General features: G+C 43.2%; 4 protein-coding genes across 7 annotated transcripts; 3 read left to right on the forward strand and 1 right to left on the reverse strand.

Annotated features, from left to right (window-relative positions):
- Nucleotides 1–8660: 8660 nt before the first annotated feature.
- Nucleotides 8661–12893, forward strand: LOC104487276 (serine peptidase inhibitor Kazal type 7). Its single transcript, XM_086759033.1, has 7 exons — nucleotides 8661–8790; nucleotides 9277–9299; nucleotides 9854–9978; nucleotides 10231–10276; nucleotides 11182–11309; nucleotides 11446–11491; nucleotides 12794–12893. Exons 1-7 carry the CDS (start codon nucleotides 8733–8735, stop codon nucleotides 12818–12820), a joined length of 453 nt encoding a protein of 150 aa, XP_086615159.1. The 5' UTR covers nucleotides 8661–8732; the 3' UTR covers nucleotides 12821–12893.
- A 3146-nt stretch (nucleotides 12894–16039) lies between these two features.
- LOC104487273 (serine protease inhibitor Kazal-type 6) lies at nucleotides 16040–20236 on the forward strand. The gene is made up of 4 exons (XM_010130176.2): nucleotides 16040–16164; nucleotides 18293–18318; nucleotides 19178–19290; nucleotides 20059–20236. Exons 1-4 carry the CDS (start codon nucleotides 16107–16109, stop codon nucleotides 20102–20104), a joined length of 243 nt encoding a protein of 80 aa, XP_010128478.1. The 5' UTR covers nucleotides 16040–16106; the 3' UTR covers nucleotides 20105–20236.
- A 15151-nt stretch (nucleotides 20237–35387) lies between these two features.
- Nucleotides 35388–48216, reverse strand: UBLCP1 (ubiquitin like domain containing CTD phosphatase 1). 3 transcript variants are annotated; one of them, XM_086759025.1, is made up of 11 exons: nucleotides 48179–48216; nucleotides 45431–45624; nucleotides 44926–45017; nucleotides 44427–44512; nucleotides 44220–44335; nucleotides 43018–43116; nucleotides 42017–42054; nucleotides 39685–39783; nucleotides 39127–39243; nucleotides 37704–37831; nucleotides 35388–36412 (listed from the first exon to the last, which is right to left on the reverse strand). In XM_086759025.1, the coding sequence occupies exons 2-11, from the start codon at nucleotides 45582–45584 to the stop codon at nucleotides 36385–36387; spliced, it is 957 nt and encodes a 318-aa protein (XP_086615151.1). In that variant the 5' UTR covers nucleotides 45585–45624; nucleotides 48179–48216; the 3' UTR covers nucleotides 35388–36384. The 3 variants fall into 3 exon arrangements, with proteins under 3 accessions (XP_086615151.1, XP_086615152.1, XP_086615153.1); XM_086759026.1 differs by having other exon boundaries at nucleotides 45431–45621; nucleotides 48179–48215; XM_086759027.1 differs by lacking the exon at nucleotides 37704–37831.
- Nucleotides 48217–55616: 7400 nt separating this feature from the next.
- RNF145 (ring finger protein 145) lies at nucleotides 55617–100531 on the forward strand. Of its 2 annotated transcripts, XM_086758813.1 has the most exons (11): nucleotides 55617–55818; nucleotides 64680–64893; nucleotides 75972–76080; nucleotides 81735–81826; nucleotides 86518–86753; nucleotides 88990–89165; nucleotides 92981–93121; nucleotides 94463–94645; nucleotides 96524–96671; nucleotides 97343–97699; nucleotides 98848–100531. In XM_086758813.1, the coding sequence occupies exons 2-11, from the start codon at nucleotides 64710–64712 to the stop codon at nucleotides 99289–99291; spliced, it is 2070 nt and encodes a 689-aa protein (XP_086614939.1). In that variant the 5' UTR covers nucleotides 55617–55818; nucleotides 64680–64709; the 3' UTR covers nucleotides 99292–100531. The 2 variants fall into 2 exon arrangements, with proteins under 2 accessions (XP_086614939.1, XP_086614940.1); XM_086758814.1 differs by lacking the exons at nucleotides 55617–55818; nucleotides 81735–81826 and having other exon boundaries at nucleotides 64756–64893.
- Nucleotides 100532–106803: the final 6272 nt, after the last annotated feature.

The following is a 106803-nucleotide window of genomic DNA, read 5'->3' on the forward strand; positions in this document are numbered from 1 at the left end:
AGCGAAGCCGCTCCGGCTGCGGCGGTGTCCGCACCAAGCGCTGAGCCCTGGCCTCCCCAGCACAGCCCTGCCTTGGAGCACAGCCCTCTGCAAGGGCAGTCTGCTCGCAAAGCCCGTGCTTTTCAGACACGTGAGTGGTCTCTGCCTATTTGTCTGGGTTCTCCAAGTGACGTGTTTCTAGGTTTTTCTCATCTTGAACAACCTCCAAGTGTTTTAAGATAAACATCCTCCCAGGGATGGTTCCTACTCCTGCCTACTTGTCTTCTCTCTCATTCTCTATTAACATAAAACTCTTTGCGATCCCAAGGAGTATTTCAGCAGTGTTTCACAATCCAAGGACAAAGTATCCTTCTGGTTTTCAAGAGTGTGACCTGTCATTGGTGTATTGTCCATGAAATTTATTTTGCTTTTGTCCTCTGTTGGAGTATTGAATCAGTGATTTTTTTGATCCACATGAGAGAAACATAAATAAATTGGGCATATCCCTTCTAAAAAGTAATATCTCCCACAGGCATTTCTTCTGGGAGCTGAAGGGAGGGGAGTGCTTGTTTTCCTGGATGGAATGAGGTTGTCCAAAAAAAGCAATGCTTTGGTGGTAAAACAAAGGATTTAAGTTGAAATGGGCAGATGGATGAAGCAGAGATTTCCAGATTGGGTTCAGCTTTTCTGGGATCCAGGCTAGGGTCTCACATCATTCTGTCATCATCTGAATCTCGGTCCATTAAGCAAATCTAACCCACAATGCTAATGGTTTTTAGGGGAAATAACAATTGTAAATTCTTTGCATATGCCCATTAAAGTTGCTCTTGTCCAGTCCAAGGACTCCCGTCAGCGCCTGGGACACCCTTTTCCTTGCCTGCCCAGGTACCTGTTTTCCTAGTTTCACTGTAACTTGATGATGCTTTACCGGGATGAAGCATGAAAATAAAAGTGGAGACTTTCCACTCTGTAAATAAGCACTGATAGGTGCACACAGAGAAGATCTGAGAGCAGTCGCTGCTTAGGTTTGTACAACTGTTCTTTTGCCTGCAAGAATTTTCTGTGGCCCTTCAGAAGGAACCTGTCACCTATTTCACTTGAAACAATGACCCAAAGGGTGTATCCAACTTACCTAAACTTCTTGTGACGCTTCTGTTGATGAAGAGGCATTTCTTCCTGGCTTACAGTGTGGCTTACCTCTGTCGAGATTGCCACCCCAACAAAAGCCAGGAATGTTTCTTCAGAATAAGGGTGGGTAAGCCAAACACAAAGGCGAGCAAACACACACACACGCACGCACAAACACGCGCGCGTACATATAAGCATGGTTACCACCTGAGGGCAGAATTAAGGCTACGCTTACCGAGCAAAACTCCGGCTCCACGGCACGCAGAGGCTCCAGCCACCATGAAGACGGCCAGCGTGCTGCTGCTGTTTGCTCTAGCCCTTTACTGCATCCCAGGTGAGTGGCTCGAACACCTCCTGCTCTGCCTTTGAGGAAGCGCTGGCTGTCTTTAAAACCAGAAAAAAAACATCCTCAGACTGGGAAGAGCTTCATTCTACAGGAACTTATTTACTCGTAGAAAGATAGTGTTGAAAAGACTTGACATCAAAGACTATCACTTATGGGGTAATATTTTAGCAACAGAACTGAGTGGGTAAGAACAACTGTGGGAACAGCTCTCCTCTCAGCACTAGTTTATGCATAATGAAAGAAGTGACATGTACGTGGTGTAACCCGGAGACTCAGATATCCAGTATTTAACCTCTGAAATGTGGCAGGAACACAAATTATTTTACTGAATGAAAGCAAACATTTCTCGTAGGCATCCTAAACCGCGATGCAATTTGAGAGCTTGAACAGTTGTAGAAGCTTTACAAAAGTTACATCTCACTAAATACTCTTTTTATTTAAGGAATATTGTGGAAATGCCTATAAGACGCTGCCTCTGCCAGCTTTATGACCCTGTTTGCCTCAATAACTTCCTTAGCTTTAAGTATATGTCCTGCTCCATCCTTTGAACTGTGGAAAACACATTCCTCTTCTTTCATTTCGTACACCCTTTTCCACTCTGGGCTGTAACCCTCATTAAAAAAAAAAATGATTCTGTAGTACAATGTTGTAAACATAAAATGTGGCACAAAATTTTGCCTGAAATTCCTTTTGTCTACGAAATCATTTGCTAACAAACACTGAATTGAAAGCTGCACATTCAGGGCATGAATTCACAGCTTTTTTCAACTCTAATAGAAACCATGAATTGCTTTTTTATCATATTTCCTTCTCTTTTTTTATTTTTTCCAGATACTGATGCAGTGCAGGTAAGGGACAGATCTTTCTGTTTTCCATCATTTCTTTCCTTAAAGCAGTTTCTGTATAAATCCTTACTAATCACATTGTGATCGAGCATTTGAAAATCCTGAGTCATCCAACTGTCTGAACAATATTTGCCACAGATATTATTGGGTGAAATTGCCATTTTCATCTGATGGTAGATTCAAAAAGCGGTGCAGTATTCTGTTAGTGTCCAAGTTATCATCAAAGTTACTGCGGCAGCATTTACGATGCTTATACAGGCTCTGCATCGCTGGAGGCAACGTACTGCTGCACTGCTGCCTTGTCCCTGGGCTTTTTCTCAGCATCTGCTGCCAGCCAGTACTGGGGGGAGCTCTGGGGTGGGGAGGGTCTCCTGATGTCACCTTTCTTACATGTCTGTGGTTGAGAGCTTTTTAGTGAACATACATTTCATCTATCCACAGGACTACTGCGGTGACATTGCAGTACCCAGCCCAGTCTGTACCATGGAGTACGACCCACACTGCGGGTCCAATGGCGAAACATACGCCAATAAATGCTTGTTCTGCAACGCAGTCCTGTACGTATGAAAAGAAATCTCTTTACTAACTAAACGGCAAACTAACTTATCTTAAACCAACTAATCAGTCTTGGAGACCAGCTGGAGAAGCAAAGTTCTTTTATTTTGTGTTTACCTGTTCTCTTACCATCAAGGGTCTATTTTTTTTTTATCAGGAGAATTTGCCAGGAATTCCTTTATTTCAGGTATAAAGAGGTGACTTTTAGTAGAGTTCTTAATTTCCCTCTTAAGCAATTTGCTGAATAGCTTTCTTCCAGCAAACAAAGTCTATTTCCTACAGATTATTTGTCCTCCCTTTAAATTAACTCTTTATCTTGTCTTTGAATGTTAGTAATAAAAGAAAACAGCTGGATTAGTGTTCAGAACTTTTCCATTTTGTTTAAGTTCCTCTGTGATACATCCTTCACCAGAAGGAGAGACAAAAAGTAAAAGCCCAGATGTTCTGTCTCTGAGCTCCTAATTTCTTTCTCCACAGGGTAAGCCGTGGGGGTCTTCGCTTGAGCCATCATGGAAGGTGTTAAGTTCGCGACAGGTTTCAGCTCAGAAAGAGGAATCTTCCCCGGCGATGTTCACCATGGCACACGCTCTGCTAAAGCCTTCTCCTGAACCTTGAAAGCTTCTGATGTATCTCAAAACCCCTGCTTAATAAAAAAAGCCATCAGCATTTATGTCTTGCTTTAATAATATGTCTCATTCTGTTTTTACCTAAGATGTTGCATGATTACATCACGGCAACAATCCTGGGGTGCGGTTATTAACGGGCAAATTACAGGAAGAGTGAATACATTGTTCTGATCTACAAAGAAATCAACTCCAACCGCAAAGGCAACGGGTAGATCTTGAGGGCATCTGCCTTCGTCCAGCTTTCCAAAAGAAAACCATAGCTGCAGATGCATCCTGGTGCAATGCTCCGATAGATTTATTCCGCTAAGGGCATCTCGGACAGGCAGTTTCTGCTTGGGTGAGAGGAACTATCTGCGTCCCTGCCCGCCACTGCCCCACACCCGCATCGCTGTATGGGAGACTCGGGCAGCGTGAGGAGCCCCTAAGCAAACCTGAACATACAGATGGTTAGAGACAGCCCCACTCCCAAGGTGGCTACAGCTGGGGCTGTTTTGTTGCTGCTCTGCAAAAGCCACGGGGGCACAGAGGGTCCTGCTGGCAGCAGGACCTGCTCATCCCTCTTTCAGTTTCCATGTTAGCCTCTGTTTCTTACGCCTACAAGAGAAGTGGTGAAGAAAAGCAGTTCCCAGCTGCATTTCTTCCCCTTGCAAGCAGGGTTGGAAACACACCTGTAGGTGAGAGAAGCTCTTTTGCAATCCACTCTGCCTCCCAAAGCAATGGGACAGGGTGTTTTCTCTGGGCAGGCAAGATACCTGGCAGCCCATGTTTGTGTTTGCAATGTTCATTGGTGCAGAAAACCAGTGGGCAGTCAGTCCTAACAGGCCAGATGTTCCCAGGACTGAGAGCAGTCACTCCTGCAGCCCGTTTCTGCACCTCACCCATCACTGAGCTGCTCCTTGTAGGTAATTACATCGACCGTCACTTGTAGAGGATCCTTTGAGATTCTTTGGCTTCTGGAAAGCTGGGCCGATGAAAGGAAGGGCTCAGAGTCATAGCATTAATTTATTAATCATTAACAGCGAACCGCTGGCGATGTGGCATGCTGTGCAGGCAGCAGTGCCACATTCAAACAGTTAACGATCTTCAGTGACAATGCGTCACTGTCCAGAGAATGGAGAGAGCAGCTCTCTGAAGGGACACAATTTATCTCCAAAAGACATGAGTCTCTGCAACCATTTAGTGCCAAGCCCCTTCCCGGGGCTGGAACGCCCCTCCTGTGAGAGGGAGGTCTGCGTGTGGGGAGGCGTTTCAGTGTCAGATGCAATTTCTTAGGATCGAGACAAATTGAGGTTCTGGGAGGTAGTGCCAGGGTTTGTGGCTCGGGGCTTCGTGCCCCTTCTTGTCCCCCTGCACTGCACAAGGGAGTTGGGGGTAAGAGAACACCAGCTCCAGCACCTATTTTCTTTCCTGGGGAGTAGTGGAGAGGATGAGGATGGTCCCCAGGAGCCGTGATGCCTTGGAGACCAGTGGAGCTCCCGATTGGAGAGGAAGACAATCCTCTTTTATGGGCACCTTGCTGGAAATTATTTTTTTTGTTGCCACTCAATAAAATCATGACACAACAACGCAAAATCCTCTCACCATTACTAATCTAACTCTCCCTCCAGGAAATTCAAGGCAGGAAACATTGCCTGCCTGCCGAGGTGTTTTATGGTACAATTCTTTAAGCAGTACCTCGGCACTTTATGTCATTATCTGATGTTTGTGATTTTAGGAAATGCCATTCAATTACCCCACAACCTGATTAACATATCGCAGGTAGTTATTTTGTTCTGCTTTATTTTATATCAGTGCTTCTGTTTTAATGTATTATTCTACTTGTTGCTGGCCAAAATACACCTCAGGCCAGTCTAGACCTTTCTGGTAATGCAGTTTCTCTCTGAGGCTTCATTCAGGATAAATGGTTTGTTACTACGTTCTTTCTCGATGCGGAGAAAAATAAAACGATGTTTTAAAAGAAAATTACTTGGAGACGTTGTTGGGAGCTGGCTGTGTCAGAGCTGTTGCAGCGAGGCAGAGCTGAGACTTGCTGAGGGATTGGGATGTGTGGGGCCAGATCCTCAGCCTTTTGCTGTTGGCATCTGGCTCCCAGACAGCCAAATTATTCCAGACACCCTTGCCTGTGATATCATCTATGCTTAAACGACCGGAGATATGCAGGCAGCAATCAGATAGCTCAACTGCAAGGAGAAATATTTCATGAGTGCGGCTTAGAGTAGGGGCTTTGCTCACTGTAGATTGAATTTGTGTTCTCATAGAAGATCCAGCTCTGCCCCCACGTGCAGAAGCCTGGGAACAGCAGCCTGTTTGTGAGCTCTTGCAGTCTGCCACATCGCCAGTCAATGGCAAGGAAAGGTATTTTGCGTTTGTCTCTACAGGAGCATAGGCCGGAGCACGGTACCACTTTGTTCTTGATGATGGTGCGGGGTGTGACAGCAGGATACAAGAGCAAGGACAATGATACCACTGCTGGAATTACAGCATGTGGTCTTGCATGCACCTATCTATTTTTTTTTTAAAGAACTAAAAAGTATAATTTTAATTTGTAGCCAGATGAAGCCTGTGACATGTTTTAAACTAAAGCTAGGAAAATAAATGAAGACATTTTTAGGTCATGGTAGATTATGGACTTGCTTGAGATAGGGAATCTCAGGACCAAAGGAAAAGATTTCACTGTTATGGGAAGAAATAATGCTGGGTAAGAAACTGGGTAGAATTTCTGGAGCTATTGGAAATTTACCTTAATAGAAGAGGATCCCTCATATGACTACCAATGTTTATGCCACTGATGTGGCCACAACTTTCTTGAACATTTGCCCTCTAAGAACTTGAAATAGCAGGAAAGGTTTTGCTTAAAGTATACTATGGTTTTCTTATCTGTAGAAAGGTTAAAATAATCCTATGCTCAAAGTTACTTTACTGAGCCCACTATCATGGGACTCTGGAGTACCACAGAGGGGTTTCGGCAGGTGAGTTCATTTTGCCCTTCTCATTTGCAATATGTGTATGATATTTCCCAAAGCTCACTCTTCCAAATGCATGGAGACTGTGGTTTTTGGCTGCTCCTAATGCCTGTTCTCAACCGATTTGCTGCCCCGCAATTACTTCTGTCCCATTCCCTCTGTTTCCTATCAGTGGAGCTCCTTGTGCAACCCCACGTCACACCTAGCCCAGCAGCCCTCGCTGCCCTGCCCTGACTGCTGCCAACTATCTCCCATCCTTTCTCATCGACCCTGTAGCAAGACTCTTTCCTTGCTTCTCTTTTTCTCCCCGCAGCCCCATGAAGTGGCAGGGATGACTGGAGGAAATGAGCTGCTTTTGGAGCAGTCCTGGTTGTCTGCCCAGACCCTCAGCAGCACAATGCAAATCAGAGGGGGGATCTCCCCAGCGGATCTCATTAACCAAAGGGCAGGTGTTGGCCAAACACCAAAATGATGCCGCTCCCTCACAGGTACCCTGCTACTCACAACAGCTCTGGAGCCACCAGCATGATTTCACCTGGCCAGGAGAGGCAACTGGAGGAGCAGGACAGTTTCTGGTAACTGAGGATCTCAGATCTGGAGGTGGATGTGGAGAAGCTCAGGTCACTGGGCTGGAGAGAAGAAGGACTACATTCCCGTCGCCTCACTAACCATTGCAGAGCCAGCAAGTGCCATCTCCACCAGCGGCCAGTGCAAAGTCTGAGGAAACCTTAGGTTCAGGCTTAGGTATTCTTGCCCCTGGAGAATAATCAATATTAATGCTTCTGTGATTACTGCTTCCACTCCAAATATGCTCACAATCAGTTCAAGGAATCTGAAAGTCAAGTCACTCAGGATGATAAGAATAAAACAGAAACAGCTTTCAGAGGAACCCTTCAACTTCTGATATTTGTGAATGAGATCCAAATAGCATTACTCATTTATTTTTCAGGAAAATAATTGCATTGATACGAACAGGCCAAATCCCATAAGCCCTATTTTGTGACTACAGTTCCCTTACACTTTCAGCTACATTTTTATGATTTATCTGACCGTGCCAAGACTTGAACATCTCCCAGGATAATAAGAAAAACAATTCTGATTTTCTATTTAAAACTCAGGCTGCCTTTAAGCCACATGTGTGAATCAAGCTTCTGCTAAAGCACAAACATGTTCTGTCCCTCACTTCCTTCCGTGACTACCTTAAATCAAAAATGTATTATTTTATGCAATATTCCTTATTTGTTTTTCCATACACTTGTGATAGAGTTGCACCACTTAACAGAGCCTAGCACATTATTCTTCACTTATCTTCTTTAAAACATGACTTTCAGCTGATATTCTAAATTTAATGCCACAAAACAGAGGGGGAAGGGGGAAGCCTAAGGACTTGCCTTTTGTTTGTGGCTGCTGCAAATTTGTTTTTAATGTCTTTGGTATTAAGAAGCCTATATCACCTGCACATGACACCACTCACTTGCTATTAAGAGGAAACATTATCCCAGTCCAGATTTAAGGCTACTTATTCTGATCATTTCTTAATCAGACTCATCCCCATTGCCAACAGATGAATAACTCCTGCTCCTATACAGAAATGTCATTAGCAACTTCTGAAGTTTTAGGAAATGCTTTCCTTTTGTGATGACTGTTTCCTTCCTGTTGGTCAGAAACCTAGTGTACCAGGAAACTACAGGGGAGAGTGCGGACAGATTCGTTGAGCCCTCAGCATCTTTGAAGTACACTGATCCCTGCCAAACCCCAGATTTTATGTCTGTAAAATCTTAAGAGTGTCCCATGCTGCTGCCTCCAGACCTCCGGTGTACCGTGCGACTCTCCTGGAGCCCAAATACCATCTTGTGTGTGTAATATGGTGTGCACAAGCTCAAACACTTTCAACAAATGGGCTTTTTTTTTTTTTTTCACTTTACCAACTTCCATACGTAATTTCACAACATCTACTATTGAGACAGTGCTCTTGTTTGGAAAGTACAAATCACTCATTGTACAGCAGGGCGCCTTTGTTAACAAGCTGGGTGTAGCTCACATTTTTGTTTAATTCTTCTGGGCATCTCTCTAACAAGCAAGTATTCTTTAGAGCTCAACTCAATAATCAATACAATTTTCTTAGTTTACAGAGCAAATAATTACTTTATGGGACGACTTCACAAGGTTAGGGAGATATATATATATATATATACATACATACATAGTGCTGAGAGAGAAGACTGAGAACCATCTACCGAACTCAACAGCAACAGATTTGCAAATAACAGACTATAGAACCATCTCCGCTATGAAGACAACAAGAAGCGTTGCCCTTCTAGGGCTTGTGGTTCTCAGCTGCCTTTCTGGTAAGTTGTTTTTGTTGCAATCTGTGCTAGTATCTCCAGTCCTCCTGAACCTTTGCCTTTATATACAGATCCTAAAGGAAAGTTCAGCCTTCCGGCGATGTGATCATGTAGTAATACATGAGCTCTCTTTTAACGAACTTTATCCTTGTGCAGATAAATACTATAGATGAGTAGGATGCATTTGTCTGATTTAAACTTATGGGACTTTGTGGGGATAATAGTGCTGCAAAAGAAGAAAAATTTATGCTCTGTTCTTTTAGTGACTCCAGATTTCTGATTTCACAAATAATTGTTGTTTTTTTTTTTAATCTCTAGCATATAGCTTCTTGTTTACTTGGAGCAGATAAAACATTTGGGAAAACAATAACTTCTCAGTAATAAGGAAGTGTATTTGGATACTCTGTTGGGAAATTGATGATTCTAAAGGAATTTTAGTCAAGGACATTGTATAATTTTTATATTTTAAAATCTCTGTTTTTATTGTAGATATTGTTATTGCCCAAAAACTGGTGAGTAGTAGACCTTTCTTGTCATTTAGTCTTGATTTCTGAGTCTAGATGAATAATTCATACTCACATTGCATCCCAGGGAAGAGGGAGAAAAAAAAGGAGAGTGAGCAAGAAAGGAAGAAGGAAAAGTGCCCCCGAGTATTTTGCCACCTCTTTTCCCCTTTCTCTTTGTCAGAGAAAGATAACTTGCCATGTTGATGATAAAAAAAGACAGCAATTAATAATGCAGAGTGAGAGGCAGAGCAGCAGAGAGTGCCAGCAGAAAATCTATACAATTATTGAATAACTGCCTAAATATCTTCCCTGTCTTGATTCCCCAAGGAATGATCACTTTTGCCTGCAATGCTTGCCAAAAATACTGAAAGTCTTAATAGCAAAAAGGTGATTATGTGTGCTGTAAGAAATGCAGTATATTGTATTCCCTCTGTTCTTCACATTGGAGGAGCAACAGAGAAAAATAATGACCGAGAGTAGTCTCCCAGCACAGCAAAAACAGGATGAACACAAGCACAGGCTTCTCTCCACTCGCAGACATGATGAGTCCTCTTTAACAGGCCTCCTGCGGCATGTACCGTTTGTCTGGAAATATGGAGCTTGCCTGTCCCCGCAACTACGAACCCGTCTGCGGGACCGACAACGTGACCTACCCCAATGAGTGCACCCTCTGCAGAGAAATCCTGTGAGTGCAAGGTCTCCTGATTACCTGCAATGCCAGTTCAAGCAGCAGACAAAAGCCTTTTGGGTTGTGAGTAATGGTGGGATGGACTAGATTTCTCGTATGTTTCTGTTTTCCCTAATGCCTGCCATCTTCTGTGTCAAAGCTCCTGAATCTGATTAATTACCGGGGCTTTACGAGTGGAGAGACTTAATGAGTGAGATGACTGCACGGTATCAACAGATTAATCCTTCCTTTCCTTCTCTCTGCCTCTAGCCGTCACCGAGTCAGGGACAAGAAGCACGACGGAAGATGTGTTAAGGTAAGGTCTGAGATCAGCTCCTGCTGCTGCTGCGTTCAGCAGTGGTGAGTGAAACGATGACAGAGAGCTAGACAGGAACCTCACCTAGGATTAATTCTGTATTAAAACCACACAATTTCAAACTGTCAGAAATGGAATGAAAACAAAGAATTTCAGATTTGGAAGAATTTCTTTTAAGTTTTGTTTGAACAGTTAAAATCAGTGAGTTTTAAAATGTCATCTTGTGTATTATACCAGACTTGAGAATGGAAACTTTAAATTTCATTAATGCTTCAGTGTTATCAAAACATTTCTCTTTAGACTTAGACTGAGAGGCTTGCTGAAGCTAAGAAATTCCCAGAGGAAGTCTGGACTTGGACTAAATCATAATCTTGTAACAGAAAAAAACGATTCTATCAGAACATTTATCATAAAGTTTGTTTATCAGTATACGGAGCTACTGTGAAGTGGAGAAGTATCTCTATTTTTAGTTTAGAGAGAGAAAGTAAAGAAACACTCTGGCTGTGCAATTTAGCATAATACAACGACTTCCATTTCAGTGCACTCAGAGTAATTACAGAAACATCGAGGTGAGCGTAAACTCCATTTTCCAGCGGCATTGACATTTTGCAGCAAAAGTTGCTGCCACATAAGGCATTTTAGGCAAAGATTCTTCATGGTGGTGTTCACAGTGAAAATCCCCAGGATGACAGGGATGAGGCCCACTTCAGGACAGGGATCGTGCTGTACCCACACACAGGATATCAAGTTTTTGTGCTCCTCCAGCTCCGCCACACTGGGGCTGGGAGCTCCTCTCCCCTTGCAGCTGTGGGGAGAGGGGAAGATGTCTCTCGCACCGCCCTCCATTACACAGGACTGGTGTGAAGGGGAGCAGAAATTACAACATTGTTCTGTGACCGTTTCAGCTCGACTGTACCGGCTACCTGAGATCAAGCAGTGGCCGTGCCATCCCCTGCACCCTGGACTACATGCCCATCTGCGGCACCGACGGGATTACCTACAAAAACAAGTGTGACTTCTGCAACGCCGTAGCGTAAGTGGAGGGGCTGGGTCACCGGAGGGGTTTCTGGATCAGTAGGTGCTCGTGTTGGTATTTAGAGCAGAAGGAGGGAGTCTGACTCACAGAGCGGTTGCGCTCTGCTCATTCGTTCTCTAATTTCTTCCCAAAGGAACGGGCTGGACATAAACCTGCGCAACTTTGGGGCATGCTTCCAGGTAAAGCTCAGAAATCTGCGCTCTTAACTGCTGTTGCAATACATTTTACAACACAAATTCACCGAATCATAGCTAAATAATAGAAATGCCTGTGCTGCCCTGGTGCATTTGGCCTAGAAGTAAGAATTTGAGGAAAATAGTTAAAGTATGCCAGGGTCAAAAGGGTATTGAATCACATCCATGGCTGAGATATGCAGTCCCTGCTCTGACCTGAGAACGTGGCAGTCAGCGAGAGCTGAGACCTTCATTTTCTGAGAAAGGGGCTGAGCAAGAGATGCTGCCCCGTCCCTTCCGCGGGAGGACAGGAGGGTCACACAGCACCCGTGTCAGTAGCGGTGGCTCCTTGAGTGGCAGTACCTGCTGCAGCGTGGCTTGCCACTGTCCACTTTCGTAGCCTTGCCTCTGCCAGCCTACTGAACCCGAGCAGGCAGTGGCAGGGCCAGCCTGGAAACATCAGCATGGTCATGTCACTGTTTATAATAGTATTTATTAGATCTTTTCTGCCCCTGCCTTCTCCCTGCTTCAGGCGAGCATGTTCCCTGCCTCCGAGTTTACAGAGTTGCTAGAACAACAGAGCCCTGCACCTGGAAAGGGCTTTCTTTTATGCTTTGCCATGTCATAAACATTAAATAAACATAAAGCACTCATGTAGGAAAATACAGGGAACAAAAGCTTTAAAATCTATAGCTCCTCCATTATGAGCAGACTGACAGCAGCAAACAGAAGGGCAGTGCTCTCATCTGCACCGCCAACGACAACCCCTTTGCGGCTCCGGCGGCAAAACTTCCACAAAGGAGCGCTGGTCCTGCAGCGCAGTTTCGCAAGTGTGGAGCTCACCACGTAGCCATGAATCCAGAGGAGCCTGAGCACACACACAGCAGCGGCAGCGGGCCTGGAAGCCCTGGAGCTCTCGTTAGCCCCTCAGTAAACCCACCGCTGCTCCGCGTTCCTCTCCTGACACTCACTCCTCTGCCACCCCCCAGGCACTGCAGATCTTAAGCCCAAGTGAGTCTTCTCCTTCCCTTGCAATTAAATCCGGATCCCCACTTGTAGGCTCGTAGCGCTGCTGACTGCCTCCCTGCCGGAGCGATTCAAACCATAGCGGGTGTCCAAAATTATGGCGTTTGTCCCAAATCTCTTTCATGTGAGAAAGCGTGTAACCTAGGGAATTAGGAAAAGCTGAAACATTAAGTGGAGTACTTTATAACTTGGAGAGCATGAAAGTATTGGCTTATTTGGGTAAAGTTAGACTATAAAACTGAGATCCATGTCCGTAATTTTGGTCTCTCTCTTTCTCTTCAGGCAGAGCCAGGGCAACCTGTTCCTTAAAAAACATGGTGGATGCTGAGCGCTGGAGCCATCCCCTTCACTTTGACTTTTCCCTTACAAATCCTGCAAGCAAACGCACTCTTCCCCGCTCCCTCGACTGTTGTGCATTGGTCTCTGCTTTGATTGATCAACAAAGTAAAGGCAGCCACTCTCTTTGCCATTCTTTGCCATGGACTGTTTTTTTCATAGAGTGGGTTTTTTTGTTTTTTTTTTTTAGGGCAGGGGTAATGGTCTTCAGGCTTTTCAGTACTTATCTGTCGGGCAGGAGAAGTTGTGAAATAAACCACAATAAAGAGCAAAGTGTAACACCCATCACACACCAGCCCAAGCCCTCATGAGAGTACGTCACTCCATACCAAACCATCAGAAAAGAAACCAAGCTGCTATAAAATACCGCCACTTTCCTAGTGTCGGTGTCTTACAGAGCATGAATGGAATTGTCTTTGTAACAGCACTGAGTCTTGGAGGACCTGGTCCTTTTAGGGGCCCTGGCATGGGGGGACGGCCCTGGGGAAGTGTGAAAGAGAAAGGCGGCTGTGGTCAGCCCTAGCTGGTCACACCTGGGCAAGGGGCAGGTCTGGCAGGACATTATAAAAAGGAGGCTTATGGCTAAGGGAGGAGGCTATCTCATAGGGAAGAAAATTAGGAACTGCTGCTTCCTTGAAGGGTGTGTCCATCGAGACTGTGTTGATCAGCAGAAAATTGCAGCAAGCTAGGCAAGGCTGTAATGAGTCTAATGAGAACCTGAGGAGAAATTAGACTGGGCTTGAACTTTCAGCTTCTTGGAGAAGAGATCTGAAAAGTTGTACCTGGGGTATTTGAGGCAGAGATAGGACGGGGCCCCTTCAGGAGAAGGTCTTGGATTTTCTAACTCCAGGAAAGAAGGGTCAGAAGATGTGCTGGTAGCTCCAAGATGCTTTCTGTCTTGGAGAAAAAAAGGAATGGAGATAACATCTTTGTGGGAGCCTAAAGAGTGCGCTGGAGGAGCGATGATATATATGAATGTTCATGATGATGTGCCATCTTTTGGGGTGAGTCAAGGAGTTAGCATTCAAACAGCAGAGGCAAAAAGTCCCGAGTGCCACAGCTCACACACTCCCTTCCTTTTCCTTTCTCCACCTCCCATTCTCTTGTTAGGTAGCAAGAAAATCTGCTGCTATGGCTGATATTTGGGACAACATCTGTGACTTCTAAGCCTTTTCTTTGGGTCTTGTTTCTTGAAGTGAATCACTTCTTGGCCAGAAATTTTGTAGGTTCTTTCCAGCAGAAGATAGGAGATTGTCCTTCCCCTGGTACTAGCATGGAGCAGTGCCCTGTCCAAGGGAGAGGGATGGAACTTGTTGTTTTCAGGATTTTTTTTTTCTGCTAGTACAGGCAATATAAATCTCATCATGCCTTTGTGCCTGCTTTTATGAAAAGACAAACTGGATAGTCATGAGAGTCCTCACTGCTTACCTGCACGTGTGTGTGAAAAATAATTATGAAACCATCTAAGTAGCTAGTGGATGTTAGCAGAAATCTGGCAGCACAGGACAGAGCTCTGCTATAATTTCTTGTTGGCCAAGAGTTTTATAGAGTGGTGACAGAATAGTGGAGTTTTGGCCATAGAAGGAAATTGTCTTCAACAGCAAGATTCTGCAGTGGTGGTTTCTGCCTGAGGAAGTCAGATACTTGCTTAGGAGCTCAGAAGGCTTTGGAGAACACCACCAAGACTCTGCAAAGCAAGGTCTAGGTGCCCTTTCTCTATCCCCGATTTTCAGAGAAGTCAGAGGGACAGAAGAACTTCCTCACCTGCACCAGGCAAGTGGCCTGTTTCAGATGTTGTAAAGAAGTGGAAAGGGGTAATAATGATAATCACCTGGTAATTTACCCTCTTCCACTCCTCAGCCCAGAAGGGATTGGGCTCTGCAGTACGTTTGCTAAGGCTTTAGGCAGTCAGTTATGCTGCAGTGACCGAAATGTTTGGGTAGGCGAGGGACTGAGGCATGAAGGCTGTGGTGGTGAGCGATGACGTATGAAACTAGAAAAGGCAAACAAGTGCTGCTGCCAGTGGCAGAACTAAGCATGATTTTGAACGGTGCTGCAGCTGACTGACTTGATAACTAAATTATATGAGAGGCTGTGTCGTGAGCTCACCCTTAATAGACATCTGAGAATTCACCTGTCAGTCACGGTTTCTCTGCTGTGTGGATTTTAAGATGTCTAGCAAGCTGCAAATTCAAATGCTTCCCCAGACGTTGGGCACTCATAACATTGCTCTCCTGCAGGAGCTGTCTCCCTTGCTGGCTGAGGATGTTAGTAGCATCTTTCCTCTGTTGCTAGAAAAATATATTAAAATATATGTATTTTTTTTTTTCCCTTCTATGTCAAATTTGGTTGGAACTAGTTGAAGATTCAAAATTTGCTAGGGGAACTAATAAACAGATATACCTATACATATTGCTCTCCTAAGGAAAGCATGTTAAAATTTGAACCTTATTCTTATCTGAACAGATATTTTGCAAATGGTGCAGTCGAACACAAATCCTTGCACGCACTCAGGTGGAAATAGAGCTCAAGTCTCCCAGTTCCCCATCAAATTCCCTTTGTTGCCACTCACTGCGGGAGCAGACCCCTAACATATGTTTGTGAATGTGAAAAACTGGAAAATATTGACAGCTAGAGTTTAAATAGTTCAGGAGGAGAGTCAGCAGTGCTATCTGGGACTGTGCACACAGCCATGAGAGCATGTCACATCACAGCTCTTCTCCACCCCAACCCAACAAATTTAGAACCATTCTCAAAAATAGCCAGGGAACAACGTATAATTGGTTTCACAGACAACACATTCTCATGCTGTGATTTATTTCGTAACGTCTAGTGAGTGTCATCACGCTGCTCAAAGCCTTGGAGCTGGCATTCAGCGAGGGCCCAGAGAATGAAAATTACCAGCTTCCCCGATGAATCACTGCTTTGAAAATTCACCCTTGTGAGAATCCTGTGACTATTTAGAAAAAAAAAAAAAAAGATATTACAAGCCCGAGTCTATCACTCATGTAATTAGCCCTTTGTAGGTTTGATGTGGACAGGGCAGCATTCCTACAGCACCATAAACACGGCCAGGACCAATAATGGCTTTAGAAACGAAGTGGAGAAGTTCTCACAATTGAGGTGGGGAATGAGGACAGCTACGGTTGGGCGCATAAATACACAGAGAGGCAGGTGCGTGTGCGCACTGTGGGCTCCGGTGCCGAGACGACGCCTCCCGCGCAGACCGCTTGGCTCGGACTAAAGGGCTGCCTGCAGCATGAGGGCAACGGGCACCTTAGTGCTTCTCAGCCTGCTGCTGCTTTCTTTCTTCTCGGGTAAGTCATCTTTTCCCTAGCCTAGGAAAAAGAAAAAAAAAAAAAAAAAGCCAAAACCTTTCCTGACAACGGCAAACTTTGAAGCGCCTTGATCACCACATGACGGTCTTGAAGATAAAGCTGAGCAAGTAGAAAATATCTGCGGGACTTGCTCACTCGTATGACATATTTCCACTCCTCGTGTGCCTCCGCAGTGAATAACACAGCGGAGGTGTCACTGAGAGACAGAGCGAGCAAATTTTAAGCGGCTCCTTCAGCAAATGTACCAAAGCAGAGTGTAATTATGAGTTTTTGGTACAAACGTTCACTAGAGAGTTTTGCTGAACCAGTTAGAGGAGAAACTCACTCACCTCAGGGTCGTCAGCTCTTGTTTTGATCCTAAGCATCTCCGTATTTGGTGTTTTCCTTGGAGATGTGGAAACATAATTAGATGAAAGTTTCAGCTTTCATTTATGCTGCAGAGAAAAGCTTGGAAATTAAATTCAAATGTCCTCAAGGAGTCAGAACAAAGAGAAGAAATTAAAAGGATCTAGCATCTATTTTTTTTTCTGGAGATCTACACATCTCCAATGATCTGGGGAAGCTGAGTGGTGATTTTTGAACATCTAGGTCATGCCAGTGTGCTCAATCACTTGTGTCCAGCTGACCCAGCTCTGGAAGGTTTGTGGCGACAGCTATTGAAGAACATGCAGAACAAGAATTATTTATACTTCTTTTTCTATTAATAATTGGAATAAAGAATTCACTAGAGAAAATTGCAAGCTGTGCATGGAGGAAAGAGGTGAATTACTTGGTACGCATTATTCATTATAAAATATTCATCTGTCTCTAATTGAGTCTTAATTGGGACTGGGTTCTGTCAGAGTGCTGAAGCTTCCTTCCAAGGCCAGGCAGAATAGCAGCAAACTCTGTGATCTCCTATGAAATAAACAAATATCAAGAGACGTCATCACAAAGCCTTGTGTAGCTGCATGTAATATTTATAAAAACTCTCGAATGAGCTATTTTGTTGATAACATGCAGAGAGCCATAACGGTGATTTTACAATTAAAACAGCCTAGCCTGACCTGAGAACGTGATAAACACACCAGTGCCGGCGAAAAAACACCGAAGAGCGGTACAATTGGAAGCAGAAGTGGGGTGGGTTGATGGATAATGGTCTAGCTGGCTGAGGGTCGGGTGGGATTTCTGATGTGTGGGGACCTGAGTGCAGGACAAGGTCCTGCCACCTCCTGCCCCAGGTTCCCTCCTGCGCAGAGCCTCCAGCACAGCACCGCAGCTGGCACCGACCCCAAACCTCTGCTGCCTCGCTGCCCTGTGAGGTGCTGGATGCTTGTCCCACAGTGCTGTAACTCAGGTTCTGCCCATCAGCATTCAACCCACCTTGAGTGCCAGGTTGCCCCTCAGAGACTTTGCGGGGTCGCTCTGTCCTGCAGCAGTGGCTGGAGCTGCACGCCTGACTGCAGCCTTTGCGGTGAAGAAATATAGAGAGGGTGGACTGATTGCCTTCAAGTCCAGAGCCTGTGGTTACAGCAGGTATTTTTGGGCTCTTACTGACCAGCACTGCCTGTTCTGCTCTGTACCACCCCATGATGTCTCTTTGTATCTTTCCCGGGACAAAGTTGTTCTGGGAGAGTCTCTGGGCCGTGCTGTGCTGAGGATGGCTGTAAAGCTGACAGTGAGGTCTCCTCCTTCTCCATGGTGCGCTCCTGTTAGCAGTACCATCCATTTTCATTGTTCAGAGGTGCCTAAAAGCCTTAAAAGTCAATATAGCTTTAAAATCTCTGCCGAGTGTGGCTCCAGATCCGATACGGCAGCTCGCTTCCCCGGGAGTGGCTGCCTTCCAGGAGACCGAGCTATGTGTCTGAGGTGCCGTTAGCAGCTGAATGACTGATTACATGGTATTTTAGTAACATTTTTCAAGAAAGCGAAATACTGAAAAGCAATTCAGATAATGTATTTCCTGCCCCCTCCTCCGCCATGCAGGATGATTGAGTAGGAAAAACCTGGTGTGTGCTTCACTGTGGTTTGCGTAAAGGGCTTGTGACTTTAGTTCAGCCCCTACTAGAAAATAAAGCTGATGTATAAAATCTCTGATTTTTTTTTTTTTGCTGTTTTTTAATTCCAGATGTTGCAGGTCAAGACATCGAAGAGGTTAGTACAGCTGTTTCTGCCTACTGAATCTGCATTTCCTAGAGGAATGGGTTTGTAACCAAGATCTCGATGTGTGGTAAACAGTTTTTAATGTCTGCTGGGTGCAGGTGGGTCCTTCCAGGGAGTACCGACACTTTGGGGGGTTCACCGTTGTACAGGGGATGTTGTGTGTGGCTGCATGAGCAAGCGGACCAGGGAAAGGGATGTTTGGTTTAGCAAATGCTTCCCATGATTAGGCCTAGGGTGCTTGCACAGGGTTGTGTTTGTACACAGCACCACTTCCGTCCACTTTGCTCCACTCTCCAATCTCTTCTCAATGTACTACTGGGAGTGCTTTCCCCCCCAAACAGGGTCCATCACTGGAACTTGTCCAGAGACAAAATACCTGGGCATGTCCTGGGCACCGTCTTTGATTCCCCATGGACTATGGTTTGCTTCTCCTTCCTCTGGGAAGGCAGAAAGCTCAGCGAGCACCAAGCTGAGCACACGGTTTCGCAAGATGCATGAAGCCGTGCAGCAGTGAGCTAACTTGGTGTCAAACGCCTGAAAGAGCACCAGTGCTGACTCTTCTCTTACATGCCTAGGCTAATCCACTCCTGTCTTCAGGAGATCAAGACCTCTCCCAGGTGACTACAGTCTCCCTCCTCAAACACAGGGTAAAAATTCCCCTGAAACATCGCTTCTGCTCGTTTCTGACGGGGCTTTTTCTTTCTGTAAATAGGCAGTGTCACCTCTGTCGCTTTAGTCCTCTTGTCAGAAAAAGCATTATGTTAGTGACCTTGCCTCTGATTTGGAAAGTGAAACAAAAAGAAAGATCGTGGGATTCCTGAAAGGCATTTTTTTAATTCCTTTTTTTCAGATTTGTAGAGAGTTTGTGAACAGAAGTGTGTACTGCACGAGGGAGTCCAACCCTCACTGCGGCACGGATGGCATCACGTACGGAAACAAGTGCGCCTTCTGCAAGGCAGTGCTGTAAGTGAAAGCAGAGGGGAGTGAAACAACAGAGAGAGTTGGCTCAATTTCCACCTACATGGCGGTGTCCTTCATGGAGAGGAGGCCCTGCATCCAGGTTGCTCCTCTTGCGCCGACCAGCCCCGGCTTCGCACCAAGGGGAACACCTCCTCCTTGGAATGGAGCTGTGCGAATGCAAGTTAATTTTAATTCACTTCCAGGCTTTGCATGCTGCTGATTGCCATGCTGAGCGGCAGCGCGGGGCCTGGGAGGCAGTTGCATCCTGCCCGTACCTTCTGCAGACACTGAATCGATGCACATTTCCCACTCTGTGCCACAGGCTGCAAAGCTCACTGCCCACACTTCTGGATACTGAGAAGTGTCTGGGGGAATGCGGGAGCTGAGCCGTGCCAAATTATTCCTGAAGAGTCTGAATGGACTTTGTGGAACAAGGGACAAACTCGCAGAGGAAGAACTTGAGTTTCTCTTGTCCCTGAGCTCTGCCAGCTCTTAAAGGAGGTGCAATAGGAGCCAGCACCTGTGGACTGAATGTGCTTGCAAAACATTGGTTTTCCTTAGCAGTCCTTGAGGTTTGGTGCATACTGAAGGATGCTTTATTCTGGGGGAAGAGCAGGGAGAGGTGAAAATGGCTCAGTGTTCCCTGTGAGGCACGAGGGCATGCTGGCATGGGTCAGGAAACGATCCTGTTTGGACAGATGAGCTCCTTGTCCCACGCTGCTGTGCCTGTCACACACTGCTTTGTCTAAGTCTTTCTTGTTCCTTTTACAGGAGAAGTGGAGGGAAAATAAGATTGAAGCACCTGGGGAAATGCTGAGTCCTTGCTGTCACCGAGCAGCAACAGCTGAGGCCCCATCAGCAACACCCGCAAATGCCCGTGCATGGACACGGGAGCAGCTTGCCCACATCTCTGCCGTCTCTGCTCAATAAAATAAAGCTCAGCACAATTCTTTGGCTGGATTCCTTTTCCTTAATACCCAGAAAAGTGCTTTGATACAGCCGTGCTAAACCCTAATGCGTGGCTTCACTGTACCGTGCCATTACATCACTCTGCTCCCGGGAAGCAAGGCGCTCCCTGTGCCGGAGCGGTGATTCCCACGGCTCCCGTGGGCTGTGTCCTCCTGTCCCCAGCACTCCCAGCTCCTCTGCCCCCGTCCTCCCTGACAAATTGGCACAAATTGAGCTCGCCGGGCAGCCAAGCAGTGCAATGGCTCGTGGGCTCCTGCCCAACTCTCCCCGTCCCAGGGGGTGGGTGACAGCGGGCGCCTTTATTCCTTACCCAGCCTCCATAGACATGTTCCTTCCTCTCTCAGAGGTTATTGTGGGAGGGTGACGGGAGAGCTGGTGAACAGCGTGACTGCATATGCCTCATCTCCTTTGGAAACCAGAGACAAACAAGCTTAGGCTGGGGAATATTGCTCCATTTAAGCCTGCAACAAGAAGATGGCAGGTGGAGGCTAGTTTTAGGCAGAAGCTGCGCGGCTCTTCTTTCCAAATCAGTCTCTTTCTTCTTCCTTCTAAGAGAACGCTTTGTCTTGAAAACTGTGAACTCACCAGCATTAGCTTCCTGCTGCCAAGTGACTTCTCATGCTAATAAAATTATATTTAGAAGAGCACCAGATTGTATAAAGTGTCAATAATTACCAAAAAAAAAATATTCCCTGGAGGAGAAGAGCTGTGGGCTTCTTCTCCTCGCCTCTAAGATAACTCCTCCAGAATGATACACAGACCTTGATTTTCTAGGCACAAGTATTTGTATCTATTTACAACTTTTAATGCACATAGACTTTATTCTTTTCTTTACTTTTCACACTGCTGCCCTCTGTCTTGACACTGGCTGGAAAATCCTTTGTGCAAACATGGGAAAATAAATTTTATAGTCTCTCCCCATTCACTGTGCAAAATTCACACAGGGAAATACTTGTGGGATCCCCTTGTTAAAACATTGGCAGCAGATGAATGGGACACCAGCTTCTTCATGTTAAACACTTAACTTTCAAAGGCAGCTTTAGATTTTATCATGAGCCTCAGGGGTCAACATATTTTGCAAGCTCCTAAATGCCGAGCATCTAAACCTCTGGACCTTGTTTGGACAGAGCTGGAGTGTTTGTCTATCATGCCACAATTCACAATCCATGCTTTGAACTCAACTGGGGCGCAATGCGTAAAAAGAGAGGCCTTAGCGGTGCACTCAGCACACCTGACGCTGGCTTCTCTTCTGATGGATCACATCTGCGACGCCAATTCTGGCAAATCCTTTGTCATTTGACAGGCAGCGTGCAGGTGGCAGCCAGCCAGCGGTTGAACCACGCAGGCAAAGCTCCGCATTGGCTGGTTTGGAGCTTCTCTCGGACCAGCTGTCTTTGATCCTGATGTTTTTCCCATCCCGGCTGCCGAATTCTTGCAAAATCTGATGCCTCTTCTTGGAAGCAGACTAACCCTCTCTGTGTCCCAGAGGACAGCCTGAGGAAGTGCACTTGTTTGGTTTCAAACTCAGATGTTACATTAGTAAACTCAACAGCAAGACAACCAGAACATGGACAAGATTGAGGGGACCGAGATGCATCTCCTGCACAAGGACAAGTGGTTACAGGGGACACACTGGGAAAGTGGGAGTCCTCCTGCTTGGAGCCAGAGGAGCTCTGTGTGTCCTCTCCTACCTGAGTTATCCTGCGATGATCCTATTACGTTGCATGGCTCTGGACCAGGACTGTATTCAGAGCACAGGAGCAAAACCACCCCATTTTTAAGATGGAAATAGACATTTTAATGAGAGAGGTGGTATGGAACATCTTTATATCTGAGATGGCCCTCAGCAATTCCAAAAATGTCGCAGCATATTCCCTTATTTAATCCTTTTTAGTCTGGAGGCTGAGATAACAACAACAGATCACAAGAGAACAGAAACTGCAAGAGTTCACTATTTGATAACCATCCTCTATTTCCCTCTTTCAGTGCAAATAGCAAATAAAAACACCTCTGCACCTCTACAGACCCAACTACCATCTCCTCTACCTGTGCCAGGGAAGTGGAGAATGGGAGTCATCTCCTTTGAGGAAATTATTTCCCCCAGTCAGGGAAACTTTCCAAAATTTTCTCCCCAGTAGAGGCCAAGAGAGGTAGCGTCACACCAAGCAAACAGCTTCTGTCGTGGTCTATTCTTCCAGCTGAGCAGGCACATCGCTCTGGCTAGCCGGGACGGCAGTGATGCTTTGCCGGTGCCGAGTCCGTTTGCTCGTGGTGTCGGAGTGCTGTGCTCGCCTTCCTGGCAAAGCTGCCGGATGCCAGGCTAGGAGCGTGGCCTTGGCCACACGCTGTCCAAACTGAACTCCCTTCTGTGTCTGGCTGCCTTCCTACGTACACACCAAACTGGAAACCAAACCTTCAGCCACTACTTTCCTTTGATTTCCTTCCTTCACGTTTAAAGATGTGTTGGGTTTTGGGGATTTTTTTTTTGACAGCTTTGAAAGGCGAGTAAGCCATGATAGATTTGAGATCTCCTGTTAGGTAACATGAGCATCTTCACTGCTTTTTCTCTCACTGGAGAGGAAGAGGCAGAGGCTGGGGTGGGAGCTGCCCCAGCATCTTGGCCACGGCCAAGGCCTGCCCCTGGCAGCAGAATGAGGGTGCTGTGCTCCCCACGTTTCTCTGAGTCGTCCTCCGCAGTTAAAATAATGGAAGAATTAAATGTGTGCGTGGTTGCTCTTACTGAAAGGAAGAACGTTGCTCACAGCTGAGCACCTTCCCGTGACCGGGCTATGCACATGGCGGAGGGGACGGATGTATTTCCATCTTACAGCTTCGCTCGGCTAGTGATGCAGCTGATGCGTTATTGTGTCCAGGCTCTTGGCCCATTTAACTTGTGTGCTCCACCGCTTCCTCCTCCTCCCCCAGCACAGGCACGTGTCACTGTCGCAACTCGGTTGAATCCTTTGTCCTACTTTTTTCCCTTGACATTCACAGTGTTTGACAAGGCTTTTCTAGCTGCCATGGGATTATCTTAGGGTGGTGGTGCTGACTGCAGGGCTCCCACAGCCTGGCTGAAGAGGAGGTTCTGAACTTGGTTACTGTTTTGGTTCACCCTCTTTTTCCTAAGAGAAGGTAGGCTGGATCAGGTTGGAAGATACTTTGGTCCAACCTCCTGCTCATGGCAAGGTCAGTTCTGACGTCACATCAGGTTGCTCAGGGCTTTACCCAGTCTAGCCCTGAAAACCTCCAAGGATGGACCATGCACCATCTCCCTGGGCTATCTGTCCTGAGGTTTGAGTGTCACCATGGTAAAGAAATTTTGCCTTGTGTCCAGTTTCAACCTTTTTCCTTCCAACTCCTTGTCTCATCTCCAAGCCGTGTACCACCATGAAGAGCCTGGCTTCATCTGCTCATTAACCTGCTTGTTAACTGGCAGGACGCTCTTACGTCCCCCTGAAGCCTTCCTCTCACCAGGCTGAACAAGCCCACATCCCTCTGCCTCTTCTTGCTGAGAGAATGCTCCAGCCCCCAGCTCTCTTGGTGGCTCTTCACTGAGCTTACTCCAGGTTTCCAATGTCTGTCTTGTATTGTGGGCAGGGAGCAAAAGCGGATACATGAGGGAAAGCTGAGCTACAGGGACAAGGAAAAGGGTTGTTCAGGGAGTAGGTGGGAGAACTGGAGGAGTATTGCAGGGGACTGGAAATATGTAGATAGCGGCAGTTGCAGGGAGCAGCAGGAGGGTGTCAGTGTGTATGGGGGCCTTTAAGGATCAGAGAGCAGCTGAGCCTGCTCTGGGGTCAAATGGCTCCCAGATGCTGGGAATCAGCCAACAATCCCCCCATTCCTGTCACAGTTGAAGGACTTAAATAGGAGCCCAGGGGAAGCAGCTGGGTGTTTCTGCTGACTCCAGAGCAAGAAGGTGAGGAGTTTGCTTTGTGATGTGAGAGTTTTGGTGTTTGTTTGATGTTTTAGGGTGGTGGGTTTCTGGTTTGGGGTTGGTTTTTTGGTGTTTTTTTTTTTTTTGGTTTTTTGTTTGTTTGGTTTTTCTTCTCCTGAAATAAGCTGTGTGGTTTAGGAGTTTCTCATGGGAGTAGCTGCAGTAATTGTGCCTGGTCTTGGTGTCTTATAAGGCTGCTCTAAAAATGCTGGGGAAGACTTATAAAAGGCCTGTGGGAGACAAGAGTTACCATAATATATAAAAAGGGGGAACAGGTGAAGGTGTAAGATGTATCTCTACAGAAAGGTAGGTGTCAAGTAAGGAGTTGCTTGTTTTAAAGCTCCAGTGATGAGGTGGTGCTTTGAGGCACCTCTTTGGCTTTGGCACCCATGAGGCCCTGGGGACCAGAGCTTCAGTAAGGTCAGCTTCCAGGGTTCTGCAAAGAGAGCAGAGCTTTGACAAAGCCTCCATCAGAATTTGAGAGTTAAGGTCAAAACTGAGCTTCTGTGGGGCCTGGAGGGATGCCCTGACCAGCCTGAGGCTGGCCCCAAGCAGCAGCTTCAGTGCTTGTAGGCAGGATTGGACCAAGGACTCAGCTTGTGGAGGAAAGGTTTCCCAGGCATGTGGGAAAGGTGGTGGCGCTGTGTCATGCAGCACTTCCCTTCCTGAGTTAAAATTGCCCAATTAATTGGGAGTGCACAGAAATGTCTGTACTGTGGCAAGGGCTGGCTGTGACACTTTTGGCCTTCTTCCCAAAGAATGCCGTGCCTTTCCTTGGGAGGGTGATTTTGTGGAGTCACCTGTGATAAAACCATCAGCTGCCCTGGCCCTGCCCTGTAAACGCATCCTCCTGTCACCCTCTATTTCTAGACATACCCTGGATCCTTACTCACAGTTACAACCGGCAAGCGGATGCTCTAATTTAGCCTTGATGATGATGATGACCCATTAAACAGGAGCTAGGAGGGGCTGCGGGAGGTCACCCGCGTTGCTCTCCTGTCCCACGCACGGCCGGTGCTGCCCCGCAGCATCCCCGCCGGGAGGAGCGGGCCGGGGCGGGGGCTGCCGCGGGGCTGCCGCTCCTTCCCGGGCACCGGGCTCCCTCTTGCGACCGGAGAGGCACCGCGGCGAGGACCCGGGCCAGCCCCGGCCGGGGATGCTGCTCTGCTCTTACTGGAAGGGCTGCTCGTGGACAGGGGCCCTGATGTCCTCTTTGTGCCCAGCTGTCCTGGTTTTGGCTGGGATGGAGCTAACTTTCTCCTCGGTAGCTGCTGTGTTTTGGATTTAGTACAGGATTTGGTTTGTGAAGAATGCTGATAATACACTGATGTTGTCGTCTTTGCTAAAGAGACCAAGGACGTTTCCCAGCTTCCCAAGTTTTACTAACGTGCCAGAACCTGGGAGGGGCACAGCTGGTACAGCTGACCCAAACCGGCCAAAGGAATTATTCCGTACCATGGGTGTCATGCTCAATATATAAGTGCAGGCTGGCTGGGGGACAGCTCTCTTGCTCCTTTGCTTGCTGTTTGGGATTGCTTTTCGCTTTTGTTTCCATGATGGCTGCTCGAGCGGGGCTGTATTGGTCATCGGGTCATTGAGTGGTGAGAGATTGTGCATTGTTCATTTTGTACACTCTAGTGTCCCTGTATTTTGTTATCATTATCGTCTTCCCTTGCTATCCTAGTAAACAGAGACTCACCCATCCTTTTTTCAGGATGTACTAACTTATTTTTGCTGACCCAACAGCTGGTCTTGCAATGAATTACATCGACAGAGATCGGTGCGGGGAGGCACTGGCACTGTGAGCTGCCTTACTAAATTGCTTCTTGTTACTTGTGCCTTGACTCTTCCTCCTGGCAGCCATTCTTCCCCTCTCCCAAGACTACTGTTGGGCCAAGCTTCTCCGACAGTCTCCTGTGCTCGTGCAGGGCCCATCGCCTCTCATCAAAGAGCTCAGACACAATCTCAGTATGTCCCCTTGATATAATAGATAAAAAGTAGCTCTGATCAATGACTTCCTGGGCCTGAGACTGCTCAGACTGCTGTTTTCCCCAGGGCATTGCTCACCTTTCCTGCAAAAACTGGAGGAAGAAGTTTGGGGGCAGAGAAGTGCAGCTGAGATGAGCTGGGCTTTGTGCCTCTAGGATTCGGGGAGAGCTTTCCAGTCATGCTGTTGCTGGATGCAAATACTGAGATTTAGCAGAGGAGAAGCCATTGCTTACCCTCACCTCAGAGCAGCTATGGCATGGCACAGCTGTGGAGTCAGTGCCAGTCCCCTCTGCCATAACAATGTCTCAGAGGACCCTCTGCTGCTGTGTCTTGGTGTCCTATCCAGCACCTGCCAACCCTCTGGGATGCTTCAGGCCTTGTTGTTGTCTCTCCAAGGCCTGGCAGGATGATGGTGCTGCTGACCCCTCTCTTGTGAGCAAATCGCAGAGCGATGGAGGGGGGCGGGTGCAGTACCAAGGACGGACACTGGATGCTGCCACAGACCGGATGGTTTAACTGGTGATGCTGGGTCTCTTCAGCACAGCTCGTCTCCGAGCTTTTGGCACTGGGCTTCTTTCTATGGATTTTTTTTTTTTGTAAAGCCCCAGCTTCTGGAGTGTAGTGATTGGGCAAGATTTAAACTTCTAATTTCCTAAAAATAAATATCTATATATTTATATATTTTAAGCCCCTCTAATACAAGGTCAAATCATGTTTCAAGGAGAAGGCTGAGAAAACTCAAAGATAGAGTAACAAACTTGTTAGAACATCACTCTGATTTTTCAATTGCAGTGGACTAAATCCCAGTCCCTGTTTTGTTCGCAAATCTGAATAACCCTGGGGCATGACACGCATGCATTCACCTGGTAGCTCCAGGAGCCTGGCAAACGTCACAGGTGCTGAGACAAAAATACAGTCCTCCTGCTGAGCCCTGCTAGCAGCCCTTGCTCCTGCCTTGGCCAGGCTCCATTCCTCCAGTTTCTCCAGTTGTGCTGGTGTTGCAGCCCCACTGCTGGCATCAGCCCTGTGCCCCAGCAGGGAGCTTGGAGGTCTTTGACATAACAGGTTCTGCATCTTCTATTTGGCTTTTTGGGTTGAGGGGGGAGGGACGGATGGACAGATGGACCCGTCACAAATGGAAACAGGCACTTTTGGAGGTACATGTGCTTGTTCCTCCCTGTTTGGCTGAGCTGCCACCCCTGCTGCCCCCCCTGGGGTAGCACCTACTCACAGCCTGGTTTTAACATTAAATTTCAGGAGCATGGATATCTGCTCACTGATACAAAAAATGTGTCTGCTGTGATAACTTACTGCCAGCACCAGTGCAGGAAATGATCTCTGTCCCAGAGCATGCAGCATCAGAAGGGCAGGGAGACTGGGGTGGTGGCGGAAGAAACCACTCGCATCCTATCTGCAGATGGACCACCGTCACAGTTTTTGTGAGAGGACTGTGGGGAGCTTGTCCTGGAGCTGTAGGGGAGTCAGTCGTGTTTATTTTGGAAACCTGACAGCAGGCAATACAGTAGCTATTGTGTGAGTCAGTGAGAGAAGGTAGCTCCTGCTCCTCCTGTATGGATACAGGGCTCCTTCCTGGGTACATGGGGAGGAATCAAATCAAGGTTAGAGGGAACAGCTGGTACTTTGGCTGTGCTTGGGGCAGTGGAGTGGCCTTGCCCTTTGGGGCTGTGCTAACCATGGCTGGGGACACTGGGACTTGTGTTTGTGATGCCAGAGTTTTATTGTTGACTTCACTATAACAATATCTGTGTTGCTGCAGCCCCCCCCTGCCACCCCCAGCAGATGCTGCAGAGCTCCCCTGCGAGAGAAACCGCAGCGCGGCTGGGCTGGCTCCTGGGGGGCTGCGCCGCTGCTGCCGCCACAGAAAGAACATCGTGGCTTTGAGGGGGGTGGCAGGGAGCCTCTATAGCAAAGACAATAATGGTTACTGTCCTTTAACACATAGCCTGTGTCTTGATGCTTAATTTGATTTTTATGATGATCTTGTGGGAAAGTATATTAAGGAGGAAGTATTAATAAACTTCCTTTCCCCTTTCTGGAAAATGGAAGTCAGCATAGGACAAGGTAAAGGAGAATGTAAGGAGCCAATAAAGATACAAATACCATGGTGGGGAGAGCTATTTATGTGGATGTACAGGCAGCCCTTGGCAGAAAAACTATTTTATCAGCTAAACCTGGAGAGAAAACAGCACTGGCACAGCTGCAGATATCTTCATGCTCCAGAAAATGTGAAAGCATTTCTATCACCCAGGTAGATGGGGGAACCTTGGTACTTTGTGCATACAGTTAAATTCAGTAAGCTGGGTCTCTTGTGGGGCAGAGAAGGCTAGTTGAGCCAATGTAGCTCAAAGACTCAGCTTTGACCAGCCAAACCTCGCCTTCCCTCAAGAGCAGATCTGTGCTGTTGAGGCAGCGGGCGTGACAAGGTGCAATTAGAGATGAGCCTTAACCCCTGCTCTCAGCAAATGAGTAGGCTTTGGATGGTGCTTTGTTAATGAGAATGAAGTGAAAGGCACTTGAGCTTCCTCGCTGTGTCATGGCTCTGTCACTGCTGCTGGAAAGGTGATGGAAATGTGAGAACCAGCGGGGACCATGGGGCTGCCTTCTTTAAAAAGAGAGAGTGTGGGGCTTAGGGACAGGTGTGGGGTCAATGAGAGGATGTGTGGGGTAGAGGAGCAGCCCTGGGGTAAAGCCCATGTTTCATTGCGACTTGGGAACAGGAGAAACAGCACTGATCCATGGGTCAAGGAATGATTTGGGTAAATATAGCTGCTGCTAGGCTCTTGTTGTAGGCTGGAGAAACTGTTTGACAGTTTGGCTGCAGGGTGTTTCTGCTAGGTAGGACTGGGTCACTCTGGGCCATCTCCCACACCTGTAAAACTGGTGCAACCCAGCCATCGCATGTTAATTGGCTTTGGCAGAAGTTTTAGCTCAAAAGCTCCTGTCTGGTTTCCTTCCCAGCCTTCAGCACTTTGCTTGTCCCATTCCCAGCCCAAGGCTTCTACTCAGCCCTCTGGAAAGGCAAGGCAGGAGAGGAGTGTAATGCTCAGCTGACATCTGTGAAAGATTGGCCACAGCTGGAAACTGCCCATATGTCTCCATTTGTCCTGCTTACTGCCTAAATACTCTGATAACTTAGTGCTGTTGCTGCTCTCTGGCTTGATTTAAGTTTCTTTGGAGGTGATACTGAGACTTTTTTCGCTTTCATAGTTTCTGGAATTGTGCCCTGTACTTGACTGACTCATGCTCTGTCTGTCATTATCCATGTTGCCTACACGCCATTAAGGGATTTTACATGTTAATATCACAAGATCTACTGCTCATTTTGGCGTTTTCATCTTGCCGGGTGCCTGTAACCTCTGTGTGCAACGTGCTGGGTTAACTGCAGGGCGAGCAGAGATGAGGTCAAGCATCTCTCCTTGCTGGTCTCTGGCTAATTCGCCCTTATCTCTGACCCCCAGCTCTGCAGACGGGCTCCCAGCACCCAGCTCAGGCTTCTGGACCAGCACCGAGCTGTGGGGTGCTCAGCATGTGCTTCAGCACTTCCTTCCATGCATCGGAGAGCAACAAATGGTTCTGCTTCAGTGATGTAAGTTTAACTGGACAAATATTTTATAATATCTCTAAGGTTAAAACCAGACAAACGGTCACGTAACTTGGTCAAGGATTGCTGTAATGAGTGAGTGATAAGCTGTGAATTCAGTTTTCTCAGGGAGAACACCAACATCTCAAGGCTGCATGTGTGCATTTCAGCTCCATAAAACTGTATGTTCCATAGCTTACTAGCTGCTAAATCTACCTAAATTTACTCAGTTTTGGTCTATCTACAGTAAATATATTTTCAGGGGCTTGTTTGATGTTTTTCAGTGAACCACCCAAACCAATCATATCAGATTAAGGAAAAAAAATTCACTTCAGGTTATTAAATTCTTAATTTAGGACAATTTGAAAGTAGAAATGAACATACAAAATGTGATATTTTGATTCTGTTTAAAGAAGATAGCAGGCAACTAGTCAAGAATTCTTTCTTCCAGCTGCAGCTACTCTAAATTCAAAATGAAGTAGTGTAATAGCTTCTGACTGTGTTTATCTCGCTAATTTACTATTTTGTGGAGTGGGCATATTGCTGAGATGTAATTACAAACCCACTTTTATCTGAAGCTCAGAATTTCTTTCTCTGCAAGTGTTAGACACATATTATTTAGTTTTTAGCTTGTTACCCTTTGTTATAGAAAAAGGCTTTACAACATACCTGCTGTGTCTAGGCATCTGTAAGGGACTAATCAGACTCTTAAAAAAAAAAACCAACCCACATCGCTTTTTATTATTTTCATCTCTGCATCAGCTTAATACACTTTTCCAAAATTAGCACATTTTTGGTCCTGGTTCAAGGAATATCCATCATTGGGACAGCAGAGGGACCTGAAAGTCACACTGGCATCAGTTACACTTCAAGCATGTGCTTGAAATTCTGCTCATGCTCACCTAAACTGGTGCTTGCAGCTCTCACTGCTCTAATGTCTCATACCCATGTATGACATAAAATGTGGACTGAATATAGAAAGCAGGGTAAGGAATCGGTGAGCCTTGAAAAACACAATTCCAGAGCCATCTCACCTCGCCCTAGGAGCAGGGTATCTTAGAAGGTTTTACTAGAATTTGTGAAACTACTAACATTATTCCTCCTGTGCTGCTATTTGTTCTTCCAGTATGACCCAAACTAGGGGAAAGCACCCGAGGAAAAGTTTTATGCTTACCAGCAGAGCTCTTGGCTTGTAACACACCAATAATGTACAAAGCTCATCAAAGCCCTCGGTCACTACAGTCCCACAGCACACTGCCTCCTGCAGAGCATTTAGAGTCTGCTGTGCTAATAAAGCCCAAATTGAGAAATGTGATATACATCCACACCAAGAAGATTTTAAGAGATAAGGGAAAAACTCTTCAGCACTAAAAAAAGATAGGAAGGAGGCTTTTTAACTGCGGTATTACTATGAGAACATGCCCGGAAATGTGACTTTGGATGTCAAAGCTGAACTTGTTCAATTTTTTATTAATCTGTGGACATGTCTCTCAAATATAAAACAATTTAAACAACTTTTCTGAACAGCCTGTCAATCAGCCACTCATGCCTAGGTGTCTAGCTCTGTGGTCTGTGTTCAGGAAGAAGTAGGACAGGTCAACTCAAAATGAAGTATTAGCTCAGACTGCTAGAGATGAAAATTTGAGCTAAATCTGAATGTTGAGATATTTGGCTTGAGCATTTATCTTGAACTATGACTCTTTCGATGCTCTGATCCAGAGTTTGACTTGCTGTCCTCTCAAAAGCAGCATAAATAGGAAGAACATGGCTCTCGTTAAATACAAAATGCTTTAACACTACAGTGAAAATATTTAGTCACTAAAAATCTGATGCAATAACCTTAGTGCTTTGTAACACTGAAGTAAAAAATCTTCTGGAGTGTTGCAAGGGAAGGAGGAGACATCACTTGGGAGCAGTGACCGTGCAGGCTCTGCTCCAGGTCACCCAGTCCCCTTGCACACAGCAGCTGCAGCCAACCCTAGCTGAAAACAAGAGCTGTTCTTTTCTGACATAAACCCCTTGAAAAATGGTGTTTTGTGAGCAGAGTGGGTGTGCAATTCCAACTAGACAATTGAAACACGAAAAACAACTTTCAGTCAAGTGTAATGATGCACTTTCCTTTGCTGTGCCCACCACCCCACCCATAGTGTTAAGAGCAGTATGCAATTTGAGAACAACCTCCCTTTGACTTGTACCTATTACCTCTTAACAGAAAATGAATTGATGGGAAAAGAGACATAGAAATCAATGGCATAGCATTGCATGCACCTGTGTGTGGCAAGGAAACATGCACAGACTCCTGAGAACTAAATGAGCATCCAAGTGCTTGCAGTATCAAAGCAACATCAAAGGATCTCCAGAGACGAGCAAACTTCATGAATAAGCATAGATAAGGAAGCTCAGAGTTGTATGAGAAAGCTCATCAGTATATAAATAGCTTATTTTGAAATCCTCTAGTACAAAACATCATCAGAAAAGGGCTGATGTCTGAATGGTGAGGTTGAGTCCTTGTGTGATTGTCAAGGATCTGAAAGATAATGGGAGATTGCAGAGTAGAGGATCTGAGGTGGGTAACACAGCTGGGCTGGGAAATAAAGGTCTAAGTGTGATCAGACAGATAAAGCCAGGAGTCAGAAGAGTCAAATTTAGCACTGTCAGGACTCATAGATGTTTTTTACCATTCTCTAGGAAAACCTAACCAAACTGAAATTGTTCATCTCTTGCCATGAGGCAGTTCTTCCAGACCCTGAATCTTTTGAGTTGCTTATACCCAAAGCATGCCCTGATTAGTGAAGAGCCCTTTCAAAGCACCGACGTCAGTATTCTACTCTGGTAACCTATGGCTGTCACAAGATATCGCTAATACTACTTACACAAGAAACTCACAACACTTGAAAGATGTACCTTGTCTACTCCACAATAGAGTAGTATTTTTCTCTTCTAGTCCTGTTATTCTTTTCCTCAATGTTTCCTTTTCCCTGAAACCTTTCTCCATCAATCCCCCAGCCAAAGCACTTCATCAGCCACCCTGCACTGGGTGCAGCGGTCACCCATGCTAATACTGGCTGGCAGCTGCCACGACTGCTGCAATGTCAACAGCAAAATGTCAGAGCATTCTGCCCTCTAACACCTCTTCATCCAGCATTTCTGGTTTAAACAGCTGTAATGAATGAGGAGAACTGTTTACTTTTCTTTACCCTCTGAAACACAATTTTTACCCAGGCTTCGCCTTACTGGGAGAAAGAAAGTGCTCAGCACTTTTCACATCAGTCTTAAATACATCTCGAACAGACAGAGTGGAAAATTGTTTTAAACCCTTTGGCATCCACTTGCTGTCAGTTGTATGTCAAGTCAAGAATAAAAATTGGCAGCTTGCTGTAGATTTCACAGTCATGCAGCAGGATTTGTGGAGCTGAATTTGCAGTTCAGTTCTTGATGTCAGCTGTCACTCCATGTACCTGCAGTGATGAGCACTCAAGCCACAGAGAGGCATTAGGGTTGTCAGATATCCAAGAGCTAACAGAAATAACTTCATTTTGAAATGGACTGTCTCTTCTGGTATGAATAATCAGACAGAACAACATACAAAATACTTGACATGTACTGGGAGCCCAGTACAGTCTCTGACATGAAAATATTTGGAATATTTCAGACTCAATTTAATGCCTCTCCAGAGTTTTGCAGATCAGTAAACTGAGCTCTATAATTAAGCCGCACACTCCCTGTCTTTGATTATGCTTTAATCCTGTTTCTTTTAACAGACATTGTGAAAGCCATTGATCAAATACTTCTCAGGGACCTCAATATAATGTAAAAGGAAATTAAATGTTAACAGGGAACAAGGCTTTCAACTTTGCTGTTGATACTTATTCCCGAGGATTAGCTATGCTTTGGAAAAAGGACTAGGACAAAACTGCCTTCCCTGTCAAAAAGGAGAAACAAAACACCTCTGCTGATTTTTTTTCCTCTGAACTTATGAGCAATAAATACATTATTTTGGGGCTAAGTAGAAAATTAGCCATTTATCCTTGCAGTTATACTAAATTCTGGTACCTTGGCACAGGATCACATTGCATGTATAGCCCAGAAGCGTTATGTAGTACAACCAAAGCTGGTCTGCTTTGGCCAAAGTTCCACCCAGCAGTGGTTCAAGGGGAGCACGCAGGCTTGGCCACAGTGTGTGACCCGCTCTCATCTTCCTGAGCATCTACAATTTTTGTATCGAGGATAACAGATCGTCCTAGCCTGGTCCCTTTAGCATCTGATACAGGCTTGTTCATGAAGTTGTTTAACTCCCTTCTGAACCTGCTGACACCACCTGCCTCCACAACAAACTGTGGCAACAAATTCCAGGAGATTGCTACTTGCTGCTCTTAACAATTGTAAGCCACTCTCCTATTTGTATGAGTGACACCTCATTCTAGTGTTGTGGGATTTGGTGAACATCTGGTTTGTGCTTCTTAGCTACAGCTTCAAGATCTTATAAACCCCAATCGTGTCTCAGCCAAGTAAACCACTGCAGCATTTTTGGAAGACAGACATAAAATACACAGGCTTTTTTTTGCAAATCAAAAAAAAAAAGCAAATTGCAAGACTAGTCCTCAAACATAAAATATTATAAGGGAAACATTAGTCATAAAAGCCGTAGTAACTTGTCAGCAACAGCTATGTGTTACCATCACATTGAGATCACATTCTCACATATTCCAGCTTTGCTTATAAAATATTTGAAAGGGGAGTGCACATCTACTTCAGATCAGCAAATACTTCAAAATTCTGGAATGAAATCCCAGTGTCACTGAAAAAAACAAGATGTTTATTTTTTGTTAATGTTCCTTGTATAAAGCAAAAGAAAGGAGTATCACTTATTCACTGTAAAACTTCCGTTTGTATGCCAACTTTGAGCAGAAAGATATGGGCACATTCCCTCAGTTAATTTTTCTCCATCTGGCTAGCATAAAAAATTCTATAGGTGATTCAAGTGCAATGCCTTGACTTCTTTCAATTGTTTAAACTGAAAGGTATTCTACATCATAAACCAGTCCTATATTCCAATGTCTATGCTACTGCAGCCTTTCTAGGTAAAGGATCACCGTTCAACCTCAGGGACTGTATCTGCACTGTACATACATGAGTGAGTCACCCTTCTAGCTCAGAAATCAGCTCTAGGAGCTAAAAACTTCAGGAATTCACCCTCCATAGTTACCTAAAACAAAGATTTTTATGCACCAGGTTTCTGATTTACTAGTTTAAAACACAGATTGGGTTGGCACTAAACCACAAAGAGTAGCGGATAAGAAACTGTATATTTTCTGACAGGTCAGTGAGCCGGAGCCTAACATGTTCCTCTTAGCAGCTCATTTGCGTCTGCTGTCCTGACATTCTGACACTTCTGTCAAGGCTCCTTTCCTGGGCAGCTAGGTGCTTTGCTATTCAACACAACCACCTTAATCTGCAGCAGCACACACCAGTCTCTTACTTAACTACTGATGCAAAATTGGTGTCTCTGGAATCCAAAAGAACACTCTCAAAAAACCAAAACAAAGATTACCAGTGGCTTCTCTATTATGCAAACTAGATATTTAAGACAGCACAGGACACAAATTATGAAAAAAGGTATTTATTATTTACACAACTGCTATAGTTCCTTAAGAACAATATATACCATTTTTATTTGAAAGGGTCAGTCTTCTTTCAAATACATGAACTGCATAATGCACAAGTGTTGGTAATGCCAAACAGCAGTCACATCACACTTCTATAGTGCAGGCATAAGCAGCGCAAGTAAATGATATTTCAAGAACAGTATGGCTGAATATTGTATTTAAACACAGTGTTTGCACTTTGACAAGATTTAGCTAGAAGAGAACAAGGGTTTTGTTCATGCTTTGTTAGGAATGTGACTTTCCCATCTGAGGTTTAAACCCTTTATCTGACATAAGAATTTTTCAGGCAGACTGCTTTTCACTTACCAAATAAGAGTGGGTTTCTCTCCCTCAAACTTCAATCTTCTGTTTTCCAGTAAACACTGCTTTATTGTACAAGTTCACACACTGGGGTAAATTGGCCACGTGGGTGGTCCTTTCCCATCTTACTGTCTTGCACAGAGAAACACTGACATACTAATACATACCAAACTTAGACAAATTGTAATTTATAGACTTAAATACTGGAATGGGAGAGGGAGACTGTTTCTAAAGATGGAGGGAACAGAGGGCTTATACAATTCATACACTGCCAAGGTTGGCTCCTTACACAACTTTTTTGGTCTAAATATTTTTTTTTCTAGTTTCAGAATGGTTTTGGTCTTTAATGGTTATGGTTGTACTTCGGCAGCAAAGGAGAGCAAAGTATTTTAAGTAGTAACACCAGAACTGAATGCAAGAAAAAGTAACTGACTTGTTTCTCCCTTGTTTGAGCTTATTGCTGTGATCTTTTTTTAAAAAAACCCACAACCAACCAACTGGAAGACCAAGTATAGCAGTCATTCTGGCATTGGATCCAGTGTCCAGCACTATTATACTCTAGCGTAAAAGCAAGGAAAAGTCCAATGATCTTAGTTATGTTCCCTTCAATTCAGTGCCACACAATTTCATCAGCGTTATTGTCCTTGCTTCTTTGAAAGATACCTGAAAGAAACAAAAGCACAGTTTTTCATAAAATAAGAGGTAGGCACAAATATATCTAGTACCTTTTATAAACTCAAAGTCTGAATCTGCTTTCTTTTCTCACTAGCAATCCCTCTAGTGATAAACAAAATTTAGAAATGTGATTAATACTACTTATGATTTTATTTGATTTCAACATTCTTTCAATTTCATGATAGGTTATCTTACAGGAATTCAAAGTCATGGTTTTGGTTACTCTATTAGGTTTTTTAAACAAAAGGGAGGAAGGAAAAGGAAATATGTTTTATTCTAAGAGGCTGAAAACTACATCAGTTGGAAAAGTAGCTATTATATCCTTTAAGATAAAAAGGCCCATTAGATGTGGCACTCATTCAAATAAATTCAAGACTTTAATAAACAGCCATCTACAATAAACTGAAAAGTACAGCCCTCCAGTAGCTTCTTCAGAGATTGAGTTACTCCAAAACTCTTGTTTTCTGATCTCATAATTCTCTTACCACTACAGCTGAAGCAAATAGTCTAGGAAAAAAAATCCAACCAATTTAACTGACAGTGTGAAATATCAAGTGAATTTCATTGCTTTTAAAGTTTAACATTTGACTTTCCGTTCTAACTGGAAACAAGAAAGCAAAGTGTATCAAGTTTGCAAGGCTGTTCTTTTAACCACTGAGTGACTGTTTTTTGAACAGCATATTGCACACACTTTTTTTCACACGTGTTAAAACTTCAGGCTGTTGCATAAAACCATTAAGAAGAATTTTGCTGAAATAATTCAGCTAATCATTCTCTAGCAACAATTAGCATGCTAACTTACACTTCAGAGCCCATGAATACCGTAATACTATGCAACCTGGATAGCGCCTGAGAACCACACTGTACCACCCCAAACCTCTGAAGTAACCACCAGAAAAGCTGCCTCATAACAAAGGACCTGAGATCTGAAGCAACAGCCTAACTTTGTAGAAAGAGAGAGGTATTTCCAGAGACCAGGTTCCTTCAAAAATTCTTTTCCCTTTAGGAAGTATAACTGCTTCACTGAAAACAATCAGCAGTCCTGAATACTGGAGAAGTATGAAAAAAAGGGTCAATTCTGTCAATATCTTAACATTTTAGGGAAGCAGCCTGAGCACTATAGCCTTATTAGAATTTTACTCAAACTAAAGGACCTTCATAACTGTAAGTGATGTCAAAGTTCAGCTCAGCTGTTTCTGGTCTTTGTAAAGACAAACCTCAAGCAAAAGACAGTGGAGTCAGGGACAGAAGGAAGAAATAATTTTGACTTTGTTCTTACCTTTCCCAATGTTTGTGATTCAGCTCCAAAAAGTCATCTAATTTTGCTATTTCTTTGAGGTATTGAGTGAGCTTTAGAAGCTCCTTGTCTTTATCCCGATTTAAGTGTGCTTTCATAAAAGGCCTTATCTATACAAAATAAATAAACTGAGTATAACCATGTGCTCAAAGTAAGAAAAATACTTCAAATTTCTCTATCATTTGCCACGTAATTAAAATATATTTTAAGGACTATGCCAAGTTATAACTCTTAGGTAAGAGAAGAAAAGCCTTGTTACTCATGCAAAACTGTAGGGTTTTCGCTTTGCGTGCCCACCAGGAATAAATTTATTTTGTCTTGCACTTCTCTGAGTCAGGCAGAATGATAAAATGATCTGCAATGGACTGTCACATTTTCTAATATGATTTCATAGATATTTTTGCAGAAGACATGAGGGGTTTTCAGCTCTGCTTTCTGAGTTGTGTAGCATCACTGGAACAAGATGCTTTTTTTTCAACAAAAAGCATTTGACTACAATCAGAACTTATGTGAAAAGAGATGTCAGAAATAAAGCTTATCTGACAATTGCTCTAAGCTTGGAATACATTATACTTGTACCTTGTAGTGATTCAACGTTCTTGTCTGCAGCTGTGTTAACAACATTTCAACAAACATTCAAATCTGAGCTAGGGGGAGCTCTCTGGATAATCCTCTCAGCAAGATCTTTGCTATCCCTGATTCTCCTAACACTGTACAGTTCCAATTAACCTCATCTTGCTAGATCTCATCAATTGCTACCCTCTTCACATCATGCATACTTTCAAAGAAACATCATATTGTATTTCTGCTTTTGAAAAGGCATTTTTTTTTTAAGAAATTTGAGAATTAATTTACTACCACACTGCTGTACCATCGTATATAAGTAGAAATTTAAGTTGCATTCTTTGTATTTAGAACCAGCACTGATAATGGAGTGTGAACCAGCTGACAATGTTATAAAATGAAATCTTTGCTGTTCTGCAGTCAAAATGGCTTGAGGTATTAATTATTTCCCAGAACTGAATGCTTGCTATTACACTGGCATATTACCATGAAGTACAGCCACTTGTTATTTGATTTATTTTCAGAATATAACCATTCTTGAGATTGAACATCACACATTTCAATAGCGTCTGTCAGCAACGCCCAGCTTGATTATGGCTTGCAGGTATAATTTAAGCAGAAATTATAATTTCTTTTTTTTTTGGTAGTCTCACTTAATAGTAAAACAAAGCTTATTTAATACTACTATTTGGGAAATATTAGTCCAGATAAATGGTAATCTAAATTTAAAAATAAAATATACATCTTTGCTAGTAAAGAATAGCCTTTCTTTAATGATACAGCAAAGTATGAGAAAGTACTACTTGAAGTATAAGAAAAAGTAGTAATAAATGAAAATTACCTTGAGTCCATTTTGTGGATTCATTAGGAAGTTTCGGCCAATATCATCAAACATAATAGTATTTTTTTTGCTGTAATATTCTGAAAATTTTCCCCAGATAACACCAAGAGGCTTCACCTGCAAAAATAACGTATACAAGGTACCTGAGGTAAATCAGATCATACGCAGGAGATAAAAATACCAGCCTATAGGAACTTGAATCCAAACTCAAATGGACACTTGTATTCTTTTGCTTAAAAATTAGCAGGCAGTTGGCCTTTAATAAGGGAAGAGATGTGAAATAGTATAACATACTGAATATCCCCCACACTAAAGAACTAAATTTTCTTGCAACAGTTATGTATTACTTGATTTGAAAGCAGTGTCATCCAAATGTACTACTCAAAATAAAACACTAATAGAGAATTTCAGCAGAAAAAAATAACCCATGCTTCCAAGATTCTTACAGTTTTCTTGCATGAAAACTCCAGCACAACTTTATTGTTGAATTATTTGAAAGGGCTATGACAACATGTCAGCTGAATGCAGAAAAAGATCAGGAAAAAAAAATGTACTTACATCTATTAGTCCTCTTCTAGGGGTGTGTACTGTTATCATGGCAGCACTGTCCAACATGAAAGTTATCTTGTAGTTTGCATTGGTACTCACTCCAAGCTCCTGCATCACAAAGATTTATGTTAAAGCTTCTAATTGTGACAGTTTTACTGCTATACAACTGAAACAACGATAATACATTGTTTGTCAAAGGGTGAGCTGCTGAGGATTACCAGAGATACACTAAAAACAGGTATCTGAGTTTTAAATTTTTTTATCCAATGAGAATCATAAGAGTACAGTGTTCTACCAAGAGAATAAAAGCTGATATGAATTTATTTTTGCAATGTTTTCTACCACAAATTCATCAACTTACGTCGGAACAAAATCAAAGCAACTTTGCAGAAAAGGCAAAACACAGAAAGGTCTTACTTGTCCCTTCATGCATAACCTCTCAGAAGTTCAACATGCCTCAGATTTACCCAGTATCTATAGCAAGTATAGCAACTGTGTACTGTTTGCTATTCACTCCTTCCAGTAAGTTGCAACAAAACACAGGCCAATCAAAGATGAAATATACAGTTCACTGTTACCCTTTCCTCCTACACATGTCCAAGATAGCCAACGTTAGTCCGAAATCTGTCAGTTTGACAACTCCTAAAATAAAGACTCTAAGGAAAACATCCTTTTCAGAAACAAAAAACTTTGACTAGATGAGAGAGCATCATTTCCATTTCAAATCCTTTTCAAAGCTGAAAACTAATAGTAAAATCTGCTGACATGTTGTAACATAGATAGTGCTGACAATTCCTGGTGTGTGCAACAGCAGTAATACCCAAAGCTACATAACAATGAGAAAATATCCACTGCAACAGCTCTCTTGCAAATAACCAGCCACATTTACCTGATTTGCTTTTATATGAAAAAGTGAATCTTGCAAATGAAAAGTGCTACCTATGTGGGTCACTGTCCTGTTACACTGAAAAAACTAGCTGTTCCAGACTGTTTGAATTCCAGGTATAAATAGATGGTAATTAAGAGATTAAACTCGGTTATCTGATACTCCCTTCTTTTTAATGCTGTTCCTGCTTTGCAGTTTAAAACAAAAACTTTAATGTCAAGCATTGCTGGGACCAGTGTTCCCTGAGAAAAAGTGAAACCTTTAGAGGAAATACCCCCAGTGCTATCAGTTTAAGGAAAAACAGCAGTTGGCATCTAGTGGCAGGAATCTCAACCGATCAAGATCCAGGAGTGGACATAGAAAGGTGGTGATTCAGTAAGATAAGAAAGGGCTGGAAAGATGATCTAGAAATGTAGAAAGGTGACCAGTGCAGGGAAAACAGCCCAGTTTTGAACAATGATTTTCCACAAGATTGAGTCCTAGCACTACGCTGACAGACACAACATAAGCAGAAATAAACACTGCCACAAAAGTGCAATGTTTGCAAGGCTCAGCACTGATTTTACTTGTACTAACTCTACTTCATAGTTCTGATTAAAGGTTCTAATTTCTGAGATCACTCTGAGGCATCGTTGCTTGTTTAGAAAAATTGTAGCAATTCACTATTTTGAGGAAGAGAACACTGGAAAATGTGCTTTACTGTCAAAACCTTAAAAAAAAAAAAGATTACTCTATAACAAAGAATGGAGATACAAATGCTTAAATTTGGAAAAGTTTTCCCTGAAAAGGAAACAAGCTTTCATTTATAAGCATAAATAAAACCCCAACAACCCACCAACCAAACATATAGCAATTCTTAGTAAGCTCATTAGATTTACAGCTAAGCCTGACTGTAAATATGTTTACCACTAGGTCAGCTGTGCAATACTGGCTAGTTGCCTGATTTAGATACGGAAGAAACTAGGATTGAAAGAAGAGCTCTTACGGATGTTTTAATAAGGCAGAGGAAGCAACAGAACCACACAGCTGCAAGAGGTACAAGATAAAATACAAAAAGAGTTTCCTCTTGATAACCTACTCCAGCATGTCACATCTGTCTGCTCCTTTCAAAAAAATTATACTACACTTAAAGACTTGAACTCTATAATTAGAGGTAAGATGAAAGCAACTGTGAAGTCTGTGTGACTAATCTAAGTTTCAGGAGGTATTGACTTGTGTTTAGTTCTGCTAAATTTAGAACCTACTGCTGATAGTTTGTGTGGAATTCTAAAATCAGATTTAATCTAGTTCTGTGACAAAGATAATTTGAAGAGAACACGAAGATTTTAAAAACTCGGTGTTTGATTCATACAACCTCCCGAGTTGCTAACCCTCTCCAGAATGCTGAGCATGAGCCCAACTCTATGAACAGCTAGCCAGGCTAGAAATACATTACAGATTTTCAGAACAACTTACTTTCATTTTAGCTTCAATCCACTTCATATTAGTAGCAGCTGAAACAAAAGGGAGGAAACAGAAAGAATACTTTATCAACGTAAGTCATTGACAGGCAAAAAGAAACAAGCCAAGAAATTGTTCATTTAATTTAATTTCAGAAAGACTGATCCTTCAAGCTATTTTAGGGTTCACTGCCTTGAAAACAGTCTTCCTTCATGGAAGTTTATTTTTATTTGGAAAAGCTTACCTTTCAAATGAACAGCTAGATAAAGCATTGCATGCATTTATTTTCTAGATCAGTTGTTACTGAACTAGGGTCTACAGGGCCGTAAGAGGTAGGCTATATCTGCTTTGAGGAACCATACTGCCTTTGCAGGATTTCCTCCTGGAAGCAATGATAAGAATACACAAGGTCTGGAAAGGACGAAGTGTCAGCATTGCCCACTGATGTAAGAATATGTGGAAACATTGTTCCAGACTATGAAAACTAAATTTTGTAATACCATTTTAATGCGGTTTAAACCCTGCACCATCTAAAGTCTGTTCTCCAGCTGTTGTACAGGAAGTGAAACAGCATGCAAATGCAAACAACCAGCCATCCCTCTAGACAGGAAAGTTTGGTTCATTTGGCAGTTTACTACTTATTGTCTGGATTGAGGTTATTGGTAAAAATAGTTATTAAACAGTGTTTGAATGTTGATTATACAATTTTGTTATTTCAAGCACTTGTTTTTTTGTACAAAATAACACTCAGTAAAGGGATGCTGAGCTTTATACTATGATAAAATCCATTCATGTGAGCAATATGTGCTGTGTTTTCACAGAAGGATTACTATTTTTCTAACTTAGCTCTAATAGCTGTGTGAACATTCCTGCTGAATGTATTGCAGCTAAGCATTCACGTATTGTTTTAGATCTTATGATTCACACTAAAATGCAATATAAAAACCTCCCACCTGGAGTCTCTGCTCTGAATTACAATTCACAATAAAGTCTTAGGTATTGAGCAGAAAACTTACACCAAATTACAATATCATAATCCTCATACGCAGATGTCAGGAATTCATGAAGGTATGGCCTCATCAGTTCTACTCCAGTTTCAGCACATGATCTGTGGTCTAAAGAGAAGCAATTTATTATTAAATTTTAAGGTAAGTTATTAAAGGTCAGTCTGACTTTCCTACTTATCCAAAGACCTGAAAAGTTTCATGAGGGAAGCACTGGGGAACTTTAAAACCATGAATGAATTCATAGCAAACTACCGTTCCCATTTTAAAGGTGGGAAGGAAAAGCAGGGGAGATATTTATCTGTTGATCCTTACAGGTATTTGAGAGATTAGCTAATATTTAAATCAAAGATCTGTGGGTCTGAATACCTTTCAAGAGTCAGGACAAATAGCTCATCTGTGCACCTCCATAAATTTGTAACAGCCCAGACATGAAACAGATTCCTTCAAACCTAATCAAGTTGGTTTTGTGAACACACATCAAGCTTATTTCAGACACGTAAACATTGTCTGTTCCAATTAGAAAATTGCTGTCAAATTGTGCTAGAAGATGACCTCTAAGCAAGAATTTTAAATTCAATAAGTTGAATTTTGATTTCAGATTGTAAACAAATCTCTTCAAAAATGAAAGCTAAGGAAAAGGAATAAGGCAAGCTATTATTTACTGCTTATAGTCAAGCCGCCATGACACACCTACATCCCCGAAAATTAAGTCAGAAGGAAAACTCTAGCTTCCAAGAAAACCAAGAAAATTCTGACAGAATTTTCAAGTAAAACGTGGTTTTGTGCATGCTTAGTAATGACTCAAATTTTGAAGCTATTTTCCTATGCCCTGCAAAGTGGGGTCAATCAGGTACAGATAGAGATCATTATTTTACAACAATATCTTGCCCTGCCACTGTGATGTCCAAGATACAGATTGGTCAAGAGAAAGATTATTTGGATAAAATAATATAACTTGCTACTTTTCAATGTCTTCCTGCAGAAAGTAAATAGTTGTTGCACAAAAATCAACAATATGCAACACTTACAAAGCCCAATGCTTTTTAAAATACAAGCAGAAGACCCCACAATATTACAAAGCAGAAGTTATACAGTACAACACACACCAAAGTTACTGAAGTAGATTTGTAAAGGAAAAACCAAGAAACATGAACTGACAAATAAACTGACTTCTTAAACAAACAAAAACCACAAGTTGCACAAAATCTCACCAAATAGTGTATAATCAACATCTAGCACCAGCAGCTTTTTTCCTTCTCTAGGAGGATTCAGAATTTCCACTTTGTATTCTTTAACTCTGCGGGAAATTTTTAGTAGATTTTCTTCCCTAATGTAACAGTGCAAAAAGTTACAGTTAATTAAAATGCACATTGTACATTCAATAACAGGACTGTTTTTCAATAGCTAGAGCTCCTAACCTATTTTCTACTTCCACAACTTCCTCTTCAATATCAAAGTCATTGACAACATCATCATTATCAGGAGGCGGCCCAAGGACATCTTCCTAGAGGAATAATAATAAAAGATAACTAGGATCACTGAAGAAAAACAGCAATGGATATCATGTTTCTGTTACTGCACGTTACAGGAAAAAAAATACTATTTAACCAAAATTATTTCATTTTACCACTGGAAAGAACTACTAAAGTATACTGACGATTGTTCAGATTTGAGAAGTCAGTGAATATCACAGTAACAAGTTTGTACTTCAAGTCCAGAACAACACAGGAGTTTAATGAATACCCTGCTATCAGAGTGCTGCAGAAAAGCTTACTTCACACAGAAAAATAAACACCAACAGAAATCTACTGGACTACTATTTTTCAAATGATTACTGGAATATTCAAAATTTAAAATAATAACTAGAAGATATATAAGCATTTTTTTCCTGTTTAAGCTCATAAGTAAAATATTTACCAAACTCTCTTCACGAGTGCCCATCATCATGATTTTAGTATTTGGTTTCAACTTGAGAGCTCCAAGCTTAACATCATCATCTGCAGGTCTGCCTATAATACAAGCAGATAATTATTTTCTTTTTTTTGCTGAGGTAGAAAGATTTTAGAAAAATGCCAGTACATTTCATGCTTAATTGAAATAACCTACCCATCAAACACCAGCATACCCCAGGCTGTATTATTGTCCTCCTCCATTTACAGACACATTGGTGTGTGGCTAGCAGCAATTTAACCTTTTTTAACGTTTGCCACACTTTCATGTCAGCCATTAAAAAATGAGCAGGTAGCTGTATCGATAATAAACAATATCCAGTGATGTATAGAATGTCTATGTTCATTTTCATTAGAAAGCTAGATCTGGGAGGTAGATGCCCTGTTAATGCACACGTTCTGGCTAGGTTTAGAGGATGTTCATCCTTAAACATCTTGGGCACACCCACAACACAGTAAATACAAATGGTTACCTTTCATTTTAAGTCCAAGTAGTTTTTGACGCTCTGGTAACACTCCAGTAAGGCCTTTAAGAGACTGCTTCAGATCCAATATCGTGTCTTCTTCTGATAGTGAGGTTATCGTGTACTCCTGTCCACCCCATTTTATTATGAGAGAGAGAGACATCCTTGAAGCATATGTTCAGTCTTATTTTCTGAAAAAACTGCTGCAGGGGGAAAATATCATCATGTAAGGAAGTAATAGGAGAATTTCTCTTTTCAGAAAACAAACCATACGGCCTGTTTAAAGTATTTCTGACTTTTTATTATATTGTATATCAGACATCCGTTTGTTTTGCATGAACGGACGATAAATATGCTGATAAAATGCTGAAACTAAGGGAGAAAGAACAGCACTAAAACAGGGGCTCTGAGTTCCACTTCAGTGTATTTAGCAATGTCACATCCACCGTTGGCTCCAGCATACGCTCCTTTGCTGTGTGTTCTGTGCAGGTACAGCCTGCTCACCGCACAGCCAGCACCCAAGCAGCCTACTGCAGTACCGTAAAAGTAATTTCAAATCTCAGAAACATCCTCTGCAATAATTATGCAACCTAACCAGCCATGGATATCTTTATACACATAACAATAAAACAGTAAAAAGGAAACACCCGAGATATAGAAAACCATAAAAACAGTTTTGAACCCAACAGTTCATTTTAGCACTGGATTTCTCTCATCACTTTCACTGTGCAACACCTGCACCAATACACACCCCAGGTCACATCTCACTGTAGCAACATCAAAGTAGGAGTTTGAAAACAAAGCCAAAATACACACCTACACAATGCAATTACACTGTAAGAACTGCACTTTCATTGCAGCGCTGACAAAACAACCATAATTATACTATCTTTAATTTACACAGCACCACTTACACAAATTGTATTTAACAGTTTAGTCCTACATTAAACACAGCAGAAAAACAAGATTTTCAGCTTTATGTGGAAGGAAGAATGTGGGGTTTTTTTCTGTTAAAGCTTGGAAACAGAGAATCAAGGTGGTAGAAAGGTATGAAAGGGCTGTTTCAGACTGTCAGGAGATGCAGGGAAGGCCTCTGCGCCACTAATGGTGAGATTGTCCTCGAAAGACTGATATTTAAAAAGAAGAGACAGCAGACCTGTGAAAAAAAACTGAGGCTATGGACCTTCAGGAAACGCACTACACCAATAAATACAGGTTTGGCAATTCTGAAAAACCTCAGAATCCAAAAATCTGATTCCTCTTCCTCTCAGAGGTTACCTGCTCTCAGACAAAATAATTCTTATTTCTACAGTGTAGCCTATTAGAAACAAAGAAGTAATTACTCAGCCATACCCACCGAGCTCAGACCAGATGAGAAACAGAGGGCTAGACAGAACCTGCTTGCTGAGGACACTACAAGTCACACCTTCGCACTACTGCCTCTAAGAGCCCTGAAAACAAATTGAAGAGGAAAACCGGTATCACAAAAAAATGCTTTTTTTTTTTTTTTTTGCCTTTCAAATATCCCCAAATCAGACAGGGACTTGGCATTATCCTGTGAAAAAGACTCATGAAAAAAAGAGGTCTTAGAAGCACCAAGAAATTCAACTGAGGTTAAGGTTGCATAGCATCAAGCAATGTTGATCCATAGGGTCACTGTCATAAATTATCCCTGCCCATAATCCTTAAGCTAAGTTTACAGGAAGAAGTTTATTGTCTCTTTTCTCACCTGTACATACACCTCAAATCATTCTGCAAGAAAATGCACAGGGCAAGAACTGCAAGAACACTTCTCAAGTCTCTGTCCAGCGCTAAACTGAAAACACCATCCCTCCAAAGTTGAGCACTTGACCACCTATCCTTACTGACTGACAGTCCTGTCACAATCAATGTTACCAGAAATGCCAAGCAGAAGTAAGACACCTTTATTCAATGCCAAAACACTAAGGAGACTGAGCGTGGACGCCAGACTCAATGACTACAGGAAAACAGATTAGAAGCAAAGAAAGATTTTCAAAGTTTCAACTACCAGGGCTGGACGCCAGGAGAAACAGAAGGTTACTGGAATGAAGCTTGCTTTGATTAATCACATCTTCAGGGCCTTTACAAGCCTCTTGGACCAAGAGCTTATGTCACTGGATCAGAGAAAGTGTTAAAATTGTGTTGCTGTAATTACACTGTCACGTTACACCACTTTTCTGGGAAGATTTGGAAGAGAGACATTCACAGCTTTCAGCCTCACTGAGCAACCCGAACGCCGCGGAGCGCAGATCTGCCCGACGGCACCGCAGCACTTTCTACCGCACTGCAACAGGTGGAGCAGCGGGGTTTCCGACCCGAAGCCGCCGCGTCAGCCGCCACCGCAAACAGCGGCCGCAGCTCAGGCCGAGGTTCGCCTGCCCCCTCCCCGCCTCCGGTCGGGGCTGTCCCCGCCGCGACACCGGGCGAGGCGAGCGGGGAGAGCCCGCCCGCTGCTGCCGGGGCCTGGGGAGCCGCTCCCGCCCTGCAAACGTTACGGGGGCATCGACTCGGCCGAGACGAGCGCTTGCCCTCGGGCCCACCGCCCCCGCACCAGCCCTGCCTCACCCCGGCCCGGTAAAGCCCGGCCTCCGCCGCGCACGGACGGGCTCGGGCCCAGACCCACCGGGCTGCCCCGGAGATCGGGGGCACGGCGGCGCTCCCCGAAGCCGCCCGGGCCACGGTGCCGCCGCCGATCCACTCCCCCCTGCCTCTCGACAGCGCGACGCGGCCCCTCACCCTGGCAACGGAACCAGCACCGTCCCGGGATCCGCCGCACCGGAAGCGGAACTGGCGCCCACCGGAAGCGGGGGGGGGGGGGGAGGCAGCTGCCCGGATGTGCGCAAGGCTGCGCGGGCGGCAGCGTTGCTGTGGCAGCTGCTGGGCTCGGGCGGCGACGGGGGCACCGCTGCCGGCCCCGGTCACCGCTGACCGAGCGACGGTGGGGAGGTTCCACCGCCGTTAACGAGAGCAGCTGTCCTCGTGTGCCCGCTTGAGCAGAGCTCTTCGGGGCCGCGCCTCTCGGGTGCTCGCAGGGAACGGCGGGTTTGTGCGGTAAAATCCGCGGCAGCCACGCAGCAAGGGCCCAGCCCCGGCGGGCCCTGCCCTCGGCCCCGCGCTGCCCTCGGCGCCAGCTGCGGGGCTGAGCTGCGCTGAGCGCCGGCAGCGCTCAGCCGGGGCCCGTGGGGCATTTCCAGGGGCAGCTGCTGCCAGCAGCGTCTCCTCGTTATTCGCCCTGAAGGGACATTGCTCTGCACCCAGGGACCCTGACTCAGAACTCTCTTAGCTTCTAAGCCGGCTCTTTACAGGAATATCATCATTTTTTTTTTTTTATCTGTTGAATCAAGGGTCCTTTCCCAAGCACTGCTGGGATCCTTGGGAATTGGCTTCAGCTGTAGTGGATTTGTGCTTGGGACAACAAATGTAGAAGAAAGAAAATGCATTTTTCAAAAAGGTGGCCTTTTGCACTCGGGTCTTCTGCTTTGCAGAAGTAGTTTAAAGGAAAAAAAAATGTTTGCGGTGAAGTCTGGTTTCTCACATACGTGGAGATGATACAGACTGCAGTTCCCCACGGCATCAGTACAGGCGCTGTTAAATTTGAGGAAGGAAATGAAGGTTTCAATCCTCATCTTAGGTCTTGCTCTGTAGAGATATTTTTTTTTTCCTCTCCTTTGGTGATAAAAGGGGAAGGTAATAAAAGAGCAGAGGTAAGCAGCCGTGTACCAAGTATTCTTCAGAATGCTTGCTGTAACTTAGGAGCCATTCCCAGTGTCGTAAATCTCACTGAAGAAGTGCAGTATAAACAAAAACTGCGTAGCAGTCTAATTTCTTTCCTGTGTGGATATGATTTAAATGTATTTCCTGCCTGGATGTGTATTCTGAGTTCCGTTTTATATTCAGATTTTAACATAAAAGCACTTTGGTTTCCAAAAGAGTGGTACAAATGAGAGACCACTGCAGTGGCTCTTCATGTTGGGTTTAGCTTCTGACTGCACGTAAATCCACGTAAAACCAGTCATTATGTCTGTATCCCAGTCATGAAGGGTTTGCTGTTTCATTTAGCGACACACAGTTGTCCTCTGCACAGAGGCAGCGCGTTACAGTAGTGCTGGAAAGTTTCCAAAGCTGCAACTAGTAATTAAAGTCACACCTTGGCATAAAACTGTTCACCCTCCAGGCCTGTTTAAAAATTCAGGCTACAAAAATGATAGAGAGACAATCACATTATATAATCTTAAATATATTTTTCTATTGTTTTCTGGTTGGCTTTTAAAATGTTCTCTTGAAGAGGAGACAGTAGGGTTTGGGGTTCTTGAGGAGGCATATGAAAAAGTGTAAGTATTTAAGCATATTTCATTTCTGGTATGATACTGGTGTTTTAGTATTCTGAGCTATGACTCGGACTTCCTTGTGCTCGGTGCTGTTGAAAAATGCTTTGATCCTGACCAGAGCTGATTCATGTGGCACAGATAAATATGTCCTTTTACTTAGCTGTGAAAACGCATGGTGGTGCTCAATCCTAACATTATTAAGTGCAAAGTGGTAAAACAATTTAATTAAGACCATATAATTGCAATTCAGAGCCCATATTTTCTTTCTGTGAGTTTGTTTTGTGGTGGTACTCTCTGGGTTTGCGCTGTGCTAAACTAGCAGAGCAGGAGGAAAGAAAAGCGGTGGGGAAATTTTAAAGCAAATGCACGTTCCCTTTCACCTTGATGTGCACTCATCCTGGGATGCTCCAGGGTGAAATAAAAAAAAGTGACTGCACGTCAAATTGATGCCTGCTGGCTCCCTTCCAGTACCTCATGTTCACAGCAAGCATTTCTGATCGTTTGGAGGAATACGCTCCTGTGCATAACTACTGAAGCCTGGGAGCTCATCTCTGAAATTGCTGTTCGTGCTGCATATAAGAGAGCAAAACTCCCAGCTGCAGCTCTGGGGCATGCTAGGCAAGAATCCTTTAAAATCATAATTTAAAGCTGAAAACTGTGTGGAAAGCTCAAAAGGTTGCTTTGAGAATTAAGAGAAAGTTTACATCACATCTGTATGTGATTGAAGGAGTTAGAAAGGAAAGGTGATGACATTGCAGGGCTGAGAGATGCTAAATATTTGTTAAATTTTTTGATTAATGGTGGAGAGTCAGTGTGGATGATTATACGATGCAGACTGTGAATGGACTAACATCTCAGATTTCAAATTGCTTTTTGGTTCAGAAAACTCATTTGAATATCAGCCTGTCTCCCTACCGCATGTTAGGCAAAAATCCAGAGCAGAGCTCATATTCTAGGAACAGAAGAATCCTTAAAATACAGCTTGGTACCAGTGTATTTTACTCTTAATCTGTGTTGGCTTTTTGGTTTCCCATCTCGGCTCTTTTTACTATTTTGTACAATATTTTCTTATTTATGACTTTCTCCCAGCCCCTTTTCTCTGCTTTTTAATTTGTTCTATGCAGGCGGTCAAAGCAGTGATGTCTGAGAATGTCAAACTCGTCGAGTCTGTACTGGCCAAGTGGTTCCAGCCCAGTGCAGCTGTGTGTGTGAGCCTTCTGTGCTGTTCATGACCACTTCAGTGTATTACAGCAGACAGCATGGCTTACTGGACACTGCCATCACTGTGCCCTGGAAATGCAGCGTTGGAATGCAAGCTCTGATTCTGAGTCACTGTGTTACTCTGGGCAAAACACCGAGAGCTGAATTTCCAGTGTTCGATAACGTGGCGTGCTTTAGTAGCTGGCAGCTCAGCTGGAGAAAAGGAAATGTCTCGAGTTTGAAATGAAACACATTTTCAAGTTATCACTAAGTCATCTCTGTCTCAGCTTGCTTATCAGTGAAGTGGAGGTTAGAATAGTATTTATATAATTTTCTTACATGTGAGGTACCGATGGGGTTAGTGTCTCAAACACGGTGTTAAACAAGCCTAGCAACGGTTAAGACGCAAATGGGACACAGGACATGGTGTGCTGGAGGGTGCGCAGTTCCGTATTGATGTACCAACGTGCGGTGAAGTCTTCCTGCGACATAGCAACAGCCCCCTATGACCCCCCTCCAATGGCACCTCTGCAGAAGATCAAGAACCTTGTAGAATAAGTACCATGTAAGTCCTCGAGTGGGCGTGATGGAGAGGTGAGGACTGCACTATAAAGGACACCATTCCGAGGAACCAGATACGTGCCCATCAGCGGAGGATTGCCATGTCCATCGGCTATTCTTTTGGGATTCAAGGGTGGTGATATTGATATTTCTCTCTCTCCGCTTCCTTTTTCCCTCTTTTCTCCTCTTCACTTGTAATACCTCATAATACAACCCACGCTACCCTCTACCACGTTTGCCTGATCCAAGTTGTTAGTACTTCAAGTAAACAATGTAATTGATCATCTGGTGTCATTTCACCTTAATTTAGCCCAAGGGAATCACGCACACACCACAACCCCCAGGTTTACCCTACCTGGGCTGTAGCATTACAGGAGTTTTTTCAGGATTATTTAATTAATGTTGGCACTGTGAGATGCTATATATACTAGAGGCTTGTACCAGTATACCGTATGATTCTCCACTTTCTCAATGCAACTGTTATTCTTCTGCCAGTATTCAGCCCAATTAGTTTTATTTTATTTACTTCGATTCTTTGTATTCTAGATTATGCTCTACTGGCAAGAGATCTTGGGAGAGAACTGTGATTCTTCTGTTTGCCAAACAAAACCTGATTCATCACTCCTTACATCACCAACCAGCTCTCTAGCTTCTCAATGCAGAGATGGGCATCGCTTTCCTTTAGGTAAGTTGTAAATTGTAGCAGCTGTTTATTTGTTTGGAGTCAGCACTCCAGTGTTATGAAAGTGATAAAAATATATGTAATCATACGAGATATGTAATTATCAGAGATACTGCAGAAGTGGTTTCCTGAAGAGAGTGAAAATAAATACGAAAGTGAGAAACTGGAACTAGCTGAATTGCTAGAAAGAGCTCCGAAAAGCAGTAAGAATGAGAGAAAAAATGAGGGTCAATGAGAAGATAAGTGATGGGGAGAAATTTAGGAAATAGGGTCACAGATAGGGGAAAAGCAGGTACATTTCTGAGATGGGGCTACAGAGTGAGAGTAGGTAAATCAGAGAAAGAGGTGCCCTGGCTCTGTCGCTATTGTGGGACTCAGTAATGCTCCCAATTCCTGTGTCTCGGTATGCGTTTCTGCAGGAATTAAAGTTAATTTGTTCCTTCATTTAGTGAATGGGATAAGACTGCAAGAAGAGAACACGCAGGCTTTGGGGACTGGCTGCCATCAGTGTTAGAAGGCATACACATGAGGCACCAAATTGGGTTTTGCAGGCAATCTTAATTTTTGTATTATTTAACTTTTGTCTGACATAATACAATATGACCTACTAGTTAAGGCATTCCTTTGCTTTTAAATATATACGTATGAATATTTCTTGAAACAATGGCTTGTAAAAAGCTTCAAATAAAACTACCCATGTTAATTATCTACCTTTGGCATGCAGTGTCCTTCCCTGTCAGCGTATTTTGCTGCTCTTGAAAATTCTTATGAGAGATTTTCTTTGGAAGAAGTTTGGGGTGCTGGCAGTTGTCCATCTGCATGGACAAATCAAGCGTCCACATTATCTGAACTTTGAGAAGGTCTTTTGAAAGTTTTAATGAGATGTCATCATCGCGGCGCCCTTCAGTCCTCAGTTGCTGATCGCTAAAAGTTTGGAAGCCAAATGCCCGTGTTAATAATGAGATAAACAATCGTTGAATTCAGAATTCTTAGCCACCCAGTGTCAAATGTAGGCAAGGCTTTTAAAACTCCAGAGAAATGAAGCAGAAAGTTGAGGTGCTTTTAAAAAGACATGCCTGACAACTCAGTGGTAACGCCACATACCTGACCTGCCCATTAGAAAGCCTGTGCTTTTGTGAAGTAACACATTTTCAGAATTAAATTGTGAGAGATGATAGAATGAAATAAAGGTGGGGTTCAGTTCCTACTGTTTGTTTGCAAACTGAAGCGAGAACTTTGGTGATTTGCTACAATACTTTCATGATATAATTGCTTCTGAAATAATAATAGAGATTTCCACTCCATCTTCTGGAAATACCTGTCACTGTCTGACAGGCGGTAGGACTTAAAGATCCTTCACCATTGCCCCTGGCCTCAGTCAGCATTGAACGAAGCCCACAAAGAACAGAAAAGAAATGACTCATTATTTTTTTTTTTTCCCCCATGTACGGCATGAGAGGACAAGCAGGCCCTAGAAAGGAAGCTGAAATTCTTATGCTTTATATGACAGCTGGTTCAGACTCCTTGTGATAAGAAGTTGGGTACTGGCAAGTACTAGTGAACAGAGACACAGCAGAGAGGAGGCTGGGCCAGGCAGAACAATGGGGTGGCTGGGCACTGGTGAAGCCACTGTTTTCCCACGTTCTCTGCAGGAGTCCAGGGTCTGGAGCAGTATGTTTACCCCAGATACAACAACAGAATTAGGTGTGGCAAGATTAGTGCCAGTGATGACTGGCAAGATTAATAGTGATAGTGGCAAGATTAATAAAAATATGCATAAAACATGAGCTGCAAGCTCTTGTCGTGCAGGGACCTGTTAAGTGACAAAGGAGGAACCTAACTGCTTAGGTGAGAAACTCGGTTGAGAGAAGCCCTGTGTGGAGGAATCTATAAACCTTAGAAGACTGACCGGAGCCAAAGTGCTTGTGAGTAATAATCTCCTCTATACGCATGTCCTTGGTTTGGCTGGACGTGCTTGTTCTTTCTAAAGAGAATTACTGAGTTCAGGAATCCTTGCATGAACTGATAGCTTTAAACTAAAAGCTTTACAATTAAAAAGCCTGTTATTTTTTAAAATAGCACTAAAATCTGAAGCTTGTGAAAAAAATGTATCAATAAGCTGAGCTCCGCTCTAGTGCCAGAGTGAAGGCTTCCGTCTGGGAGACCTCCGTCAGTTGTGCCGTTTGGCCTCCTTTCTGCTGCCTTCTGGGCTGACCGGAGTTTGGGAGAAGACAGATCCAGTGCTCACAGCAAATACAACCATCTGAGTATACAGCAGGGCAGCGCCCTACCACAGTTTTGATAAAAGTTAACACAAGATATGTTCAAACTACCTTTTTCTTCTGGTGCTTTGAAAACCTTTAGGTACTCAGACAAGGGTAATTTTGCGAGGCAGAATGTGGACAGACACCCACACCCCTTACGTTAATCTCTCTGTTTCACAGAGTTAAAAACACTGTGTTGAGGTTACGCGTTGTTAATACCTACATCTGTGAATGCTCCAATCCTCATTAGAGATGGAAGGCTAAAAGCAATTACTAAATTGGCTAGCCCACCCCTTGTGAACTACAGGATTTTCCAGTTCAGTGTATTCTCTCATTCCTCACTGCAGCCAAGTTTTTTCATGTCCCGGACAACGTGGCCTTGTAATTTTTCAAGCATTAAGGTAAAAACCACAACGTCTCTTGGGTTGCATTTTTTTTTTTTTCCTTAGCACTTAAAGAGTGCATGCTAGGGCCTGGCCACGCAACCTTTACAGAATGAGTGAGGATTTGTGAGACTTCTCATGCGAGGGCTGAGCACGGGTCTCCAGATGAAAAATGACAACGCAGAAGGGGAAAAAAAAAATCCAGTAGTTTTCAGGTAGATCTCACAATGAAGGCGACTATAAATTCTGCAGTACAGCACTGGATAAAAGAGAGTAACCCCAGTATTTTAAATTAATACAGCATTTTGTGTTCCAGAAGGCCCGTAAAGAGTATCATTAAACCAGCAGCGCTGCCTTTGAAACGTCTGCCCAGACGCCACCTCAGATTTTGCTGACCGGCTCTTCTGAGTCATCTTCCAGACTTGCAGCCGCCCTGACGAGTCCTCCGCGTCCCGGGAGGACCCAGCGCCAAACCACCACCGAACCCCTCGGCTCCCATCGGAATTTAACCCCAAACCTCGGCCTGTTTGGGGAGGGGGGGAGACCGGCTAGCGCCGAGCCGCCCCGGCGTTAAGCACAGAGCCTCGCTGGCTGCCAGGGAGCCCTCTCCGCACCCCAAACACCCTACTTTCCGCTCAAAAACCGCGTTCTGCCTCGCCCCCCTTCTCGGCCCCGGGCCCCTTCGCAGCGGGGGCGGCGGGGGGCGGTGCTGCGGGCGGGGCGGGCGCATGCGCGGAGCGGGGCGGCGCGCGCGCGCAGGCAGCGGGGCCATGGCCGCCCGTCCGTGGGGCCGTGGCGTGTCGGCGCCCTGAGGCGGGGCGGCGCGGCCATGGTGCCTCGAGGAGCCGCTCTGCCGCCGCCGGGCACCGAGCCGCCGCCGTCGCTGTGAGGCGCGGAGCCAGAGCAAGAGGAGGAAGAGGCGGCGGCGACGACGACGAGCCTGACCCCGCCGACCCAGGTGATTCCCCACCCGCCGTCTCATACACGCGTGTGTCGTGTGTGTCCCCCCCCACCCGGCCCTCAGGGCGTCGCGGGGGCCGAGGCGCCCCCCGCCCGCCCTTCCCACCCGCGCCTGTGTGTGTGCGCGCACAGCCCGGGGTGCATCTCCGCGCACCCCGCCGCTGCCACGCATGTGCGCGTCCGTGTGCGCGTGTTTGTGTGGCGGGGCTTCCCCGACCTTTCCCGTGCGCGGCGCCTCCCCCCGCTCCCCCTTCCCCCCTCCCCTTCCTCCGGCGGCGCCGGCTTGCAGCGGGCTGCGCGGGGTTACTGGAGTTCAGAGCCGGCGCGGCCCGGGGGAGGATGCGCGGGGGCTTTCGGCAGCGCCGGGGGTGAATGCGGGAGCTCTCAGGCGGCGGGCGGGACAGAAGCGGCCGGTTGGGGAGTGTGCGTGGAGGGGGGCGGAGGGGGGGGGGCGGTTTGCCCGCCTGCGTGCCTGTGCTGAGCCCGGCGGCGGAGCCCCCGCCTCGGGCCCGCGGGATGAGGTGCGCGGCGCTGCGGCCGTGACCCCGGTGCCGGCTGCGCTGTGGAGGTTGCGGGGCTCCCCTCCCTCGCTGGGGTCTGGCCTTCCCGCCTGGTGTCCGCGGCCGGCTGCAGATCGCCCCCTCGCCCTTTTGCTGCTGGCTGGGCCCCGCACGCCGCTGCGGGTGAGACGCGGAGCCGCGGGGCGGCCGGGGGACGAGTGGAGGCCCGGTCCCTCCCGCCTGGAGCCGGGCCGAAAGCCTGTGGTAACGCTTATGTAAGGAGCGGTCTCTCCGTGGAAAAAGCCCCGTTTTTCAGGCTGTCTTTCCTCCTTATGTCGTGTTAGTCGGTTTTCTGAAACCTTCTGTGACCTTTAAAATGAGGTTTGTGAGGAGAATTTTCAGGCTTTTTGTTTTTTTTTTTCCCTGCCATCGAGAGTGGGTCTGTGTACTAATGACACTTGGGACAGGTGGGATTCTCACCTGCTGGTTGCACTGCCTTTTTGGGGGCGTGTGGGAGGGGGCGGTGCGTGAATAAAGTGGAAAAAAGGTAGGGCTTGTTTAATATGCGTGTCAGTAAGCAAGGGAGAAGAGTAGACGTTATAAGCGAAAAACGCCTTTTGTTTGCAGTGAGGAAGGAGATTTCTGTAACGTGTTTGACTCATAAATATTAGCCACTTGTGATCTCATTCAAAGTACTTTTTTTTTTTTTTTAAACTCTGTAGGTGTTACTGTCTTCATTTCTTCTGCAATTTGTAGCACAAGAGTTTCTGTTAACTTGTTTTCTGGGCTTAGGACTTGGATACTTTTAGTTATATTTGTGTTAGGGTTTTTTTTTTTGTGTGTGTAATGCACCCTTGGAGATCAAACTTGGGAGGGGAAGGAGGAAATAATTTTTAATTACTCTCTTCGAACACTTTTGTTTGTAAGTTAGTGAAGATAGATTTAAACCTTGGAAAAAAATACTTTTTTTTTAACCTGAGAACTGTTAAGCTGTTGCACCCTCTAACTTTGATTTATCTGCAGCCTGGGCTTATTTGTGCCAGTTGCCTTAAATAACGAGCTCCTGTGTGTGAGAAAACTGTATCTTTTTGTGTCTCGTTAGTTTTAATTACTGTGGTAATCAGCCACTGGGTTTTGAGCCATAATATCATGAGAAGATTTAATATTATTAATTCCCGAACTCATTATCATCAGGAAATAGTTGTCTTTGTGACGACCGTTATGTGGAAGGGTCGTCAGAAATCTGAAGAGAGCGACATAAAGCTGCTGCTTGTCCAAAAACTAGGATTTACTGTGTTTATATCAGTTTTGGGAGGAACTACTGATATTAAAGCAACAGAGTTCTGATGGAGATACAAACTGAGCAACGTGTGTCGGAAGAAATAGCGGGGAATTCCTTCCTTTGGAGATGAAGGGAAGAGATTAGTGTCTCACTCCAGTTCAGCAGCCGGAGCCCGTGGTGCAGATGCAGGAAGGCACATCATGCCAAGAAGATGTGAACAAATGGGTGTGTCGTGGAAAGCTGTATAAGCCTGCTCAGTGTTTCATTGCACTCTCAAAAACGTTCTCTGAACTGTTTGCTAAACTTGAGTTGGTTTCTTCCTCTTCACACAGACATGCGGATAGCTTCTCTTTCAGTCCCCTGGAACTCGTTGTATTTGTGTGGTGATTTACTCTCAGAGTCCATTTGTAGCTCCAAATACAGCGGCAATGTTTGATGTGGTTGTAAAGTGGACAGTTCACTGTAGTTCTGCTTTTTAAGTGCACATTTATGTCTAGCACCTTCAGTATTACTCAGACATCCATGTGCTGGTTTTCCTGCCTTTACTTTATAACATTTCCTTTCATTTTAGAGAAGCCCTGCTGCTTTGTAATTAGTTACATACTTGAAGGGAGCATTCAGAAGTGAGTACTTCGTCTCGTGGAGTTTTTCTGGAAAATTTCTTTGGTTGCATGTCTTGAGTCTGAACATGTTTTAAAGGGGACTTTTCTAAGTGTTTTCACCATTTGTTTGATCTTTCTGTTGTGCGAGTCTGGTATTGCAGGAAGCTAAGCTGCCTATTTGTCAGGGCTGGAGACTGATGCTCTTTATTTACAGGACTCAAATAGGTAAGGCAGCAGCAGCAGCAATGGAAACTTTATCAATATCTAGCTAGAAAGTTTTACTTTATATTTTAACTTCTCATCAGTCAGGTAACTAGTTCTTGGCATTGCAGGCTCTAAACATAGGCTGTGTCTATATCTGAAATGGCTAAAAGCTAAATGAGCAACTGCAGAGGATGAAATATATTTCATCCTGTCATGTAACTTCATCCTTGGTAACGCGTTTGGGTTGTAAGGGTTTTTTTTTTTTTTGTGAGGTTGATGGGGAATGCTGGCTTTACTTGTGTGGCTGGTCTTCCTGTGATCCAGCTCTCTGGGATGGGTTGTCACAAACTGCATCATCTTGGGCTGTCATTATTGCTCTGTGTGCAGCTCCTCTGGGTATTCTATCCTCTGCAGAGGCACTTTGGGATTGCTGCCCAGATTTTCTCAGAATGTGCTGATACAAATGTGGTTAGGCAGGCTTGTAGGTGTAGGCTTGCAAACATGGCTGTGATGGCAAAAAAAATGCTGAATAACTAGTTAATAAACCAAATCTTAGACTGGCAAGAAACTTTAGAGTCAAAAAGGAACTCAGAGCAGTTCAGTTTGTTGATTCAATCTAGTTGTTTTTTTTTTTTTTTTCTGAAGATTTTACTTAAAGACATTATTAGTTATATTTTTATTTTAATGAGTTGCGTTCCTGCCTTTCAGGTGCCTAACTGAACTCAGCAAATCTGTGATCTGAAAAAACAAGCAGCCCCTCTTAGTGTGACTGGGTTTGAACTGATTCTGTGCAAGCAGAGCATCGATCCTGTAGGAATCCACAGAAAGGTTCTGCTGCGTACCTGGTGGATTTGTTAGCCTTTGTGAACATGTGTTAATTCCTGAGTTCAGTTCCCTGGTCTTTCCTCCTCATTATGAAAGATAAAAGACACAGGATGTTTTACAGGCTGCCTATAAATAATACACTTGCTGTATAATTGAGAGTGGAACTGCTCATCGTGTATCAGTATACTCCAGAAATTAATCTTTAAAGAAAACTTTGACTTCATGGCTCTGTGATATGTATCCTCATTTTTTGAATTGATTTTCTTCTTACTCATATTCTTCTCCCTTGCTAGAATTAATGGTAGTTGGAAATGTAGAATTTTTTCCTTCTATACAGTTAACTATTTCTAGTTGGTTTTGTCCATTTTTCATATGCCTTCTATGTGAATGCGTGTTCACTTATGTCCTTATGAACGGATAAGAGGTTGACCTAATTTGTTTTCCGCTAAAAGTTGGTTTTGTGAAGTATGTTATGTATTTGTTTGGAATGGTTAACCTTAGCTGTGCCTCAGTTCACAACTGAATGAGTCTTGGGTGGGCAGGAATTTAGGAATTCATTTGTTTTCTAGGTAGAAATAAAAGTTACCCAGTCACACCACCACAGCAGCTCTATAGCAATCCATATTGTTAGGCTAGATGGGGTAAAAAAAAAAAAAAAGATTAAAAAATATTGCTTATTCTTGTTAACTTCTTACATAGCAAGAGTGAGTAGTCTTGTTTCCGACTCTCCCTGAACCTTTGAATTGAAGGCTAAATACCCTCTCTTTGTGACCTGAAATTACTGAACTACTCTAGTGAGCTACAGAACCTGAGTGTTATTGGAAATGCTGACCGGATCTTAATGACAGTGTTAGCGTGCATGTCTGCAATGTTGCCCTGCTTTATTAGTGCACTTGGTGTGCTCCTTGTATCAGCAGAAATTTTTGACTCCTGTCCTTGTTAGCCAATTTAAATTGTACAGGAGCTGGACATCTCTTGCTTTCCTTGCTGCTGAGTGCATGGGAAAGAGCTGTTTTGATGGATCGGTGACTCATGTACTCTTTGGAGTTCTAGGGGTTTTTTTTTTCCTACGGACTCACAGAGGGGAATTCTTCGCTACGTGAATATCTGATAAACCTTTTCGTCCTTTTCCTTCCCTTTTCTTCTCTTTGTTTCCTTCCTCCCAAACTGGTGATACAAAGTTCTAAGTCTCTGAAGAATGGTATTCTTCCCCAGAACAGGGCAGGCATAAGGAAGGACAGGTTCTGAGGAGTGCGTGAGTGCAACCCAGCTGATGGGTCTAATTTTAATTTTTGAACTGTGACACTGAACTTTTCTACAGTTACAGATAGAAGTTGTATATTTTGTTCTGAGGTGGTGTTTTTTTTTTTTTTTTTCTCTTTTCCTTCTTCAAGATCTCTCTAGCAAAGTTTACCCTATAGGAAAAGAAATGCTTTTCCTGGTGATGTTTTTAGTTTTGGAATGCATTGCTGACAAATAATTTAAAGTGGAAACTAGACTATGGACCAAAGTCTGCTTGTTAATGGGTGTATCCAAAGTAACTAGAATTTCATAGATGTGAGGAACAGAAGTTGAAATTATATCTTTTAGTTTCTAGTCAATCTTTCCAGTTATTTTAGGTTGTACTCCTGTAGGAGAATGAGCATCTTGTTCACAGATGTTAGGCTGAATGTTGCAGGATCAAGTCTGGCTTTGGAGTTCTGATCCCAGCTGGAATTACTGTATCTTTCCATGGTGATTTTTGGTAGCAGTAGTATTAGAATAACTCTTAAATTTGCAGATATTTCAGATTTTCTAAATGTAGAAACTGTGCTCTGTTAATGTAATTTTGAACCTGCTTGGATAAATGGATGCAGATTTTGTGTGGCCTCTTGTGCTGCTTTACCTGTGAGTACTTTCTGCCTGTGATATGATAGGTTTGTATTTAAGTTGGTGCATAAACAACAATTACACTTGTTTAAGTGGCATAATTCACAGCTTCAGTTGAAAAGGTAAAATTTTATGTGATGACAAAGCTTTAGAAAGAATTATATTAAAGGGAAAATGTGTGTTATCATTGAGGGCTTTTTTTGAGTTTACTGCAGTCTGTTCTGCTAATGGAATGCGCTGGGACAGACTTGTGATAGTGGTGTGTTTGGTTTTTGGTTTTTTTTTTTAATTTTTTTTTAAGTAGTGTTTTGCTAATTCTACTATTTTCTCTAAAGCTAGCCAGAAATATGCTTTTGACAAAATGGGTATGTCAAGTGAGGGAGGGATTTTTGTGTTGTTAGCAAACAAAAGTGTTACCGTGAACATTATGGAAATAATTCCTGTAATGAGTTATGGGAAACTTTTAAAACGTTGTTTTGGTCAAATAGCACAACTGTGCTTGCACTGACTTAGGATGTGAAGTCTGAAGTTCTTCCTTAGACTGTTCTTTTTCTTGCTCTGTTTTGGAACAGGGAGATGTTTGGAATCATGGTAAAAAATTTTTGAAGCACAAACCAGCAGCTTCCCAGTCCTGTTCTAAAGTCCATTTTTTGCCTGTGTACAACAGTGACCTATTTTTCTCTAATGTCTGAGCATCCAGCAACTCTTGTCATTATCATTTGTCTAAAGGTTTTAGAGGTTTAATGTTGTGGTAGTTTTTTGGGTTTTGTTTGTTTTTACACCAATCAAAATAATGTACTGTGAGAGCTCTTTACGATATAATGAGCTTAGAGCAACGGACTTTGTTGCTTGCCTGTATTACGTTCTGTTAGAGCTTGGCAGCGGTTACAACTGAGGCTTTATTTAACACATCCGCGTTTCTCGTGGAGTTAATTTTAAAGGGTTTCTCATTAGTACTGGGTGCTTTGTCAGTCGGTGACAGAATATGCTGCGGAGTTGCAGTGGCAGCTTCTCGTGGCCCATCCGTTGTGGCATAACGCGGTTTTCAAAATTCGTTTTGTTTTTGTTTTATCAGCGTTTGAAATTTGGGTTTGTTTTTTTTTAGATAATATAAATGCTGCACTTTTCAGTTCTCTTAGGTTCTCAAGTATGCGTGTATGAATTGGAGAGGCAGAATATCCCAGGTTAATTTGGATGTGCTGAACCTCAGTTACCTCTCAGTATTAGGAGAAGTACATGGAATTCGGCGTTTGGAGTAAATAAGGAAAGTGAAAGCTCAAGTGAAAATTTCCTTCTTGTCCTGCATTTTTGCTTGTTGTTGATGACTGAAAAAGGTTTGACAGTTAGGAGAATGTCACTTGAAGTCAGGTGCTTGTCATTTTACATGGGTATTTTTGTGACAGAGTGAAAACCTGCAAGTCGGTTCCTGCCCACCCCTAAGCCCAGATCTGCTTGGAAGAGTAACCTAGAAAAAAAACAGGAGGCAGCTTAATTTCAACGTTTTAATTGTTTTTGCAAACTTGGCAAAACCAAAGATTTTTGAAAATTCCAGGACATTTAAAATGTTTTTACATGAAATATTTAAGCTGTGTGCCTATAAACCGTTTGAGCGTAGGCTTATATTTCACTATGCAGCCTGGTGAAACTCTTTGTTTAGAATCTGTATAGCTCACAACTCTTTCTTTTGTGTGATACCGTACGTTTAAACTCCATCTTTTGTTCACTCTAGATGTTGAATTCAAGGATTTTATAGTGGCTGCTTGGGCAATGGGTTTGGCTGTTCATTCTAAATATTTGTAGTCTTCTGGCTGACCTTTTAATTCATTTGGGGAAGCATTGTGAAATGCTGGTACTGTGTGGGATGTTGATGTAGCAGGGAGATGCTTCGTGTGCAAGGGGAAGGATGTGCTGCCTTTGCAGTTTGCAGAGCTGTTGCAAGAGCTCTGTAAAAGGTGCGGGTATTTACATAACTTAAAAAGTTAGACTGCGGGCCAGATGATGACAAGTAGCAGCCCTGTAACGTGTGGTTCACTGAGGCAAATCTCAGGCTTGATCTCCTGACTTCTTGAGCTGAATTAATTTTCTGACATCGTGCCTTGACAAGTGTCAGTGTGGCGTTAGGTGTGCAGACGAACTGTTTATGGTGGCGTTTTGGCCATGGCGACATGAATAAAATTCCACATGAGGATTGTGCGTTTATGTGTTCTCACACAAGAAGGAAGAATTCTTGGTTTCTGTATAGCAGCATGGTTTCATTTCATGCTGTAGTTCCATGTTGGCTGGATAATATACAACTTGCACAACTGCAAAAACTTGTAAAACTTACACGAGGACAATATTAATGAAGTCCTGTAAATCTCCATTTAAAAAGTGCAGTTCCAAGTGCAAATCTTTCTGGTTTTTTTTGGTCAGGATGCAGTTCTTCCCGATTGTCCCCCTAATAATTGGGATTGGGAGCCTTTTCTTAAATCTGACCTCATTAGGGGACTGATTGTTCTGCAGGTGGTTGTTTTTACTTGTTTGAGTAGCTGCTTGTGGATAAAAACTTGCTGGATGGTCCCCAGCTTGGCCTGGAATACTTCACCGGCACTTCTCCAGTGCAGTGTATGCGATGGGTGGCTCGCAGGTACAGTGGGGGTGGATGCTGTTCCGGGGTGGGCAGGAGGCGTGTGGGAAAACCAGCACCTTTCATCTGGGAACAACTGTGGTCCTGTTGCTGAGTAGAACTCTTTTGAGATGCTGTTGTGAACCAGCATTTTTTTCTTTTCTTTTTTTCCTTTCTTTTTTTTTTTTTTTTTTTTTTTTAAAGAACGCCCTTCATTGTCTTACATCATCCATTGTCTCTGATCACAGGCTTCAAAATGAAATTACCTTCTCGTACGAGATGCTGAATTAGAATAAAATGAGTAGAACAGTTACAGTATTGGTCCTAATCTTCAAAACAGACAGCCCTCAAATTCCATAAATAACGTACATTCATAGAGGTTAATGAATACTGCAAATGATTTTTTAAAAGCTTAAATATTGGAAAACTATTTATTTCAGTTTGCATTGAGGAAGTGAATCTGAAATATTTTCAGAACTGTTTTAGTTGGTGGTTATTTCGTTTGAGAGGCTTAGAAAAAGTGTTATGCGAAGTGGAGGTAGTGTCTGAATTTTGGTGTTTGCTTTCTGAAGCTTATCAGGTATTTGCTTTCTAAAGCTTATCGTGTTATTGTTTATGTACTACCTAGTACATCAGGGTCTTTTGGTTGGTCTCTTGGATGCTAATTTAGTGCAAATAAGAATGAATATTTACTCAGCGCACACCCTTTGGCCATTTTTATGTCATTAACCTGCGGCCCCCCCCCCCCCAGTTTTCCCCATTTTCCAGTATCACCGAGGAAAAATGGCTAGTAAATTGACCTTTATATAGCAAAATAGAAGCTGTCCTGTCTGGATTTGAGTTTAACTCCGTTGATTCATTCAGTCACTTGTGGCCACACAGGAAGCCCCATTCAGATGATGACAAAGCCTAATAGCTGTTTGTGCAGTGAGATTGATCTGATTACTCTTCTCTGTCTTGTGCTATTTACAGTCTGCTGCCAGTTCACAGAACGGGAAGAGAATGGCTGCAAAGGAGAAGTTGGAGGCAGTTTTAAATGTGGCCCTAAGGGTCCCAAGCATCATGCTGTTGGATGTCTTGTACAGATGGGATGTCAGCTCGTTCTTCCAGCAGATCCAAAGAAGTAGCCTGCACAACAATCCTCTCTTCCAGTACAAGTACTTGGCCCTTAATATGCATTATGTGGGTAAGTGTACATGTATTCAAGAGAACACTGCTGTAGTAAATACTGTTTTGCTTGCTACAAGAATTTTAAGAATTTGATAATAGCATGATAGTATGTTGGTTACAACAAATAGCACAGTAATGTATTGATTATGGTTGTGCTTCAGAGACTGTTTATGTTAGCAGTAAAGAAATCCTGCTTTGTTATTTAGTCTTGATATGTAACTAGAGTAAATCTGGTATCTGGAAACATGGTTGATGCCGTAAAAGAACAGCATAGTGACTTTGGCCTGTGTCTGACTGATGTGAAAGCTGCTGTGAAGTGCTGTGCAGACAAGGAGCATTGTAACTTCTATCATTAGCATTAAAGAAGAGGCTAGGGAAGAGACTGCCTAGTTTGGACTGTGGCCACAGCACCAGAAGGTTACCTTTCTTTACTGCGTGGATATGGCTTCTCAGTTTACAACCTTATGAACCAAATGTATGCTGTGAGTGGACTGGAGCAGGTAACAAGCCCTTGTGTGGGCGATAAATAGACAAAATTACTAACACAGCTCGAGGAGCTGAGGGTTGAACTTTGACCTGCAAGACTAGCTCTGGAATGCTAGGCATCTGTTTTTAGGAGATGAAAGGATTGATGTTCTGGGACCTGCTCTCCAGGTGGGTATGTGATTCATCTAGTGACTGCACATGGGGTTCATTAGGGATGGGATCCAGGCTGTTGAGGTTGCTAGCCAGTGACAACCTGCATGAGTACTGCCTAGCTTGGAGAGGAATGGCTAGCATATAATTTTCCCACTTTGTAGTGTTTCTTCCTTGTAGATGGCTTTGGGGGATAAAGATGTACTGCAGTCAGCTGAAGGAGACTTTAGTTAAGTAGTTAGAGGACTGTGGTGTTTTGAAGTAGCATGTCCAGGGTTTTAATCCTGAGTGCGGAAGTGTTGGCATGTGACTTCTTTTTTTTTTAATCTATTAAATGCCTATTTTCTGGAAATTATTTGCTGCCATTAAAAACACATGTGGCTTTCTTGGTTATGGCTCCACTGTACTCATGGTGGGATAGCAATGTACTTTTAGTGCAAAACACTAAAGTTACGGTTCTATGCCCTTTTCATATGTTTGTAGGAGAAAGTACTTGTTTGTTGCTGGTGCATGTGACACAGCACTGTGGTGGCATGTAGCTACAGCTGGCTTTCTCATGCGCTTGTATGCACATGAGTACCTCTTAGGAATTAGTTATCACAACTAACAGTTGTGCAGTAGGCTATCCAGACGTCAGTGGGTAACTTCCAGCTGTGGCACAGCCCTTCTTTACAGTCCTTTGATAACCTTGTCCTCGCTTAAGTACGTTGAGATACACCAGTAAAAACCACTACAGAGAGGGCACGTTTTGTTACCAAAGTATTTCTCACCTGGATGCTATTTAGTACTAAATCGGTGGATTCTGACTTTGTGCTCCTCATACAAGCGGTGCTTTTGTGCTGGTGCGCAATCACTCAGCACTTCTTTTTGCTTTTACAGTACCTAGTGCCTGTATGTCTGCTGATCAAACTGATAGTTGCTGATCGAGAAGGGCTTCTAAATTATCAAACAAGTTGCTTGTTTTAAAAGATTTTCAGACAGTCTTCAGTGACAAAACATCACTAGTACTTTTCAAATAAAGTTGATTTGTTTCAGTTCCTTGGCTGTTGGGTTTTTTTAAGTCAGTGTGAGGCTGGACTAAATCAATTTACGGGCCTATACAAAATTTTGTGTAGAATTAATTGCATCAATTTACAGTATAACCTTATTTAAAATGACATATCAAAATAGGTAAACTGAATTTGTAAGGAAAACAAAGTACTTTTCCACCAGTTTAGGAAATTAAGCTTCTTTGAAGATATGTTGGGGAAAATTAACTGCCGGTGTGTAATTTAAATAACATCTTTTGGTGGATGTGTTTCGACGTACTAATCCGTTTTACTGGGGGGGGGGCGGGGGGCGGAATCCTCTGTTCATATTTGCAGTTAGGAAACAGTATCAGCAAATGCAGTAGCAGCTTTGCAGTATCAAACAATCGCTGAGTTTCTTATATAGGCAGTGCAAGATACTGTATCATAAAAGTGCTTCTAGCAGCTTAGGCAAGTGAATGCATCTATCTGGGGTGGATGCTCAAGGAACGATTTGATTAGAGAGCCATAAGAATCGGTAAACTCTACTAATTAAGGTATTGTGAGCCTTTTCCTGGAACTAAGGATCCAGAGTTGGAAATTTGCTGAGATTTGGGGTTACGAGGAATATTTTCTCTGTTTAAATGCACTTTTTCTTCCACTTGATTTAAGTTTGACAAGCCAATTGGTTTTGATCGAGCGAAGTGATGTATGTTACAGTGTGGTTCATGTTATGGTTAACAGTACTGGAAATGTAATAAAAGCCTCTAGGAAGCAGTTTGTATGTTGCTAAGCTTTTCTCTTTTCCTGTCTTAGGAAAGAGAGAACCTTTTATGAAAAATAGTAAAAATTCTTTTGTCCTCTGAAAAGAGTCACATGGAAGGTTTGGTTCTATAATCTGAGTCCTCCATGCCATCTTTTTAAATACAACAAAATATATATGCATATATGTTTTGTTTTAATGAGCACTGAAAAAGCCTGAATTCTAAGCCTAATTTGTAAATGTGGCCTGTGAAGGAAAGCATATTCTGTAGTTCTTCCTGGCGTATTTAAGTGTATCTCGTCAGTAAGCAGTACTGTCCCAGGGCTCTTCCCTAAATACTCCCAAGTCATCCTACTCTTTTTTTTTTTTTTTTTTTTTTTTTTAATGATAACCCATGCAGATGGTCTGGCTGAAGAGTAGCATGTGATAAATGTGAGCTGTATTACCAGATACAATTCTGGCAGTTGATATACTGTCTGTTACCAGCTATAAGGATCTGGTGGAGAATGAAGCTTAGAAAGCAAAGCAGCTTTTTTGTCCACAACTGTTATGGGTAAATGTGGTTTCATTAAGATTTCATGAAAATTGTTTTGTATAAATTTAAAGTAGCCTCTCCTTCAGGAAAGATCTGTGCTAGCTAAAATGGCTCCCTATCTCAAACCTGCATGTGGGGTGGACGAGCACGCCCTGCTACTGCCAGGCTTCAGTGTTCTGCACTGTAGAGCAGCTTTGAGGAGACAGTCACTTCTGTTTTCATTCTTTTGATGAAGAAAGTGGAAACAGTTGAAACCATGTGATTTCCTCCTGTGAAGGGCAAAGCAACGCTGTTTGTGCTAACTGGTGAATACTCTGAGCTGGGTGGGAAGAGGAGAGGCATGAGCTTAACCAGGAATCGTAGTCAGACTTGGAATTTAAGTCACTGTCATGGTAGAGGCACAGAATTGCACTAAACACAATGTTTTCATACCTAAAAATAAAAACAGTTTTCTATCTTGAACTGTATTCTTCATCATTACAAAAAAAAAAAAAAGAGAAATAATTCGAAAAAATGTAAGGAAACTGTTTAAATGGCTGGAGCAGGTGGAAGATGCGTTGATTTCACAACCCTGTTTGTAGTCGCGGTTTCTGGAGTGCAGTCATTGCCTTAATCACTTGGTCACATCACTTGCGAGATGTGAACTGGTTGTTATGAATGCTGCCTTTAAAAAGGAGGCTTGAGAGAGGAGAAACCTGAACTTACTGCCATCCTGTGTCTGCTGTTCGCTCTCCACTTGGTCCGCTCGCTTTTCTTTAAGCTCTTGTGCGTTAATTAGAAGATCTTTTATTTGGATTGCCTTTTTTGTAGTCATTTTTCTCTTAATAGGACAGATACAGTGCTATGGTACAAATACAGTAAAAAGTGCCATGTGAGTCTTCAGTGTGAAAAGAAAGAAGCAGTTGGTTTATTCCAGAAACAAATTTCTCAAAATTGTGAGAAGAGGATGTGTGACTAAGTGTGTATACGCCGTTAATGCGAACAAAGACGAAGTGCTGCTCAGATGTAGCATCTCTGGGTTTGCTGTCCCGTGTCTTCTGTCTCCCTCCTGCCAGCAGCATTTGGATAAATGGGTAGTGGGACTATTTTTTGAGTGTTGCTATTTTAAACTCTAGCCATTTTTAACCAAATGCAATTTTATGACTTGGACTTGCTCTTTATTTTTTTTTAAAATTACTTGCTTTATCTTCATATTCTTGGGTAAAATGCGGTATATGCTGCAGCTGGTAGACATAGAAGAGGGCAGAGTATTCCATGCTCAAAATATAGCATACTTTTTTTTTTTTTTTTTTTCCCCTCTTTCTAGCTCTAGAGACTGCCAATTCCATAGTGTCATAGGCTTTCACAAAGCAGCTTTCTCAGCATATGGATGGTTTCAGGTTAGCTCTTCTGTATAAAGCTGGTGTCTCTTTCTGGCAACCTGAATCACTTCTTATTTAAAAAAAAAAAAAGTCAATAGCAGCTTGCTTGCAAGGCGACATGTAAAATTTTGAGGTTCTCTTTACTCTGTGTACCAGTCTCATGACTGCACAGCAATTTGTGTTCATAATTTAGAATACTTTGTGACTGTTTACATTTTTGCAGTGGCATTTCTGTGTTCTTCTCCAGTACTCTTCGGGTTCTCCATGATGGTAATTAGTCCCAGAACTCTGATCCTTAGCTATGCTGTATTAGAGAAGCAGATACTGAATTATATGGCAGAACTGGAATCAGAACTCCCTTTTATTTGTTCAGACAATACTGCAAATGTCTGTAAGGAACACAATTCTGTCACGCATTTAAAAATTCAAGAAACGGCTGTTTGAAACTGGTAGCAGCACCCTGGTAATGAGTGAATTGTTCTGTTGATGTTATTTTCACCGAGATGTGCAGATGTTGGTAACAGGATTTCTGATCTCTGTTTATAGTTGTGCTGTGCCGTGACTGGGTAAATAGTAATTTCCTTGTGTGCACGTATGTTTAGATGTGTGCTTTCTCAGTTTAGAAGTAATTTTTCATCATACTTTCTAAAGGGCAAAACATTTACTGTGTTAGCTCAAAGTACAAAACTTCTTGGTGTGAGTAACGTTTGTCTGGGCAGCTCTGGCTGGGTGAGAGGGTGGGGAAGGGGTGTGCTGTGGCATTGCCGTTCAAAGACATCACTCCCCAAAATGCGGTACGTCTTAAAAACCACTATGCTTATGCTACCTTGACCAGGGATTTGGTTAGCAATGATGAGACAGGCTGGGTGAAAGCTACCTTTTGTGGCAGTAGTACTGGTGGCTGCTTGAGACTGGTATGGATTTTGGCACTAAGTACTCTCTGGCTTGGCTTCTAGGTTGTATTCAGTGGAGCGAATTTTGCCTGAGCTGTGTGTTGGAGCCATCTCTGATAAAGGAGAGGTGGCAGAGGTTCTGTATGACATTGCCTTTTGTAACAGAGCAAGTGAAGAACTCATCTCGCTCTCGGAAGGACAGAGTAGCTCTCCAAGTCAATTCAGAACACCCCATTATGGCTGAATTTGCCTTCAAAGGTTGCTTAATATGAATTGAGAATGTACAAGAGCTTTTTATCTCTCCTTTTATGTGACTTAAAGATAAGTGGCTGTTAGGATTCCTTCTGGGCTTGAGCTAGCCTCCAGTGAACAGGGCACTGGTAACTTCTCCATCATGCCTTTAAGTACTGTGAGCTATGAAGCATGTCTTTTAAAAGTCATCCACTCTTGAGACAGATGCTTTAGACATAGACAGTTTATTGAATCTCTGTGTAAACTGTTGTGTAACCAGTCTGGTGATTGGTTATCCTGAGAATTAGAGACGCTGAAAATAAAGGTGCTAATTGGTGTTACACTGCTGCTACCGTATCAAATATCGTCTTTCCAAAGTCTGTCCTGTGTTACTGGTAGTTATATGTTGTGGCCAGATAGTCTTCTGAGTAAACGAGAATGAGGACAGTCCAGGGTTAGGCTGGAGTGACTCACTCAGTAGCGCACTGATCCTGCACTGTGTCAGGAGGGACAGCAGTTTTGATGGCATTCTGTGGCTCATGACTTGCAAGTTCCTTGGCAGGTCATTGTAAGATGAACCCTTTACCCTCAGAGGCTACTGGGGAGTGGGAAGTTAGGGCCCCCCAAATTAATTTCCTGGTAGAATTCAAGCAATTGTACTATTACTTTCTGGCACTAAAAGATTTGAATTCCTCACTTTGGTGTATCCAGCATAAACATCTGCTTTTCTTTTGGGAACAGTGTTTCCTTGGCAAGCCTCTGCAGAAGCAGTATCCAAGTGTGGTTTTATTACGAAATGTTATGAACTCTTCTTCATGTGCAAAGTTCTCATTTTTAGACTAAACCTGCAGGAAACTTTGAGTAATAAGGTGAAGTGGACACAAGGGATCTGTAATCATGCAAATGAGCACTAAAATCCTTCATAAAGACGATGTGCTGCAACTTTGATCATGCTCCAGAAGCCTCTGTTGTGTGCAGCATGTCAAAACTCAGACACCTGAGCTGGCAAAGAGGTGATACAGGGTGAGAGAAGCTGGGAAGCACCTTGGTGGTACACAGGCAGAGAGGGGTTGCTGAGACGCAGCCTGCGAGCTGCTGCTTAACTGGGACAATGAGCATTGCACAGTGAGAGGTTTTCATCTAGCTGAATCAACAAGTTGTAAATGAGGTCATGAGCTAGTTAATACATGTGTCCTTGTCCAGCAATGTTTAACTTAGCTTTTCTGCTTATTATTGTTTTCACAGTTTATTTTCTCCAGTGCGACCTATATCTGTACCATCCTGCACGACAGGCAGTAGGAGTTCTTTGCTTCCTTGCGCTCCTGGGAGGTACTGAGTGGTGGGTCTGTGTATTTGCAAGGTTGGCAGAATGGGGCTTCTACAGTGCTCCTTATAGCTGGAAGCCTAAGGGTACCCTTGTTTCTTGGTGGCCTAGCACTTAGGGACTACTACTGTATTCAGGAAAGAGTTATCTTTCTTTTGTTAACATGTGTTAGAATGGTTTCCTTACCAGGGCAGGTGTTCGGCTTCCATGAGCCTGCTGCTTACACTTGCACAGAAGTGTTCTTGAGACATACACCAAGTCCCACGAGTGGCAATAGCGTGCGTGACCTAAATCAAGTGAGGGGAGCGCTCATTGCAGATGTAGAGCTCAGAAAGCTTTGGATGGAAGTGAGCGTTAGCTACTGTTAACCCATGTCTGAGGGTTACCAGGTAAGATGACTGTTTCTCAAACTATAAACCTTTGTGTGTGGAGAATCTCTCCAAAGGGATATATGTTCTCAACATCATCGTGTTTTCTTCTAACAGAGGAGGTGCAAATTAAAACAGAATGTAATGATTTAGATGAGAAAGCGACTGTGAGAAATTTAATTTCCCGATTCTTTGTTTTGAAGTAGAATCTCATTTATGCCATACACTAATTACATCATTTGTCCAGGCGAGAACAAAGGGAATAGAATGTCTAGTATGTCTGAATTTAAGCTTGTCTTCCTTTTCTTCTGCAATGAGACAGTTTGGTAATGAATTATTTGCACTCTTTTTTGACAGAGGCATTGTCAATAAAAATGAGGTTGGTACCACTTTGGGAATAGGGCCTCTGCAGCAAAAATGCAAATATTGCAGTATGAAGTGTGTTGAAATCTCTCTTACCAAGTCACAAGAGGGAATTGTAAATAAGAGTGAAAGGGAACTACTTGAAATGTCTCTCACTCTCCCCCTCTTCAAAATCTTAACAATTAGAGCAAACGGCTGCTTCAGAGTGAACATTTAAATTCCAGCCCAAACGCACGAGCAGGGGAGTTCATTGCTCAAGCTTCTGCAGTAACCTTGGCTGTCTTGTGCTGCTTCCCTGTACAGTGTTATAAGCATCTGTGCTGTTTGGAAGCCCTCTGTTTAAAAGGCACAGATGTGATGGTAATCTTAGAATCATAGAATGGTTAGGGTTGGAAGGGACTTTCAAAGGTCATCTAGTCCAACCCCCCTGCAAGGAGCAGGGACACCTCCAACCAGATCAGGTTGCTCAGAGCCTCATCCAGCCTGGCCTTGAGCGTTTCCAGGAATGGGGCATCCACCGCCTCTCTGGGCAATCTGTTCCAGTGCTCTACCACCCTCAGTGTAAATAATTTTTTCCTAATATCTAATCTAAATCTACCTCCCTCTATTTTAAAACCATTATCTCTAGTCCTGTCATAACAGGCCCTACTAAACAGTCTCTCATCGTCTCATCTTTTGATTTGTATTTGGACTTTTTTTTCACTTCTTCAATGTGTCCTGCTATATTTTAGTTAAAGTTGTGATCATGTAGAGAAGAATGAAATTCAATCACTGGTAAAATACTCCTGTGTAACACGGCTCTGTTGGAGGGCAGTTACTTCCCTCTAAAATGTCTTCCTTCTACAGAAATTATCCTAGCGCTGCTCAAGTACATCATCATGTGGCCAAGGAGCAGACTTTCATGTGATAGAATAAGGTGAAGAAGATGGCAGAGCTTAAATGCAGATAAAGTAAACAGGTATTCTTAGACTATTTATAGAGTAACAGAGGAATAAAAGACTGCATAATAAACTCAATTTAGTTCTCTACCTGAAGGTGAGTCACGGGCTACAGTGAGAAGGAAGGGTGTAGAGAGATTCGACTCAAGTGCTGTGCCATGTGGGTTGTTCCACAGAGAGAATTGTCCCTAACTAAGCAATCAAGGGAAGGTGGTGAATACAGTGGAGATGAGGTGTTAAGAATGTCAGCAGATGATGTGAGAGCTGGCTCATGATGCTGTAGCGCAGTGCAAAGTGGTTAAATGTCTTCATGGAAAAATCTGCTGAGGAGTTCCTGCTCTTATCGTTTGTGTATTTGGTAGAAGGAAGGTGGTGTACAGAGAAAATGAATTCCATAAAATACAGGTGTTTGCTAGGAAAACTGATAATGTAGAACATCTGCTGTGTTGTATGCACTAGAAGCATGTTCTGTGTAAAACAGTTGCTAGAAGGAAACTGTTGTAGTGCTGGGTTTTAGGCCCCTTTAAACAGCTCAAAATAAAAATAATAGAATCATAGTTTGAGTAGGAAGGGACCTTTAAAGGGCATCCAGTCCAACCCCCCTACAATAAACAGAGACATCATCAACCAGATCAGGTTCCTCAGAGCTCCGTTCAGCCTGACCATGAAAGTTTCCAGGGATGGGGCATCTGCAGTCTCTCTGGTTAACCCGTGCCAGTGTTTCACCACCCTCAGTAAAATAATTTCTTCCTTAGATCTAGTCTGAATCTACCCTCTTTTAGTTTAAAACCATTGCCCCTGTCACTACCAGCCCTGTTAAAAAGCTGCTCCCCGTCTTTCCTGCAGCCCCCTTTAGGCACTGGAAGGCTGCTGTAAGCTCTCCCTGGAGCCTCCTCTTCTCCAGGCTGAACAGCCCCAGCTCTCTCAGCCTGTCCTCACAGGAGAGGTGCTCCAGCCCTCTGATCATTTTTTTAAAATGATCAAGTGGATACTGTACAGAAACTGGTGAGGTGACCTGTATGATACTTCATTTTAATCAAATAAACTACCAATAACTTCAGCTTTTGAAGAGGCTCATCCTCAGACAAAAGTGCAACTTGTCACATCTTATGAAAGTACTTGAAAAATACCTTTAATGTTAGATATGTAAATTGTATATTTGTGTTTTTTAAAAGGTAAGTAAATAGGCTTTGTCTGTCTTTCATCACTCCTATCATCTGTTGTATCTGAGTTGATCTTTGCTTGGCACACTCTGGGTCTGATGCCTTTTCCAGGAGCGTGTTGTGAGGTCAATTCTTGAAGACCTAGCTATTGGCTTATTGAAGGTGGCAGATACTAAGTAGACTTGAAATACTTCTACATAAATATTGACTGACTCTGAACTTGTATCTTTTTTTGAATATTGGAATATTCTGTGTTCTCAAGCTGTTTTATAGTAGCTGGTTGTCCCACTTCTTATGAGTGCTTAATCTAGAAATAAATTATTTTCTTAAGTATTTTTAAAAAGCTGAAAGTATAAATGAGCTCAGTTAAAACGGCTGTGCCCAGTGTTGCTGAATAGATGGCTGAAACGTTAAATGTAAGGTGACTAGTGTAGCTGTGAGTGTCAGGATAAGTTCTTCTATTGTATTTTGTTCTTAGCTCCAGGGAAGCTGTTAGCTGTTGCTGGGTTTTTTTCCTAAATGGATTTCAGTGCCAAGCACTTCAACTGACCTTCCGAAAGAGAATGAGTGCTCTGTGTTGTGATGGAGAGCTCCGAAATAAAGATTAGTAAGGGCACCATGCGCTGAGTTTTTGACCTACAGAGTCTGTCTGGGAAGGAGAAGAGGATGTGCATGTACCACCCAGTTATGAAGTGGACTTCAAAGAACTGCTTTATTTAAGTATCCTAATGAGAGCAGGTATGAAGAAAAGGAGCAGTGTTCTGCTTGTTGGAGAGGCTGCGGAGCAGCCAGGCTGTGGTCCCAAAGAATAAAGCTGTATCTGCATTGGGTCTTTTCCCACAGTCTTACTAAATGCTAACGAGAAGTGAAGGAGCTGCCAGTGTAAATGCTTATAAATTCTAGGCGGTGCCAATCTTGTCCTTGATTTATGTTACGCTGATAGCTTGAATGTGCTTTAGTATTACTGGTATGGAGAACAGCCTGTGTGTCCCCATCTCAAATGGTAGGCATGCGAAGTGTATTTAAACCATGAAGACACAGTGGAAGAATTCAAATATGTAATGCTGATCGGCAGGCAGAGGTGTTCTGTATGTCCTTTGCTTGAAGAAAAGGATTTTTTTTTTTACATCAATTGACTTGAGTTTTTTTGGATGAATAGGCTTTTTTCCCTGCGACACTGAAACTTGCTTTCACTTGCAAGAAGAGGGAGACTTAGGGCTGTTTTCTGTTTGTTACGTAGGTTATGTTAGTTAGGTCTTGTTGAACCACTTCTTGACATCTAGGTGTGATCTTACAGGAGCTGGTAGAGCTATTTATGTATGTTCATGTGGGGAAAAAAAACCCAGAGAAGTGTGCTTTGTGTTTTGATGAGAGGAAAATGTAGGTACAGTGATTTTAAACTCAAATAAAAGCAAAGGTGGTTAAAGAGATCTGAATAACTTGAGTGTTAATTCATATTAAGAAACTGAGGATTATATTTTTTTAAATGTCAACCTCTGCTTTTTATTACAGGTTACATCTTGAGTGTTGTGCTCCTAACTTTACCAAGACAACACCTGGTTCAGCTTTACCTGTACTTTTTGACTGCACTGCTGCTTTATGCTGGGCACCAAATTTCGAGGTAAGAATAAATGGATTAATTTTCTTAGCTTGGTTTAGGAATTAGAAAAATGGCTGATGTTTTGTTAATATCTGTAAATGGGGTAGATCTGGTTTTGTGGAGGCCTTTTTTCTGTGGCAGACACCTAAATGCATCTTGCTGTTCTTTGTCTTGAAAAAGTTTACAGTATTAAATATGCGGTCAGGTAGTTCTGGTGTATTTTCATTGACTTAAAAGGAATTTTGAGCTACAGTTCTGTATATTGTAATGTCCGTTACTCTGAGGAGAGAAAACGCTTACCACAGGACTAAATGTGGCCTCTAATGTAGTAATCTGCATTACTCAATGGCTCAGCTAACGTGCTTTCAACACTGGAGCATTCTACAAAGCAGGCAGGACATTAATTTTAGTTTCCTGGCACCTACGGTGGGAGGGAAAATAGAGATATGGAAGATGGTGAAAGTGAAGTAATAATGGAATTTACGAACAAATTAATCTTTGTTTATGTAATACCTTTTACAATGAAAAGAAACAAAGGCATTTTGGATCTGAAATGCAGAGCAAGAGGGTGAAGGACTCTTGATTGGGACAAGGCAGAATTGATCAGCTTCGTTTGTGTGGCTCCAGCTGAGTCTGTTGAACGCCAATGTAAACTGTCACGCTGTCCAGGAGTTTAATTGGAACCAGAGTGCCATCACATTAATGGCTTTACATGGGAAGTCTTGAAAATATGGACTTGAGCCTGATTTCTTTTGGTGCCTGCTGATGGGAAGCATTTAAAAATGTACTTTTGATTGATTTAAGTGAAGTGATACGTTTGTTATTTCTGCATCAAAATGGTTGTTCCAAAGCGTTTGCTGCAATCTCTCTGACTCAGTATATTGCAGTTCAGGAGAGTGTTAATGAAGGTTTTGTGGTGACTTGACATGTCACTGTTGTGGCTGTCAGAGTTGCAGTTAATGATTTCCTGGATGGATGAGGGTGCAAGAGAGGAATTACAGCCTCTTGTTTCCTTGGTAGGAAGGAAAGAGGATTTTTTTTATTGCCCTCAGAGGAGTGCTGAGTTTTTATAGATACAGTTTGTGGGTGTTTCTTAATAGGGTTGAAGGATTGCTTATTAGAAAAAGCAACCTAAACATTATTTAAGAACTTGTGTTGAAATAAAAATAAAGCTACTAAATAAAGCTACCCATCAGATGCAGGGCTTTGGTCTTGAACATTTACAGCTAGAGATCTTTATGCTATTCTGGATCTTTAAATCTTGCAAAAGGAAGATCGTGTGGATTTTGGGTGATGGATTAAGGGATACCACGGTGTTTCATTTTAATATCTTTTTTTTTGCTTGTGTTTCTATGTAATTTGAATTGTGACTTCTGTTGCTTCCTGAGGTTTGAGACTTTACAGGCTTCATTGAAACATGTTAGATAACCATTGCTTGCACTGTTCAGCGTATTCCTACTGAGCTTTCTCTATTTGATGCTTCTGGAGTGAGTTAATAAAGACTTTAATTAAATCTTGCATCAACTGGCACAAAAAAAAAGTATTTAATTAAAAGATGTCTTGGATTCAAATAGTCCAACAGTATTCCCTAGCTAGTTTGCAAAGCAAATGTAGTTGCTAACACTTCGAGTGAGCTTACCCGTTCCCTCGGTATCAGACTGCCTTGCTTTGGAAGGAAGCAGCGTGCAAGGGGCTCTCAGCAGCCTTTGTGCGTGTGGGGAGTGACACTTCCATTAGCTTTTCAGAATAATTTTTGAATCCTGTTAGTTTTCTTATTGAAAATAGTAAAGTGTAACACACAAATGCAATGTTAGTGGAGCTATTCCTTTTATTGCCAAAGCTGTTGAATTCCAGCTGATGTTTCTGTTTAGCAGACTGATCATCACGAGCCGTGCAGGAGTCGCACGTGCAGACTGTTCCTGAGTGTTTTTTCTTAATAATTCAGCTTAGAGCTGAAAACTTTCACTGAATTGCTTGCATGCACTACCAGTTGGGATGCTATTTAAGATGGATGAAGAGGTCTCGTATTGAAGCCAGTTTGGTTAATGCAAATTATAGAACAAGACAAGAATCAGCTGGCACTTGACTCTGCAGTGTCCTGGAAATTCTGAGCTGTTGAAAGACTACAGCTTTTTTTTCCACCCCAGAAATAGCTTGCGGTTTAGCTGCAAGTCTGGGAATAAGAAGATCTGAATTTTATAGTTAAGCTCTAACTTCAGACTTCCAGATCTATGTGACCTTGACAGGTCACCTAACTACTTATGTGTGCGTTTGTTTGCTTACCTGCAAGATTGAGAATTACCTTAATGTGTAAAGACTGGTTGACTGATGTGTGTGAACTCTTGGAGAGTCCAAGGAGATGCTACATCTCTATGTAGCATGTTAACCTGGCAATTTGGGTGGAGGTAATACACCATCTGTTCATGGAAAAAGGAGAAATCGACATTAAAAACCCAAATCCTGCTGCTCCTGGCAAGGAAAAAGGATGCTGGTTTTATTTTATAGGTAGCTGCACAAATATCTTGCTTAAAAGGTTCATGTTTCTTTTCCCCATTTCCAGCAATAAAACTTTGGAAAATAAATGATGCAGTAGTACAGAAAAGAAATGATTCAATTAAACATACTGTTAATGATTTTAAAAAAAAGGAATCTATGCCATTATCTTATTTCACGTTTGGCAGTTTTGTATGATTGTATTCGAAGTGTTGAGCCTCGCAGAGCTTGGTAGGGGTGGAAGGGCAAGAGACTGAAATGTTTCTTATGGATAATCTTAAAATACACTTAATTTTAAGGTTGTCTGTAGACATCTAAAACCTATGAGTGTGTGTGTTTGAGGCTGACGGCGGAGATTAATCAGCCAAAGTAAGTGTCAGCAGTATGAGTCAATTAGGTCAGATAACTGCTGTGCCTTATGTCAGTCAGCTATAAAGCATATTTTTAATAACAGAAGACCTTTCTGCACTTTCAGTAATAAAAAATGGTCATGTGTGAAGCACTGTGTCTCTTTACCTTGTTATGGCTGTCGGTGAGTGCATGTTCACAGTCCAGCAGTTTGATTAAATGAGGCTGGGAGTGCATCTACAGAATGAACAGCAGGCAATCTGATCTGAGCTTTATTCTTATATCCTATTTTTTGAAGTAATAATGCAGTTTCAGTCATTTCATTAACTGGTAAATAATGATTTTAGCATTCTTGTTTTCTTACATTGCCACAATAAAGTGCACAATTCTCAAATGTAAAAGCTGCAGCTTAATACAGCTTTAATTGATCAAAATTGAGTGCAGGCACTTGCTCTTCTCAGCATCTTGTATGGCACTGCAGCTGTTCGAGGCGTTTTGTGCCAAAAGATCCTTGTGTTTGTGCTGGTAATAAGAGAATCATTGCTTTGACTTTCCTTATTCAGACATCATCTACAAATACTGTTTAAAAAATTTAGGAGATATTAAAACGTCCTCCTTCAAGCTGGTAGGCCTAAAACTCAGTTAATCAGAGTTACTTAGAGAATGAAGTCAAGCGCAGAGCTCTGTGCAGATGACTGAATCAGACAGACAATGGCAAGAAATGTGGCTTGAAGGAATTTGGGTCATCTCCAGGCACGTTCCTGGTGTTGAAGCAGCAACTGTAAATGCAGCTTTGTTGGTCTGTCTTAGCTGAGTTGTGTAAGGCCATCTTGCTACAGTTGGTATCCTGGATGATTTTGTAACCTAACATACAGGAGAAACTTGATGTCTTCGCTGCTTTCCTTCAGTTCAGAAATAGGCAGTGTTTTCACCCTAAATTTGAGGATGGAACATGACATTGCTAATGCAAAAAGCAATCTTCAGCATGTTGCAAACGGTGTTATTTTTTTCTCCCTTTAAAACTCTGATGGGTTATCCTGTTGGTGCTGCTAATGCTTTCAGAAAGTGCTCTCTGCAGGTTTATACAAAATAGATAAAAATACGCAACATCGTCCCAAAGATTACATCCATGCGGATGTTGGAAGGTGGAAAAAACCCTTGTGCTTAGCTATACCTTGATAACATGAGGGGGAAAGTTCTCTCTGGAATCAGTGATCTTGGGTGCCTTTCCAATGCTCGTGTGTCTTTAATTATTGGTTACAGTCTACAGAACCATTTCAACATACCTCACGTCTACTCTGACACTTGAAAAACCGCAGTGAGTAGGCAGGGTTGTCAGCTCTGAAGAACAGGCTTTGAAGTGTTTGTTTTAGTACTTTGAGATTTATGTCTTGAATTCCAGAGATTTTTTTTTGCAAATGGAAATGTGAATACCTCAGCTTGGAGTAGCAAGCTAATACGGGAAGAAGGGTGCATTTCCACATTTCCAGGGAGAAGTGAGTGCTTCCAGTAGCATGGAGTTGCATGTTTTTCTGCACTGAAATAAAAAGAGCAATTCTTGTCTTGGTTTCAGTTTCTGGAACTGTTTGCCTTGCTTTCACTGCCTCTGTTCCCAGCAAGTGTGGCTTGCTTCGCTGATAAAAATAAAGATGTAATAAATGAAGTGCCGTGCCCCTGGAGCGAACAGGCCCCGCTGGCTCCGTGCGGGGTCAGATCAAGTGTGTCTGGTCTGTCTGGGATTCCCTGGATGTGCTGCAGCCAGCCGTGAGGGACTGGCCAGATACCAGCGCAGGATTAGCTGGTGGTGTCACAGCAAGGGTGGAGCAGCAGCCGTCCTGGGCGTGGAGACGGAAGGGTTGCAGGGCAAGGCAGAACAAGGGGCTGGAGATCTGGACGCTGAGGGTCATGTGTTGCGTGCTGTCTCATGGCAGGGGATTAAGGAGCCACTGGGAAGTTACTGCTGTGCCGTTCTGGGATCGGCTTCTGAAAGTGCAGAGTGCTTGCTCTTAGCGTGACGTTCGTATCTGAGTTACGTTGCCGTTACGTACGTTAGCCTGCCTGAAGGCAGAACTCGTGGATAATCACCAGCAGCAGAAAAATGTCCAGTCTTCTCAGGTTCTTACCTTCTTTGTTTGCCTGAGCCTACTCTCCTAGCCAACCTTTTCTGAGATAAATTACAAATATCCTTTTAGATTTTTCAGACTTATCGTACCTGTCAATAGTGATCTGTCAGTTTGGGGGTATTCAGTTAGTCCCCCAGGTTTCCCAGGACAGAGCCAAACTTTTAAATTGTGCTGGATAAAAGGATTATGAAGCAACTCTGTTCCTGACTCTAGTCCATGACTGTCACTTTTCCTTCATACCTATTTTTAAATTCAATGCAAAGAGACTGTTAGGTGCCAAATATGATAACCATTGCATTAGAAGACCTCTCTGTCAAGCTTTCAATTCTTTTTTTTTTCATGTGGAGCTGGTGGGAAAAGAAATTATTAGGGAGAGCACTACTTAAGGATACTTAAAAATGGAATGGTACTTAAGAGGCTTTGTCAATAAGCAGTTTCAGGCCAGGCTCTGAAGAACAGCTTGGATGTCCCGAAGGATTTTTACAGGTATGCCAGTGAGTCTAATTACAGATAATACTTCTCTGGCTTAAGTAATGCCTCAGTTAAATCCTTACATCAGTGAGGCTGCTGTAACAGTAGTGTTAACATTGCTTTTTAAAAATGTATTTAATTGATTGTAACATACACTGAAGTTACATATGTGTGGAATGAATTAAGTTGCTGCTTGTCTGATCAGATGGATCTTAATAGTTTGTGGTTTTACTTTTTTAGGGATTATGTGAGGAGTGAATTGGAATCAGGATATGAAGGGCCAATGTACTTGGAACCTCTCTCTATGAATCGTTTCATGACTGCTTTAGTAGGTAAGTGCTTTAAATATTTGCGATGCAGGAGAGAGCTCTGCCTAATTCTCTTAATTGAAACCTATGCACGTTTTACCTCTTGGTTTCAAATTTCTCTTATCACTTTTAGTAGCTGTGGTTCTTGTTAATATGCAAGAGGATGGCAGGCTAGGTATATTTTGCCTGGCTTTTTCTATGCCACTGATTTACCAGTGCTCCTATACTTGCAGCTTTGAAGTATTTTCTAGGTCTGTTAGTCATGCTATGCCCCTATATTCTTCTCAGGCTTGGACTCTGAGTCAGAAGGACTGGATTGTCTGTAATAATCTTTGAGTGGCAAATACTGTAGAAATTTCAATTGTAATGTGTATTTGTAGTGCTTTTGTTAATGAAAGTATTTTAACAGGGTCCCGGAGGTATTTGTAATTTAAGAGTTAAAGAGTGCCAAGTCAAAACTACATTTAGAGTATGTTTGATTATTGGCAGGGATGACTTCTCTACCTAAAAAAAAAATTCCCAAATAAACCCTGAAGAATTGGACTTTCTTGGCTGTTCTCTTACCCTTTGAACTTTGACTGGAAGAGAATAAATTCAACGTTAAGGTTACTACGCCACACCATATGCTCTACTGAGAGGATACTGGAATACACACACACCATGTGTATTTTAAAATTAAGCCTGAGACAAGCTTGAAAGAAAACTGTTCCTTAATTCCTTTCACTAAGATCTATGGTTTTCATCAGATTATTGACAGATTCAGTCAGCCATGTGCTGTTGGCAAAACTCAGCTGCTTTCTGTTTACTTGCAGCTGCTACTGGCAGATTTAAATGGATTTACTTCTTTACAGTATGTTAGGTCCACCAGAATGCAGATATCTCCTGTTTGCATGCATCCTTACTTTCAAATGTGGCATTTGTCTTTGCTTTTAATATTTTTAAATAGAAATAGCATTGGTATTTTTCAAGGAAGGGAAATCTTCTTTAGATATCATTTCTTCTCTCTTCTGAATTTCTAGTTTTTGCTGTCTTGTCGAAAGATACCAAAGTACAACTAAAGCCTTTAGTGTGTTTCTGTGAGAAAATGTTTGTAATTAGTCCTTTGAATCTCTCAATGTAGAGTCCCATGATAAAGCAGAATCCGTCAGAGAGCTTCACAAAGCAGCAGGCAGGCCTGGGCAGGAAGAGGCATTGTGTCATTCAGTAATGCTTAGGTAGAATCTAAACCGAGAGTCAAGCTTTCTATGCTTCATCCACGTTTTAATATGGATTAAAAATAAGTAAGAAAAAGATAATAGTGTTTTTATGCAATACAGTTTCGGATTGTACTGGTGTCAGACTAAAGTGTCCTTTTGTTGTAATTGTTTTTCAGAAGTAGGTGCTTGACTATATTAGCCAATGTGTGTACGTTAACGTACTTGATATCCCCATTATTCATTGCCCCTGTTCTTTTAAAGCCAACTTGAACGTGTGATTTTAGTCTTCTGAATGGCAAGCGGTCTTCTTTGGGGAAGACCTGTGAAAGTGGGCTATGAGGCTTGACAGTGCTTTGTATAAATACGAAATACTCTCTCAGATTTGTTGCATACGAAGGTATTTATCCAGTGCAATCTGCCATATCTCAGGAGAATACTGCGCTGAACTGTGTCATCTTCACAGCAGAATGAGTGTACAGGTGCCCTGCTCCTTCTCCTCACAGGTTTTGCCAGTTGTGCTGCAGCACTGCTGACAGAGGCACTGAGGCAGGCGCATGGGGGAATAACCGTGCTTCTGGTGCATCTCTGGTTCCTAAAGGTTCTAGTCAGAATTAAGGGGATGATGTACAGTACGCCAGCTGGTTCACAAATTTAATCTTTGTAAATGCTTTTGTTCATTCGTGCTTTTTGAATGGGCTCTCATAGGTATTTCTTCCCTTCTAATTCAGTCTCATGACTGTTGACTAGGGTTACTAATATGTTCCAAAGTTCTGGGTGGAAGAAATGAATGTCTTTGAAGAGTGACCCTTGGATGAGTGTGCACCCTGTGAGCATGTCAGCTGTGAGTGTTACAGAGCTGCATGGTTTTGGAAGCAATACTACCATGAAGACTTTTTCTTAGTGCACAGTAATGAGATTATATATAAACGTTAGGGTGTCTTGTTTTTCAGGTAGCAGTTAATGACATAGCCAGGGGCTTTGTTAATGTCAGCTTTTTAAAATAGGGAATGAAATAAAGACAGTTTCCTACTCAAAAGGGGCTTAAACAGTGGCTGTACCACATAGGCTTTCTTGTTGCACATTTTCGATTCGCTTACAAGCTTGGGAGGCTTTGGCTACCTGTCATCAATGTTTAATGTATTTGTGGAGGTTTGGGGAAGGGAAAAGAATGGGCAGGAACTTGAGGCAATAGATTTCTTCCTTATTTGCCTCATTCCCCAGCAGAGGAGCCTGGTGTCCTGCGGCAGGATTCCAGCCGTCGGGTTCGTTAGCTCTGTCTGGCAGTTTTCAGTTCATGGCGTTTAAGTTTAGAGTGCAAACATTCACCTGGATTTGCTAGTCTTAGCAGATAGCTAGAGTGTTAAAGCCTTTTTATGATTTGATATGAGATACAAACTAATTTCCTCTGACTGATCCCACTGTTTATGTGTGATGACGGGCGGTGCACAGCCCCACTTGGAGATAAACTATGATTTACTGCAGAGAGATTGTCTGTCCTGAGCTAAGGTGCTGCTACCCCAGTTTGAAATAGGAAGTACCAGTCACTGAAAGCTCCATTGGAGACATTTTCAGGCCCTTCCTGAAGGGGTAGAGAATTGACAAAGTGCAGACTTCAGGAAGGAGATGAGGCTTCCAGCGAAAGTGCTCCGTGTATTTCCTTTGATGTACAGCTCTTCTTTCCATGACAAGTAATTTTTGATAGGTATTTAAATTTAAAAGGTGGGAGGGTCAGAGTGTTTAGCAGGGATGAGACTGAATTTTGAGGTCTTCTTCTGTGGTTGGAGAGCTCCAGAGTAATCCCAAAGAGCGCTGGATTGTTTAGCATGATGTTGTCGCAATATTTTATTTTAGATGACGACATTCTTACTAAATCCTGAAGAACATATTGGATGCTGGTATTTGTATCCCTTTGTGTGGGAAGCTGGGTTGCCTTAGTTACCGCGAGTCGCAGAAATCCTCGCAAGCTGACTGTGCCGGGCTCCTGGATATTACAGCACAGCAGTGTGCTGGTGGTGTCTTAAATAGGGTTGTAGCAACCTGCGTGTGGGCAGAGAACAACAAAGCAGAGGGAGAATGCTTCAGAGATGGAGTCTGTTGAACTTCTAAAAAGATGAGTAGGGTAACTTTCCCTGAAGCTTCCAAGACCCTGTATGCTGATAGCATCTTGCTGAGAGCAAGGGTGCTTCTCCTAATTCGGAAATAATTCTGGCAAATTGACAAGAGGACTTAGACTTGAAAGAGGATGGTGTGAAGGAAGAACTTTGTATGGTTAGGTGATTTTAGTGATTGCTTTCAGCTTGGCTGAAGTTATTTTGAAAGCAGAAGTCCTTTCCTCAGGTGGGGAAGTTAGGCAGAATGAAAGCAAAACCCTGGTGCTGCGATTTCTCCTCTCACAGCTTCCCTCCCCAGCCCACCCAGAAGGGCTGGCAAGGTCTGGAAGCTTGTGTGACCACCCAGAGTCAGCGCTGACCTAGAGATGTTAACGGCCTTGGTTTTGTTACTCTGTGTTTTTGCAAAGGCGAACTCCTGATTCCGGGAAGAGTTGTGAAATGCAAATGTTAGTGGAGGTAGCTCCAAAACAGCGCATAAACACTTGAGTTTAGTACCACCTGTTGTGGTTTTAGCATGTAAGCTGATGTAGATGCTGAACAAGGTTCTGCTTTTAAATAATACACAATAAGCTTTTTCCTTACTGCAAAACAATGAGTGAGAATTGTTTTATCCAGGCAATGTGCATTTCATCCCGTTCTGTTTCCTCTGAGATGAAGAGCACAAACCCCAATGACTCCAGTGGGAGCAGTCGTGCTGGAGTGGTCTGCTCTAGAAATACCACCCTCCAAATCTCCTGCTGTGTAGGAGAGATGTGCTTGTGCTTGTGTCCCTGCCAACTGTGAAAGAGAATGTAGTTGTTAATTACCTGTCACTTGAAAGCTTCAGTGATAATTTTGGGCGACTGCCTCAGGGCGTTATGAAATCATTGAAGTCTCAGCTGCTGACCTGGCTGTTCTCCTGTTGCTCTTCTTGGTCAGTAATTCCTCTCGACAGTGTAAATATTGTTGCTCTTAAAGCCATTTGGGACCTCTGATTACTTTTTTTTTTGCGTGGATCAGGATGAAGCAGTAGTATAGCTGGGCTTCAGAAAAGCTGCTGCTGTGTGTACAGATACTGATGGGATTTCAGGTGAGCTGGGGATGTTAAGGAAAAAGAGGGATGACTTGTTTGGTTATCCTCTGCATTATTTGTTCCTGGGAGTTCATGTTAATCCGAGTATGATTCTGCACGTGTTCTGGGTTTACATCTCACTGATCTGTAAAGTGAAAGCCTGCAGTTTGAAAATGGCAACTTCTGTGACCCAGCAAAAGACGTGGAGGAGCCTGGTTTCGTAACAGATATGTCCTACTTAGAGCTGTCATAATATGCTCGATGTTAGTAACTGTGTTATGGAAAGATAACGTATGAAAAGACGTTTTACCTGAAGGGGATAATCGGCTGGATGATAAAAGCCTGTCTCGTTTCCAGGTCAGCTGGTGGTGTGTACGCTCTGCTCCTGCGTCATGAAAACAAAGCAGATCTGGCTGTTCTCTGCTCACATGCTCCCTCTGCTGGCACGGCTCTGCCTGGTCCCTCTGGAAACCATCGTCATCATCAACAAATTTGCCATGATTTTCACTGGTTTGGAAGTTCTCTACTTTCTGGCATCAAATCTTCTGGTGCCCTATAACTTGGCGAAATCGGCATACAGAGAGCTTGTCCAGGTAAGACAGAGGATGTATTTTTTACATTTATTTTATTTTCCTTGGCAGGAAAGAAATAAAATACTTTGACTGTCTTCTGTAGAACTGGTTGTGTGTTAGCTCATGCTTTCTTAGCAACTAAATGTGTTCCTACCCATAGCATCTTCTTTCTTTCATATATGGTAGCTTATAATTTCTGTGGGTAGGCAGCTAAGACATTAGCCTGAGTGATGCTGCTGGCCCGCTAGCATGTCCACTTTGCTTGGGCTTTGCGTAGTCCTTCCCAAATCCAGGCTAAAAGACAGGATTGTGGCAGAATGGAATTTATTTACAGTCTCATTAAGTGAGCAAGGTAATCCCCATGCGTTAGTTGTAGTAGCTGTTCATTTCAAGAAATGCCTTCTGTATGAAGAGCAATTGTAATTACAGTTGTGTAAAATTGAGAGAAACACCAGAGTTGATTTTGACTGTAATAATCACTGACTTAGAGTCAATGATTTGTAACTCGCAGACAGTGATCTGGAAGGTCTGTAGTATTTTCTTTAGAACAGTAGCGTTGCTGAGACCTCTTAGCAAAAGTGTTAACAGAACAGACAAGACTGATCCGACCTGTATCCATTTTGTTAACGCTTTCATATCTGATGTATCTTTAGTTGAAAAGACACTTTGTTAGTGGTACGGAAACATCACACCTCACATTATTTATTTTTGCTTTTAAAGAGCTTGCTGCTCTTTTCTGTTGTGTTTCAGAAGCATAGGCAAAAACATTGGCTCATAGTGTGTTCATGTAACTGGCTGCTAATCCCCCACAAATCAAGCTTTGTGTGCTCATTCCAGAGGAAGATATTGCTGTTTTGTCTTGTATGTTGTCCTGCTTGTATCTCCATTGCTATAAGTTTGTTTAGTTGTTAGTTTTCAATGATGTCTTCATCCTGGTGTTTGTGAGTTTACTACTATTTTAGTCTGGATTTGATTGCTACTTTGATATTAGTGGCAAAACTTAGTGAATATTGGGATGTTAAACACCAGGAGTGTGTCCTGACTGCGGCACCGTGGGGAGACAGCCCTCAAAGGTGGGCAAAGGCAGCTGTGTATATTTCGGACTGTGGCTGATGCTGTAGTTTAGAAGGAGGTCCAGAACCTTGGCTGCCTACTTGCAGCAGAAGATGCCAGAAATACCTCACGGTTATGAATCTCCATTATGAGTGTAGCATGACCCTCTTCCGATGTGGTGGAGTACTCTGCCAGGAGCTGCACAGGATTGCTTGGGTTGGTCCCAGGCCAAGGGAGTCTCCTGAGGGCAGATGCACTTCCTTCACAAGTCTGTGAGCACAGCTAAAAGCGGGAGCTTGGCGCTGTGTCCCTGCCAGCAGCGTTTTGTTTGTCTGTCAGCCACAGTAGACAGTGCAGCAGGTCCCATGGACGTAACGTCCCTCGTGCTTGTTGTGACAGACTAAGTAGGCAACTTTTTATTAGCATTTGCTAAAATTTGCTAGCCATTACAGATTGTATGTCATTGTGGGAAGCAGATGATGAGGAAATAGTAGTTATGACTGATTTTCTCTTGACCTTTTCTACTAAGTCCAGCTATATGAAATTCCAACTTCTTGGAAATGACTGCTTTGTAACTTAGTCTTCGCGATACAAAAGAAGTAATTTGAGCTTCAGAGTATTCTAAAATAACTCTTAAGCATGAATTTTGAAACACTTGTTGGATTAGGAGGAGTCAGAAGTTGTTCTTTCTGAGATACTTAAACATAAAATGTCTGAGGTATTAAGTTTTTCCTTAAAACCAGATCAGCAAAGCAGATTTACTGTGCTGAAGTGATGTGGCCCATATTTCAGTTTCCAGTGTGTGCAGTGACTTGGCAGTAGCTACAGAGAAAACAACACTGCCATCGCTTAAGCTGGGCAATGAGATTTGAGTGGGTTGTCCGTGAATCGGAGGCATGTGTCCTTGCCCCTCTGGCTGTGAGCAGGCTGCAGGCAGCAGGAAGGGGCATTCAGCTGCTCTGATGATTTGCTGCATGGTCAGGTTCCTGTCCCTGCTTCAAGTCAAACAGAGGATCAGCTGGTAATACGTCAGTGCTGAACCTGGGCTCTTCCTTTGTCAGCCTGCAGTTTGATGTACCTTCTCTTTTCCTTTGGGATGGCAAATACCGTGTGCATTATCCTCAGCTTCCTTGTGGCTGAGTTGTTACCAAATCACACGTGCTGTGAAGCAATAACAAGCTGTATTTTCCTCTGTCTTGCCCAGGTGGTGGAGGTGTATGGTCTCCTGGCTCTGGGGATGTCGCTGTGGAACCAGCTGGTTGTCCCAGTTCTTTTCATGGTGTTCTGGCTTGTCTTATTTGCTCTTCAGATCTATTCCTATTTCAGCACACGGGACCAGCCTGCCTCAAGAGAGAGGCTCCTCTTCCTCTTCTTGACAAGGTAATTAACTTGTCTGCAAAAAATTGGTTTTCTGGTTTGACAATCTCTGAAATGAATGTGTGTGCTCTTTTAGAAACTAGATATGTGGATAGTGTTTATTGCATTTGGATGCCCAACAAATACTTGTCCTAATCACAGTGACCGTGTGTGTAAACCCTGTTAAGCTTCTCCTTCAGAGGCATGGATCCTATTCAGAACAGACAGCGTTAGTGGAAATGTGAGAGAATTCCCACAGAAAGTAAAATATTCTTCTGATGAGGGAATAACTATAATTAGAGCTTTGGTCCAGAAGTTGTTTTCAGTATACAAATTGGTTTTAAGTCTGAGATATTTTAGTTGTAGTCTGTCTAGCTGATATCTTATTCATGCTTGTGTTGCTTTCTGAGCCCTGTGTGTCACGTTCCATCTTTCTGGTGTGGGACACATTCTTCAGTTCATTCAAGCAGCAGAAGTACTCAGCTCCCAAAGTAACTTTTGAGCTCAGTGGTTAATTTGGCAGAGCGTAAAGAACCTAAAGATACCACATTCCTAAAAGCTTTCTAAAAACTGCTTTTAAGATAAAGGAGAGAGGCCTGTGTTAGTGCTCTTACTGAGAGAAAGGCAGTGTTTGAGGGATTCTTCTGGCTGCAGCCTATGTGCTTTTGCTGGGTGTTTAACTAGAAATTACAGCGTACGAAAGGGAGCAGGAGTGTAGGGCAGAGGAACTGAGTGTGCTGTGGAAGGGCGAGTTAGGCAAATTAGTGTAATACTGGGATGAGAAGAGAGGCAAGAGTGTCTAAACACACAGGTAACATAGGACATGTTCTTCAGAGACCATACGTCATTAGTTCTGCTGTTTGGGTAGCAACTTGCTTTAGTAACTCACTGATCACTACAGTTTTCCAATCAGACTTGCCAACTGCTTAGCTTTTTCATGCCTCTGTGTGTATATATCATAGTGTAAGCTCTCAAAATTAATTATGACTGAGGAGAAATGCCAGGGGTTTTATTGCATATAGTATTGTCATTGCTTACAGTGTCAGACTGCATTATGGAAAAGCACTGACTGTGTTACCTGGTTCTCAACCAAACCACTGATGTCTGAAGTTTTTCATCCTGTTCATCTCTGCTGCAATTCTAATTTTATTACAGCTGAGTTCAGCAGTCAGTACAGGTGGAGGAAGCTATCTTTTTCCTAGTAAATAAGTTGAGTTTATTCCTACACTCACGTTGTTAGATTTCCCCTATTCATGGCGAAACAGGGAGCTTCCTTTGCAGACTTGCATGGGCTTGATCCATGAGGGAATGAATACCAACTGATCTCTGTGAAGTTCTTCCTGCAATCGCAAAAATTCTGAAAAGCTACGTAAATGTTCTCACTGTTTGCTCTGTCACAGTAGAAAAATAATCAACTTTTATTGATCTTAAAAACACAAGCTCGGGTAGTACAACTAACAGCCTCTTACCCCTTAGGATGGAGCCGAAATACCCTGTCAGGCCAGTTAATAATGTAGTGCTGACTCTTTAACAAAGTGGAAGAAAACGTGTGCTCTTACATGACAGAAGGTGACTTCTGCATCTGTGCCCTTTAAGTGTAATGATAGTTTAAAATAGTGTAGCTGGAATCCGAGTGAGAGCAAGTGGGGTGTGCAGAATAGCTGTGTCCAATTTTCGTAAGTGTCAGAGTGGTTGTACTGGGCCAAACCAAATATTGATCTAGCCTAGGATCCAGTTCCCAGCAGTGGCGGTAATTGAGTGCCTGGAAAGACACCCACCCGTACCTTCGCAAACAGGACACTTCCTACTGCTCATTCAGTCCGACATCCAACTTCGGCTGTCAGGCTGCTTTAGCTGGGTGTGTTTAAAATGTAGTCAGTAACTCTCAAAAGACTTTTCTTCCATCAGTTTGTGCTTTCTGCCTTTGAAGCCGTGTACACTTGTGTCATTTGAAAGATGCCAAGGCAAGGAGTTTCACAGCTCAACTTGATCAGTATGATGAAAAATGAATTTTGATTGTTTGAGTCCATATAGTTTCGTTCAGTACATCTCAATTCATGTATTGGGGGGGAAAAAAAAACAAACAACCCAAATAGCTCTGCTCCTTTCTTTAAAAGTAGCATAGGTCTGTTTTTCACCACACTGAAGCTCTTGCATGTTTGCTCTTTAAAAACTGTTGTGCACCTTTCGTTGTCCTTGTTCCTCTCAAAATCTTTTCCATAGGCATGTAACTGCTGTGATTTTTGGGAAGTCTTGAAGAGTTTAGCTCTTTGGGACAATTCATAGACTTGTGCTTGACACAAAAACATAACACTGAAAGCTCCCCAGGCTTCTCTTCGAGCTCCTAAGCTCCTCTGGGATCCTTACATAGTAGATCACCTGGAAGTAAGTTTAAGGAGGATATTAAAATCACTCTGACAAAAAGACATTGTGCATCAGGCAGAAAAGCCAGGATTCTTGATCTCTGATAATTTATTTTGAAGCAAAACTTAGTTCCTCAAATATCCTACAGAAGCAGCTGCTTTAAATACTGTGCTTCGCAGTTCTTGACCAGCAGGAGCATTTAAAAGCTTTTTCAGCACTGCCGGGCTTGGTAAACAGGCAGAATTGGAAGGCTTTCCAGAAACACTGCAAATAGTGTATGTAAACACATCAACGTTTTCTGCTGCTTTCAAAGGAGATTTCCGGTTAAAGTAGTCAATAAAAGAGACAAAGTAAATGTCTCTTGGATGAGCTTTGTTTATTTTTGAAGCATGTGCTTCCTCAGAACTCTTTTGTTTTCTCAGAGTGCTGGACTAGTTCGCTTTTCAGCTGGTTAATTAGTGTGACATTTTGGAACATAGTGTCACAGGCTACTGTCCTGGTGATCAAGCAAAAATTTTTAATATTTTTTTTTTTTTAATAAAATGAATGGAGCTGTCAATGTATTACCTTGGATTATGTATGTGAGGATTTCCAGATGTGTAATCCCTGTCTGACAGCTGGTTCTTTGCTGAGTGTTAGGTCATCTGGTGCACTGCGCTCCCCTTGCTCTGACAGCGCGGTTTCAGAAGCTGAAGGACGCTCTGAGGCTTAGGCTGCTCCAAATATTGCAGTGCCAGGACCAGCAGAAAAGCAGCCCTAAGGTGAGGGAGCTGAAATAATGCAGCTGTTCTCAGCATCATCAAATGTATTCTGGGGTCTCAATCTTTGGGACTTCACTGCTGTAGCAAAAGAGAGGAAGAAGCCTGCTCAGGGGGAATGTTCTTCACTGTCTTGTTTTGCTGCTTCTGGCTCAGCCGTTTGAAAGACAGATGTTGCCTACTTGAACCTGGCGTGAACGCTACCCAAACAGCTCCTGGTCTCCCAGTAGTATTTATCAGTTTGATGTTTATTTGCACTATTGTGGGTGTGAGTGGCAAGTGGCTTAGTGAATCTGTGTTTTTGGTAGCTGGCTGAAATGTCGGTGAGTAGTAGCCTGAGTGCACTGTGGCTGTCACTGACTTTTGGCGATGAGAGCCCTACGCAGGCAGGACAGTGCCACCGTGTGGCACAGCGCTGGGAAGGGACCGGAGAGATACCACAGCACAGCCCCAGCTCCAGCCTGACAGCAGCGTTAGGTATGGAGCTGAGATGAAGTTGTGTCTCTGAAAGAAGTAACAGAACACCTCTCATCTTTTTCTTTTTATAGAGGATTCCTATAGAATGTAGAGCTGTAGAGCTTTTAATATTTTCATTAAACCAATCCAGTTTTGCTTTTAAACCAGCTTGCACAGTTAACATGACAAGGGGAGAGCTCATCACACTGTTTTTAATTAACAGACTTTTCTGTTTCTGTTTTCCCCCCTCTCTCCTCCCAGTATTGCTGAATGCTGTAGCACTCCATACTCATTGCTGGGCTTGGTCTTCACAGTCTCTTTTGTTGCTTTGGGAGTTCTGACTCTCTGCAAGTTTTACTTGCAGGGTTACCGAGCGTTCATGAATGATCCTGCTATGAACAGGTAAGTGCCTCGGGTCTAAAAAGGGATTTATATAGAAATAGATGGGTTGCACTGCAATTTTTTTAACTTATGAACTCTTGGGTATTCTTGGCAGGCTGTTTTGTATGCCAGCCTATGTGCGCATTGGAAAGATTTGAGGTGAAAATACAGCTTGTCACAGAGTTCTTGGGAGATGGTTCATTTCTGTAACAAATTCAGGGCTGTTAGTTGGGATTTATAATTGCACAGTTTGATTGTCTTAGTGCTTCAATTTTCATGAGTCACTGGAAAATTTTCATATGCTTGGGTAATATAAACACTTCATATTCCCATTTCCTCCCTGTAGTTTTGTGTGAAACATTACTAATCTGTGGAGCTTAAAACACAGTGTTGTATGATTTGCCTGTGAATTACTATGGGAAATAGCCAAAATATAGAAACGGCCTTTTCTCAACACTTGTCCCAACTTGTCTAATATGAAATTGGGGTCCTAGGTGTGACACTACCTCTCGGTTATTCCAGCCCTTAATTCTACAGAAAGTTCAGACCATGTGCAAAAGAATGTTTTACATTTTGTGTTCCAAGATGTGGAAGTAAACATGGTATAAATTGGGGTTACCGAGGAGTAGTCTACATAAAAGCATCTTTTGGGGAAGCATGCAGTTCTGATGATCTGTATTTTACAGTGTCAAATGCTGGTGCTAAGTTATGCTCCTTGAAGGTATTAAGTTCAGTCCGAGATTCCAGGCCAAAAAGAAGTGTACTTGGTGTAGGTACAGAGAGGATAAGCTGGAAAACATCGAAATTGCTGATTTGCCTAAACTGGGCACTGGGTGGGGTGTTGAATCAAGGATGTTTCTCCGGGGCCAAAGGGCAGACAGGAGGATGGTGATGTGGAAATAAAACAAGTGGAGAGGGTCTTCATGGTGATCTAGGAATGAGACTGACTGGTGCCCGGGTGTAGACATAGCAGGGCTGTGTCAGGCTTGTGTAGGCAACACTGAGGGTGCTGGGTTCCTCCTCTTTAAGACACAACATGGGTCCTTAAAATGCTTGGTGCTTGGGGGGACTCTATCACTGGGTGGTGTCTGCTGGGCTGGATGTAGCCCACAGGCTGTTAGTCAGGAGTGGGGTTCTGAAATCTGCTAGTTCCTAACCCCCAACGCTTCAGCATTTCTGAAAACATTCCTCTGTGGTTAAAGCCTTAGCAGGAACATCAGTAAAGGCTAAAAACAGTGACATGTGAAGGGTTACGACAAAAACAGACAGCTTATCTCCTGGCGTTTCTAGATGTATTTTTGAACCAACATTGACACACAGAAGGATGTGATTGTTTGTTCTCTTGACTGTGTTGATCTGCAGGGGAATGACTGAAGGAGTCACGCTCCTCATCCTGGCTGTGCAGACAGGTTTGATTGAGCTCCAAGTTGTGCATCGGGCGTTCCTGCTCAGTATTATTCTTTTCATTGTGGTGGCATCCATACTTCAGTCCATGCTGGAAATTGCTGATCCCATTGTCTTGGCATTGGGAGCCTCAAGGGACAAGTAAGAGACTGATTTCCTAAGCTGAAAGTTACTCAATGCTGTTTTAGGAGGTGATAAACTAGCAATGGATGGCCTGATTTGGGTTTTTTATAGCTTGTAAAGTTACCCTGTCTTTTCTGTATGCAAATTTGTTTTCTAGTCTAAATTCTCTAGTTTTTCCTTCCCTATCCTGCTCCCTCAAGGGCACACAGTAATAGTTTTGACCGTGCTGTGTGCTGGCAAGCGGGGGTGACTTTGATCACCTGCTCTGAACAGCGTCCATCCAGCCTGGGGCAGACCATGCTGTCCTGCAGCTGCTGGCTGCCCACTCTGAGTACTACAGTGTTCAGGGTGTCCGTGCACTGTGGTGTGTGTTAAGCAAATCCAGGACTCCAGTGCCTGTGCTCTCCCCACCCACGCTCCGTTGTGTGGATTTGCAGAATGGTTTTGCTTAACCTCCTCCGCAGCTGGGTAAGTTTCCCTCTAATGCAGTGGTCTCAGCTGTTGAGGATTGGAAGTTTCTAGAGTGACCTTGTGCTAGATATTGTAAAACCTACTTTCTTTTTGTGAGCCTGTGGTCCCAAAGTGCTAGAGTTTGCTGGCAGAAAATAAGAGGTGGAAGGCTTGCTTTAGTGTACCAGATGTTTTGATCACGTGGGATTGCTGTTGAGTTTGTGTTTTGAACAGCTGTATTAGTATCTGGTTTCTTGTATTAATCTGTTTGTGTCTTTGTTAATTTCTTGTGTCTTTTCCCTTTCTGTAACCTGTAAGTGAAGAAATGAAAGAGAAAGTTTATTTATGTATAGAGCATTTGTTTAGCTTAGAGGCTACTTGTAGCCAGCATGTTCTGCCTGCAGCAATGTTAACTGCGAGAACACTGACAGAGGGAAAGGGAGAGTAGAGCCAGGACGTGAGCATCTGCCTGGCTTAAACAAGCAATCTGTGGTAATAGCAAGTTTTAACTCTTCTGCCAAATCTCCCAGGCAGTCCTATATCAACTAGGATCAGGCTAAATTCCACTTCAGCTTTCCCTTTCTCCCTCACTCACAGACATAGAATTGCAGACCTCACAGTAGCGTTCTGATGTTTCTTCAGACTGCTTTCTTCTGTTTCTTCTGCTGCTGCTGTCCTGTCCCTCCAGTACTTTAACTTTTTCTGTACCTCATTTCCAGAGCTAAATGACCTTAAAGTACAACCTAAGGAACACATAGAGATAGTACAGTAAATAACTGGAGATATTCTGAAAGCTTTCACAGATGTAAAAAGATTGATGGTGTGTTTAGGTTGGGGAGGAGATTAGGAAGAAGTAAATGATAGGAGCAGAGTGAGGACTGGCAGAGATGAATGTTCAAATCCTGCTACATTTCTTTTTTTTTGTAATCCCTGAATTGGGGAATATACTTCTAAAGGCAGCGTGATTAAATATGGTGATGAAAGGAAACACCGTTGCCTCATGCATATTAGCAAAAAGACATAGAGTTGTCGTAAGTATATAATCTGGGATAGTTCTGTTTATATAGAACAGTGTACAGGTACCTGCATATTTAATAATTTTCTTTATTTTAATGGACTTTGACCTGAAGCATTCAGTATCTCAGGTACTTAATTTGTCCAACCATTGACTTGACCCATTACGACAATTACTGTAGGTGAATTTTTGCCCATGATCTTTGTCTTTGTATTGAAAACAGCAAAGGTCAAGTGAGAGGGAACTTTTCCTACTCTACATGTTGTAGACGTGCATGCTGGGAATGAGACTGTGGCCAAGTAAAATAGAAACTCTTTCAACAAGTTAAAGCCTTGAGCAAACATCTAACTGCCTACTTCCAGCAGTCAGCCTATCCTATTCTGACACTCACATATGACTTAAAAAATAAAAACCTATTGTGTTGTTTGCAGGAGTCTGTGGAAGCACTTCCGAGCAGTCAGCCTCTGTTTGTTCTTACTCATCTTCCCCGCGTACATGGCCTACATGATCTGTCAGTTTTTCCACATGGATTTCTGGCTATTAATCATTATCTCCAGCAGTATTCTAACCTCTCTTCAGGTAAGAGTAGGGTAGTTACTGCGCCTGAACTGTGATCCTGTTACTCTAGGGGGGGAAATAAATGCTGAGAAAAGAACAGGGATGATAGAAGAGCAGAAGTACAAGATCTGATATAAAATCTCTTTCTTTATCCTGTACCTGAGCTTAAGGAGCTCCTAGGGGTGGGCTGAGAACACATGGCATGGAAGTTTATTGCAAATTGTAAAGCCAGAAGGCTTTTGAGGGTGTAACTATCATAGAGGGTTTTTTCCCAGAGTACTTGTTTATTATTGTTGCTTAGCTATGGCTCTTTGAAAGCAATTTGGTGTTCAAAACACGGTAGTGTAAATACAGGAAATATTTTGTACTGTGAGTATCTGCTAGAACTTTTTTGCTATTCTTAAATTCATAAAATCACCCCTCATGATGCTCAGCACTTTTGTTTAATGAACCCAGCTCTGTGCTGGACTCGGGAAAGTGCAGAAGGGGAAGTACTTGGGAAGAAGCTTAAATGCTTTGCAGGAAAGAGTGACTTTGATTTGTCTTGAAATTCAGCAACGACTTTGGTACTTTTGGGCTTGCCTGCCCTCTGTCTGATGGACAGAGGTACAGAGCTCGATGGGCAATGCTGAGTGACTTAAGCTCCAGTTCAGAATTGAATGCTGAGCTCGTGGTCTTGCACTGTGTTGCAGGTGCTTGGGACACTCTTCATTTATGTTTTGTTTATGGTGGAGGAGTTTAGAAAAGAACCAGTAGAAAATATGGATGATGTGATTTATTATGTAAATGGCACGTACCGGCTGCTGGAATTCCTCGTCGCTCTCTGCGTGGTGGCGTACGGTGTCTCGGAAACGATCTTTGGTGAATGGACTGTGATGGGTTCTGTGATCATCTTCATTCACTCCTATTACAATGTGTGGTTGCGGGCCCAGCTGGGATGGAAAAGCTTCCTTCTCCGCAGAGACGCTGTGAATAAGATAAAATCACTGCCCGTTGCCACAAAAGAGCAGTTGGAGCAACACAATGATATCTGTGCCATCTGCTACCAGGTAAGAGTGGAAATTTCAAAAGATTGACTTGAACTGAAATAACTCCAGATTGTCAAGTTCAGTCTGCAACTGGTAAAATAAGTTACTTGAATTGTGTTCCATGAGTAATATTGTGCTTGGTAAGTTACTGGAATTAACCTGTTTTCTGCTTTGTGTGAATTGATTTGCAGTGCCATCGCCAAGATAGTTTTTATGAATAAAGAGAGAGTTTGAATGTGTTTAAACTTTCATTCTTTTTCCTTCAGTTACACAACAAACTGTATCTTTGAGCTTCTTTGAAACCGCTCGTGTTTGGGTTGAGCTGGTCTCAGCAGTAACAGCGAAAGTGCCCTTTCTTCGTTAGTGGCAGATTTTGTTACTGTATGACCATGTGCGCTCAGTAGCTGATTTGCCGTTATTCCATAGAAGCAGCTCAATTTCTGCAGACATCGCTACTTCCACTTCATGCGCAATGGCAGTTTTGTAACAGAAACGTAATTATCTAAAGGTTAAGGGTCTTTCTAATGTAAGCCAGCAGATGTAAGGAGCTTAGAAATTAATGTTGAAAATAATAGCTCTATCACACCTCTAGCTCTTTTGGACAGAAATTGTACCTAGATATGAAGTGAATGAACCACTCTGAGGTTAGTACTGTGCGGTTGGAGTGCAATTGGATTGACTCCAAACTTGATACAAATTCTTTGAAGAATAAAACTACTGGTGCCAGGTTGAACGACAGCATTTGAAATACCGGATTAGTAATACACAGGTCTCAGCTGACAGAGTTAGGGTGTTACTTCATTTCTGATTTACGTGTGGTATCTGTAAGTGTGCTGGTTTGGATTTGCATGACTGTTTCTTAAGCCAACTAATCCTATAACACTCATCCTGCAAAAGCTTGTATTTAAGTGTTATAATACTTTATAAACAAAGCTTTTTGCCTAATTTCTAATCCCTGTAATATAAACAGCCAGACCTAGCCTGTGTTTGAATTGTGTGTGTATTCGAATGCGGAGGCTCGTTGATGTGAAGGAAGGAACCTTCTCTTACTTGCCTGTGGTCTGCTTCTGTCTCTGCTGTGGCTAGTGGCCCCACTGGATGTGTGAGGTGAGAGCAGAAGAATGGGATTACAAATAATCTGATCTTTCCCTTTTTTTTGTGTCTTTCAGGATATGAAAACTGCTGTAATCACGCCATGTAGCCATTTTTTTCATGCGGGTTGTCTTAAGAAATGGTTGTATGTGCAAGAAACCTGCCCCCTGTGCCACTGCCAACTTAAGAGCCCTTCGCAGCTACCGGGACTGGGACCGGAGCCGGTTCAACAGCCAAATCCTCCTGCAGAGCAAAACACCAGACCTGGAGATGCAGCTGAGCCCCCTGGTGTTGAACATGACAATGGGCCAAATACGAAAGACAGCTCTAGCGAGAGCGACGGACAGGTTGCTGATGGACAGGGCGGCCTGGAGGCCTCTGCTGAGGTGGAGGGGTCTCAAAGCGCGGACAGTGAGCCAAGCCCGTGTGAGGCCAGCCAGGGAGCAGCTTGTGCTGCGGAACTAATTGCAGCCCCAGAGGGGTGCCCTGCTCAAGACTCGAGGGTTTGTGTCCGGGTCTAAGGTGACGAAGGATAACGCGAGAACAAACGCATTTCAGAGATCCAAGTTTGACTCAGAAGAAAACCTATCCTTCCACAGCTGTGAAAGAAGTTTAGCTGTTAATGCTGGTCAAAATGTAATCTCCCGTGCTGATTCTTGTGGGCCGCTTGGTAGTGGTAACTCCAGTGAGATGTAGTAGAGATGACTCCAGAAGCTCTCTGAACTGTGGGCATAGGAAGGATGTCTGGAAATAAATTGCAGTGAAATGAGTGTTTTCAAGACGTAGGTGAGGGATAAGAGGAACGAGAGGTCTGTGAGAGGCCATAGACAGATGGACAGAACGCTAGCTTTTGTTTTGGTCAAGAAAAGGGTGTCGCATACAAGCCATGTCCCGGGGTCCCTGAGGGGCGTCAAATGCAGTGGGTTGGGAGTCTCTGAATGAGGTGCAGCTTTGGTTGCTGACAGATATTTTTTTTTTTTTAATTTTTTTTTTTTTTTTTTTTTAATGGCACGTTAGCAAAAATCAAAGATGTAACAGCAGTGATTGTACTAGAAGATGGAAGCACTCTTAATACGTCATGTGTATGCTTTGGGTGTACTTGGTGGGGCAATTGCATTTGAATTCATGTAATCTATAGTGACTCTTGACTTTTATGACGGAGTCTTCAATATTTTGATGTATATGAAACTTTTGCTAAAAAGGGCACAGTTTGGGCTGCATGAAGTAAACTAAAGCTCTAATGAACACTTTGACCTCTGCTACCAGGTGCAGGAGGAAAGTGGGATGAGTTTTAGGGCACAGATAGAGGCCTTGCAGTACTGTGCTGTGCAATGTTTAATTCTTGCAGCTGAATTAAAACAGTATTAAACTCTGGCGATATTTGCACTTTGGGAATGAGTACATTATTGTGTATGATCAGACTCCGCAAATGCCACTTTTAAAGCTGTTAATAGGTTTGCACCTTTTTTCTTTGACAAGGACATGTCCATACTTAAATTTTTACATGCATCATGGCTTCAAGTAGAACTAGGGACTGGGGTGGGGGAATAGGTGGGAGTAGGGGGCAGGCAATTTTTTTATGTGAATTTTGATATGAGGAGAAATTAGTCACTTATTTATACGATAGGCTTGACTCAAGTGTTTTTCAAAGTCAGTATTCCTAATGTGAAATGTGATACTATTTTATTTTTAGTAGTACATTTGGATGTAGACTGACAGACATAGCTGAATGTCTTAATAAATTACATTTGAAGATTTTTACACCTGGTTATGTGATTCTTGTACTGAAATTCCATGAATTAAGTATGTGTTGACTCTTCTGCAATAGCAGCACTCAGTTCCCCTTGGAGATCGGTGGAAATTCTGATGCCTGCTTTCTCCTCGTTTCCGTTTCAATGCTGTGTGTCCTGGTGGTACCTCCTGGCCTCCTCTGGTCCTCCTCACCAGATCTTCACCAATACAAACAGCACAGTGACAGAACACTGAGGCACGATTGCTCCTGGAGGGTGTACGGCTGCCTGCTGCTACTGAGCCCTAAGAAGAGCCCCAAACTCTTTTGTTCTTGTCTAACAAGATGTGAATATCAGTTGCACCGTCCTTTAATTCTATATCTCGGTTTTGTTTTCTTGCACGTTGATCAGAAATTTACGTTCACCATGTGCTTCATCGATCATTGCAAAGTTTTGTTTGTTTGTTTGTTTGTTTTTATAAACAGCTGGGTGTGTTTGGGGCTGAGGGGAGGAAATTATGAGGAATTTTTTTCCTGAACTCTTCCACTCCTGTTAATCGGTGGTCTGGGTCGTGCTCTTCCATGCCTGCTTTTCTGTGGAATTGAATCTTTCTCATAAAGTTGTTTTGTATGTGTCCAAGCTTTTAACCTACATAATTCACCATTTCCATTCTAGCAACACTTAAGTCTGTTGCAGCAGGAAATGTGGAATTTCTGGGCAGCGCTGTTACAGGTTGCTCTTTAGTGTTGTGAGACAAAGATTTTCCCTCAATTCACAGAATATGTTCTTGAAGGATACTCTGTTAAACCGTGCTTGCGGTCCCTGGATGCAGAAAAATTACCCCAGAAGCTCCTCACACCAGTGATGGGAAGATGTGAGATCACCTCACTTCCATGGCAGGGAGCAAGTGGTGCCCCAAGTGACTGGGAAGAGATGAGAAGAGCTAGGCTGGGTCAGCCTTGTGAAATGAAGGCTGGAGGGCTTGTGACTGCTACACAGATACCTCAGGGTGAATGCAGGGACAGGCAGAGAGGAACTTGTGCTGGTTTTGGTATTCACATGAGGGCAGTAGGGCAGAAGGGAATCACCGGGGGTCATCAACTCCAGTTCGTTGTTATCCCACGCAGTATGTCGCATCATCACTCTCATAAATACAGGAAGTAATCTTGAAAAAGTAAGAAAAATGTAAGGTTTGCCTTCACTGCTTATGCCAGGAAGGTGTTTCTCAGCTTGGCTGATCTCTTGGCAATGAGCCTTTTAATTCTGCCCTAAATTGTTCATAGCTAATTGGTAATGCAAAAGCTAGAGGAAAGGACTGTGGATTTACACCAACATCGGAAAGAGGTAAGTGCGCCTGAAGAGTGCTCATGAAGAATCAACAGCCCCACAATGACAATGAAGTCAACAAACACGCTGTCTGCCAGGGCTGCAGATCGGGAACGTGGGTGCGGCACTGGAAAGGAGCCTGGCGGAGTGGGAAGGTACGTGCTGTCTTTTAGGAGAAATGGTGCTGCAGGATTCCCACCACAACAAACCAAAAGCAACTGTTCTGTGCTGGAGAAGGTGCTCCAACACGTGGCGGCTCAAGCAGTCTCGGAGTTCTGCATCCTGGCAAGAGGGGCACGATGAGATGAAAACATCTGATGCACGTTTTTGACTGTAAGAAGGATATTTTCAAGAGGGAGAGGAGAGAGGAGGGGAGGCTGCTAGCTTGGAGAGTTCATAGGAACAGGGCTTTTCTTGAAGGGTGGAAGTTACCTTCATTAGGTGCCAACACCCTTACAAAGAGTTGTTTGTACGGGCGAGCCGAGGTGGAGTGTGTACATTGCTGCAGGGTTCGTAAGGCAGAGCTAACCCGTTAGTAAAATCTGCTGGACTAGAAAGTTCAAGGGGGTTGGGGGGGTGGGCAGTGTGTGTTCACTACTTTATTTCTTTACTACTTACTACTTACTTTACTCTTTTTTTGGTGTGTGGTTTTTTTTTTTTTCTGACTGGAAAGTGCTGACAGAATACCATTTTCTGTAAAACTTGGGGCAGCTAGCTCTAGAAGGAAGTTAAAAATAAGCCTGCAAGGAATGGGGGCGGGTGGGGAAGAAATACTGATAAGCGGAGCAGGCTGTATCTTATGGGTCAGGAAGTTCAGGGATGAAGTGAGAACTGCTGAAACTCACGCCAAGTTAGATGTTGCAAAAGAAATAAACTGCGTAACTTGAAGGGGAACAGGAGAAAAAGAGGGGAGGCCGCTATGGGGGAGCGGGGAGGTAGGGAACGAAATGAACCTTCTGTCTCGATGCTCTGTAGAGCATCTAGGCGAACGCTTCTGACCTCTGAGCTTTGGTGCAGAACTCCCTCTTGGACATTGCTTGCTTTGACTTGATTTTCTTTTTTTTGCTGCAGCTGTGCATGAGTAAATGGGGAAAAAATGCTTTTTGAGTGGTTTTGATCAGAGTATAACTGTAAGGTGAGGCTTGAAATAATTTTCATGTGGATTTCTTCTGATGGTGCTGTGATTGACGAACATTTGGACTCAAGAAGATGCTTCCAGCTAGGTGATATAATGGGAACAGTTGGGAATTTTATGGCTGGTTGGTTTTTGGTTGAAATGGGAGCACTCATCCCACGGTGTGTGTCTAATCAGTCCTATTGAGTATCCCAGCACTGCTGATTTGCGGAGTCCGTTGCTCTGGGCTCAGGGAAATGTATTTACACAAGGTGAGATGACTCCATGAGAAGAGCAAACATGTCTATGGCTAGGAATTGCATTTGAAACCCTTAGTTTGAATTACAGAGCTCTCGGCTCCCTTGGCTTTTGGCTATTTTGCAGCAGATGAATCTTATTTCCTTCCTTGTTCCTAGTGAAGCACTCCAGCTTATGCCAAGGCAGAGTTCTTGAAATGCACAAGGTTTTTCAGCATGGGAAAACCTCTTCATTCCGAGTACACTTCTTTCCTGATTAATTTTAAATTCAATTTCTAAGTTACCTCAATCATTTTCCTAAAATAGAGCAGAGTTTGGGCTTAAACTATCTGAATGTTTGGGAACAAACTTGTGACATTTTTCCTAACTGGCAGAGACAGTTAAGGAGTTTGATTTCAATTGGTTCAAAATTCAAATTATCTCTAGTGAATAAGATATAAAATACAAGAAAGTTGATATCAGTGTCTTAAAACCAAACCAAAACAAAACATACTTTGGAAGGAGAACTGATCAGGCGCTGGAACAGGCTGCCCAAGGAAGTGGTGTCCCCATCCCTGGAGGTGTTCAAAGGACACGTAGATGTGGCACTTCAGGACATGGTTTAGTAGGCATGGTGGTGTTAGGTTGATGGTTGGACTTGATGATCTTGGAGGTCTCTTCCAACCCTAACGATTCTATGATTCTATTATTTTTACAGAGAGACCTTAAAATAACTTTCCAGAACTCCTTTTTGGTCTCTGCAGTGTCTGGGGCTGTTGGATACCAGCTGTTGGATTTTACTGTCCTGTAAGGATTGCTTCTTCTAAGTCTTGCCTGTGATGTCACTCCACAAAAACACTTGTCTAAAGATTGACAAATAGATTTCCCTACTGATCATTTTGGCTTTGCTCTTACGAAAGTGTCAGTAAATGCAGTTTTAAACTCATTTTTTCTTAGTGTTACAGTACTGACTTTAGAAATGAACTGGTCCCCATTTTTGTGATACCCATGTTCAGTCACCTTAAGGGTCACAGTTCACTCCCCCACACCCCAAAGACAGCAGTTTTCTTTTTGGCAATGCCCATTTCTTTTACCTGTGGCTATTTTATGTACTAGCACCCAGCTGGAGTCGGAAGCTGGAGGTGCAGTGATTCTCTGCGTGGCATGGTTTAGGCTCTGCCTGGGAACGCCGAGCGCCGACGTGGGGACTGGCCAGGGTAATTCCATCTGTTTTCATAAAAGAAATTATGATTCAGTTGATAAAATGCTCAGCAAATATATTCTGTGGTTCTAAGGTATTGATTATTCTCTTGAAAACAAACACTGTCTTTGAGAGAGAAAGGTAGCCTGCAAAACTTAGAATCATAGAATGGTTTGGGTTGGAAGGGATCTTTAAAGGTCATCTGGTCCAACCCCTCTGCACGGAGCAGGGACGTTTGGTGAGCTCTCTACAACCTGGAGTATATTACACAATGCTAAGAGAGCGTATCTGGCACACACATAAACCTAAAGATAGCATATTGGTTAAAGAGGTAAAATGTAAAAGAAAAACAATTTATATGCATAAGCAAGCAATCCAAATTAACAACAACAACAACAATTTCTATGTGTTACAAGTAACTATACATGATTTTTCTCAGTGGTTGCCATTTCCTGGAGGCTTATAATCCACATTCTTAAATCTGGTAGCTGAAACTCTCTTGGCTAATTCAACAGCCAACGACCAGACGATCTTTAGAATTTCACAGCAACAGATGTGAAAAGCGATGTGGCTGCGATGTGGATAAATGACTGACTGCTTAGGAATTTAAAATGTGAAACTGACTTAATTGGATGAAAATAATCAATTGAATAGGTATCTGGTATTTATAAATGAAATTATATACAGTTCCTTAATTGACCATAGTCTGAGTTTTCTTTAAATTGATTGTTCGCTTCTAGCTTGGGGAAAAAATGCCAGCTGGAATGCAGAGGGATTAAGTTTTATTTATTTTCCTTGCTAAGAGCCACATTGTGCAATTTAAAAGGAAACGTCCTTGAAAGATGGGTTCCTTTGTAAACTGTTTCAGCCCTTGTTTGTTTTCAGATGGAAATGAATTTCTCAGAGACCCTCCATGTTAGAAAGTGTGTGTTGATAAGTAAAGAAAAACAAAAAATTGCAACCTGCAATACATCTTCTTATCAAGATAAAAATCTTTGCATGTGGTTGAGTTTTGGGTACAGCTGATCAGGTCCTCTTGCTGGAAAAAAGGCTGGGGGTGATCTTCATTTGCACAGCTGGTAGGGAACAATCAGTGGGAGACCCTCAAACCCAGCTGTTGAATATTACTGGAATTTTTCATTATACTTTGTGCTTAAATATTAATCTTAAGTACTGCAGAAGATGCAACCAAGTGTGTCAGCTCCTCGAGCTCGGTGGGCACAGCTGAGGGGTTCTGGTCCGTGTCCGGCTGTAACACGTGGCAACGGGGATGGACTGAAGCAGTTGGAGGCGTTTCCACAAAAACTAGGCCCAAGCAGCCCTTTCTTACCAGAGTTACAGTTGCGTTTATGATGCCTCTGGTGACTTCAGGTCCCCATTTTTTTTTCCTAAGGGTGTGCCACTGGAGAGGAGAATTAAAGGAAGCTGCAGGGTCGCTTTTCCCGTCGTATGGACAAGGAATAGCAGCTGAGTTCTGAAAACTGCCTGGCCCAAAGGCAAGAGCCTGGTCTGGGCTGATGTGCTGCTGGTGGGCTGCTGTAATCTTCTCCACAGGCTTGGTCTCAGCAGAAAATACAGGTCTTACCCTCCTGGGGTTTTATTAGGTGGGTCTATCTGTGTGCTGATGGGTCCTGAATTGTCCCCTTTGGTTCCAGACACAAGTGGGTTTGGTGCTGTGCTTTTATGGGGGAGCGGGCAGCGCTGGCTGCAATGGGTTCATGCTCCTCGGGGGTTGGTCTCTCTCAGACTGTGCACTAAACCTGTGCCTCGCTCCTCCTGCGGCTCCAACCCCTTAACACATGTCCTGAAGACCTGTGGACCCTTCCATAAACATCTGGATGGAATTAGGCCCCACACTTGGACTTCACCCTGCAGGGTCCCGTGCAACGGGACTTCAAACTTCCCCAAAGCCCAGGGTTGCTTTCCAGAGGGTTCACTTTTCTCCTTTCCAATTACAGATGAAGAGGATGGGGGGAAAGGGAGGTGGGGAAGGGGGTGACAGCCTGGGGAGAAGCAGGGACCAGGTGCTGGCAGAGTGGGCAGCCCCTGCAGTGGTCACGGTGGTGCCGCTCTGTGTGAGGGGGGCACGGCCCTGGGGTGCCTTTTGTGCGGGTGCTGCAAATTTCAGTAGGAAGTTTTACGGGGGAAAAAAATAATAAAAAGAAAAATCCACCAACTAAATGCTGAGCGAGGCTGTGCTCCTGCACATTCCCCACAATGGTGATGCTCTTCTCATGGTTCGTGTCTGCCAAGTTTGCTGGGAAAAATGGGATTTACATTTACAGCGGATCAGAAATCTGCTCTGACACCAGCATTTTTCTTTCAGCCTAAAATGCTGCCTTTTTTTTTTTTTTCTCTCTCCTCCCCTTTCTTAAAAACCAAACAGCACGGTTGACTCCATTCTCAGTGACAAAGCAATTAGGTGC

This window comes from Chlamydotis macqueenii, chromosome 14 (genome assembly GCF_036417535.1).
Source record: "Chlamydotis macqueenii isolate bChlMac1 chromosome 14, bChlMac1.mat, whole genome shotgun sequence".
Taxonomy (NCBI): domain Eukaryota; kingdom Metazoa; phylum Chordata; class Aves; order Otidiformes; family Otididae; genus Chlamydotis; species Chlamydotis macqueenii.

What these genes read in the sequence shown, in the direction of transcription:
- LOC104487276 (XM_086759033.1), top strand. Translation starts at nt 8,733, where the DNA reads ATGAAGACAACAAGAAGCGTTGCCCTTCTAGGGCTTGTGGTTCTCAGC. An exon ending in GACTTCTGCAACGCCGTAGC is followed by an intron (nt 11,310 to 11,445) that starts GTAAGTGGAGGG and finishes TTCTTCCCAAAG; the next exon opens with GAACGGGCTGGACATAAACC. An exon ending in ACTTTGGGGCATGCTTCCAG is followed by an intron (nt 11,492 to 12,793) that starts GTAAAGCTCAGA and finishes CTTTCTCTTCAG; the next exon opens with GCAGAGCCAGGGCAACCTGT.
- LOC104487273 (XM_010130176.2), top strand. Translation starts at nt 16,107, where the DNA reads ATGAGGGCAACGGGCACCTTAGTGCTTCTCAGCCTGCTGCTGCTTTCT. An exon ending in CAGGTCAAGACATCGAAGAG is followed by an intron (nt 18,319 to 19,177) that starts GTTAGTACAGCT and finishes CCTTTTTTTCAG; the next exon opens with ATTTGTAGAGAGTTTGTGAA. An exon ending in GCCTTCTGCAAGGCAGTGCT is followed by an intron (nt 19,291 to 20,058) that starts GTAAGTGAAAGC and finishes TTCCTTTTACAG; the next exon opens with GAGAAGTGGAGGGAAAATAA.
- UBLCP1 (XM_086759025.1), bottom strand. Translation starts at nt 45,584, where the DNA reads ATGTCTCTCTCTCTCATAATAAAATGGGGTGGACAGGAGTACACGATA. An exon ending in TGTTGATTATACACTATTTG is followed by an intron (nt 43,117 to 44,219) that starts GTGAGATTTTGT and finishes GCTTCTCTTTAG; the next exon opens with ACCACAGATCATGTGCTGAA. An exon ending in TTATGATATTGTAATTTGGT is followed by an intron (nt 42,055 to 43,017) that starts GTAAGTTTTCTG and finishes CTTTTGTTTCAG; the next exon opens with CTGCTACTAATATGAAGTGG.
- RNF145 (XM_086758813.1), top strand. Translation starts at nt 64,710, where the DNA reads ATGGCTGCAAAGGAGAAGTTGGAGGCAGTTTTAAATGTGGCCCTAAGG. An exon ending in GCTGGGCACCAAATTTCGAG is followed by an intron (nt 76,081 to 81,734) that starts GTAAGAATAAAT and finishes TTACTTTTTTAG; the next exon opens with GGATTATGTGAGGAGTGAAT. An exon ending in TCTGTGCCATCTGCTACCAG is followed by an intron (nt 97,700 to 98,847) that starts GTAAGAGTGGAA and finishes TGTGTCTTTCAG; the next exon opens with GATATGAAAACTGCTGTAAT.